Source organism: Lutra lutra, chromosome 6, assembly GCF_902655055.1.
Source record: "Lutra lutra chromosome 6, mLutLut1.2, whole genome shotgun sequence".
Classification (NCBI taxonomy): Eukaryota; Metazoa; Chordata; class Mammalia; order Carnivora; family Mustelidae; genus Lutra; species Lutra lutra.
This window is the reverse complement of record NC_062283.1, coordinates 61,327,851-61,446,113: the sequence shown is the minus strand read 5'-3', so window position 1 is coordinate 61,446,113 and position 118,263 is coordinate 61,327,851. Positions and strand designations below refer to the sequence as shown.

Genomic DNA, 118,263 nt, shown 5'->3' with positions numbered 1-118,263 from the left:
TTCAACATATAAGAGGTATTCCTAGTTTTATTTATTTATTTATGGCTTTGCCTTATTTGGATTGTGAAAGCAATGCTTGTCAAATTTTAGTATGCATAGGGATTTTCTGGGATCTTGTTTAAAATGCAGACACTGATTCAGTAGGCCTGGGTAAGCTCGAAATTCTATATATCTACCAGGCTCCTAGGTGATTCTGTTGCTGTTCCTAGCCTACTAGACCACACCTTGAGTGACTGTGACAGAGAACTCTTGGGAAGAATCGGGACACAAACTTTTGCTTGGGGCGGGGTCTTAGGACTTGGGTGTTCCTGGGCTCTCCCCTTTCTCCCTGAGCGAGTGGGTGGAGCCAGGAGCTCCTCTTGCGCATGCGTACTTCCTCTCACCCGCTCCAGCTCGGGTCCAGGCGAGGGTGGCGTCTGCATCCTCCTGTTGCTAAGAGACAAGGAGGTCTAGGGGAGCGGTGGCGGAGCAGGGGAGAGGAGTTGACGCCAGCGGAACCGAGCGAGGACATGGGGTCGCGGGTGATGGGGCTCCACGGATGAGAGCCTCTTGAGATCCGGAATTCAGCGAATAGTGCACCCTCAGTGTTGCAATACTCGCGTTTATCCTTACACATTTTTAAAATAATTACATTTTAAATGGTTGTAAGTACCTACCTGTCCTCGAATTGCCTCTTGGCCAGGAAAATCTAAAATATTTTCTATCTGGCCCTTTGGGGAAAAAAGCCTAACCCCTGTGTTAGAGGTGGTTTTTCTTTCTAATATATACTTTTTCTAAATCATGTAATAAAACACAGATGTAGAAAAGTGGACCGAACCAAATGTACAGCTTAATTATTAGAAGGCAAACATTTTTTTATCCACCAACCAGATCGCAAAATAGAACTTTGCAACAACCCTAGGAGCCCTCCTTGGACTCCCCCTACCCAACCACCTTCCTCTTTCCAAAGGTGACTGCTCCCCTGACTCGCATAGTAATCACGATTTGGGGTATCTTTATAGTTTTATCACCCTTTAGATGTATCAGATCCTTAGATATATTTAAAAAGCTTACTTGAAATGCATTTTCAGTCTTTTTATCTGTGGATTCCTTCCTAATCTCCTCCTTTTTCTTATAGTGTGTAGGATTTTTCGCAGTCTGTTTTTGCTGACTGCATATTCAATGTTCAACTCACTTAACATGTTCTTCTGCCCTCTCTTATTTCAATCGAATTAGCTCGTGGATCCAGAATGGTAATCAGACACAGGTTTGGATCACTTTGGCGAGACTCTACCTGGTATACTCTTTCACCAGAGGTCCAGTTATCTATCTATGATCTTCACAGCAACAGGTACAGGATGCCTGTATCTGTTTATTCACTGAACATGGTGATATTCACACTCTGTCATCTCTTTTTCATTTATTAGTTGGAATCTTTCTAAAAAGAGATGCTTCCTCTAATCTTATTTTTTTCACCAGTGGTACAGTTAATGTAGAAGGACTCCTTCTCACCCTGAGATCATGACCTGAGCTGAAATCAAGAGCCAGATGCTTAAAGCAACTGAGCCACCCAGACACCCCTCCATTAGAAGCATTTAAGCACAGGAGTGACATGATCTGATTTATGCTTTTGAAAGATCTTTCCACTGCGAGCAGATGGACTGTGAGGGCAGGAGGGGGAAGCAGGGATGCCTATTAGGAGGTTGATGACCAGGAGAGAGGTGCTGGACAAGACTGAAGCAGCAGAGACAAGAAGTGCTTGGATTCCAGCTATATGTGGAGACAGCTCTGTATGCTAATGGATGGATGCAGGGAAGAAGGGAAGAGACTCACTTCTAAACTTATGATCCGAGGAACCAGGCACATAGTGGTGCCATCCAATGGCATGGGGAAGCTTGCAGAAGGAGCAGGTCTGTGGGAAGGAAAATAAGAGTTTGCTTTGGACGTATTAAGGTTTTTTTTTTTTTAGATTTTATTTATTTAATTGACAGCAAGAGTGTGTGCACAAGCAGGGGAAGCGACAGGCAGAGGCAGAGGGAGAAGCAGGCTCCCCACTGAGCAGGGAGCCCGAGGTGGGGCTCAATCCCAGGACCCTAGGATCATGACCTGAGCTGAAGACAGACGTTTAACTGACTGAGCCACCCAGGTGCTCCAGGACATATTAAGTTTAAGTTTAGTTGTCTTAGCGGAGATGTCACCCTATGGGTACAAAAGTCTAGGGATGCAGACGTGGGTCAGAGCTGCAGCTATAGATTTGGAAGTCACCAGTATCTCGGTGGTCCCGGATGAGATAAGATCACCTAATGGAAGAGTGCGATGAAGCAGAAGCGGAGATGGTCGGTCCGCAGCTGCATCCTGAGAAACCAGAATGGGAGAGTCCTGCAGGGAAGCTTGAGAAGACACTGGGGGTCAGGAGGAAAACTAGAAAGAGAATGGTCACACCAAAGCCTTAAGAGGAGGAGATGATGTTGGAGAAGGAGGGAGTGGCCAGTTGTGTCAAGTGCCGCTGATGGCTGGGCAAGATAAGATGAGAGTGGAGACCTGACCAGCGGGCTGAGCGAGATGGGAGAAGTTTCAGTGGGCTGGTGGGAAGGACAGGCCAAGGTGGTGAGAAGGCCGACCCAGGAAATACAGGTAGCTCTGGAGGGAATTGACAGGGAAGAGAAGCAGGAAAAACAGATAGTAGAGGCTGGAAGGGGCTGTGGGCTTAAGAGACCATGTGTCTTTGTAAGAACAGCCACATTAAGGCTTGCTTGTGTGCAGGTAGGTATGATCCAGACCAGAGAAGAAACTGATAAAGAGTGCGGGGACTACTGCAGCAGCAAAGTTTTCAAGTATTTAAAGAGATTGAAAACTTCAGTACAAAGGGGAGAGCTAGGCCACAGTCAGGAGCTGTGATACTCCTTCTGTTGTAGTAAAGGAAGGAGGTCTGGAAACTCTTGCTAGTAGGTTGGTGGAGGCAGGGCTGGGAAACCTTCCTTAGTGAACAGGTAGTGAGGTGAAGAGATGAAATTGCTGGGCTGCCTGGGTGGCTCAGTGGGTTAAGCCTCTGCCCTTGGCTCAGGTCATCATCTCAGGGTCCTGGGATTGAGTCCCACATCGGGCTCTTTGCTAGGCAGGGAGCCTGCTTCCTCCTCCTCTCTCTCTCTCTACTTGTGATCTCTCTCTGTCAAATAAATAAAGTCTTTAAAAAAAAAAAAAAGGATGAAATTGCTGCCTTGAAAAGCTCCCTTAAAAAAATGCATTTGAGGGGCACCTGGGTGGCTCGGTGGGTTGGGCCTCTGCCTTCAGCTCGGGTCATGGTCCCAGGGTCCCATGGTCCTGGGATTGAGCCTCACATGGGGCTCTCTGCTCGGCAGGGAGCATGCTTCCCCATCTCTCTCTCTGCCTGCCTCTTGGCCTACGTGTGATCTCTCTCTCTCTATCAAATAAATAAACAAAATCTTAAAAAAAAATGCATTTGATTCTTTTTTTTTTTAAGTTTTTTTTTTTTTTTTTTTTTGACAGATAGATCACAAGCAGGCAGAGAGGCCGATGCGGGGCTCGATCCCAGGACTCTGAGATCATGACCTGAGCCGAAGGTAGTGGCTTAACCCACTGAGCCACCCAGGCGCCCCTGATTCTTTTTTTTTTTTTAAGATTTTATTTACTTAGAGAGACAGACAGCACACAGGAGCAGGGGTTGAGGGCAGGTCAGAAGCGGGAGGGGAGGATCAGATGCGGGGCTCTAGATGCAGGACTCCATCCCAGGACCCCAAGATCATGATCTGAGCCCAAGGCAGACACTTAACCGACTGAGCCACCCAGGTGCCCCTGCCTTGAAAAGCTCCTTGAAGGAGATTTAGGCAAGTATAGTAGATCAGCTGACAGTGTTGGCTGCTCATTTAAGATCTGAGGTAAAAATAACTTTTCTGTGACTCTGTGGGGTAACAGATGGTGACTAGATTTATTGTGGTGATCATGTGTATGAATATCTCAGAGTATACAAATATTGGAATCATTATGTTGTGCACCTGAAACTAACACAATGTCGTATGTCAATTATACTCTAATGAAAACAGACTTGCGGGTGCCTGGGTGCCTCAACTAGCTGCTTCTGCCTCTTGGTTTTGGATCAGGTCATGATTTCAGGGTCCTGGGATTGAGTTGGGCTCCACACTCAGCAAGGAAGTCTGCTCGAGGATTCTCTCCCTCTTCCCCTGCCCCCACTCAGACATGCTCATGAGCGCCTGCTCTCTCTCACAAATAAATAAATCTTTAAAAAAAAGGAAGATTTGAGACTATGGATTTAAACTGAGACTGGTCAACAAGTGGGATTTTCTCCATCTATGCTTAGCTGTTCAAGTGCAAGCACAGAGCAGACGGATCATAATTAGGGGCATAATTAGGGGTGGGGTTCTGCCATCTGAGTGTGATGGAGGGAGGAGGGCAGGCACAAGTAAAGGTGTTTGCAGGGAACTGGCTCCGTATTTGAGTTCTAAACCCCATCCATACAGGCTCTCATCTCAACCAATAGCTTTAGTTGGTGTCGTCTTCCCAATTTTGAAACACAAACCTTAAACAAGAGCATGGTATATATGACATGTGACTCCTCCCTCTCTTCTTCCTTTGGAAGCTTTGGGGTTTTTTTTGTTGTTGTTGTTTAAAGATTCTATTTATTTGAGAGAGAGAGAGAAAGAGAGCACACACACATGCAGGGGGAGAGGCAGAGGGAGAGGGAGAAGCAGGCTCCTCGCTGAGCAGGGACCCCTCACCCCAAGTGAGACTCGATCCTAGAACCCTGGGATCCTGACCTTAGCAGAGGGCAGATGCCTAACCAACTGAGCCCCCCAGGCATCCCTGGAAGCTTTGTTTTTTAAGGTGGAGAAAAGGGGCAAGAGACTCTCCACCTGTAACATTTAAAAGTTATGTTAAAGAGGTAGTATATTATCTTTGAAGAACAAATACAAAATACAATTTCAGATAAAAACGAAGAGAGCTTATTATTATTGGACTGCACCACAAGGAAGATCTTCAGGCTGAAGGGGATTACTCCCTGATGGGAATTTGAGTCTTTAGGTGAAGGAAGAACACTGGGATTAATAACTATGGATAAATATAAAAGCCTATCTTTTTTCTTCAATTTATTTAAAAAGCATTTAGCCATTTCAAGCAAAATATTTTTGTAATGGTATCTTTCCATTTATCGCTCCAGTAATATGTCCTGCAATATATATGTTATGTAATATTATGTAATGTAATATATATTTTATGTTATGTAATATATATGTCATATATGTGGTTATAACATAAAGAATGGGCTTGCTAGTGGCACAATACAGTTGCGAAGTTATTACATTTTACAAGGAGCAGAGTAATATTCACCCTAGGTGGACTCTGAAAAGTTAAGGGTATATACTGAAATCCTTAGAGCCACAATTCTTTAAGTGTGATACAGAGATTTTGAGGGTTCCTGGAAACCCATTGAGGAGCACTGTGAGTGCCTTATTTTGCCAACATGTATGTTTATAAGCTGCATCCTACTTCCTGTATGCCAACCAAAACAGCCTGTCACAACCGATTGAATGCAGAAGTCGTTATGAGTCTCCACCTGTCTTCTATTAAGCCAGACCTTAAAGAGATTTCCAAAAACATAAAACAGTGCCTCTCTGCGAAGCCTTTAAAAAATATTTTAAAAATATATATTTTTCATAAAAACATCTTGTTCATGTTAACATGAACATATTCAAATATTTTAAAAATTTTTCAGTTTCATATATCTGTATACCTCTATCTCTCCCCCATAAAAGGTCTTTGGGGATCTTCAGTACTTGTTAGGAGTATAAAGGGTCCTGAAACTAAAATGCTTGTGAATGGCTGTAATGGAGCAAACACTGGAAAATAAAGCCATGTGCAGCGTTATTCACAATAGCCAAAAGGTGAAAACAATCCAAATTTGGGGGGCGGGGGGAGAAAAGGACTAGATAAACAAAATATGGTGTATCCATACAATGGAAATACTGCTCTGTCTTAGAAATAAGTGAATACACGATTCCATGTGGATGATCCTGGAAAACATTATGCTAATTGAAAGCCACCGAACATAAAGGGCCACATACTGAATGATTCTGTTTATATGCAATGTTCACCATAGGCAAATCCAGAGAGAGCATGCAGACTGGTGGTGGCCAGGTGTTGAGGAAGGGGAGAATAGGGAGTGACTGCCTCATGGGTATAGAGTTTTATTTTGGGAAGATGGAAATGTTTTAGAACTGGTTAGAAGTCCTGGTTTACGACATTGTGAAGGCACTGAATTGAACATTTATTTATTCATTCATTCATTTATTTATTTTTAATATTTTATTTATTTATTTGTCAGAGAAAGAGCACAAGTAGGCAGAGTGGCAGGCAGAGGCAGAGAAAGAAGCAGGCTCCCCGACTAGCAAGGAGCCCAATGCGGGACTCGATCCCAGGATCCTGGGATCATGACCAGAGTCGAAGGCAGCTGCTTAACTGACTGAGCTACCCAGGCATCCCTGAATTGAACATTTAAATGGGTTAACTTTATGTGGTGTAAATTTCACTTCAATTACCAAGAAAAGTTACAAAATATAGTTAAAAAGTCAATGGAGGGGGCACCTGGTGGCTCAGTCTGTTAAGTGTCTGCCTTTGGTTCAGGTCATGATCCCAGGGTTCTGGGATTGAGTTCTGCATCGGGCTCCCTGCTCATCGGGAAGTGTGCTTCTCCCTCTCCCCTCTCCTCCTGCTCTCTCTCTCTCAAATAAATAAATAAATTTAAAAGAAAAGAAGGTATCAAAAAAAAAAAGCCAATGGAGAAGTGAAAATGGAATTATAAAATGTAGTTCAATCCAAAGAAACAGGAAAGGAGGGCTAAAGGAACAAAAAACATGCAGGACAAACAGAAAACAAATAGAATCGTGGACCTAAATCCAGCCACATCAAGAATGACATCATCTTAAGATATAGTAATTCCTCTTCTAGGCATTTAACCAAAAGAAATGAAAACACGTATTTTCAAAAACACTTGTACATGGATGTTTATAACAACTTCATTTGTAATAACCAAAAACTTGGAACAGTCCAAGTGTCCACCAACAGGAGAACTGTGGTGTATACATACGTTGAAATACAACTTAGTTGTGTGAAAGAACACACTACTGCTGTACATGGACGGACATACCCGTATACGATATGGACAAATCTCAGAATCATGCTGAGGAAGGGCAACTGGGTGGCTCAGGCGTTAAACATCTGCCTTCTGCTCAAGTCCTGATCCCGGCGGGGGTCCTAGAATGGAGCCCCGCATTGGGGTCCCTGCTCCCTGCTCTGTGGGAAGCCTGCTTCTCCCTCCCTCACTCCCCCACTCATGTTCCCTCTCTTGCTGTCTCTCTGTCAAATAAATAAAATGTCTTAAAAAAAAATGCTGAGTAAGTGAAGCTTTATCCAGAAGAATATATACTGATGATTCCAATTTTATAAAGTTCTAGAACAGGGAAAACACATCTGGGTTTTTTTCCTTAACTAGGTTCCAGAGTGGAGCCCAACACAGGGCCTGAACTCAGGACCCTGATATCAAGACCTGAGCTGAGATCAAGAGTCAGATGCTTAAGGGGGCCTGTGTGGCTCAGTTCTAAAGCGTCTGCCTTCAGCTCAGGTCATAATCTCATGGTCTTGGGATCAAGCCCCCTAGGGAGCTCCCTGCTTAGCGGGGAGCCTGCTTCTCCCTCTCCTTCCACCCCTCTCTTCTGTGTGCTCACACCTTCTCCCTCTCTCCCTCTCAAATAAATAAATAAATTCTTAAAAAAAAAAAGAGTGAGACGCTACCCAGGCGCCTCAAATGCATCCATTTTTAAAATCTGTTTTTTAATTTTTTTTTTAAGATTTTATTTATTTATTTGACAGAGAGAAATCACAAGTAAGCAGAGAGGCAGGCAGAGAGAGAGGAGGAAGCAGGCTCCCTGCTGAGCAGAAAGCCCGATGTGGGGCTCGAACCCAGGACCTGGGATCATGACCTGAGCTGAAGGCAGCGGCTTAACCCACTGAGCCACTCAGGCGCCCCTGTTTTTTAATTTTTAAATTTAATTTAATTTAATTTTTTAATAAAGATTTTATTTATTCATTTGACAGACAGAGATCACAAGTAGGCAGAGAGGCAGGCAAAGAGAGGAAGGGAAACAGGCTCCCTGCCGAACAAAGAAGCCCGATTTGTGGCTCGATCCCAGGACCCTGAGACCATGACCCGAGCCGAAGGCAGAGGCTTTAACCCACTGAGCCACCCAGGCACCCCTAAAATCTGTTTTTTTTTTAAAAAGTGGGAGCACTGGAAGGAACTTTCTAGGAGATGGAAATGTTCTTTCGTCATAGGTGTTGGGTTACACTGTTATATGTCTTTGTCAAAACTCATTTCAAAACTTTTCATATGCTATTTTCCCACTTTTTTTTTTATTAAAGATTTTTATTTATTTATTTGACAGAGAGAGATCACAAGTAGACAGAGAGGCAGGCAGAGAGAGAGAGAGAGAGAGAGAGAGAGAGAGAGAGAGGGAAGCAGGCTTCTTGCTGAGCAGAGAGCCCGATGTGGGACTCGATCCCAGGACCCTGAGATCATGACCTGAGCCGAAGGCAGTGGCTTAACCCACTGAGCCACCCAGGCGCCCCTACTATTTTCCCACTTTTTAATGCAGTGAAAAAACACAGCAAAATGTACCATTGTAACCATTTTTACATGTACAGTTCAGTGGTGTTAAGGACATTTGTGTTGTGCAACCACCCATCTTCAGAATTCTTCATCTTACAGAACTAAAACTTTTCCCATTTAAACAGTAACTCCCCATTCCCTCCAGCCCCTGGCAACTGCCATTCCACTTGCTTCCTGTATGAATTTGACTACTCCAAGTGTCCCACACCAGTAGACTCACACAGAATTTGTCTTTGTGTTTAGCTTATTTAATTTAGCATAATGTCCTCGAGATTCATCCAGGTTGCAGCACGTGTCAGAATTTCCTTCCTTTTAAGGATAATGTATGTATAATGTATGAATAATGTATGTCCATTGTATGTATAGCCCACATTTTCTTTATCCACTGGATGCTGGGATTGCTTTCACGTTTTAGCCATTGTGACTAACACTGCTATCAACATGGGTGTACAGGTATCTTTGTCACCCTGCTTCAGTTCTTTTGGGTACATACCCAGAAGTGGAATTGTTGGATCAACGGTATTTCTATTCCTAATTAGTTTTCCACAGTGGTTGCTCTACATTCCTTTTTTTAAAAAGATTTTATTCATTCATCCGACGCAGACACACACACACACACACACACACACACACACACACACAGAGTGAGAGAGGGAATATAAGCAGGGGGTGTTAAAGGGGGAGAAGCAGGCTCCCCGCTGAGCAGGGAGCCCCATGTGGGACTCGATCCCAGGACCCCGGGATCATGACCTGAGCTGAAGGCAGATGCTCAACCCACTGAGCCACCCAGGCACCCCGGTTGCTGTACCTTTCTATCAATACTACACCAGGGGCCCCATCCCCTTAACACTTCTTATTTTGTATTTTTCTCATAGTAGCCATCCTAATGGATGTAGGGTATTATCACAGTATGTAATTTTTTTTTAATACATGGAACACTTCACAAATTTGCATGTGATCCTTGTGCAAAGGCTATGCTAATCTTTATCGTGTTAGTGTTAGTACATATGCTACTGAAAGGAGCACACAGTATATGATTAAAAAAAACAAAACACTAAACATGCAATAAGGGTTGAACTCTTAATTTTTTTATTATTTAATTTTTCTTAGAGCTAGAGAGAGAGCCAGGGTTGAGGGGAGGGGCAGAGAGAGGGGGAGAGAGAAAATCTTAAGCAGGTTCCACGCTTGGTGTGGAATCCGACATGGGGTGGGGCTCCATCTCAGGACCCTGAGATGATGATTTGAGCCGAAATCAGGAGTCTGGTGCTTAACTGACAGAGATACCCAGGCACCCCATGAACTATTTTTGATAGCAAGAGTGAAGGGTAGAAAAGGCTTTAGAAAAAACCCTGAACAGGTTGAGTCTAGTTGATAAGTCTGCCAAAGTGTTTAGGAATTGGGAGGAGTGTCCTGATATTTGTAACTTACTTTGAATAGCATCAGAAGTAGAATGGACTCACTGATGGATGGGACAGATGAGTGGTATGGGGATAGGGCAAATACAGAGAAATGTTAACAGTTGTAGAATCTAGGTGGTGAGGAGATGAGTGCTTACTGTATCATTCTTTCAACTTCTCTTTGTATTTGAAGTTTTCATGATCTTTTTCTTGGGGGAAATTTTATTTGTCTGTGGAAAGGTTTTCTGTGAAGGAGTCAGAGTCCTTTAATGAGTGGGGCCCGGAGAGGCTGAGAGGACCCCTCTAACCATGCAGAGGCCTCAGGGGGAAAATGTCAGGGATTAACTGGCCTGGAGCTAGAACCCTGGAGGCTCGTAGGTGCTGAGGTGGGACAGGAAAGAGTAAAAGGATCAAGGGGACCAGGTATGGAGAGTGAGAAAAGAAGGAGGGCAATTAGAGTCTACCTTTGAAGGTCAAGGTAGATTACATGTAGATTACATGTATTACATGTATTACTTACTGGTGTCCCTGTTGTCTTAGGTACTTAATGCTCAAGAGAGCCAAAATAGCAGTGGGAGCTAGTGAAATTCATCTGGCCACTTGGGCAGGATTTCCAAATGGCAAGATGGTACCAGGGCTCAGGGGTAGGTTCTCAAGATTGCTAATCCAGAAATGAAAACATCTGAGTGTTCCCCACCCCACGTGTGCCCATATCCTGCTATGCCCCTTCACAGGAAGTTACTAACAAACCAGAATGGTGAGATCTGAAACTGCCAAGTCAATCAGATGCTTGGGGCAAGTGGCCATTGCATTTTCTCTCCTGAGGGCTTGAGAAACAAATATCTTCAGAAGCCTGCTTAATGAGCAGAGCAGCATAGCAAGGGGAATGAGTAGGGTGATGGGTTAGTGGCTGACACTGTCTTAAGCTGGTTGGATACAGGCCTGGAATATTTGCCTTGGCCAGACCTAGCACACTCTCCCCTGCACAGGGCTGGAGACATTCTCACATTCTTGACCTGTGATCTTCTCTGTTCTAGACACTATATTTCTTCCATTAACAGATTTTTGTTTTCTTTCACGTGACACAACGGATTAGGTTGTGATATCTGAAGTCAGTTATTCCTCTGGGTATTTTCAATGACGTCTTAACCACACCCTGGCATGCTGGAGTCAGAGGTACATAAAGTAACCGATGGCTGGGGGGTGGGAGGTGCTAAGAAAGGAGAAAGGGTGATTGTAGAGATAGATAGCCACTCGAGTACCCAGATTATTTAAGTCAAACCCTTTTCAGAGTTTATGGTCTCTGTGGCTTCTGTTTGGATTTTAATCCTGTGAGTTTTCAATGCCTCCCACTTATCCTTCCCAGCTGGTACATGGAACCATTTTTGATGCTTTAGAAAGCAGCATTTTTCTGTAACATTCTATTCCTACAGTGCATCTTTGGTTTGAGCTAAATCAAGTATCCACTTATCACTAACGCTGAGTCTGATGGGATTTTCTCTCACCATCCCAGCTGCAGCTCTTAAAAGAGCAGACTTTACCTGACTGGCAGATAGAAAATGGCGCATCGTCACGATCTTGGCTAACTGAGGTGTTGTAGGCGTCTGTCAAGACTGGTGTCAAAACACTTCATTGTGTGTAATTAAAAAAAACACACACTGAACCAATATTGAGTCTAGTCGCTGACATGCATGCTGAACTGTTTAGGGGGGTAAAGTCTTCTGATATTTGTAACGGATTGTGAAATGCATCCGAAATAGGCTGGATTTAGAGATCTTCATTTTAGACAGTGGGGAAACAGACACAGAGCTTGTAGGCCACGTGTTAATGGAGCAACATCCCTTACTGATTTGTATGTGAAGAGTAGTATTTGTTAACTTTTTTCTAATTTCAGAAGAAGTGCATGTGTATTGTAAGAAACTTTCATTGAAGTGTGGTTGTGAATGATGAGGTTGTGTTGGGTGGGAAACCACCTTTCCGTTGTGGGCCAGAGATACTCTGGTGCTACAAGGGGCTAGAAGTCGGGGGAAGGTGTTACATAACAAACATAACAAACATTCAGCTGCAGAAATTTGGAAGTTTTTTTTTTAAAGATTTTATTTATTTATTTGACAGACAGAGATCACAAGTAGGCAGAGAGGCAGACAGAGAGAGAGGGGGAAGCAGGCTCCCTGCTGAGCAGAGAGTCCAATGCAGGACTCGATCCCAGGACCCTGAGATCATGACCTGAGCTGAAGGCAGAGGCTTAACCCACTGAGCCACCCAGGTGCCCCAGAAATTTGGAAGATTTAATTGGCTGGTGTTCCCTCTCTCGCTGTATCTCTCTCTGTCAAATAAATAAAATCTTTAAAAAAAAAGATTTAATTGGCTTTATTAATCGATTCATAAGTCAGACAGCAACTCATCTAGCAAGTAGGGGAGAGCTCCGAAGGGCCCCAGAAAAGGAAATGTTTTTAAAGGTAGAGAGGGAGCAGAAAATAAAAGGAAATTATCAGCAAATGATTCATTGTTTTAGGCAAGGTCGCATTCCTAAGGGGAACTCAAGGGGTCTATCAGTAAATTTCTTAGGGCTACCCAGGAAATTCCTGTGTTATACTGGTGAGAGGTCACATTTCTGGGGGGTTGAGGCTGCAGTTAGTTTGGGTAAGAAGTCTGGGTTTACTGACTTGGAGCCTTAACCTAAAGTGACTCCATTTTGGGCCTGTGGTTTTCATTTTAACAATATACAGAGAGCACATCCATGAGCCTTGGCCTGTTGTTCAGCGGTGGGTTTGACTAACCCATAATTCTCATTGGAGGAAGCGCCTGAGCAGTTTTCTTAGGGCTGCACAAATAACAAGCTATTTTCTTACCTGCCTTGACCATGGCCAGGGGTCCTGTGTAGTATTTTTTCTTTTCTTGAGGGAATCTAGAGGAAAGAAATTCTGGAGGCGCTGGTCTGGCTCAGTCGATAGAACATGTGACTCTTTTTTTTTTTTTTTTTTAGATTTTATTTATTTATTTGTCAGACAAAGAGAGATTGAGAGAGAGAGAGAGAGAGCATGAGCACAAGCAGGGGGAGCAGCAAGGAGCCCGATGATGCGGGGCTCCATCCCAGGACCCCGGGATCGTAACCTGAGCTGAAGGCAGAGGCTTAACCAGCTGAGCCACCCAGGCGTCCTGAACATGTGACTCTTGATCTCGGGTTTTAAGTTCGAGCCCCACGTTGGGGGCAGAGTTTGCTTTAAAAAAAAAAGATAAAGAAATTCTGTATGTAATGCTATGAAAATACCTCCAACAGTGAAGAGAATAGCGTGAATGTATGTTAGTGCTGTGCACAAAGGGATGAACAGAAAACAGACTCGTATTTGCTTGGCTGGCTCAGGAAGGCATTCACAAGCAGAAACTGTGGCTTCTGCTGGGATGGGGTGGAGGGAGGGCCTGCTTGGATAGGGGAAGCGGTGGGAGCCAGGCCTGCTTTGTATACCTTTTTATAGTTTTTGATTTTGCAATCTTTGTACATGGATTCCTATTCAAAATTAAAGTATGGAACATGTGAAAATGGGAAATTTTAGGGTTTTGGTATTCCCTGACTATTCACAATTTCAGTCATAAAGACCAGCACTATGCTGTGAGGGACAGACTCTGCCTTTTTTTTTTTTTTGAGGGAGGGGCAGAGGGAGAGAGAGAGAGAGAATCTTTTTTTTTTTTTAATTTATTTTTATTTATTTATTTGACAGAGAGATCACAAGCAGGTAGAGAGGCAGGCAGAGAGAGAGGAGGAAGCAGGTTCTCCGCTGAGCAGAGAGCCCGATGCGGGGCTCGATCCCAGGATCCCGAGATCATGACCTGAGCCGAAGGCAGTGGCTTAACCTGCTGAGCCACCCAGGCGCCCCGAGAGAGAGAATCTTAAGCAGGCCGCCCACCCACATGCTTCTCTCGTCACAAAGATATCTGGGTAGACCCCAGCCTTTGTGGGATTTGGGGGATGCAGGCATTATGGGATGTTTGTAGTTCTTGGGAGTCAAATCTGCTCACTTGCCTGAGGATCTGACTTGCCTGCACCTCCCTCCTTGTCACTTGAGCTTTTAGGGGTGGAGAGCTAGTCACTCTGGCTTTCGTCTAGAGACTTCGGATGAGAAGCCCTTCCGCAAAATGTACTGAATAAATTAGAACACAGACTTCCATTATTCCTTCTTGAAATGGGGCCTCTGTCTGTCTGCAAGGACGTCAGGAGAATGGAAATACAAACACAGGATTAGAAATCCTAACATTAATGCAATTTTCATTTGATATCGGCTCACTCCATTGTCTCTGAGACGCTATTAAAAATGCATGCAGGATGTGCGTGAGATAAAACATATCAAAATTCAAATTGATTCCAATTTCCATTGATACTCACTGCTCTGACCCTCTGGCTTCTAGCAGCTTTAGCCATCTGGGGCCTAGCCCAGAGCACACGGGTGAGGAAAAAAGATCCCCTGAGCAGAGAGGAGAGCTGCCATAAGGCACGAGAAGCTCAGTTCAAAGGAGGGTCTTTCCGACCCTCACTCAGAGCCTATACAATCAGTAAATTATTTCATATTAATAATAATAGCTTTCCCTTATTGGGCACTTGCTATGTGCCGGGTTACATGCTTTATATAGAATAATTAGTTAATCCTCACTACCCAATGACGTAAATTGCTATTATCGTTCCCATTTTATAGATGAAGATACTGAGAGAGGTTAAGTGACTTGCGTGAGGACATATAGCCAGTGAGTGACAGAACAGGAATTTTAAGCCAAGCAGCCTGGCTCCCAGGCCTAGATTTTCAACCACCTCTCCCAACTTCCCGGTTGAGTGTGTGTTTGCGTGTGTTCGTGCATGCACGCACGTGTTTAAAACACCTGGGTGGCTCAGTCGTAAAGCATCTGCCTTCAGTTCGGGTCATGATCCTGAGGTCCTGGGATTGAGCCTTGCATCGGGCTCCCTGCTTGGCGGGAAGCCTGCTTCTCCCTCTCACTCCCCCTGCCTGTGTTCCCTCTCTCACTGTGTATCTCTCTGTCAAATAATAAAATAAAATCTTAAAAAAAGTTAAAACATGTAATTCTAAAAAGCTTGGCTTGTTGGTTTTCCAGCTCTCTGCACATTAACAGTGGGGGCCTCTAGACGCAAGCATGTTCATAACACCAAATGGTGATGGAGCAGAAGAACCCACAACCTTGAGTAGGCCAGGTCCTTGTTAGGAGTCAGCCCTGCATGGTTCAGAATAGAGCCATGATGAAAATTTATAAAAGACAGCTGTGGCAGACAGTATAAGCTGTCCCCAATGTTCACTATCCCCTTCTCTCTCTTAGTGCTAGAACCCCCCAAATTTCCCGTGGACTGCACCTGCAGGATCTCTCTTATGGCTAAGCATGGCCAAGTGGCTTAATCTGGGCCTTCGACTAGAAGAAGTGAGATGTGCCTGATCTCACAAGTTCTGACCTCTGCCTCTTCCTCTCCATGGGCTGGGATGTGGTCTTAGGGGCCAGGGTCATGAAAAGGGAAACCCCCAGGGATAACAGCAAGGGATGGAAATAGCTTCACCTCGATCCTGTGGAGTCCCGTGTTGTCCCGGGCAGGAGAACAAGCTTTCTCATTTAAGCCATGGTAAATGTCTTCCTTAGAGCAGCCAGGCTCACAGGCCAATGAATACCCCCAGGATGTCAAGGAAAGGCTACATTAAGTCTGCTGTATTTTGTTAACATTTTTAAAGTATATCTGTTGCCAAAGCGAGCACTGTATTTTGTTAACAAATCAAGGAAATATTCGAGGCATTTTAGAAAAGAGTTCAGTAACAGGGTTTGAGGCCTAATAGGGCAACTTTCCTTGTTTGGAAACATCCCTGGAAACTTTCTAAATGCTGACAGAAAAAGAACTATACTCTACTTGGTTGATGGAATATGGAGAGGATGTAAATTCAGTGCGGTTCCAGAAACACTTACGGAATGGCTGCCACACACCCACAGAGTCCTTGCCCTCTGGGAGCTCGTAGTCAGGTGGGGGCTGTGCAGGGACCCGAGAGCTGAACATGTGGATATAAAAAGGGATCAGCATTGGTGGGCACACACCCAACCCCAACTTGGGGCATCAGGAGAAGCTCTCTGGGGGGAACGTGTGAGCAGAGTCTTCGGGCTGAGTGGAAGCTTTGCGGGCCATTGTTCTAGCTCCTGGCAGTGTTCCACCCTCCATGAAGAGAGCAGTATCTGTGTGTTATGGAAGCTGGAGCCGACAAACCCGCTCAGAGGCTTCTCTGCCTTGAGAAATGTAACTGATGAAATGAGTATCTTCAGTGTCCCTCTTTCTCCTTTCCTTCTTCTTCCAAGATCATCCCACATGTGGGACAGATTTCAGCAAACTTGAGGGTAGGACGTGGATAAGCAGACCTAGGATATGTCATCCAACAATCAGAAGGGTCTTTACCTAACAGTGTCTGTTCTTCCATTGTTAAGTAGCAGTAAGAGCTGAACGAGTGGCCAGGAGCCTCACAAGTTAAATCTGGGCTCACGAAAGCACTAGTTGGCTCACTCTCTTGCCCTCAACGACAAGCGGGTAGATAACGGCTAAGTGCTTTAACTCCGGCTGTCAGTTCTGTGGATGACAGTGTTACCCCCACTGGAGCAGGGGACTGTACGGAATGATAAATCGAAGGTATTAGGTGGCACTTGGCAGCCTGAGAAGGAAAGGCAGTAATTAATGACTTTGGAGCAGTCTTGCAAAATATCGATGCCTGAAAGACACTTGACATTTTCTTTTCCCCAGACAGCATGAACTCAGGGGAAGCATCCGGACTGTGGTAGTTGGGGTAGAAGGGTAAGCTGCAGAAACTCAGAGGAGAAGCTGGTAAAGATAGAGCAGAGCAGACGGGAGAGCTGTCTTTCCCCAAACTGGGTTTTGAGGCTAGCTTCCTTGGGATCTCACCCTAGACTTTTTACTTACCTCTTTAGTCCCCAGAGTTAGGACTTGGGTCTGATTTTAGCTGAGCCCTAAGTCAAAGCCAAAATTTAACAGTATATGGTCATGGATTTTCTTTTTTTAAAGATTTTATTTATTTATTTATTTGAGAGAGAGAGAGAGAGAGAAAGTACAAGCTGGGAGAGGGGCAGAGGGAGAGGGACTAGCAGACTCCTCGATGAGCATGGAGACTTGGAGCCTGCCATCACTGGGGTGGAGGGGTGCTCAATCCCAGGACCCTGAGATCATCACCTGAGCTGAAGTCCGATGCTTAACCCACTGAGCCACCCAGGCTTGTCATGGGTTTTTAAGAAAATTGCTTAAATTTTATTTTAAGGAAACTTGTCCCCCTCAACTGCGTGCACACACATACATACACGTGTGTATATATGTGTACACATATATATGTATATACATATACATATACATATACATATAAATATTTTTCTTTGGGGCGCCTGGGTGGCTCAGCCAATTAAGCATCTGCCTTGAGCTCAGGTCATGATCTCAGGGTCCTGGGATTGAGCCCCACCTCGGGCTTCCTGCTCAGTGAGGGGGTCTGCTTCTCCCTCTCCCTCTGCCCTTCCCCCTGCTTCTGCATGGTCTCTCCCTCTCAAATAAATAAATAAATCATCCCTTAAATAAAAAAAATGTTTTTCTTTGACTTTTAAGGAACACTTATCACATTTGTTTTTCATGCAAAACCATGCCAGATAAAAAAGATCCTAAAACAAAATAAATAAAGTATCAAAACAAAAAGCCCTTGAATTTTGCTGAAATGAAATTTCAATTATAAATAAGAAGGCTTCTATTTACTTGGAATGAACAGTGTCCTCTTTGATATAATAAATACATTGAACAGTAAGTCTTTGGCACGTTGTGCTAAGTACTTGAATTTTAAATTAATCGCTCCCTGCAAAAAAAAAAAAAAGTATAAAATTGCTCCCTGATGTTCTTAGGATAAAGTGAAATCTGCAGCCTAGGCTAGCAAGCCCTGTGTCCTGAGTCCTGCCTCCTCCTCACATTTTCCGTCCCTGTTCCCAGTTTTACTTTCTTCACAGGACTTTTTTGTGTCTCTCATCTTCACATTTATTTCCCCACATTAAAAAAAAAAGATTTATTTATTTGAGAGAGAACATGAGTGGGGGGGAGCAGGGGAGAGGGAGAAGCTGACTCCTCGCTGAGCAGGGAGCCCCATATGGGACTCGATCCCAGGACCCAGGCATCATGACACCAGCAGAAGGCATACACTTCACAGACTGAGCCACCCAGGTGCCCCTCCACCATTCTAAACCTTGTCACTGAAATATAATATAGGTGCAGAAAATTGCATTTAGATGAACTGCTTGGTAGATTTTCCAATCATCACGAGCTTAAGAAATTTATTTTTACTTACTTATTTATTTATTTTTTATTTTTTAAATTAAAAAAAATTTTTTTAGAGTTTATTTATTTATTTGACAGACAGAGATCACAGATAGGCAGAGGCAGGCAGAGAGAGAGAGGGGTGGGGGAAACAGGCTCCCCGCCGAGCAGAGAGCACGACATGGGGCTCGATCCCAGGACCCTGAGATCATAACCTGAGCCGAAGGCAGAGGCTTAACCCACTGAGCCACTCAGCACCCCAAGAAATTTATTTTTATTGTGAAATCTACATGACATCCTTACCATCCTGTTTTACAATTTAGTGGCCTTCAGGACAGTGGCACTGTTGTACCACCAACACCACTACCCATCTCCAGAACATTTTCGTCCATCTCAGCTGGAACTCTGTCCCCAGGCAACACCAGTCCCCTCCACCCCTCCCCAGCGCCCCGGAACCAGCATTCTACTGTCTATGCATTTGATGCCTCTGGGACCTCCTGCAGGGTCATGGACTTCTGATATGAAGTGGACTGCCCATGGCCCTGAGACCAGACACAACGTGCCTCTCATTTCTTTTTACTGGTGTAAATTTATTAATGTCCAGCTGTGCACTGACAGTCCCCAGCCAGCACGGGTGCCTTGAAGACTGTCCTCATAGATTTTTCTCTCATTTCCTATCATCACCGGGAGAAACTGCTCTGCCACTCATGTTTCAGTGTCAGATCCTGGTCTCTGGGATGAGTAACAGGAGCTGCTGGCTTCCCAGTGAACTGCTCCTGCCTGTCACAGTAATCACTGGATTCCTTCCCTTTAAGTGGATTCGGTTAAGTGCTCAGCAGTGGTTTGAATGCCATCTCTTAGAATAAATCGAAGCCACATTTGAAGGATGCTGTTCCCAATAGTGATGATTTCTGAATTTTTCTTCTCCATCTGCTCTGAAAGGCTTGCTCCCTAAATACGAAGGTTTTGTATTCAAGCGTCTCTGCTTCGAAGAAAAATGTGTCAAGTATGCAGTTCTGCCTCGTTCCTGCCCCAATTCCTTCCTTAAATCTGAATCCTGTGTCGCTGAGCCAGGAACATCTGGAACTTTTTAAAGACCTGTTTCATCCGGGAGAAAGGCAGATCTGGTTTAGAGGGTTTCTGGAAAATGAAAAAAGCAGAATCAGAATTTGAAAAGATTGGAGTGTGTTGGGAGAACGTGCCCATGCCTTATTCTAGAGCATGAGAATCGTTAGGACATTTGGTTTGGTGGAAGCGGGCAGTCCTGCAAGTGAGGTCTTACTCTCGCCAACACTGCATAGAGCCAACCCAGTAAGCGGTCCAGGTGTCAGAAAACTGGATCACAATTTTGTCGCAGGAGTAGGAGTAGACAGAAGAGAAAGTGTATTTCCCTCCACTTTAAAGTAACAAGGACTAGGACCCCTGGGTGGTTCAGTCAGTCAAGCGTCTGCCTTAGGCTCAGGTCATGATCCCCGGGTTCTGGGATCAAGTCCCACATGGGGCTCCTTGACTCAGCCGGGAGTTCGCTTCTCCCTCTCCCTCTGCAACGCCCTCTGCTGTTCCCCGCTTGTGCGCACTCTCTCTCTCTCAAATAAATAAAATATTAAAAAAACAAAGTAACAAGGACCAACAACCTCAAACCCCCTGATGTGTGTGTGTGTGTTTAAAGATTTTATTTATTTGACGGACAGAGATCACAAGTAGGCAGAGAGGTAAAAGGAAGCAGGCTCCCTGCTGAGCAGAGAACCTTATTCGGGGCTCAAACCTAGGACCCTGGGATCAGGGCTTGAACCGAAGGCAGAGGCTCTAACCCACTGAGCCACCCAGACGCAACCTCCCCCTACTCCATATTTTGAAGGAACTACTGAGGATAGATGAAGTTTCATCGGCTCAAAATACGTTTTCAACTCATAGCGCCCTCCCCTTATTATAAATACACGGCCACGCCCTGTGTCACGTGATTTTGTGTTATCTCCCCCCACTGGTATGGATGGAGTATCTGTCCTTCCTTGACTGGTTTTAGGCTTTCCCATGTAACTTGCTTTGGCCAACAGAATATGGGCGGAAGTGAGAGCGTGCTGTTTCACCCAGCCCCCTTGTGCTGATGCCATTGGATGTGAGAAGAGCCTGCCTTGGGGAACTGCTGATCCCAGGAGAATGAGATCCAGTCTCAGGGAGCAAACCTGAATCTGAGCTGCTCTCTGGAGCCAGGCTGACCCACAGCCTGAACCTTGTTGGCCTCTAAATTCATGAGCGATTAAATATATGCTTGTGGTAGGCCACCAAGTTTTGGGGAAGTTTGTCACAGAGCAGTATTATGGCAATGGATGACTAATGCAAAGACCAAAATGCAGAAGCAGAAAGCAAAAGTTTAAATGAAGCAGGCGCCTGATGCCTATGGAGGGAAGGAAGCAATGGTGGGGTCTGAACAAAGAACAAGTAGGGAAGGGCTTCCAAGACGAATAAGGTGAGGATGAAAGGCAAGGAGTATTGGGGCCACCGAAGCTCCTTCAGATGTTGGGATGGGCAGTGGCATCGGGACAACACACACAGACACACACACACACGCACACACGCACACACACATGATCTAGCCCCTCCGTGCCTTTGATCAGCACTGAGCTTTTCTGGTGTCATTGTTCAGTGTTATCTGAGAGGTTTCCAGGGAGGGAGTCAGTGTTGGATTCCCAGGAAAGTGTAGACTCCCAGTTTTAGGGTCAACCTGGGCTCGTGGTTGCAATATACGGATGGAGTTCTAATGGAGTTGGGGCATGTGAGATATAAGGACAGAACTCTGGTGAGTCAGTATTAGCACCACCGAAATGTTTTTTTTTCTTTTTAATTTAAATCAGTTAATTAACATATAGTGTGTTATTGGTTTCAGAGGTAGAGGGCAGTGATTCATCAGTCTTATATAACACTCAGTGCTCTTTCCATTTCATGCCCTCCTTAACGTCCATCACCCAGTTGCCAAAAAAAAAAATTTTTTAAAGATTCTTATTTATTGGGGCGCCTGGGTGCCTCAGTGGGTTAAGCCTCTGCCTTCGGCTCAGGTCATGCTTCCAGGGTCTTGGGATGGAGCCCCACATTGCATCGGGATCTCTGCTCAGCAGGGAGCCTGCTTCCACGCCCCACCCCCCGCCTGCCTCTCTGCCTACTTGTGATCTCTTTCTCTGTCAAATAAATAAATAAAATCTTAAAAAAAAAAAGATTTAAAAGAATCTCTCTGTCAAATAAATAAATAAAAAATCTTTAAAAAAAAAAGATTCTTTTAAATCTTTTTTTTTTTAAGATTTTATTTATTTATTTGACAGAGAGAGATCACAAGCAGACGGAGAGGCAGGCAGAGAGAGAGAGAGAGAGAGAGGGAAGCAGGCTCCCTGCTGAGCAGAGAGCCCGATGTGGGACTCGATCCCAGGACCCTGAGATCATGACCTGAGCCGAAGGCAGCGGCTTAACCCACTGAGCCACACAGGCGCCCCTAAAAAAAAAGATTCTTATTTATTTATTTGAGAGAGAGAGAGAGCGCATGAGAGGGAGAGGGTCAGAGGGAGAAGCAGACTCCCTGCTGAACAGGGGGCCCGATGAGGGACTGGATCCTGGGATCCAGGATCATGACCTGAGCCAAAGGCAGTCACTTAACCAACTGAGCCACTTTTTTTTTTTTTTTTTGGTTTAAGATTTTATTTTTAAGTAATCTCTATACCCAACGTGGTGCTCAAACTCATGACCTCGAGATCAAGAGTTGCACCCTTTACTGACTCAGCCAGCCAGGTGCTCCTGGGATGGGCCCTCTGAAGCACATAGGTCTGGTGTGGGCTGGGGTCTGTAAGGTCCTGTGACCTTGGGGAAATTACTTCATCTCTTCAGACAGAGATCGAGAGAATGGAAATACTCATTGTACCTACTGCACAGGCTTGTCCCGAGGTGTGACAGGCTTTGAGCCCCCGCCACAACGCCTGGCACAAAGTGAGGCCCTCCATGGATGAACACCAATGACCATGCTGCCATTTTGTAACAAGAACTGATATCCAAAAAAAAAAAAAAAAAAAAGAACTGATATCCAGTGTTTGGTAAGGAATGGACACACCTTGTTTTTCTGAGCCTAGATATTTCGTAAAGACAGGAGTCCCATCCAATGGATTATAGCACGTGACCAAGTCCTGCACTCTCACTGGTGTCCTCTGAGCAGAAAGCAGGTCTCCCACCACTTACTACTTCCTGCTTCAGGCTACATCAGCCCAAAGCCACTGGCTTTTCACTGGCTTTTGTTTTCCTCTTCTCTTTTCCTCAGGGAAGTCTGTTTATTCTGAAGCTTTGTAGGGGAGAGCAAGGTGGAGTTCGACCTGAAGCAACGAAGAGCTCAGTGGGATGTCCCACCTGACCACCAGCTTGGGCTGTGAGCGACTTTATTTTCTAGATGGTTCTTCCCCTATGAGCTGGGTAACCCCTCTGTCACACCTCTGCTGTATAAAAAGGATCAGATGACCTTTTTTCACAACTTCAGCTGGGGTATTTTTAGCTAGACTGTTCTCTAAACCCTAACTTGTGTTTAGTTTCCTAATCTACCATATATGATTGCTCTAGTTCTGTCTTGGGCTCTCCTTTTCCAGGGGGAGAATTTCCCAGATCAGTGGGCTCCCTGCCCAGCCATTCTGACATTTTTTTCTTCAAGTCTGTGTTGAGGAGCCCATCTGCCCCAGAAAGCATTTGCTTCTCATAGGCAGTCCTTCCAGAGGCTCTTTATCTTTGGTCCTGTTCACTACCTGGGTTGGGGACACAAAGGGATTTAACAGCTCTCTTCACAGAGCGTGTAGTGAGCAGGGTGAGGATGACTTTCCTCCCTCCCCAAAGTCCTCTGGCTCTTCAACAACTTGCAACAATGAAAATTGCTTCTACTGTTTTCTCTCCTCTCTCCTTCCCCAAGAGAACAGGCCAAATGCTGCTCAGTTCCTCTTGCATTCGATTTGAGTTTGTATTTCATTATAGAAATCAGTCCTAGCAGGAAATGCTCTTAACAGAAGTGCATGCTTGCTGGCTTCTTACCGTGTGCATGTCATTCTAAGTGCTTTGTGTGTGTTTATTCATTAAGCCTCTCCATTACCTTTCAGAGTGGGTACTGCCATTATCCCCCTTTAGAGATGAGGAAACTGAGTCTCACAGAAGCTGAGTAGCTTGACTCTCCCTCCCCTCTCTTCTCTCCATTGCCTCCCAAGGTTGCTGGGAATGCATTCCATACCAGTCAGCCTCTGGGCTCAGAGTGGGGTGGGGACAGTGGGGAGTGGACCTGGAGGGGCAAAGGGAGGATATGAGGGTAGAGAGCACATACCACTTTCCGCCTCCTTCTTCCACTGGGGGATCTGCAGGGACCATTTTCTATTGGGTCAAACCTGGCATTCAAGGAATTCCACAACAACCCCATCAAATTCAGCCTTCTCCCCTCTGGATCTCTAGAGAACAGGCCTCACACTCCATTTGCTGGTATCCTTACTCTGTGTGTCTGTTTTATATATTGTATATGCTTTTTTTTTTTAAGATTTTATTTATTTGACAGAGAGACACACAGCGAGAGAGGGAACACAAGTAGGGGGAGGGAGAGGGAGAAGCAGGCTCCCCACTGAGCAGGGAGCCCCATGCAGGACTCATCCCAGGACCCTGGGGTCATGATCCCAGCTGAACGCAGATGTTTAACGACTGAGCCACCCAGGCGCTTCATTGTATATATTACATATATTTAAAAATCTTATTTGTTTATGTTACTCCAATACCCAGGCCAAGGGGATTTTTGTGCTTATCGAGACAAGCACCGTCTCCTAGGCAGTCTGGCAGCTTAAGATGGGAACAGCCTGGCTGGTACGGATATGGCAAATGGACCTCTCCCTGCTCAGGGCACATACTAAGAAGGCTCTCATGGAGCGGTGAGACTCTTGGCTCTGAATCTAGAGAGACTGGGTTTACACTCCAACTTTGTCACTTACTCCTTGGACTGCTACTTCACCCCCTGGAGTCTGTCTTTCCTCATCTGTAAAATGGGGATGGCTCTTACAGCATGGTTTCTATTGTAAGGATTAACTAAGATCATGAAGGTGAAGAGAGTGGCATATCAGAGGCCCTCCCCTATGGAAGGGGCTGGGCTCTACTCATCTTTTTTAAAAAAAGGTTTTTATTTATTTATTTGACAGACAGAGATCACAAGTAGGCAGAGAGGCAGGCAGGCAGAGAGGAGGAAACAGGCTCCCCACCCAGCAGAGAGCCCGATGCAGGACTTGATCCCAAGACCCTGAGATCGTGACCTGAGCCAAAGGCAGAGGCTTAACCCGTGAGCCACCCAGGTACCCCTCTACTCACCTTTGAATCCCTGTCCCTAGCACACGGCCCTGCGTGTAGCAGGTTCTTGGGAGCGGTTTCCTGACCTGAATGGATGGTGAGGCCCTTTGAGGATTTGGGTGCTGGTAGTGTTAGCGGGTTCTGAGGTAATTAATGTTCCCTCTCCCTCATCTCTGCCAAGCCCCCTTGCGTACCCCTGAAGGTCTTCGAAGGTGATTGGGTTTCAGTAATCCACTCTGCCCCCATTTTCCCAGCGCCCTCTTTGTCTGAGGCCCTGTGATGCCTCAGCCTGAAGGCAACAGTGAACTCTCCGGCCCCTTGTATTTCCCATGGCCTGGCTTACACTGCCCTCTGCTGGATGTTTGCGGGACAGACATGTTAAAGGAGGGTTTGCCGTGACTTTTTCTTGACATTGGAGAAGAGAGGCTCCCCTATAGGGGCTGTTTGCAATGCGTAGTGTTTAAGACCCCCTCCCCAATTTAGCTTGCAACTCCTGAGGCTTACCAAACACAAGAGGCTTTTTACCAACGTCCCCGACCACTCTGGCCATCAGATAATGCCATCTTCCAAGGCTCAAATTTCTCAGGCACTTTGTGTCTGGCCTTGGCCAAAAGGAACCAAGTAGAGTTTATCTGATACTATTCCCTGTCTGGTATCTGGTTTCTTCTGAATCCCTGGGCACCTACTTCTTAGCGCTGTCCCAGCTGCCTTCAAGGGTTTGGGGTCACAGGAGGCATCAGAGCCAAGCGAGAGAAGGAATGGACCCTCCTTAGCTGGGGCTTGCAGCCGCCTGCCGCAGCCGCCTGCCGCAGCCGCCTGCCTCACCCACCTGCTTACACCTCCTAGCCTTCTGTCTGTTGTCCCTTCTCAGAGCTGATCCCTGCCCAGGTCCGTGAACACGAAATAGGGTCCTGCAGGGGCGAAAGACGGGGCCATCTCCCATTGACCTCGCTGTGGAACCTGCTAGAACCTGCTAGAAGTGTACGCCAAAGCCCTAGCTGAGGTCCCAGCTGATGGCCAACATATGTCACCAGACACGAAGCAGGAAGCTCCAGGCACCTTCTGACTGCAGCCTCATGAGAGACCCTAAGCAGGAACAGCCTACCTTACCCTAGTCAACCCCCAGAATCAGGAGATAATAATGATAGTTGTTTAAAGCCCCAGAGTTTGGGGATGATTTCTTATATGACCATAGATATCCAGAAAAAGTGGTTTATTAGGATTGTGGGATCCTGGGTATCAACACTGTTTTTCTATATTTTCCAAGATTTCAGCAGTAACCATTTATTTCTTTTATAATTGATTAGAAATTGTTATTGAGAATAAAAACATGGGGGCACTTGGGTGGCTCAGTGGATTGAGCCGTTGAGCAGCTGACCTCAGGTCAGGTCATGCATGACCTCTGGGTCCTGGGATCCCAGCCCTGTGTGGGGTTCCCCATCACCCAAAAGTCTGCTTCTCCCTCTCCCACTGCCCCTCACCCCGCTCCTGCTCTCTGTCACATAAATAAAATCTTTAAAAAAGAAGAAGAAGAAGAAAAATATGGTCTAATTTTTTCCACACTTCACCAAGGGAGAAATTAGGTCTGAATTTGAATTGAGGGACTTAAACCAGGCTTGGGAAAAATTTTCCATGCAAGATTAATTAGATGCTTAAACGCATTAGAGACACATTCAAGTTGGTATGATGGAAAGAGTGGTCGATTCCGAGTGAGGAAACTTGGAAATGAATCTTCGTTTTTTTGGGGGGTGACCTTGAGCAAGTCCTTGCTCAAATTCAGCCTTCTATTTTGAAAAATGCAGCTGGCTGCTTAGGGAAGATAACATCCAGCAGGGCGCCTGGCCCAGAAAAGTGGTAGGTGATCCTGCCTCATCAATGCCAATTATGAACAGGCATCTGCGAGCTCTGTGCACGGCCCATCCTTCACTGCCACTCGAGGCTACAGTTCCAATAATGAAATCTGCCTTTGAGAAAAGCCACAATTCTTAAAAAAAAAAAAAAAAAAAGAAGAAGAAGAAGAAGTCCAGCAACCCTGAGCGGCCCTCGAAGCGGTCCAGGCCTGCACCGCCCGCCCTTGCTGGCTGGGGGTGGGTAGCGCGGCTCCTCCCGGTACCCCGGCGCCGACCCAGGGCGGAGGAGCGCCAGGCTGGTGTCCTGGCAACCCCGGAGCGCGCTTCCGCGCGGGAACCCAGCAGCCCCGCTGCGCTCTCGCCCTCGGCTCGGGTTCCTCGCCCGCCCGGCGCCCGGCAGTTCTGCCGCCGGTTGGTGCGTTGATCTGGCCGCATCCTCGGTGGAGATCTCCGCAGAGGGAACGGGTGGAAGCCCGGGAGGTGGAAGGGGAAGGAGCACCTGGCGCCGGCGGGGCAGTGAGTCTGGGCGGGGGAGAGAACCCCCTGGAACTCCGGGGACCGAGAACTCCCAACCGAGAAAAGCCCGGGGAGAGGGAGGAACGAGGGAAGTTCTGATTAAGACGCCAACCCTGCCCTCTGGACTTGATGGCGGGTGGACTTCCTCCTTTTTTGCTTTGATTGATCCCTTTCTTTAAAAGGGTCTTTCCTTGGTCTCCGGGTTGCTTTTAATACTTAAAATCAACACACGTGTAGAGGAGTCCATGTACCCTGGATATGGTCCACGGGACTGTCCTCTCCGCTCCATCTGCAGAGCGCCCTGCAGCAGAGAGCTGGCGAAGGCGAGACAAAGGAGACTCCGCCATGACCACAGTGGAGAAGAGACACAGTTGAGTTGAACTCGTCGGGAGGGCTGGGTGTGGATTTGGTCGCCAGATCCAAGTATATACCAAGGCTGGGAAGTTCAAAACACTTCAAGTTTAAAGGGTGGCCAGTTTGCCGGCGTATAAAAAGAACTCCTTAAATAGTAGCCTTTGTCTGTGTTAGTCCAAGATTTTTTTTTTTAAAGCAGAGTTTATTGGGTTATAGGACAAAGCTCCTGAAGAAGGAGGGACCCAAGAGGGTTGCCCCTTAACCCAAGGTCGGATGAGGCAGATAGTAGTTCAAAGCAGAGGTTCTTACAAATTACCTCCTGGGATCTTGTAACAGCTCCAGAGGTATATTCCTAATGAATAAAGAGAGCCAGAGGTTTGACCTGCCCAAGGGTTCAGTCAATAAATGGAGAAGCTGAGATTTGACCACAGTCTTCCTGTCTCCCAAACCTATGCCCTTTCGTTTTTCCTTGCTCAGACATTAGATTGGTGGCACTGTTTGTTGGATGGGAGAGCTTGGGTGGAAAGTATGACCCCTTTAAAGAAAGGTTTACATTAAATCATGGATGGTGGCTCCCTAATTGGTTCTGAAGGCTGAGAAGGATGTGTGGGGGCCCACGGCCTTTAGAGAACAGGGTCATGGGGCAGAACAGCCACTGTCTCTCAGAAAACCTTGGAGTGAGTGTATGAGCATTTGTAGGTGAGTGGCCTGCATGTGGCAAAAAGGGAACATTTTAGAATGTTCTATCTCTGCCCCATCAGATCATAGCTTGGTCCTCGGTCTTTTGTATTACAGATCTCCCATCTCCTCATTCTCCTTCACAAGTGCATGGAGAGGAGGGAGGTGTGACTCTCCATACCCACCTGTAAGTGGAGAGCAGAAGAGCAGAAGGAGTTAGAACCATTAATGAATGGTCCGATGTGGCTAGGTCAGCAAGGAGAAAAAGGGTTTGGGATTCTAATGTTAAGCTCCAGACTTTTCCATAGTTTCCAGGTTGAGCTCAGGTAATGGAGGGAGCTGGGGTTTTAAAGATGGAGTAGAGGGGCTCCATGTTTTTGAGTTAGGGTTACTGGAAGAACACCAGACCCTGAGATCCCCAAAGATCCATGACTTCCTGTTTTGCTCTGTAGGTATGTCCCCTCAGGAGACCACATCTGAGCTCAGCTTAACACGGAGTCCATGGGTTTAGGGAAGGAAGGGGCTCCATGAGCCTGTTGAAGATGAATGCAAAACTGGGGGTGTATATGCATTTTTCCAGGAAGGGGGGCCCATTGCTTTCATGACTCCTCAGGGAAGTCTGTGATCCAAAAAAGGGTTAAAAAACCACCGTCCTGGACCCTCAGGTTGTTTGTCGAGTCAAGAAATGGGTGAGAAACAGAGTGGTTTGTTCAAAAGGTATCCACATTAAGCTAGCTTGGCTAGATGTATTATTTTCTGCTGCCAGACCATGCTATTGTGTAAATGAGCTGAGATGACAAGTGTGCGAAAGTTCCTTGGTTATGTAAGGTGTTATTCCTGACTAAAGACATGGAAATAATTAGCGTGAATTCCACAGATGGTACCAAAAAAACAGACTTTCTTCTTAACTCCCCATTTCCCCCTGAATTCCTTTCTAGTTGCCAGAACCTTCTCTCAGTCCTTTCAGTGGAATCATCTTGTATCAGAGAGGTTTAGTGAACTTGTTAGTTTCCTGTTGGTTGGCTGACTGGACATTGAATTTGAATAACAATGATCATGCAAGGTGATGATCTTTTCTAGAAGGATGTGGTTTAGCTTCTCTGTATTACCAGAGCCTCCAGAACTAGAGAGGTGGGGCAGGTGTGGGGAGCCAGGCTGGAGAGGTAATTGACTTGCTAGAATGACTGAAGTTACTTTACACAATGGGAGCATCACTGTCAGAATGGAAGGAGTCAGACTTGTAATTTCAGCTCTCTTCTCTTTGAGGAGATGCAGAGAGGCAGCCAGAAGCCCTAGAAGCCATATTTAAGTGTCTCTGGGTTGTATTCTAGGCTCTGTTAGTTACTTCTAGGAAGATCCTGTAGTCAGCTGTTTGAAGGATGTGCTCTCTGCCTGTTTAGCAGAGAGACTGCTCTTCCTACCCTTGCTGTCAGATAAGCCTTTCCTGTTACAGCAGACACCTTCTAGACATTTGCTAACATAAAACTACTACTACTACTTCTCCTCCTCCTCCTCTTCCTCTTCCTCCTCCTTGTTCGTCTTCTTAAGATTTTATTTATTTATTTGGGGAGCCTGCATGCCCAGTTGGTTAAGCGTCTCCCTTTGGTTCCTGTCACAATCCTGGGGTCTTGGGATCGAGCCCCACATCGGGCTCCCTGCTCAGCGGGGAGTCTGCTTCTCCCTCTCCTTCTGCTGCTCCCCCTGTTTCTGCTTGTTTTCTCTCTCTCTGTCAAATGAATAAACAAAATCTTAAAGAAATATATTTTTATTTATTTATTTGTCAGAGAAAGAGCACAAGCAGCGGGAGCAGCAGACAGAGCGAGAAGCAGACTCCCCGTTGAGCAGAGAGCCCGATGCGGGGCTCAATCCCAGGACCCTGGGATCATGACCCGAGCCAAAGGCAGAAGCTTAACTGACTGAGCCACCCAGATGTCCCACCAACACAAAACTTATTACTCAAACAAGGAAATATGCTAAATTTGTAGACAGTGATTTCACTGTTTGCGGCTCAGGGTTATATAATGTGTTCAAATTTTGCCCCTAAAATTAAAAAAAAATGAACCTAGAAACTTGTGATGCCGTCCATAGCAACCAATTCTTGCTTTGGTGAACTCTCAAGTCCTCTAGTAGCAAATATATAGTTAGAATGTTTACATGCTATGAAAAGGCAACCACTGGGGCCCCTAGGTGTCTCAGTAGGTTAAATATCTGATTCTTAACTTCGGCTCAGGTCATGACTTCAGGGTCCTGGGATCAAGCCTCACTTCGGGCTCTGGGCTGGATGTGGAGCCTGCTTAAGATGCTTAAGATTCTCTCTCTCTGGGATGCCTGGGTGGTTCAGGTGGTTAAATGACTGCCTTTGGCTCAGGTCATGATTCCAGGGTCCTGGGATCGAGCCCCATATCGGGCTCTCGGCTTAGCAGGGAGCTTGCTTCTCCCTCTGCCGCTCCCCCGTTTGTGCTCTTTTGTTCTCTCTCTGTCAAATAAATAAAATCTTAAAAAAAAAAATTCCCTCTCCCCCTCTCCCTCTGCCCCCACCCCCAATGCACTCTCCTCCTCTTCTAAAATGAATAAATAAATCTTAAAAAAAAAAAAAAGTCAACCGTTGTTGAAACTGTTAAGACCTATGGGCAAAAATCATTGTAAGTAAATGCTCTTTTTCTTTTTTTAAGATTTTATTTATTTATTTGACAGAGAGCAAGGGGGAGAGAGAGAGACAGAGCAAGCACAAGCAGGGGAAATGGCAAGGAGGGGAGAAGCAGGCTCCCCGCTGAGCAAGGAGTCTGATGTAGGGTTCAATCCCAGGACCCTGGGATCATGACCTGAGCTGAAGACAGCTGTTTAACTGACTGAGCCACCTAGGTGCCCCTCTACTCTTTTTTTTTTTTTTTTTTAAAGATTTTATTTACTTATTTGACTGAGAGAGGAATCACAAGCAGGCAGAGAGGCAGGCAGAGAGAGAGGAGGAAGCAGGCTCCCTGCTGAGCAGAGAGCCAGATGCGGGGCTTGATCCCAGGAACCTGAGATCATGACCTGAGCCGAAGGCAGAGGCTTAACCCACTGAACCACCCAGGCACCGCAAGGCACCCCTCTACTCTTGCTCTTATTTCTTGTCTACACGTGAGGATCCCTTCTGCATCCTTATAGATAAACTTAATACCTTTTTCATAGGTATGTTTCTAGAAGTAGAACCACTGGACCAAAAGTGCCATTCTCACAGGATTCGGAGGCTACATATGGCCAAAGTGCTTTTTAGTGAGATGGAGACTTTTCCACCAGCAATGTATAAGAATGCCACTCCTCCAAGCTGAGCCAAACTTGGGTATTTGCAAACTCAAAGCAAATACTGGTATCTTGTTTTAAATTCAGCTCTTTGATTACTAGGAAGGATGGATTTTTTTCCAAATGTGTATCAACGATTTATGTGTGTGTGTGGGTGTGTCTGTGTGTTTTAATGAATTACCTAATCACGTCCTTTGCTCATTTTTTTCTCTTTGGGTATTTATTTCATCTAGTAAATTTATAAAAACTCATAATTTGTCATGACTATTAGTTCTTTTTCTTAATTGTGTACGCTATAAACTTTCCCCCCACTTTATAGTTTGCTATGGAAGTTTTAAATGTATATGTATTCAAATTTATGCATCTTTTCCTTTATTTTGCCTATATTTGATATCTTTTTTAGAAATAATTTCCCCAAACTAAGATTGTATAAGCAATCAATTATCATTTTTTTCAGGTACATCCTTTATTTTAAGTTTTATATTCAAATCTGTAAGTCATCTGGAATTTATCTGCGGATTAACTAATTAATTAATTTTATTTTCATTGCATATGGTTAATTCATTGTTTCAGCAATATTTTTGAATAATCCATTTTTTCCTCATGGACATGAAATGCCACTTTTTTTTTTTAAAGATTTTAATTTATTTATTTGGCAGACAGAGATCACAAGTAGGCAGAGAGGCAGGCAGAGAGAGAAAGAGGAGGAAGCAGGCTTCCTGCTGAGCAGAGAGCCTGATGTGGGGCTCGATCCCAGGACCCTGGGATCCTGACCTGAGCTGAAGGCAGAGGCTTTAACCCACTGAGCCATCCAGGCACCCCAAAATGCCACTATTATATAAAATTTTATTCTACCTACATTTTCTATTTTGTTCTCTTGATTTAGCTGTTAGGGTTAGTGTCAGTATCATCTTGATTATTGTAACATCAAGATACATTTTATAAATTACACTCTATAGCTCTGTAACCTTGAACAAGTAATTGGGCATTTGTGACACTTGATTTCTTTATGTGTAATGTTATTTCTATTTTACTTGCAATTATGGTAATTCATTGCTAATACTGTTTACTTTTCTTAAAGATTGGTTTTTCTTGAACTTTGTTTATCTACATTATTCATTTTTCCCATGAAGCCATAATTCTAATAATTTTTATTTCATTCATTTCTGTTTTTATGTTATGGTATCCTTTTTTATCAATTTGGGGTGTTTATTTTTTTTCCCTTATTTCTTGCATTGCAAGTTTAGCTCATTAATTTTGGAATCTTTTTTTTTTTTAAGATTTTATTTATCTATTTGTCAGAGAGAGAGAGTGGGCTCAAGCAGGGGGAGCGGCAAAGGCTCCCCACTGAGCAAGGAACCCAATGTGGGATTTGATTCCAGGACTCTGGGATCATGACCTGAGCCGAAGGCAGCCACTTAACCAATTGAGCCACCCAGGTGTCCTGGAATCTTTGTTTTTTTTTTATTTGTTTTTAAAGATTTACTTATTTGTTTTAGAGAGAGAGGGGGGACCAATGGGGAGGGGTAGAAGGAGAGGAAGAGAGAATCTCAAGCAGACTCTGTGCTGAGCATAGAACCCAGTGGGGGACTTGATCTCATGATGCTGAGATCATGACCTGAGCTGAAACCACGTGTCAGATGTTTAACTGACTGTAGCACCCAGGTGCCCCTGGAATCTTTTTTTTTTTTAATACTATAATCTGTCAATTCTAAGGTGGACATTTTTCAGAGTTTGCATCTCTGAGGTTGGACTGGTCTTCCTAGTGCAGCGGGCCAAGCAGCAGGTGTGAAATAATTGTTGGAAACTTTGCTGAATGAGCACTGAATAATGCAGAAGGTATGTCTGTGTCTTGGAAGAACATTCCAGAAGCAGTCGAGGAGCACTCATTTAAGAAGTGAAGCATCACCCATGTGCTTGTTGTACTGAGGTCAACTTAGGTGGGAAATGTGGGCATCAGTGATTGCATTGAAAAAGGGTTCAGTAGTCACACTTTGAATGCAAGAATGGCTTAACCAATTTTTTTGGCTTATATTTTCCTTTTTTAAACATGCGCATGAATGACAGGTGCTTAAAATTTACACCTAAGTAAGTTTGAAAGACTGCTTCAATAAATATATAATAAAAACTCTTAAGTGGTAAAGCATTCTGTCATAGTTTAATTGGCAACCTTCGTTCTTTGGGTACATAAAATACTAATATGCTAGAACCTCATATTCAGTGAAATACAGGATTACAGTAAATGCGTTTCAGGCTCTAGTTTCTACTTACTGCTTTACTTGGATAACTACAAGTTTTGATTTATAGTACTTATGTCATTGACCATGAAGCACCTCATGAATTCCATTGTGTTGTCCTCATTTACATGAGCTATTTAGAAGTGTGGTTTGAGTTTCCAAGCTTATGAATGTTTTTGGCTGTTTTTTAATTATTGATTTCTAATTGTATTGCATTGTGGTCAGAGAGTGTGGTCTATGTTACGTTTGTGAACACTACTTTTTGGATACTGGGAAACTGTGCTCTCCCCTTCACAGCTCTGTGTCTCTCTCAGCCCTTCCCCTGGGCTCACCCCACCCAACTACTCACACATCAAGCAATCAAGTGACCCTTTCTTTATTTGGGGTTGCTCTAGGTGCTGTGGCACTTTCCAGAACAGCTCTTCCGGTGCTTGGCCGGCTCTGAGAATCACCTGAGGTGCTTCTTAACCATACTGACACCCAGGTCTTCCCTTGCAGGTCTGGATCAGAGCTCTGGGATCCAAGTGTTGAACCGAGTGCTCCAAGGTGATCCTCGTGACCTAGCAAATTTGAGAAACTGTGCAGTTGGGGAATCAGGAAGTGGGATGGGACTGAAAGCAGTGGCGGAGCTAGACTTGAAGAGGAGGAATATCACTGCAGAACGTGAGCCTAATTGGTGCAGGGGAAGGAGGGTTTGCTCAGAATGCGCGTTCCCAGGCCTCACTTAGAGAGATTCTAATTCAGTGGGTCTATGATGGGATTTAAGAATCTGTATTTTGGGGGCACCTTGGTGGCTTAGTGGGTTAAGCCGCTGCCTTCGGCTCGGGTCATGATCTCAGAGTCCTGGGATCGAGCCCCTCATCGGGCTTTCTGCTCAGCGGGGAGCCTGCTTCCTCCTCTCTCTCTCTGCTTGCCTCTTTGCCTGCTTGTGATCTCTCTCTGTCAAATAAATAAATAAAAAATCTTAAAAAAAAAGATAAAAAAAAGAATCTATATATATATATATTTTTAAAGATTTTATTTATTTATTTGACAGAGAGAGATCACAAGTAAGCAGAGAGGCAGGCAGAGAGAGAGGAGGAAGCAGGCTCCCTGCTGAGCAGAGAGCCCGATGCGGGGCTCGAACCCAGAACCTGGGATCATGACCCGAGCCTAAGGCAGTGGCTTAACCCACGGAGCCACCCAGGCGCCCCACAGAGTTCTCAGATAATTCTGATGCAAGCAGTCCTTATGCCATACCCTGAAAAACTCAAGAATAGAGATCCTGGGAGGGGAAGGGAATGTACTCAAGAATCACTCCTCTTTTTTGTAATTTTCTTAGAACTAGAGGTTACATTATGTCTATTGAGCTTCTATGCACTATAAAATTATGCATAAAGAAATGCAATATCCATTCCTCTGACTTTTTGTTTTTAAGTGACTGGCCAAGCGCATCACTCTATAAAATGACAAGAGAACAGACTGACTTTCACAAATCAGTAATTGTATAGCAGAGTGAAGATAATGGTTATGATTCTGTATCTGAGAAGCCTGGCTTTCAGGACTCTCTTACTTGGGGAACTTGGGGAGTTATAATTGTTTTTCATTTATTTGCTCAAATATGTGTTGAGCATCTGCTTTGAGTCAGGCACTGTTCTGGGTGCTGCGAAGATGAGTAAGACATAGTACTAAGTCTGGTGGGGAAGACGCATATATAAATTAATGACAGTGCTCCAGTTGGGGGGGTGATGAAGTTTCTTTTTTTTTTTTTTTAAATATTTTATTTATTTATTTATTTGACAGAGATCACAAGTAGGAGGAGAGGCAGGCAGAGAGAGAGAGAGGAGGGGGAGGAAGCAGGCTCCCCGATGAGTAGAGAGCCCAATGTGGGGCTTGATCCCAGGACCCTGAGATCATGACCTGAGCTGAAGGCAGAGGCTTTAACCCACTGAGCCACCCAGGCGCCCCCCCATGGAAGTTTCTGACGGTAGTTCTTTGGATTATTCATCAGTCTTTCCATGAATAATCCTTTGAAAGTTTGTTTTGAGATGCTCAATGCAATGTACAGATAGATAGCTTGATTCAGATGTTATCTCTTCCACTTAATTCCAAGTAGGTAAACTCTGGAGGGTCAGTAGTCTAGCATATGGTTAGGATTTTTGACTTTAGTGTCACAAGAGCTGTGATCAAATCTGGACTGAAGTGTTTACTGTGTGTTCACATTTTCTGTGTGATCATAGGCAAGTTGCTTAACCATCTGTGCCTTAATTCCCTCTTTGGTAAAATGGAAGGATAAGCAATACTTAGTTCTGTGGCTGTTATGGGAATTAAGTGGGATAATGCATGTAAAATGTTGACATAATCCTCAATACACAGTACATGCTCAATAAATGTTAGTTTTGAAAAAATAATTTATATAATCTAGGGAACAAGATGGAGGGCTAGGCATTTCATTTCAGTAATGAAATCCGATGGTGATGTGTTGCAGGTACTAAACACAGCAATTTTCTGGAATCTAAGGGATGCTTTGCCAACACAACATCCTCCGGCAGAAAGGTCAGCCACTCATCTTCTGTTGAAACATGTCTTAGTGTGAGCGAGCCTCCAGGCCTCTGCAAAGTGTCTGCTCACTTAGAGTAAGTAAGGGTGCAATAAAGACCGTAACTATCGGGGTAAATTCTGACCAGGAAGCCAATATTCTGAGAGGTGGCATGACATGTTTGGCAAGAGCATGGATTCTGGAGCTAGACTGTCTAGGTTCAAACCCCAGCTCTGCCAAGTTCATCTGTGTGAACTTGGGAAAATGACTTTACTTTCCTGGGCCTTAGTTTTTGCATCTATAAAATGGAGATAATATTTCATAGAATTGTTTTGAGGTTTAAATGAGTTAATACATGGAAAAGGATTGGAAGATTCATGACGCACAATATGTGTTGTAGACATGCTTGTCATTATGAAGTTCAAAGGCAAGTGAACTAAGCTGTATTTTTTGGAATACATACTTAGGTGGTAAATCTTAGAGAAAAGCAAAGCCATGATTACTCTAAGAGTCAGAGTCAGGATAGTCATTAATTCTCGGTGATAGGGACACACAAATGGTTTCTGGAGAGCAATGGATGGGGGGAAGAGTGGAGGGGAGGGCTGGCTTTATAATTATTTGTAAAACTATTTGTGGTGAGTACTTTTCTCTGTTTAGATTTCTTTTTCTTTTTCTTATTTATTCTTTAAAAAAGATTTTATTTGTTTATTTGACAGAGATCACAAGTAGGCAGAGAGGCAGGCAGAGAGAGAGAAAGGAGGAAGCAGGCTTCCTGCTGAGCGGAGAGCCCAATGTGGGGCTCGATCCCAGGACCCTGGGATCATGACCTGAGCCGAAGGCAGAGGCTTTAACCCACTGAGCCACCTAGGCTCCCCTCTTTTTCTTTTTTTAAAAGATTTTATTTATTTGAGCGAGCGAGAGAGAAAGCATGAGAAGGGGGAGGGTCAGAGGGAGAAGCAGATTCCCTGAGCTAAGCAGGGAGCCCAACTTGGGACTCAATCCCGGAACTCCGGGATCATGACCTGAGCTGAAGGCAGACACTTAACCAACTGAGCCACCCAGATGCCCCTCTGTTTAGATTTCTTCACAGTAAAAGTTTTGGAGCCTTTTTTTTTTTCTTTTTTGGAACTTTTTTTCTTCTTTTTTTTCTTTTTTCTTTTTTGGAACTTTTTTTTTTTCTAATGGCTTTTGTTATAAGGAAAGTAAGTACACGTAGAAATTTTGAAAGTATAAAAACAATATTAAAAATAAAACTCATGGTAGTTCCACCTCTTAGAGAATCAATATTAACATATTTTTTAAAGATTTATTTTTAAGTAATCTCTACACTCAACGTGAGGCTTGAACTCACAACCCTGGGATCAAGAGTCATGGGTTCCACAGACGGAGTCAGCCAGGTGCCCCTTAATGTTATTTATTTTTCTTTAACTTTTATTTAAAATTTTTAAACTTAACATATAATGTATTATTTGTTTCAGGGGTACAGGTCTGCAATTTGATGTTGTTTTTTTATGTGCATGAGAAAAAAAAGTCTTCACCCTCCTAAAGTGTGCAAACTCAGTGGTTTTTAACGTATTCACTAAACCATCACCACAATCAATTTTAGAACATTTCATCACCCCCAAAAAGAAGCCCATCCTCTTGAGCAATCACTCCCACCATGTCCCCTAACCCCCCAGCGCTAGACAACCGCTGATGTCCTTCTTATCTCTGTAGACTTGCCTATTCTGGACATTTCATATAAATGGAATATGTGGCCTTTGGTGTCTGGCTTCTTTCATTCAGTGTTTCATTTTCAAGGTTCATCTATGTTACAGCATGTATCAGTACATCATTCTTTTTTTTTTAATTGGGGTGAATTATATATAACATAATATTTGCCATTTTATCCATTTTTCCCCATTGGAATTGATTACCTTTCGACCATCACTGCTATTTTTTTTTAAGGATTTTATTTATTTATTTGACAGAGAAAGAGAGAGAGAGCAAGCACAAGCAGGGAGGGCAGCAGAGGGAGAAGGAGATGCAGGCTCCCTGCAGTGCTCAGTCCCAAGACCCCAAGATCATGACCTGATTAAACCACCCACGCTCCCCTATCCTTGTCACTTTTAAAACATTTTCACCAGTCGTGGGGCGCCTGGTGGCTCTGTGGTTTAAGCCTTCAGCTCAGGTCATATCAGGTCAGCTCAGGTCATGATCTCAGGGTCCTGAGATCAAGCCCCACATCCGGCTCTCTGCTCATTGGGGAACCTCCTTTCCCCTCTCTGCCTGCTTGTGATCTCTGTCTGTCAAATGAATAAATTAAAAAAAATCTTAAAAAAATTATTTTCACCAGTGCCAATAGAAACATTCTACCCATTAAGCAATAATTCCCCATTCTCTCCTCTCTGCCAACCATGGTACTCTAATCTACCCTAATCTACTAACCTGATCTACTTTCTGTCTCTCTGAATTTACCTATTAAGGTATTTCATGTAAATGGAGTCCTATAATGTTTGTCCTTTTGTGTTTGGCTTATTTTACTTAACACAATGTTTAAAGTTTCATTCACGTTGCAGCATGTATCAGAACGCCATTCCTTTTTATGGCTGAATAATATTCCATTGTATGTCAATACCACTTTTGCTTCTCCATGCATTGGTCAGTGAGCATTTGGGTGGTCTCCACTGTGTGGCTAATGGGAGTAATGCTGCAAAGAACATTCCTTTACAAGTATCAGAGTCTCTGTTTTCAGTTCTTTGGGGGTATATGACTAGGAGTGGAATTGCTGGGTTATATGGTAATTCTCTAACTTTTTTGAGGAAACACCACACTGTGTCAGTCCCCTCAAGTTGTGGGTAAATAAATGATATGTCATGGAAATTTATGGGGGCCAGACCTAATTGTCATAAGGGAGAGTAATTCTAGTGTAAGATATGTAACATCATATTTAAGTGCATGGAAGAATATAATCCTTCTTCTTCCTTTCCAGCCTGGCTGCAGATTTGGATCTGAAATCCTCCTCCTCACATTCTGATCACTCCTCTGAAACCTCATTGCCTGAAGTGCCAAAGGATAAATATCGTGAGGAGTTCAGTCTGCTTAAATTGCAGACAAGTGAGTATGTCATAGCCTCTCCCCTGTGTGCCTCCACACCCAGGGCTTTCCAGAAGTCTGTCGTGCTGTTGGGCACTGTTCACTCAGGAAGTGTCAGGGGTTGGACATGCTTCATCTCTAATTCTCACAGTGACTCAGCTGAATATGTGAAATATATTTTTGAATATGAAATACATATAAAATGTATATTAAAATTGTATGTCATAAAATATATGATATGGAAATATATTTTCTAAAACTAAAATGGATTTGTATAAAAACCGTAAAAGTACTATAGCAAAGCATTAAAATAATAAAGGAGTATTTAGAGTATAGAAACCTCTTCCCAGTGTTTTTCCAACAGTATCTCCATTATGCCCTGTATCTGTGAGGAATTCTGAAACATGTATGTGCGTGCATGCATGTACTCAGGCATATATGGGTTATATTATATATACAATCATATTTGCACTCGTGGAAAATAAGATATAAACTATTTTCACGCAAGGCAAATAGATCATGGACCTCTTTCTGTGTCACACATATAAATCTAGGTGGCTAATATAGACCTACCCATTTTACACAGAAGTCCACTGAAGCTTGGAGAGACTTTGTCACTCATACGAGAGCACGGTGTTGGGGTTAGAATTGGAACTTGCCAGCCTCCAGAGCCTGTGTGCTTTTTTGGCCATCACAGAGCCCAAGGGCTTCTCAAGCAACCCTAGCGCTGTTAGGGGATCTCTCATTGTTTAAAAGAAAAGTACTGAATGAGGAAACAAAGACACGGACAGGTCCAGCAACCTGCTCGAGGTCCCGCCTTTCTCCTTTGCCCGAGTTGCGTGGAGACATCGTCCCGTGTCACTCTTGCGCATGCGCCTGCCACCGTTGCTGCCAACACCACGGGCTCTCCGGTCCATTTGGGATGGTTGCCAGGCCCTTCCCTGCCTGATAGGCATTCTCTTCTTCCTACCCACTTATCAGCGTGAAGGTTGGATCGTAGGTGCTCTGAGACACCCAGAAGTGTCTCAGAGCTTTCCATTCCATACATCACTTCCAACTAAAAAATTGGCTTCATTTTTGGACGAGAGGGTAAAAAGGGAAAAAAGAGGCCTCTTAGATCCCTTTCTCTCCACTTCCCTTCCTTTCAGGCCTCATCCGTCAGAGGTTGACATTGCCCCTGATGTAGGACGAAGGGATTATACACGTTGATAAAGGACAGCCAGTCAGAGAATGCCTGGGACAACTTTCCTGTGTTTTAACTGCGTTATGTGAGGCTGGGAGCGATGCTGATGGGAAGATTTCTGATGTCTTGCAGAAGATGGGCAGCGTCCAGAATGGACATTTTACCCAAGATTTAGCAGCAATATCCACACCTACCATGTTGGAAAGCAGTGTTTCTTTAACGGGCTCTTCCTCGGCAACAGGAGGTCTCTGTCAGAGAGAATGGTGGACAAGTGCTTTGGGAGGAAGAAATACGGTAATATTTTCCTCCTGGACCTTGCCTGTGCCATGCCTAAAAATACTCCCTGAGTTGTGGTTCTGTAGGCCCAACATTCCATGGCTGGCATCCGCCCTCTGGGGTCACCATGTCACTCTAGCGCAGCCAGGAAGATGGGAACGTAAAGGGGACGGCTGGCAGACTGCACTTTCTGGCAAAGAACTCACAACATATGCTGATCCACATTTTTGTTTTTCTCTGAATTTCATAAAATGCTAATGTGACATTTAAGTCCTCAGATAAGTTCTCTCAGATACTTATTAATAGAAACCTTCATTCAAGCCTCCAGAAAATAATTTAGGTTTCAGTTAGCTGCTGCCCATCATATGTATTTAAATTGTACATTATATTCTTCAAAGGGAAAATATTCCCTTAAACCTTAGCCTGAAGTGCATGCTGTTATTTCATAGCTTATTTAATTAAAGGTAATTGAGATGAGTGTATATATATATATATATAGAGAGAGAGAGAGAGAGAGAGATTGGAACATGGGGAGTTCTCTGTCCCAACCTACCCATAATAGATTTATGGAAAGATCCTAGGTTTGCTGGGTACCCAAGGACCATTATAGCACATTCTTCTCTGGAAATACCTGTATTTCCATGCCATGCTTCATGGATTGCTGTCACAGGGATACAGAGGGAAAGAAATAGAAAGTTCTCATTTTTGAGTTTCAACATAGGCCTTTTTTTTTTTAAGATTTTATTTATTTATTTGACACAGAGAGAGAGATCACAAGTAGGCAGAGAGGCAGGCGGGCAGGGGGGAGGAAGCAGGCTTCCTTCGAGCGGAGAGCCTGATGCGGGGCTCGATCCCAGGACCCCAAGATCATGACCTGAGCCAAAGGCAGCGGCTCAACCCACTGAGCCACCCAGGTGCCCCTCAACATAGGCTTTAAACTCAGAGCAGAGACAAATAGTTTTAAAGATCAAGGCTTTTGTCTGGCAAGAGGATATACAAGAAGCCATGCTAGAGGAGGTGGAAGAGCTTTGGGGAGTCCCGCATTCTGCTTGATGCCCAGCACCAAAGCCTAGCTGGGTTTCTGCCTCTGAGGGTGACTGGGCGAGATCTCAAGCTTCAGAGTCAAGTGGTTATCTGCTTTGGCTGAGCAGCAGGGTAGTGTGACTGCTGTGGGCAATATCTAAGCAGAAAGCCAGCCTCAAGGTCTCACCTACCCAGGAGATGCAGAGGAATAGCTGCATTTTTGTGCCCTGTGAAGACTGTGACGATTGGGACACAGAGAAAGTAAGAAACAGAGAGCCAGCCAGGAGAACGGCTCCGGTCTCGCAACTGAAATGCTGGGAGACCACAGTATGAGGGGAGGGGACCATCAAGCCAGGGATCGTAGGAGAATAAATTGATGCTTCACCTGTTGCATTGTGGAGGGGGCTGGCTTCCTGAGATCAGATTAGATGACATGTTTTAGCAGACAACAGAAATAAATGGCAGCTTCCAGAGAGTAGCAGAGATAAGGTGAGTATCAGATACTGATGTGGTTTGCAGTCCATGACCCAGGACCCAAAGCCTTACCCCAGAGCCCTGATATCATGTAAGCCTGTTGTGCACACCCTGACTTCTCACTCCCAACTGAGATGCAGCCATTGGGTAGACTGGGGAAGATTTATTTAAATATGAGATAATGGAGAAAAATCAGGAAGGGACTAAGTTTAGCTGTATAGTACTTAAGGATGCTCTTGGCCACAGTAGAACAAAAACCAAACTGTCAGAGGCTTAAATCATAAGATATTATATGTTTTCTTGAACAGATTTTATTTATTCATTTGAGAGAGAGAGAGAGAGCGCATACAAGCAGGGGGAGAGGCAGGGGAGAGGGAGAAGCGGACTCCCTACTGAGCAGGGAGCCCGATATGGGGCTCGATCCCAGGACCCAGAGATCATGACCTGAGCTGAAGGCAGATACTTAACCATCTGAGCCATCCAGGTGCCCCAGATATTATATGCTTTTCTTGAAGTTATTTATTATATATTTAACAAGAAGCTTTGAAATCTAGGTGGCCTATATGGACTGGTTGCCCAATGATGTCATCAAAGACACAGGTTCATTTTGTCTTTCTGTGCTGCTATTCTCAGACTGTGTTGGATTTTTGTCTTCATACTTGTCATCTTATGGTCACAAGAGAACTGTTGCTGTTCCAAGCATTGTATCTCTATTTCAAAACATGAAAAAGAGGAATCTCTCTTGTTGCCTTTCTCTTTTAGAACAAAGGGAAAATTTTCTCAAACGGTCTTTAGGAGACTTCCATCCACCCCATCTCACTGCCTAGAACTGGGCCAGTGTTAAGTATTCGTTAGAAATAAATGGGATTATCACGATCAACTCAAATCCTAATCCTAACCCATCACTTCCCTCCTAACTCAAAGTAAACATTATCTTGAATTATGTGCATTATTATTTCCCTTCCATCCTTCCTTCATTCCTTTGTTCCCTCCTTCCTTCCTTTTATGGTCTTTGTATGTACTGAATAAATGCAAAGACACACTTATGAAATATTTATTGAATGTATAGAATAAAGTATCACAATCACTTTAATGTTTCTTATTCCATTCAAGAAATGAAGTATTGTTGGGCGCCTGGGTGGCTCAGTGAGTTAAAGCCTCTGCCTTCAGCTCAGGTCATGATCTCAAGGTCTTGGATCGAGCCCCGAATCTGGCTCTCTGCTCAGCAGGGAGCCTGCTTCCCCCTCTCTCTCTGCCTGCTTCTCTGCCTACTTGTGATCTCTCTCTGTCAAATAAATAAATAAGATCTTAAAAAAAAAGAAATGGGGTATTGTCTTTACATTTTAAATTTCTTTTTCAAAAATATTTTATTTATTTATTTGACACATAGAGAGAGGGAGAGTGAGAGAGCACAAGCAGAGGTAGCTGCAGGCAGAGGGAGAGGGAGAAACAGTCTCTCTTCCGAGCAAGGAGCCCAATGTGGGGCTGGATCCCAGGACCCCAGAATCATTATCTGAGCCGAAGGCAGACGCCCAATGGATTGAGCCACCCAGGCATCCATCAAGTCTTTTTTAAATAGAGGTCCTCCCCCTTTCCTTGCAGTTTATTTGATGTAGAAACTATGTCATGGGCGCCTGGGTGGCTCATTTGGTTGGGTGTCTGCCTTTGGCTCAGGTCATTATCTCAGGGTCTTGGGATCGAGCCCTGCATCGGGATCATGGTTCAGTGGAGAGTCTGCTTCCCCCTCACTCTCTGCTGCTCCCCCTGTGTGTGCTCTCTCACTCACTCTCTCTCTCAAATAAATAAATAACATCTTAAAAAAAAAAAGAAAGAAACTAGATCATGTATCCTGTAGAGTTTGCCAGTCAGGATTTTGCTGATTACACTTCTTGGTACCATTTAACAGATTTCTCTGTCCTGTGTATTTCTTGTAAACTGATAGTAGGACCTGTAGGCTTGATTCGTTTTAGGTGTGATTACTTCTTAGGTGATGTGCAGTGACTTCTTTAAATCCAGAATGCAATGATCTTTTCCCATTTTTTTCTCTTCCTCAATCTCTTACAGTGCTTGTTACTGTTAAGCTTGGCACTGGACATTTCTTCTTTTCACGACATTCTCTTCTCTCTTGTTATTTCTTGGATAAGATGGAGAGACAGCATCATGACTGCCAGTCAGCTTCCATTACGAACTGAAATTCAACACCTTTATTATAGAAAAAAAATTGAAATATGTTTCATTAATGGTTGGCTCTAACCCATTAGCTATGATCAGGCCATTGATGGAGTTCCTTCAAGGCCTAATTTGTTGTCATAGAACGAAGAACAAAATGTTGTCTGTGGTTATAAATTGTAGGGAAATTGACCTGAATATGTAACTTTTCTCTTCTGTAGCTCTTCCTCATTAGCTCATTTCCTTCTGAGATCTAGTCTGAGAGACTGATTCCAATTACATTTGCTTCTTAAGCTTTGTAGGATACAGGGATTCAAAGAGCACCAATGCTCAGATTTTAAGCAGACTTCTTGCTTACCCTTTGCAGATACCTTTGATTCACCATTCACTTTAAACCAAAATATCCCGTCTGAACCTAAGCGATTCTTCTTTCCCAGGGTGGGGTTATCATGGCACTTTCTGGAAAATCTCCCAAACACAGTGTTTCTCAAGCACACTTTTCATCTTCTCAAGGCAAGACAATCACAAACATAATAATAATATGTACCTCATAAGAAAACATGAAATTATCTTGTTTCCATTGTCATATTGATAGAGCCTATCTTTGGATTACCTTTAGTCCTTTTTATGGTCATGTCTTTAAATTTTTTTAAAAATTTTATTCATTTATTTGAAGAGAGAGAGTCAGCACAAGTATGGGGAGCAGCAGTTGGAGAGGGAGAAGCAGGCTCCCCACCAAGCAGGAAGCCTGAGGCAGGGCTCGATCCCAGGACCCCGGGATTGTAACCTGAGCTGAAGGCAGACGCTTAATGACTGAGCCACCCAGGCACACCCGTGTTTTTAAATATCATTCACAGATATTGATCCTAGGAATGGAATACCAAAGTTAACTCCAGGAGATAATCCATATATGTACCCAGAACAGAGTAAAGACTTCCACAAAGCAGGATCAACTCTCCCACCAGTGAATTTCTCCATGTAAGTGTATATGAATACTACGGTTCTTTTGTTAATTTTATTTTATATTTTATTTTTATTTATTTTTTTAAAAGATTTTATTCATTTATTTGACGGAGATAACAAGTAGGCAGAGAGGCAGGCAGAGAGAGAGGAGGAAGCAGGCTCCCTGCTGAGCAGAGAGCCTGATGTGGGGCTTGATCCCAGGACCCTGTGATCATGACCTGAGCCGAAGGCAGAGGCTTTAACCCACTGAGCCACCCAGGCGCCCCTCTTGTGCTAATTTTAAAGTAATTGTATCTCTCTGTACTATATATGTTATATTTCATAAGGAGTAGATTCCAACAAAGCATGGTTGCCGACAATTCCTAGAAAAGTTCATCTCTAGTTCCTTAGTGTCCGCGTATATGTGTGTTCGTAACTGAAATTATACACAGGATCTTGACTACAAAAATGTAGTTGTTAATTTTGTCCCTATCATTGTTACTGTAAGTCTGAAGACTTTTCAGTTTCATATCGAATCAGATTGTTCATCAGTGACTACTGTTTGAATTGATGTACCCTTGGAACTAAGACCAAAGCGACTGAGGAGAAAGGGAGGTTCGTTATGTTAAAAGAAAAATAGTAGGTATATTGCATTAATATTTAAAAAAATGGATCACGTTTGCTTTCATGATGTTTAGTACAAATTATAATAAGAATTATGACCTTATAGCTGTGAGGCCCATAGGAGGCCATTAAAACCAGAAAATTAAACATTCTATTGAACACAATGATGTACCAATCTCTCTGCTATAGAAGCCATGCCAATTTGATGGTTGTCTGTTCTGTTTTTCAGAGTGCCTTATGAAAAGAAATATGATACATTTATTCCACTAGAGCCTCTTCCACAAATTCCTACGTGAGTTCTTGCACCGTGTTTTTATATTATCCAATCTTTATGAAGTTATTAGTTATTTATAATTTTCTCCTACGAAAAAGCTCATAGGCCCCCAACACGGAGGGACCTTTGGCCTTCCAGCAGGTGGGGCAATTTGTATGGAGAGTTTTGGTGAGGCACTTGGAGGGGAAGTGCTGTGGAGTCTGGCAGCTGGGTTGTCCACATCTTCAGCTGGTAAGATGGACAGTCCGCCAGAGGCCCCATGTTGTGCTAGGTAAACACTGTGGGGGGGTTTATATGGAGCAAAAAGATTTTCAAAACCCAAGAGTTGTTGGAAAAGAAAGACCCATGCTTAAATGAGTGCAGCCAAGGAGGATGGTTAGAATTTGAAGAGGCAGAGGAAAAGCCATCTGAATATTCTCATGTTTGAGGGAAGTATCATTCTTCTGATCTCATATTTTAAGGTCACCATCATTCTGAACCTCATTTATTTGCCCAAGTAGGGTTTAGACCTAGAAAATGATATGTGTCAACATAAAAAATTTCACTTTCCAGGGGCACCCCAGGGGCTCAGTCTGTTAGGCAACCGACTCTTGATTTTGGCTTGGGTGATGACCTCAGGGTCCTGGGATTGAGCCTGTGTTGGGCTCCCTGCTCAGTGGGAGTCTGCTTGTCTTCCTCTGCCCTTCCCTTTGCCCCTTCCTGCTTGTGTGTGTCTGTGCTCTCTCTCTCTCTCTTAAATACATAAATAAATAAATAAATCTTAAAGTAATTTAACTTTAAAATTTTTATTTATTTGAGAGAGAGATAGAAAGAACATGAGTTGGGGATAGGGACAGAGGGAGAGGGAGAAGCGGAGCAGGGAGCCTGATGTGGGGCTCGACCCAAGGACCCCAAGATCATGACCTGAGCTGAAGGCAGACATTTAACTGATGCCATTAATTGCATTAACTGGCGCCATCCAGGCGCCCCCCAAATTTCACTTTCTAATACAAAACAGTGTCATCTAAGTATGGCTAGAGTGGGCAAGTGACCCACAGTCTGATCTACCAAGCGTCCAGCTGAGAGAAGAGACCAAACCCTGGAGCTCAGTGGAAATAAAAGCCTTTTATTCCAAACTTGTGAGCTTTTTTTTTTATTTAAGATTTTATTTATTTAGTTGACAGAAATCACAAATAGGAAGTGAGGCAGGCAGAGAGAGAGGGGGAAGCAGACTCCCCACTGAGCAGACAGCCCGATGTGGGGCTTGATCCCAGGACCCTGGGATCATGACCTGAGTTGAAGGCAGATGGTCAAGGACCAAGCCACCCGGATGCCCCAATTTGACAGATTTGATCCCAATTCTGTCATAATATTTTGTTACAATTATTATGTGTATTATATTATTTTTATCATGAGTCTGTTTTCTTTGATTGCTTCAACAAAAGTTAAAAAAAAATGATTTCTTTCTATGTTAGGGAATGCTTGTGGTTTTGTTCTATTGATGCTTTCTGCTAGTATCTTTCTATATTGCCCAAACAAGAGCCTGCTCGTCTTGTTTGGGCTTCTAGTATTGGTTTGTCAGCTTTATGTGATATCCTTAACCCCCACCTATTACCTATGTATTCATCTCGTTTCCTTCCTGCAAGGACTTCCCCATCGCTAGCAGATTTATCAGGGCATTTTTCCCCCAGTCATGGTGCATTTCTCCCTAAATGTATGAAAACCGTAGTTGCCAAAAGATGAAAAGATTAAGAATGTCTGACTCATCCCAGGAGTCCCAATTCCTGGTACCTCTTGGAACACACACAGTGTAGGCCAGCATATGTCCTTTTAAATCTCTGCGGACTTGGGAGGATGCCGGTGTCTGACTTAACTGAGGCCACAGCAAAACAGCAGAAGGCACACTCAGGTGGGCTTCTCAAGAGAGCTGAATGAAAGGACTGTTTCCGCATGGATAAACAGCTGGAGGGAAATTGCATGGAAGGGCAAAGTCTCCTGAGGCTCTCTCAATTGGGCAGTCACCACTGTCACCACTCCCAATGGTTTCATTGCCCAGCTTGGCAGGAGATGAAGAATGGCTGTCAGGAAGGGGTTGTGGCAGTGGAGAGTGTGGTCTCAGCCAGAAGTGGGGTACCTCAGGAGATAGCAGGAGTAGAGGAGCTAGGTGAGAAATACCCCAACCTCTGCTTGCTTTCTGGTCTTCTGCTGGTGCGTTAGCCAAGCCTGGCTGAAAGCTAGAGGCATATGGTGGGGTCAAGGTGGTTCAAGTGGCAGGGGTCAGGTCTCTGGGCAGAGAAGGGCAGAAAAGAGAGTTGGGTCTGGGGAAGAGGGAAATGCTGAACAACTAACATGGTTTGTGTCATCGCCGGTCTCCTAAATTGGGAGCCTTCTTGCTTTGGAGGATGCCGTGTCTGATCCCCTGAAGGTATTTGTCCATTTTGCTGCACACAAACTCAAACCCAAGTGTTGTTTTCTTTCCACAGCTTGCCTTTCTGGGTGAAGGAGAAGGCCAACAGGCTGAAGCATGAGATAAGGGAGGTGGAGGAGCTTGATAACTGGCAACCAGCGTCCCCCTTGGTGCACAGTTTATATCCTCCTGGTGGGTTAAAGAACCTTCAAAGAACAGTATAAAAACTGGAGGCAAGCCTGGAAGAGAAGGCCTTTGAGAGGCTTCACAGTGGAGAGGAGAGAAGGCGAAGCCTCTCCCAGAGTGGATGGTGTCCTTGCCCCAACGTGGTCCCTTGGGCTGATGTCACGGCCACGCATCACTGGTTCAGTGTGTTGGTTGAGCACTGGTAATCTTATAACAGAGCACAGCCTTTAACTCCGTGCCTCTATCCACAGGTTCTCTGGATTCCGCAAGACAGTCCTGAACAGAAACAGGTCCGTAGAACCCATACTGACTGTAGTCAGGAGAGCCTCTCCGATCGATCGCTTCTGTCAGTGTGACTGCTCTAGGTCAAACGTTTGACTTTGATGAGTAATCACCATGCTGTGCTCTTTTTAACTTTATATTTTGAAAACTTTCAAACTTACAGAGAAGTTGTGAGACTCATTCAATGAACAAATCCCCATATATCCTTCATCCAGAATCTACAACTGTTAACATTTGTCAAACTTGGTGCCTTCTCTCTCTTTTGTTATTCTTATTGTTTTGTGGAATTATTTGAGAATGAGTGGCCGCCATCATAGTCCTTTACTATATAATTTAACATGTATCTCCTGAGGTCAAGGATCTTCTCCAATGGTTGCCATACAAGTATCGAATTCAGAGAACTTAACACTGATGCAATTCTACTGGTAGACGGCCCACCTTCAGTTTTATTCAGTTAAATTTAGTTTTTGAAGGATACTCTCAAATCATTGGTAAGATGCAGGCATGAGGCTTTCATTAATTTGGTAAAATTGTTCTCATTAATACTATTTTGAGATTTTCTCTACTATTTGCTTGGTACATGTCAGAATAATGTGAAGGCTGGATCTCCAAAGGTCATTCATACCATTGTTCTCCATCGCCGTTCTCCACTTTTGTAGCGTTTGTCCACATGGCCACGCAGGACAAGAGCTCCATGAGGACCAGTCCTGAGTCTTAGGGCCTTTCCTCAATGAGGCAAGAAGCAAATATATGGAGAAAAAGATGGGAACAAAAGCCAACTGTATACAGTCAGGCCAGGCTGTCACTCTCTGCTGTCAAGCCAATGACTCAGCATCTTTTTTTTTTTTTAAGATCTTATTTATTTATTTGACAGAAGGAGAGAGAGAGATCACAAGTGGGCAGAGAGGCAGGCAGAGAGAGGGGGAAGCAGGCTCCCCGCTGAGCAGAGAGCCTGATATGGGGTTCGATCCCAGGACCCTGAGATCATGACCTGAGTTGAAGGCAGAGGCTTAACCCACTGAGCCACCCAGGTGCCCCCAATGACTCAGCATCTTGGTAGCCAATCTGTTCTACTAAGGAGACCTCTGCTGGTTGGCTAATGAGGGTTGCAGGTCTGGTCTGCCCAAACCTTAAGGTGGAAAGAAAGAATTGGGGCCCAGACTGACACTCAAAATACCCAAACCACGAGATATGATTTAGTTCATTGGCAAAGCATTGTCTCTAGACATAGCTGAAGTAAAGGAAGCAGGTTTAGGACCCAGTCCCAGTACATCCATGCTGTCTTCATACTGGCCTTTGGACCAACTAGCAGAGAACATGGTAGTCATACCACCAGCAACTGTGACCACTTCTTGGGTTAGCATCAACATGCCTCTGGGCTGATTCTCTTGCCCCTGGGACACAAAGCTCACTCCCGTCCCCAACAAAATCCAGAAAAGAAAATAAAACCAAACAATTTAGAAAAGGAAAGAAAAAAGAGGTTGCCAACAGATTTTCTCAAATACATGCACTCCTGAAAAAAACAATTTTTTATGCTTCTATGAGTTAAAATATAAAAATGTCAGTCGCGACCACCCGTGTGGATGGATAATGTAGAACATAGTAGAAATGGAAAAAGTGATTCTGCAGGAATTTCCAGATGGGATTATCTAAGTGGAATAGGAAACACTCTGCACTGTCAGTTTTGGAGGGAAGAAGTCCTACACAGTAAAGGTATTAAGGAAACCAACAGAAGGACAGTTTCAGAAGGTGTATATTAGCCTGTAGATTTCAACGAGGTCTATGTAATTCCTACATATGGCTCTAAACAGAAGGAGATAGGATTAAAAAAAGAACGCTATTGAATAATTGATCTGGAGTTGTAGTGCCACATTCCATCTCCTGGAAATCAGGGCATTCACTGGATTTGGGGTGCTCTGTGGGCACACCTGAGTGGCCAGGTCTTTCTTACTCCTCAGCATTGCCAACCACCAGCAGCTGAGGAGTTCCGCTGCTAACTTTGGGCAGGACATAAATTCACGTGCATGCATCTTTTGGGGAGACTAAGGCATAGACCAAATGGCCAAGTGGGAAAAATATATGGATGTCCTAGCTGTTCCAGTCCTCCTTCTAGGCTCAAAAACGTTGGACCTTTTAAGGCTTGAAAATCCCCTTCACCTCACTTTAGGTTCCTTGGAAAATAGCATGAGTGTGCAGGTGTGCGTGTACGTGTGTGTGTGTGTGTGTGTGTTCATTTCTTTAAATAACTGCAGCTTGCAGTCTTAATAGAAACCACCGTATGTGACATTTCTAAGTGAATGCATTAGAGTAACAACTTGACGTTGTATGCAAGGTATTCTAATTTCGGATCTTGGGAAAAATGAAAACCGGCTCTTGTGGCCTGGAGGGAATATTCTGTTTAGTGCTAGTGGCCCCTAAGTCCAAATAAGCTAAATGAAGACCATTCCAAGACTGTTTCTCCAGTCTCTGCACCTCAGTTGTCAAAATATTAAGATATTAGGATGTTAAACTTCTACAATCCCACACACAATTTATGAATATTCTGTATAATTCTAATCGTTGTCTGCATTTCCAGTATGAGTATCCAGTTGGATTAGACTGTTTTCTTTTGCTCGTAGGCATTTGGCCCTCAAAAGTTGGGCAGATAAAAGCCTTATTAATAGGATTTGACTTGCTGAAGTATGTTAGAGCTGGAATTCCTCTGGATTATGCTAGTGACTGAGAGACTGGAAAATCAGGACAGAGTGATGCCTTGACCTGAAACTAAGCAATGGGCTTGATGTGGAATGGTGTACCTCTTAGGGGGTCTACTGGCCACGTTCCCAGTGAGCTCTGGGAAAGGACGTGGGAGCCCATTTGGTGTCCTTCCAATGCTGGGGAACTCTAGGAAGGATTATGGCTTAAGCCTACTCTAGGGATGTGGGGGCCCCTACTGACTTGAGGAGCCAACACTGAGGCTCCCAAACCCGGATTTTGTAAGAAATACATCTGTGAGAACACTTCTTAATGTGCATGGAGGGACACAGCCTCATATCAAGTGTGAAGCCAAAAGTCCCAGTGATTTGTCTTCTGAGGAAATGTATTGGTCTCAACCATCAAATATGGGAACAGTGTGGGGACAGCTTCCAGGAGTGATGGTGTGCACATGGTTCTGATCATCTGCTTAGAAATGTGTTCTTTTGTTTGGGTGCAATGTGGGTCAGAGTAAAAATTGGGGTCCTTTTTTTTTTTAAGATTTTATTTGACAGAGAGAGAAATCACAAGTAGGCAGAGAGGCAGGCAGAGAGAGAGGGGGAAGCAGGCTCCCTGCTGAGCAGAGAGCCCGAAACGGGGCTTATTCCCAGGACCCTGGGATCATGACCTGAGCTGAAGGCAGAGGCTTTAACCCACTGAGCCACCCAGGTGCCCCCAAATTGGGGTCCTTTTAGAAAGGGGGGGCAGAATGGACATATGAGGCATAATTATACTAAAAATTATGTTTTTTTAAAAAATTGAAATTCAGGTTTAAGTGGGAGTTCTGTATTTTTATTTGCTAAATCTTGCAACTTACAGAAGTGGCACAAAGAAGATGGATTTGAGATCTAACAAAGTGCAAGACACTGAGATGACATGGATGTGGGTCGGGGGAGATATGGGAAAGGGACAAGTGGCCACAAGGTGGATGGTGGTCCTCTTGCCAGGGTGACATGTGGTGTCCAACCCATGTGGTATCTTTATACGCTTAGAGAAGGATGCCCTCTTGGTGGACACAGTCCTGTTGATGCATTGCCTGCCAAGCAGTGTGCAAGCTAAATTTCAGCTGCCTTTTGTCCCTTGTTTAGTGAACTACTTATACCACATACATGGCAACCTGGTACTCTTTACTGAAATGAGGAATGCTGGAGAAGTATAGGCTATATGGAGGAGCTCAATTTTGGAAAGTTGAGTTTGAGGAAGCTGTGACACACCCAAGTGGAACTGTTTGGAATGTAGTAGAGTATAAGGGTCTGGGGTCTGATACATGAACATAGAAAAGTCTCTTGTGAGAAATATAAATCCTAAGTCTGTGCCGTGTAGATGCAGGGTCTAGATATAAATTGCCTGATCAGAATATTAATTCCAAACTGAGAAATAAGCTCAAAAAGACTATTGAGCTTCTGTGGCCTGAGAAAAAACAAAATCTCTTCAGAAACACTTTGCCACCTCAGGACACAGGAGACTCCCTAGAAATAATGAATATGAGCAACTGAGGAAAAGAAATTACAAACTACAACTAGATCCATGTGTCAGTAGGTGAAATCCAAGCCGATTTAGCAATATGGTATGAATTAGTAGCATTTGGAATGCATGAAATACCATTTCTACCCAGACATTAACCTCTTCGTACCTTAGCTGAGGAGCCTGTGAATGGAAGAGAGAGGCTTAGGGGTAGCAATCTGGTAGGGCGGGGCAGAGGTTTTGTCTTGAAATTATATTTACAGAGTAATACAGTGTTTCTACTGAAATTCCGTCTGTTTATTTCAGGAGATAATGAAGATTTTGAGGGTGGCTATCGCCAGCCCCTAATGCCTTGGTATTGTCACAGGCTTCTGATCCTAACGTTAGCTCTTTCCTGCACAGTTTGATAGGAAAAACAAGAAGGAAACTAGAATTTCAATTGTCTTCTTGGCTAAGCAAAGTTGGCCCAGTCAGAGCTGGCTCTTCAGGAAGGAATGAGAGGTGGGAAAATGGGGGACAATGCAAGATACAAACCCTCCTCCTAGCATCTACTCCTTTGTAACTGGCTGGATGTCCATATTCTTTTTCCTGGGCCAGCATTTCCCCACTTGTGTTTCCTAAATATCAATAGCTATTCTAAGAAGAAAGGTTTCCAGGGTTAAATTAGTTTGGAAATGCTGTATTAAAAAAGAGATTGTAGGGATGCCTGGGTGGCTCAGTTGGTTAAGTGTCTGCCTTTGTAAGTGTCTCCCCTTCGGCTGAGGGCATGATCCCGGGGTCCTTGCTTGATGAACAACCTGCTCCTCCCTCTGCCTGCTGCTCCCCCTGCTTGTGCGGACTCTCTCTCCCTCTCTCTCTCCCTGTGTCCAACAAATCAATAAAATCTTAAGGGAAAAATTCGTTTCCTAGGGGTGCTGTAACAAAGAACCACAAAGCGTGGGTGGCTTACAATAAGAGATTTATTCTCTCACAGTTCAGGAGGCTGGAAGTCGGAAATTAAGGTGTCCGCAAGATTCGTTCATCCTTGGGTGCTCAAAGAGAGAACATATTCCATGCCTCTCTCCTAGTTCCGGTGTTGCTGGCCATCCTTGGCTTTCCTTGGCTTGTGGATGCATCATGCATTCCAACCTCTGCTTTCTTCATTAAAAAAAAAAGATTTTACTTGAGAGAGAGAGAATGGGAGAGAGAAAGAGCATGAGAGGAGGGAGGGTCAGAGGGAGAAGCAGATTCCCTACTGAGCTGGGAGCTCTGACGTGGGGACTGGATCCTGGGACTCCAGCCAGGATCATGACCTGAGCTGAAGGCAGTCGCTTAACCAACTGAGCCACCCAGGCGCCCTGCCTTCTTCTTCATATAGGGATCCCCCGTGTGTCAAAGTCTCTTCTCTTCTTCTAAGGACCCCAGTCATTGGATTAAGGTCCACCCTACTCCAGTATGACCTCATCTTAACTTGATTACATCTACAGAGACAATTTCCAAATAAGGTCATGTTTACAGATGTCAGGGATTAGAACTTGGAATATATTTGTTTGGGGCGCACAATTTAACCCGTGACAGGGAGAGACAGATTTCTTCATCTTACAACATCTATATTGGCTTTGATTTTGGCAACTGTGTAAAAGGGAGTGGACAGAGCATGCTGCTTTTTTCAAATTCAAATAATTGTTAAAAAAAACCTGTTTATTTTTAATGGACTATCCCCATGTAACCAGAGCTCTGAGGAACACATGTGGGTGAGTGAGAAGGAAGTGGAGTCTTTTTCTCATTAAGCCTCTGTCTGGAACTGATCATTTGCTTTCCTGAAGATCACAGTGACTGACTGTATAGTCTGGTTGCTTGATGAGGGCTGCTCGTTAAGGCTGCCACACCAGAGATTCTTGGCAGCCCCTGGGGTGGCAATGGCCTCTTTGTGGGGGTCCTGAGTCCTGGCTGATGAGGTTGGGGTGACATAGTGGGGGTGCTGGCCAATCCATGCCATGTTGGAGGACAACTTTTTGTGTTCATGGCTATGCGGTCTTGTTTTAGACATCCTGCAACTGGCATGATGTTGCATTTTCTGAATCCTTAGACATGCAGTCTGCATGTTCAAGGGAGCCTTGGAGGACATTTGTCAGGGCTGCGCTGTCCCAGTGGGCAGGCTGTACAATGCATGCTCCTAGCAGGCACCATTTATGTCGTAGACATGGTCGATCTCACATTCCTGTACTATATATTTTGTTTCCAAAACATCAATATTTTGTGACAATTCTCCAGCAGGTGTTAATAAAGTGCCTTGAAGAAGAATCACCTTTGCTAGTTGGTACAGAGGTTTACATATAGGATAAAGGTGGTCCTGAGTGAGAAGGAGAAGCCATCATCATGGACACTTGTAATGTTAGATCTGAAACAGCTCTTGAGAGAGGATGGTCCAACTCTGATTTGTTAGGAATCTTGGCTACAAATAAACCCAACTCCAACTGGCCAAAGCCAGAAAGGGAACTAATCATAACTCAAGAACAGGGATGCACCTAAGACTGAGGAACATACTGGATTCAGGGACTCTGGCATAGTCAAGACCTACCTCTGTTGTTTTATGCCATCCTCTCTGCTTCTCTCAATGAATCGGGAACTTGCTTTCTTCCATTCTTAGTCTACATCATACAGAAAAGTGGTGACAGACAACTCCTGGTGTCACATGTTAGAGATTCATTGGCCAGCAGAGAGACTGGCCTCTTCTAGGTTCCAGGGTTAAAATTCCTGGGGAGGAGACTTAATTGGTTCAGCTTTGATCAGATCAATCAAATGGCCAGTGATGTGTGTGTGTGTGTACGTGCACGTATTGTGTGTGTGTGTGTGTGTGTGAGAGAGAGAGAGAGAAATATATACATATAGAGAGAGAGAGAAAGAGAAAGATTTAGACACTGTAACCACAGTAACTGAGTGGATGATGAGAGCCAGGGTGGGTAGGAGATAATGGTCACACATCCTACAGAGGAGCATTGCGAACAGAGGTCCAGAGACAGAAAATGGCTTGTCACTGGTCACACAGACAGTTGATAGCAGAAATAAGAGTGGACTGAGATCTTACATGGACAAGTCTATGTGTCATTCACAAGCCCAAAGTAGTCATTTTATTGGTACAACTTCCCATTTCAAGGCAAAAAAATTTAACAAATATGTAATTAGAAGATTATATAGCTTTTCCAGAAGAGGCAAATGAAGAAATACAAAGAGAAAAGCATTATACAAATATTCAGATGTTTCTTAGTCCACTAAATATTTTCATACTTTCCAGGGTTGGCACCAAGGGGATGTTTTGAAATGGCAAGGGACACTGAGTGAGTCCCTGGGAGGTAGAATGGCAGTTTGACAATCTCTACTTCATTGGGCTTTAGGTATGTTTCAATTAATTTGCCAGCCAAATTTATGAGTTAGGCTTTAACTCCACTTTTCAGATGAGGATACTGAGATTCAGCAAGGTTGTTACCCAAGTTGATGGGAGAGCTAAGATTTGAATCCAACCTGAGTTTGTCTAACACGAGTACCTGTCGATGATAATTCTTTAATATCAATCCGCATAGACTGAATAGCGATGTATGACAAACCCTGACATGGTATTTTTGCAGGTTTCTGGGACAATCACCGATCATCCGGTGTTGTCCTTCTTGTTACAACAGCTGCCACTTTCGGGCAAGGTTATTATGTATCAGATACTGGGCTAGGTTTATGATCCCATTTAATCCTGGGGACAACGCTATGAGGTTGCTATACTATTACCTCTATTTTACAGATTAAAAAAATTAGGCTTAAATAAGCTTTTTCCTTTTCCTGAGTATTTTGCGAACAAATCCCTATTAGTTAAATGCCTAATAAAATGCTAAATTAATAAATTAACAAAGCTCTTCTCAGAGGAACGGCGCCAACTCCGCACGCGTAACGTTCTCTCTCTTCGCCACTAGGTGACGTCACGATCAATTACACCACAACCTTTCCTACGGAACGCTACAAGCGATATCTCGCGAGAGCCTTGGTTTCCTCCAACCCGTTTTGGGCATGCGCGCGGCGCAAGGCGGTTTACCTAGAGGTATTTGATGGTTTTCTTCCAGTCTTCTAGAGCTGAGCTTTAACAAGGCGCTTATTCCTTTCAGCAAACGGGTTCTCGCGAGACTTGCTACTCTGCTTCCCCCACCCCCAGCCCAGCCTTGCGCCTGCGCAGATCTCTTCAAACCAGAAGGTCGCGCTTGGAGGAAGTGGCGGCTTTAGGTCCCGTGGCCGTAGCGCCGTTACTACTTTTGTGAAGCTCCTCTCGGCCACTTGCCGAGACACCCCGCAGTCAAGATGCCTCGAATTATGATCAAGGGGGGCGTGTGGAGGAATACCGAGGTAAGTCCCCTTTTCCCGCCGTCCGCTGCCCTCCGCCCCCTTTGGCAGCTTTTGCGCACGCGCGCGGAGGTCGGGGAGGAGAGGAGGATGCCCCTGCGGGGTCTGCATTGGGGGGGGGGGCCACCGCGGGGTGCACCCTCGGGGTCTTAATCTGGTGTCCCGCCCTGCGTTATCTGAGCACCCCAAGGACAGGGACTGTGATTTAATCACTTGAGGACGCGCGAGGCAACATGTTAGGCCCTTAGTGAATATTTGTTGGATTGAGGACGCGCCCCCGCCTTGGAGGAACTCGCAGTGTAGAGAGGGCGGGGCAGAACATCAGTGAGAGTTGGTAATCTGTTACACCCCTTCCTTCAGCCCGGCCTGGGTGCCTCCCTGGTAACTCAAATGTAGAGAAGTGCTGTGGCCACAACTTTGTTTCTTCGTTGACTTCCTTGCAGAGGGGAAGCAGCTGGAGTGCCAAGTTCAGAGCCCGTATATGCGCGCAACCTTCTTGTTATCTGTTACCAAGGCATAGCTTGTCTGTCGTCACCACAGATCCAAGGCCTGTCTCTTCCTGTCACTCTGCCTCAGCCAGGATAGAAGCCAGATAGGACAAACTGCCGACGGTAGTCTCTCTGCTTCCAGAAATGCAATGGATGATGCCAATGGCTGGCTGAAGGGCAGCGGTGAAGGAGTAAAATACAAATAAGATTTTGGTGCAGTTTGTGTTCAGAGTGCACTGAATTTGTCAGTTTCTTGAGCACATTGTATCTTCTTACGCAGTGTCTTTTTACTGCTTGTACCTTCTTGGAATGTCCTCCTCCTACTGCTTGACATCTTCCTGACCATCTTTCAAAACAGAAACTCTTGGAATTTTTGCTCAATCACTCTGTAAAAATAATTTACACCCCCAGTGGTCCCATGGCACCTCTTGCTTTACCCTTTCGCATTCTCCTGTGTGATGCTGGTAAATTTCTTAACCTCTCAGAGCCTCAGTTTTCTAATGGGAATCATCATCTTCTTCTTTTGAGGATTAAATGAGTCAACATGTAGAACAATCTGGCACGAGGAGTCTTTCAATAAATGCTAGTTGATAACTGCTTTTTTTCCAGCAGACAGCACTGCAAGAGGACCTGGTCTTGGAATCCTTAGGACCTAGGACTGTAACCAACATGAGATAGGTTGTTTGGCAGATGTTTGCATAATGAATCTAGTAGGGTGGATAACTGCTATCTCTACTTAGTTGAAGATGTGTCTAAGTCTAGCAGTGTTGCAACAAAGTTACACATAAAATCTGTGACAACCTTGTCTCACAACTTGCACAGAGGGAACTAGACTGTTTAAATTTGAGAAGAGATGACTTCTGGGGGAGAGACAGATGTATAAAATCAAGTAACAGTGGGTGGGATTCCTGTGTAGTGGCCAAAGCCCTGCAGTCTTTTTAAATCTCTGATTATGGGGGGGTTGTTGTGCGGGCATGGAATGGGGTGGAATGGCTCATGTATTAGGTATGTATCTCAAGTTCAGTGTGGAAAAAAGTCTAAAAGTAAAATGCCCCAAGTGCATTCATCTACTGCTCTATTATCCTTGGGCTCTATGGCGTACCCTTGGACTCCCCTGGAATTCGTGAATTCCATATCGGGTTGGTCCCCTGGTGAAACAGTAACTAGAGCCTGGAGAATGAGCTGACTGGTGTAACCGGCAAGAAATTCTTAATGCCTAGGTTAGACCCGAAATGTGGATTTTGAGTCGAAGCAAGGGCTGTGGGACTAGGGAGAAAGTGATATTTGTAAACTGGAGTGGAGAATGCATTCATTAGAGTCTTGACTTGCTTCTTGAGGCCTGGATGAGGCCCATTTCATTCTCTTGCTAAGTATGCAAGACCTGGTACCAGGTAGGTATTCAGGGGATGTTTTTTGAATGAATGAATAGATGATTGAGCTGTATCCTTTTGAGAGGATGACAGCCAAACATTGGAGAGTACTTTTCGTTAATCACTGCCAAGTAGGTTTTCTCAGATTGGGCTGTACTCCCAGTTTATTGGGGTGGGGAAGGGTTTGTGTATGAGGAAGTATAGCTGTCCTGCTGAGAGATTTTTTTTTTCTTAATTTTTTGCATTTTGCCAATTCTAGTTTGTTGTTTGTTATTATAGTAAACGCAGTTTTTGTACTTTTCTCCCCCCCTTACCTAGTGTGTGTGTGTGTGTGTGTGTGTGTATGTGTTTATGACTTTCTCTTTCTTCCTAGGAATCCTGTCAGAGTTCATTTAAATTTTGTCTTTTCTCACTTGGAATTTTGTGATTGAATATATTGTTTTTCTTTGACAATTTTTTTAGGATGAAATTCTGAAAGCAGCGGTAATGAAATATGGAAAAAACCAGTGGTCTAGGATTGCCTCACTGTTGCATAGAAAATCAGCAAAGCAGTGCAAAGCCAGATGGTATGTACCACTTAATGAGTGGAAAGCAGAAAGCGACCTTAATTATGATGAGGAAAATGTCAGTTCTTTGAACCTTGCCAAAGAAAGCAGGCAGTGTGATAGAACAGAAAGTACGGAGTGGGAGATGGGAATTTAGATTTAAGCCTTAGCTATCACTTGCTTCCTGTGTGATCTTAGGCAAGCCATTTTTCTGTCCCCTCTCTCCTGTCCCTGTTTTCTCCCAATTGGAATAATAATACTTGGTCTTATCTGATGGAGATATGAGGTTCAAACAAGCTAATGTGCTTGAAAGTGTTTCGTGAAGCATAAAATAAATTTACTTTTAGTACAGATGGATTCCAGCTTCTAAGTGGATTGCGTTCCAAAAGTTTGTAAGTTGATGTAGAACTTACTTTGCTGAAGAAGTTAATGATAAATAATGGTTAAATTTTTAGGCTAGCTCACAGTTGAGTTTCCTTATTAATACAGTTGATATACTGTTTGTTAAAAGATTTTATTTATTTCAGAGAGAGAGAGAGAGAGAGAAAGTGTGTGTGTGTGTGTGTGTGTGTGTGTGTGTGTGAGGGCTCATTGTCCAAGCATGAGGAGGAGGAGAGGCAAGACTCCCTGCTGAGCAGGGAGCCCAGTTCGGGGTTTGATCCCAGCACTCTGGGATCTAGGGTCCTGAGCCGAAGGCAAACCCTCAACTGATTGAGCCACTCAGGTGCCCTTATAACAGTTGAAATACTGTATATTTGTTACCTCAGAATATAACTTAACCCAGCATTGTACTTGTGGTGTCCCCTCTTAAGTCACTGGGTGGTGGGCACATTAAGCTCTTGGCATGAGTCATCTGGCCCCAGCCTTGACCCATGTGGTACTAGGATCATATTTTGGATTGTGCAAGAGTGATTTAATTTCCTAGGGACCTGGGTGGGAGAAAGGATCGGAACGTAGAGATTGGATCCCAAAGAGGAGGATGGTCCTCAGCCTGAAGAAGTTTTGATTTCTGCTTCTGTTAGTGGAGCTAAGCTCCTGACTTAATATTTAGTAAGGTTTGTATCCTGTTTGCCAGCTAAGTAGACTGGATGGAAAAGGTGGGTGGGGTGGTGTGATAGGGAAGATAGAGGATGGCATAGTAGTTTTACCAAAATTTAAAAACTCCACATAAAGCATATGATGTTGGAAAGCATTTAGTGACTGTAAGTCAGATACTTGAAGTAAGCCAGGGTGTTGTGGAAACTGAATCAAAGTACGAGACAGTGTTTTGAAAACAAGAAACAGTAAAAACATGGTGTTATTGTCTTATTTCAGATAATTTCAAAATCTCTAATAAAAGTGTAAAATGAATGAAAACAATTGATGAGAAAGAAGGCATATGATCATGTTTCAGTTGGGTTACCTTTTCAAGCATTACTAATCTTGCATAATTTTTTTTTAAAAGATTTTATTTATTTATTTGACAGAGACAGATAGAGAGAGGGAATACAAGCAAGGGGTGTGGGGGAGGGAGAAGCAGGCTTCCTGCTGAGCAGGGAGCCTGATGTGGGTCTTGATTCCAGGACCCTGGGATCATGACCTGACCCAAAGGCAGATGCTTAATAACTGAGCCACCTAGGTGCCTCCTAATCTTGCATAATTAAAATATAGTAGAATTTGGTGACTTAGAGAATATTGAATGGGGTCAAGTTAACCAAATAATGAACATTCTGTTGTGAACAAAGAACAGCTTTCATAATTGAAGACTGGAAGCTTGTGTTTTCCGGACACTAGAGGTTAGTATATCTAATGTTAAATAGGATATTCACATTAGGTGACTAGTTAATGTGTAACATGGTATCTTTAATAGGTACGAGTGGCTGGATCCAAGCATTAAGAAAACAGAATGGTCCAGAGAAGAAGAAGAAAAACTCTTACACTTAGCTAAGTTGATGCCAACTCAGTGGAGGACCATTGCACCCATCATCGGAAGAACAGCTGCCCAGTGCTTGGAACATTATGAGTTTCTTTTGTAAGTCAGTTTCCAAAAACAGTATTAAAATGATGTATATCTATTGAATGAGGCTGAATAAACTTTTAGCATGTTCCGTCTTTAAACATCTAGTTGCATATCTGTCTGAGTAAAGCCAAAGGAGCTAAAGCTACTGAATTACATACTCTTAAGTCTCATATGACTGATTAAAATTATATACTTGTTATATATGTGTGTATATATATATTTATTTATTTTTATTTTATAAGAGAGAAATCACAAGGAGGCAGAGAGGCAGGTAGAGAGAGGGGGAAGCAGGATCCCTGCTGAGCAGAGAGCCTGATGTGGGACTCGATCCCAGGACCCTGAGATCATGACCTGAGTCGAAGGCAGAGGCTTAACCCAGTGAGCCACCCAGGCACACCACTTGTTAGATATTTTTTAAAAGAATAAACATGTTAGACAAATAATATACATTTATTCTAGAAAATTGGGGATGAGTAGTAAAAAAGCAAATAATCACCACATTGCTGAGAGTTAACCAGAACATCTTGGTTCTTAAAAATTTATTTGTATGGCTTTCTTGCATTTGTGATTAAGGAGCTGCTTGGATTGTATTTCATAGTGAATGGAAACACTAATTAAAATTAGAGTTTTAATACTATCTCTTTCAGGTGAAGCAATAGTAGAATCACTTTATTTTGTGAATGCCCATCTGTTGGGTTTTTGAAAGAAAAGAATGTCAGTGCTAGGAAACCCAGTATTTCTAAGACTATATGGTATGATAGTGTGATAAACTTCTCTGGGCCTTTTTCTAGGGATAAAGCTGCACAGAGAGATAATGAAGAGGAAACAACAGATGATCCACGAAAACTTAAACCTGGAGAAATAGATCCAAATCCAGAAACAAAACCAGCAAGGCCTGATCCGATTGATATGGATGAGGGTGAGTGTATGCTCCTGAGGAATTTATTTTTTTCGGTAACCATAGATTCCTCCAGTTTCTTTTTAACTCTTTGAGTTTCTTTCTAAGTTCCTCTGACTTTTTAGAACCACAGTTCTGTCTGCAGTAGTTATTCTCTTTCTAAATGTGTCCAGTCTTCTGTGACAGAGTGATTGCTCTTTCTGGACAGTAAGTCTTTAGCTTTTGATTTTTCAATTCATGTAATGAAGCAGCATAATACTACTAGACAGATTTCTTAAAGGCTAGTGGTAGCCCTTGAGGATTCTGTTTTCTCATTCCATTCCATGAAGAGAGGTGGTGACAAGAAGACAGGATTTGGGGTTCCAGTCCTGTTAACTACTTTGACTTCAGGCAGGTAATTTAATTTTCGTGAAAAGGCAGCTCTGCAATACTGAGAGGCCGACTCATGATCCCTTCTTCAGACATTGGATCAAGAATCAGAGGAGCTGGATTTTAGGCTGTTGAGCCACTCACTAGCTATTTGACCTTAGTCAAGCTCTGTAATCTTTGTGAGATTTGATTCTCTTTCCTGCCAGATAGAGAATAATAGTTCTCTTACCCCACAGGGTTGTCGTGAAGCATTCAGTGAGTATTTGTTGAGATTTTAAAATTTAAAGTTTAAAGGTAGTGGTTTCCACCTACCCATTTGTCATTTGGTGAACTTTAAAAAAAAAAACAGGTACGAGGGCCTCCCCAGAAGACCTGAGTCAGTTAGCTGGAGTGTGGAGGGAGTTAATTCTGGAATCTGAGTTTTTTAAGAGTTCCTTGTAAGTCCACTGGACAGCCTTCTATAGGAATTGCTCTAACGCATCAGTAATGAGATCTCTTTTACTGTGGGAGCCATGAAATGTTTGGAAGAGAGAAATAAGGGAAAAAAAGGTGTATCTAATGGGGATTATTAAATAGTAGTTGTTTACAATAGTTTTTCATGACTGGTGCTGTGCCAGTTGGTTGATGATAATGAAGGATATAATTATATGATAAATATGCTTTACCTGTTATATTTTACTTCGTTCTTCTCAACATTCCTGTGAAATAGGAATTGTTATTCTCTTTTATAAAGAATCTTATTTATTTATTTTTTAAAAGGTTTTATTTATTTATTTGACAGAGAGTAGGCAGAGAGGCAGACAGAGAGAGAGGAAGGGAAGCAGACTCCTTGCTTCACAGAGAGCCCGATGCAGGGCTCAATGCAGGACCCTGGGATCATGACCTGAGCCGAAGGTGAAGGCTCTAACCCACTGAGCCACCCAGGTGCCCCTCGTTATTCTTTTTTAATAGTTGATAAACATGCCCAGGGAGGGTAAATAAAGTATCCAGGGTCACATAGTTAGCAGGTAGTGGGCCTAGTTTTTAACTTCAGTTTTTCTGACTTCAAAACCCAAGCTATATCCATTATGCTATGCCATATAGTGATTACATTTGTGGGTTTTCTTTAAGCAGTACAGTGTGTCTCTCACATACCTTGCTTCTGTTGGAGAACTTAGTTTTTCTTCTCTTTATTTTTGAAGATGAACTTGAGATGCTTTCTGAAGCTAGAGCCCGCCTGGCAAATACTCAGGGAAAGAAAGCTAAGAGGAAAGCAAGAGAGAAACAATTGGAAGAAGCAAGGTATGGTTGTTTCCGTCTATAGTTGAACAATTGGTCTGTGTATTTTTAGGCCCAGTAAAACTGTGATTTATCAACTCCATTGGGTAAGTAATAATTAGAATTGTCTAGTTCCAGTTTTGGTAATATACTTTAGTTCTTTATATTTTGGAAAAGTTTTTTGAAGTTTATTTTTTTAGTAATCTCTACATCCAGCATGGGGCTTGAACCCATAATCCCAAGATCAAGAGTTGTATGCTGCTCCAGCTGAGCCAGTCAGGTACCCCTATCTTTTGGAAAAGTCTTATTTCCCCCTTAACTTTTGCAGAGTAGATACAGAGAAAAATGTAAAAAGTAAAAGTAAAACTAAAAAGATGTTGTAAGAAGTAAAAGATGTTGGCAGAAGTAATTCCCAGATAGTCACTTGATATGTTAATTTGTTCTGTTACCATAGGAGAGCTTCATTTGTTATAGCCATCTTGGAGTCAGATGGCTAGAGGATGCACAAGGCTATGTGACTTTTTGCATGACTGCCACTTAATCTTCTTGATTAGTATTGTGCAGGCACTGGCTGTGAAATAGGAAACCTGGCTGAATGTAGAAGGAGTTAATGAGCCTTGAACCAAATTTCAGGCTCTCATAGAAATTTTCATTTAAAAAGTGAGTGGAATTAAGTATTGCCGTGTGTTCAAGGTTTTCTCCACTTTCCCCTTCTTTTCCTTTTGGTTAGATCTATGATTGACATAATTTCTAATGGCCCAGAAACCAAGATGAAGTGGATAAAGGGAAGATCTTAATTGTAAAAAAGCTTACTAGCTTTTGGAATTCAGGCATTGGCATAACCTTCTCAGCCTACACAGCTGCCTTTTTTGGTCCCCACACTGGGAAGTGCTTCCTGACTTGATGACTAGCATGGTGTTGATGGTTTCCCCGGTAATGACTTTAGGGTACCAGATCCTGTGATGGAGGATTCTTTCATGCCTGAGGATGCTTGTTGGCATAGCTGGCCAGTCACTAGACCAAAACAGTTATGTAAGGGGGTATGACCTGCCTGGAACAGTAAACAAACTAAGAGGAGATGCTCAGTTTTCTGCCCAGTTTTAGTCATTTTTCTCTTTTATACACTATTGAAGGTTAAGTAATGTGAGTAGGGTTGAAAAAATTCACGTTTTCATTTTTGTCCATTGGTGTTTGGAGACCGAATATTTTGAGCCTTTTAACCATGTAGATCGGGCCAAGGATGCTTCTCTCTGGGTGTAACTGGTATCGCTTGCTTTAAATACTGTTTTGCAGATTGAAATTTATTTTGTACTGTCTCGTAGATTTTTTGTAGAATTTATACATCTTAATAACCTGTGTTGTACATGTATCTTAAAATAAATTAGATTGATTTATATGCAAAATACATTGCAGGCCTATTTCCTTTAATGCTAAATTACAGATCTGTTTTAAAGCTTTTTTTTTGATTATGAAAGTAATACACTTTTTCTCCCGTGTTGTACTACTTTCTCTTTGGGGAGTGGTTGATATGATGCTGGAAGCTTGGTTTTATTCACTTAGCTTTATATTGTAAAGGTTTTCTGATGTCATTTGAAGTCTTTATTTCCTGTATTTAAAGAATAAAATTACCTTGTAAATGTATCTTTGCATCCTTTTTTCAATGCAGAGCTACATTTACGTGCACATACACACAGTAACATTTGTCTAAAATTGGGTCATATAATAGATGCTGTTTTGTTGAGAGGTTAGTTGGTAATCTTACTGGAGTTCATTGTAAGCCATGAAATCATCTTTCTCTTGCTGCTTTCAAGATTTACTCCTCGTTCTTGGCTTTTAGCATTTTTAGCACGATGTTTCTGTTTGTGCTCCCTTGTGTTTGTCTGAGTTGGAGTTTGCTGATCGTTCTGGATGTATAGGTTCAGTAAATTTGGGGAATTTTCAGCCATTATGTTTTTGCATATTTTATTCTTTTTCTCTCTCTTTTTTGGTATTCGTGTTGTGCATACGTTGGTGCACTTAATGATACTCCATATTTCTGTGAGGCTCTGTTCCTGTTCCTGTTTTGTGTTTTTTTTTTTTTTTTTTTAAAGATTTTATTTATTTATTTGACACAGAGCAAGGTCACAAGTAGGCAGAGAGGCGGGCAGAGAGAGGCGGGGCTCGATCCTGGGACTCTGAGATCATGACCTGAGCCGAAGGCAGAGGCTTAACCCACTGAGCCACCCAGGCACCGCTTTTTTTTTTTTTTTTTTTTTTAAGATTTTATTTATTTATTTGACAGAAAGAAATGACAAGTAGGCAGAGAGGCAGGCAGAGAGAGAGGGAAGCAGGTTCCCTGCTGAGCAGAGAGCCCTGTGTGGGGCTCGATCCCAGGACCCTGGGATCATGACCTGAGCCGAAGGCAGAGGCTTAACCCACTGAGCCACCCAGGTGTCCCTCTGTTCCTGTTTCTTTTTTTTTTTTAAAGATTTTTTTTTTTTTTTTAAATTTATTTACTTGACGGACAGAGATCACAAGTAGGCAGAGAGGCAGGCAGAGAGAGAGGAGGAAGCAGGCTCCCCGCTGAGCAGAGAGCCCGAAGCGGGGCTCGATCCCAGGACCCTGAGATCATAATCTGAGCTGAAAGCAGAGGCTTAACCCACTGAGCCACCCAGGCGCCCCTATGATGTTCTGTCCCTGCTCGAATGAAAGCCCGCCTATTGGGAACTGGAGCGGGGAGAGAACCCTGTGTGTTTGGCTACATCAGCGTGGAGTAGCATTTCTATCTCCCAGAGCTGAGAGGGGGTAAGAGAAGAGAAAGTGGGTCTTAATTCAGCTACCACAGACTCTCACTTTTTTTAAACCGAATTTTACTAGATTTTTACTAGATTGGGGGTGTCCCAAACCTACCAGGTTCTGCCACTCGCTGTGACAAAATCCAAACGCAGAGACAGCTGGTGATGGAACAAGAAAAGAAAGTATTTCGATGAGGTCACCACCAGGGAGACCATGGACTAGCATCTCAGAGACTGTCTCCAAAGTGCCAAAAATATTTCCAGGTTTTTTGGAACATAGGTCAGTGGGTACCTGCATGCTGGCAGGAAAGGGCAGGTCAGTCACTGTCTTAGAGTCAATCATGCAGCGTCTCGCTGGCTCGGGGCAGTCCTTACTGCTTGAGGGGGTAGTTTCTGTTCCCATCAGGGGTTGCTTTGCTTCCAGAGTCTTTTCCTGAGTTAAGAGATAAGTTGGAAAAAATAACTTAATCAGTTAGAAAGTACAGACTGATATCACCCTGGGGGTAGTTGAAATCCTCTTTTAGATTTTCTTGAATAAATGTTTCTTCATGTACTGTATCTCCTTAGGATCCTTTCCAGAGACTTAAATATTTTTCCTTTCAAAAGACTTTTAAACGTTTTTTTCTAATTTTTGTCAGTATAGTAGCAGCTTCCAGCATGAGGCTCTGCATACTGATTTCCCCCATTGATAATTGTAGATAACTTTTCTCATCATTAAATCATTAAAATTAGTGTCATGGGAAAGTACAAAAAAGTAAGGATGAAATGAAATTCCAACTTTTATTTTATTTATTTATTCATTTTTAAAAGATTTTATTTATTTATTTGTCAGAGAGAGAGCACAAGCAGGCACAGTGGCCCGCAGAGGCAGAGAGAGAAGCAGGCTCCCCCCTCTGGTCAAGGAGCCCAATACCGGACTCGATCCCAGGACTCCAGGATCATGACCCGAGGCAAAGGTGGCGGCTTAACTGACTGAGCCACCCAGGCGTCCCGAAATTGCAACTTTTAGTGATTATTACTGTTAATATTTTGGTGGACATGTTTTGATCTTATGTGCATATGTTCACTGATAGATATGCATGTAATTTTTACATGTTGCTCTGTAATATGTGAACTTGGTAACATTTTTGACACGCCAGTATGTCTTGAAAATCTTTCCGTGGCAGAGTAGATTTATAGGTTTTTTTAAAGGTTATGCAGATCCCTGTATAATAACCTGTCTTACAGCTATGCAGTAAATTCCTTTTTTTTTTTTTGGTTCATTGAGGCATTTTATTTGCATGTATATATTATATCCCTAGAAAAAGAATCCTAGGATTTTCCCTCCTGTGTATTTTCGTCTTGCTTCTTCATGGTCCATGATGCCAGCTGAGGTTGTCAGTACAATGAAACCAAACTGGTGGGATGGGAGCAGGTTATTCTGCCATTTTTCTAGATCTTTCAGTTGTACATCAAATCTGGGGCTGATCACTCCACACTTGTTCAACCTGCCTGTGAGGTTCACAACAATCTTCCCCGCTCTGTAATCATCAGTAATTTCAAATTCGTCAATGTAACCGTGCTTCATCATCATAGTGAGAAACCGGACGATGACTTTGGAGCACGGCCTAATAAGAACCTGGCATTTGCCTCTCTTTTCAGCATTGTTGATGCTCTTGAGAGCATCTGCCAGGACATTTATGCGCACCATTATGGTGGCAAAGAAAGATGGCGGAAAGAGCACAGTAAATCCTCTTAACTAATTTCTTATTATTGGATGTTCAGATTGTGTCCAGTTATTAGCTAATAAAGAGTGCTTGGTGAAGTCTTGTAGCTAAGGCCTTGTTCATGGTATTTATTTCTTTTAGGCTAAAGACTGAGGAGTGAAATTTTTGGGTTAGAAAAAAAGGTGAGAAACTTTAGTGGTTTTAATGTATATTTCCAAATTCTCTTTGGGGAAAGCTATACCAGTTTACTTTCCATTACCAGGGTGGGTGACTGTCCACTTTTTGCATACTTGCCATTAAAACAAAGAACTGAACACTTAATGAGATAAGCAGAATTGGTACTTGATTTGATTTATGATTCTTAGCTATGTATACCTTTTAACATTTTGGCTATTTGCATCTTTTCCTTAGTGAACTATTTATTTCCTTCTTTTTTTTTTCTCCTTAGGCTACATTAAAAAAAAAAACAAAAAACCTGTGTAGATTCTTTATATCTAACCACTGCCTATATATATATATATATATTTAAAGATTTTATTTATTTATTTGACAGAGAGAGATGACAAGTAGGCAGAGAGGCAGGCAGAGAGAGAGAGAGAGAGAGAGAGAGAGAGAGGGAAGCAGGCTCCCTGCTGAGCAGAGAGCCTGATGCAGGGCTCAATCCCAGGACACTGAGATCACAATCTGAGCTGAAGGCAGAGGCTTAACCTACTGATCCACCCAGGCACCCCAACCATCACCAATACTAATTGCCAAATGTTTTTTCCTGTTATTTTCCTGTTAATTTTGTTCCATGATTAAAAAAAAATTAATGCTGGGCGCCTGGGTGGCTCAGTGGGTTAAAGCCTCTGCCTTCGGCTCAGGTCATGATCCCAGGGTCCTGGGATTGAGCCCCGCATTGGGCTCTCTGTTCAGCGGGGAGCCTGCTTCCTCCTCTCTCTCTGCCTGCCTCTCTGCCTGCTTCTGACCTCTCTCTCTCTGTCAAATAAACAAATAAAATCTTTAAAAAAAAATACTGCTATAGAGATATAAAACTTGAAATTCAAAGCTGTTGGGGCATCTACCTGGCTCAGTTGGTAGAATATGCAACTCAATTTCAGGGTTGTGAGTTTAAGCCCCATGTTGGGTGTAGATATTACTTAAAATCTTAAAAAAAAAAAAAAATAGATGTTGATCTGTATCTTTGCCCTTTATTTAATTTATATCAGGTGAATACATTCCTGTCCAGAGATCAGACACGCATATTTACTTGTAGTTCCTTCTGGTTTCTCTTTTTGCTTTCTTTTTGTTTGTGTGTGTAACCATTAAGTCAGAAGGGGAATTCCCGTCTTCAGTGTTTTGGTGAATGGTGTGAGATGAGGATTTAAATAAATATTTCTTCCCCAAATAACCAAATAGTTTTCTTAGGATGATCCATCCCTTCCCCATGGTATGTGATTTTCAAAGTGATCTTGTCTTTTTCTTCAGGCGTCTTGCAGCCCTCCAGAAGAGAAGAGAACTTCGAGCAGCTGGCATAGAAATTCAGAAGAAGAGAAAAAAGAAGAGAGGAGTTGATTATAATGCTGAAATTCCATTTGAAAAAAAGCCTGCTCTTGGTTTTTACGATACTTCTGAGGAAAACTACCAGGCTCTTGATGCAGATTTCAGAAAATTAAGACAACAGGATCTTGATGGGGAACTAAGATCGTAAGTTGCCTTACAGATAGTTGCCTTACGTATAGTAGGAATTTTACAGAGGTCCATGCATTGTCCTTGTCAGAGCCAGATTTTTATGGTTCAGGACAATGTGGCCTACATAGTGTTTTTATTTATTTACTGTGTTCATCTTCTGAGAAACCAGTGACCCTTGCTGTGATGTTTTTGGCGCAGAAGGCTCTTTGGCTCTCTTGAAATGTCAGCATTTGGCTCTTAGTGTACTGTCTGCTCACTTAGTTACCATCTTAACGTTTATGTACATTTGTGAACGGGTTAGTTATTTTACTAATGGCCTGAGGCATCTGTCAAAGTCTGGTCTGGTTCTTTTGTCTTTTCTAGTGAAAATTCTGACTTGTTTTTCTTAGAATTAAAAGAAGAAAGTTACTGATGCATACCTAAATCTTTTTAATAATGGGGATAAGTGTATTTATAAATTGTCTAAGGGTGCAGAGGATTTTTCCCATTTTTAAAAAAATTTTTTATTTTTTTATAAACATATAATGTATTATTAGCCCCAGGGGTACAGGTCTGTGAATCTCCAGGTTTACACACTTCACGGCACTCACCATAGCACATCCCCTCCCCAATGTCCATAACCCCACCACCCTCGGCTGAACCCCCTCCCCCCAGCAACCCCTCAGTTTGTTTTGTGAGAGTAAGAATCTCTTATGGTTTGTCTCCCTCCCGATCCCATCTTGTTTCATTTATTCTTTTCCTACCCCCCAGGATTTTGCCCATTTTTAGGGATTTTTAGGGTTTCTCCATTCTTGTATCTGAATATTACAGGGAGAAGCTTTTCTGATTGTCAGAGAGTTTTAGTTTTCTACTACCTCACTAACGTTCCATTTTTGTTGACATGAATTGGTACTAAATGACAGATGTCAGGCACTGTAAAACAGGATTTTCTTGGATGTACTCCATTATATTTATTTCCCACATTAAGACGTTGTTTTAGGTAGCCTGTGCAAATGAAGAGGTTGAAGTTGGAGCAGATCATCTGGAAGAGGCTACCATGCTGACTGGGAAGGGGCATTCTTAGAGCTTTCAAAGGTGGCCTTGAGCCAGGTGTTTGTATCCAATTGTCAGGGCTTAAATATCCTTTAAAAAAATTTGTGAATTAAAAAGAATCATAATGAAAAAGAAAGAATCATAAACAATTGAAGAACAGATCTTTATTTATTTATTTATTTATTTATTTGACAGACAGGGGTCACAAATAGGCAGAGAGGCAGGCAGAGAGAGAGGGGGAAGCAGGCTCCCTGCTAAGCAGAGAGCCCGATGTGGGGCTCGATCCCAGGACCCTGGAATCATGACCTGAGCTGAAGGCAGAAGCTTTAATCCACTGAGCCACCAAGGCACCCCGAAGAACAGATTTTTAAAGATTTTGTTTATTGAGAGAGAGAGTGAGAGCAGGAACCAAGGGAGAGGGACAGGCAGACTCCCCAGTGAGTGGAGCCCTCCTCGGGGCTTGATCCTGTAACCCTGAGATCATGACCTGAGCCGAAATCAAGAGTCAGATGCTCAACTCACTATACCACCCAGGTGCCCCAAAGAACAGTTTTAAAGAGAAATTTAAAAATTCAGTGTTTTAATCCCATCCTGTTCATATAATTAATTCCTATTTTGTATGCTTGTAACCTTCATTTTGGTATGCGCACACATGTACTTTTGTAAGAGTATTATCATGATGTAGGAGTAGTTTTTTGTTTTGAAATTATACATAACATTTTGCTTATCATCATAGTCTTGTATAGGCTTAATGTTTGGTACCTAATTTATTTAGTACTATATCTTATTTTCTTAATAATTGTGTTTCAATTCTAAGTCACATTCCTCTTGAGTATAGTGGATAACTGATGGTATAGGGCACAGCTTAATGTATTTGGATTTTGTCTTTTTATCTGTGATTTTTTTAGGAATGGGATTATTTGGTTCAATAATTTGTTCAATAAGTGTATGAGTATTTATATGGCTTTTGCTGTTACTGATTATATGTAACTTTACAAAATCTCTTATCTACTTTGATTTATGACAGTGAAAAAGAAGGAAGAGACAGAAAAAAAGACAAGCAACATTTGAAAAGGAAAAAAGAATCTGATTTACCATCAGCCATTCTTCAGACTAGTGGTGTTTCTGAATTTACCAAAAAGAGAAGCAAACTAGTACTTCCTGCCCCTCAGGTAATCTGTTAAAGCAGTTTTTCATTGTGTGAACTCATATCTTTATTATTTATTTAGTAATGTATGAGGGTTTATTTATGTGCCAGGTTTTTCTTAGGTGTTGGGTGCCCTTAAGAAGTTCACAGTGTAAGAGGTGAACCACATAAAAATAAGTCATTGTGATATAGTATGATAAATAAGTAACAATTTTTCTGTACAAATTGTTGTATCAGGCCTTAAACTGTTCTTGTGATGGTTTAGTAAGTAATTGTCTTAACAATTTGCAAAGAGGTTAGTGCTCGTGGCCTCTTATTGTAGCTCACTAGTGTAAAGGTGATATTTGGCTTTGTGGACTTTAGGCTGCTTTCCTTTTTAAAGATTTTATTTATTTGAGAGAGAAGAGAGCATGTGCTCACATGAGCATGAGTTGGGGGAGGGGCAGAGTGGGAGGTGGAGGGGCAGAGTGGGAGGTAGAGGGGCAAGTGGACTCTACTGAGCTTAGAGGCCAATATGGGGCTCTTTCTCACAACCCTGAGGTCATGACCTGAACTGAAACCAAGAGTTGGAGGCTTAACCAATTGTGGCACTCAGGCACCGCCCCCCCCCCCCCCCCTTTTGAAGGTAGGTTCCAGTACTGGGCTTGAACTCACCGCACTTAGATGAAGAGCTGAGCTGAGATTAAGAGGTCCTTAACCATGTAGCCACCCAGGCATGCCTAGGGTGCTTTCTTTTAGGGAGTGTCTTATTGCGTCATACTTTTCTTTTTGGGACAACACTGTGAAAATTAATGTGGGAGCTGTGGAGAAGAGAGAAAGAAACATACCCTCATTCAGCTTATCCAGGCTCTCTTCCTTTGACTTAATTATAGTTGATCAAAACTATGGGAGTTTTGAATAAGTTCTTGTTTTATTTTGAGTTGTACAGCACCATAGAATTGGGTGGTTGAATGGAGCAGAGGGATGGAGCTAAGGGGATGGAAGAGCTTTCTCCAGATGATGTGCTGGCTGCATCTATGTGAAATTCTTGGGTATAAATGTAACTGACATAAGTTTCTCAGATGCTGCCATTCCATACTTTCTAAACTAAGAGTTTAGTTTTTTTCTTAGCTATAATTTTTTTTCTTAGCTCTCCTTAGGATGTTTATTTTTGTAAAATTACTAAGATAACGCTTTTAGATTTTTCTCCGGGATCTTGTGGCTCAGGGGACTCTGATTTTTTTTTTTTAAGATTTTATTTATTTGACACAACAGCAGGTCGGGGAGAGAGCAGGCACAAGCAGGGGAAGCAGCAGGCAGAGAGAGAGAAGCAGGCTCCCTGCTGAGCAAGGACCCTGATGTGGGGCCCAATCCCAGGACCCAGGCACCTGCTTAACTTACTGAGCCACCCAGGTGTCCCAGACTCTTTTATTTTAATTGGCTTTCATTCTGCCCCTCCCTCTGATAGTTTTATAAAAACATGAATCTTTTACATTCTTGGTTTATTAGTATGTTAGTTATTTTGAAAGAATTTCGTTATGGAAATATAAGACTTTGCAGCTTGATAGTATATCGTATATGGAATTTCCCCCTTTATTATATAGGGAAGACTTTTAAAAACTTTATCATAGAGGGGCGCCTGGGTGGCTCAGTGGGTTGGGCCGCTGCCTTCGGCTCAGGTCATGATCTCAGGGTCCTGGGATCGAGTCCCGCATCGGGCTCTCTGCTCAGCAGGGAGCCTGCTTCCCTCTCTCTCTCTCTCTCTGCCTGCCTCTCCATCTACTTGTGATCTCTCTCTGTCAAATAAATAAATAAAATCTTAAAAAAAAAAAAACTTTATCATAGAAATTTTCAAATCGACAGTTAGTGAAGAAAGTAGTACCCCTGTGTACTCATCACATAGCTTCAGCAGTTCATCTTTTTGGAATGTGAGAGTTTTAAGCTGTGTTATTCTCTGGCTAAAATATTGCTACATGGGTGATAACTGTGTCTTTTTAGATTTCAGATGCAGAACTCCAGGAGGTTGTAAAAGTAGGCCAAGCAAGTGAAATTGCACGTCAGACTGCTGAGGAATCTGGCATAACGAACTCTGCCTCCAGTACTCTCTTGTCCGAGTACAATGTCACCAACAACAGCATTGCTCTTAGAACACCTCGCACACCAGCTTCCCAGGATAGAATTCTGCAGGTAAGCTGTCATATAGTAGCGTGAGCCTTTCACCTTGTAATCCTTGAAAATGTCAGAAGGAGAACACTATGTGATTTGGTTTGTTTCTTTTAGGGTAAACAGTTTGAAACTGAGTCCTGAATGCATAGATTCTGGAGATTTTATTAGGGAAGCAAAATTAGCAGATTAATTAGGTGGTTTCATTTCCACAATTTATTAATTCATAGGGTTGTTTTTTTTTTCCCCTCAAGCCAGCTCTTTCTCCTTCATTAATCTTTAGTATCTGTTAATAAGGCACAGCATTTTAAAATTCACATTGCCGGGGGCGCCTGGGTGGCTCAGTGGGTTAAAATTCACATTGCCTAGCAATCCTAGAAAGCTGGTGTATGTAGTTTTTTTTTGTTTGTTTTGTTTATTTTTTTTTAATTTAAATTTCGTTAACAGTCGGTATTGGTCTCAGGAGTTGTAATAGTGATTTTTATTTATTTTTATTTATTTATTTATTTATTTATTTTGGAAAAAGATTTATTTATTTGACAGAGATCACAGGTAGGCAGAGAGGCAGGCAGAGAGGAGGAAGCAGGCTCCCCGCTGAGCAGAGAGCCCAATGCGGGGCTGGATCCCAGGACCCTGAGATTATGACCTGAGCTGAAGGCAGAGGCCTTAACCCCCTGAGCCACCCAGGCGCCCCAGTAATAGTGATTTTTTAAACTTCCTTGGATTTCTGTACTTAGCTTGGGACAGGCTGCCATCAGTGCCTTCCCTCTCTCTCCTAAACACGTAAGGTGTACAGATCTGTGTGTTCTTAGGGAGTTTATATGTCAGAGAATAGATAAACCTAACAAAACACTTGATTACCCTTACATCTCATTTCCTCTTCTCTGATAGCCAGAAATAGAATTATTTATTTATTTATTTATTTATTCATTCATTCATTTTTTAGACAGGGAGTGCATGCAAGTGGGGTATGTGGAGGGCCAGAGGGGGAGAGAGAGAGAGAATCCTGAGCCTGATGCTGGACTTGATCCCACAACCCTGAGATCATAGCCTGGGCTGAAATCGAGAGTCGGATGCCTAACTGACTGTGCCACCCAGGTGCCCCCAGAAATACAACGTTAAGGTCTTGATTTGGCGTCAGATAGTTCTGTAAACTTACCAAGAGGAATGGTTGTGCTCCTCGTTGCTTGCTCTCCGGAGGCACCAGTTGCAGCTGTTGGTTTTTACCACCTTATTACTAGGACAGTTACAACTTACTTATTTTTAGTTCTAGCCATATTTCCACTTGGGAATTTGAACATTTGGCTCTCACCCCCTCTTGCTCTACCATGCACTCTTTTTCCATGCCTTCATATTCCATTATGATTTCATCATAATTTTGGTTAGCTCTGTATCATAGTTTACTTTATGATTGTGTAAACCAAGTTTGTTACTGAACCTGTGAAGTGCCTAATAATTACTATACTGCTAATAATTATTATACATTATTTTTCTTTGAGTTAATGCTTATTCACATGCTGAGTTTTTTGATTACTTAGCAGGAGTTCAACTCTAGACTTGACACTATCTCTGTAAATTTCCTATAATCTGATCAAATTTAGATATTCTTAGCTTTTTGAAGAAGTCTTTCCCAGAATTTCTGAATGTTCTGTTCTGGACTGATTACTCTTTAGATCTTGTTAACAGCTTATTCTCTTGATTTCCTGGGACCCTAGGAAGTCCATTGGATTGCCTCTTCCCTGGCTCCTATGCCTTTGGTTTTCTTGGTTTATGCCCTTGTTAGTGAAGCATTTCCTTTAGTAACTTTCTGAGGATGGTTTCATGGCAGATGGAATTTTTAAGACCTTGCATATCTATAAATTATGTTCTATCCTCTTAACTCATTGATAGTATAACTGGGTGTAGAATTCCAGATTGAAATCTTTTTTCTTTTTTCCCCCTTTTTAAGTAAGCTCTATACCCATTGTGGGGCTTGAACTCATGACCCTGAGATCAAGGGCTACATGCTCCACTGAATGAGTCAACCAGGCACTCCGAGATTGAAGTGGTTTTTATTTACAGTTTTGAAGGCAGTGCTCCCACAACTTCTGGGCTTTTTTTTTTTTTTTGACAGAGAGATCACAGGCAGGCAGAGAGGCAGGCAGAGAGAGAGGAGGAAGCAGGCTCCCCGAGAGAGCAGAGAGCCCGATGCGGGGCTCGATCCCAGGACTCCGAGATCATGACCTGAGCCGAAGGCAGTGGCTTAACCCACTGAGCCACCCAGGCGCCCCATTTCTGGGCTTTTATTATAGCTTTTGAGCACCTGTGTCACTTAGGTTGTTAATAGCAAACCCCTTTTTCTCTTCCTCTGGAAGCTTGTATGATCATCTCTTTTTCACATGCATATTTCTTGGTGTGGGTCTGTTTTCAGTCACTGTGCTAGGTACTTGGTGGATCTTTTCATTCATGGCCTTTGATTCTGGGACATTATTTTGAAAATTTTTGTTTCCTCCTTTCTTTGGTATTTTCCTTTTTATGAACCTTAAGTATTCTTATTCCTCTCTGTTTTTCTGTTTTAATGGACCTTTTGATTTATTGTTTGGAGATTTTCTGAATTTTATCTTTGTTCAGGTTTTGAATTTTTATTATCACATTTTAGTTTCTTTTTTTTTTTTTCACACTTTAGTTTCTAAGAGCTCTTTATTTAATGAATATTTTGTTTTCTTACTTTGAGGCTATTAATGATGATTTTGTTTTTGTAAGTTTTCTTTTCCTTGAATAGTATTTAAGTTTCTTTGGTCTTCTGTTTTTCATATTAGATGTTGTCTCAAATATCTTTTCATCTTTAGTTCTCTGCCTATATCTAAGGGTTAAGGGCATGACAATTAAAAGTAGACTAGAAGCTCCTTGGGTATGGGTAAGGCCTCCTTGATTCCAGGCTGAACTGGCCAGGGGAGTTTCATTGGCAAAATCTGTTCTTTTCTTTTTTTTTAAAGATTTATTTATTTTAGAGAGAGCTCACATGCACAGGGGAAGGAGCAAAGGGAGAGGGAGAGAATCTCAAGCAGATTTCCTGCTGAGTGTGAAACCTGATCTGGGGTTAGTGTCATGACCCTGAGATGATGACCTGAGCCGAAATCAAGAGTTGGATACCCAACCAACTGAGCCACCCAGGTGCCCATCATTGGCAAATTCTTGATGTCAGTATTTCTACATCTTTTTTTTTTGGGTTAGATTCCTGAGAGAAGTGGCTTCCAGTCTCCTGCCCAGAGGTATAAAGCTGGCCAGCCTTTTGAGAGCCTAGTTGAGGAAAAGTGTTTTTTATTTGGACGAGCAAAAAGAGCACACACAGGGCCTTGATAATGTGAAATTCATGTTTTTTTCCATGAATATGAACCAACAGAGTAATGGAATAAGCCTGACTCTCGTTATCTTCATTTTGCCTCAAAACTTACTGGCTTAAAACATTTCATTGTGCTAATGGTCTTTGCTGTTCAGGAATTTGGACAGGGCACAGAAAGAATGGCTTATCTCGGGGTGCCTGGGTGGCTCAGACAATTGGGCCTCTGCTTTCTGCTCAGGTTGTGATCTCAGGGTCCTGGGATTGAGCCCCATTTTGGGCTCTCTGCTCAGCAGGGATCCTGCTTCCCTCTCTCTCTCTGCCTGCCTCTCTGCCTACTTGTGATCTCTCTCTCTGTGTCAAATCAATAAATAAAATGTAAAAAAAAAAAAAAAAGAATGGCTTATCTCTGTTCTGTGATGTCTAGGGCCTCAGCTAAGAAGACTCAACATTTGGGGGTGTCTTGACACATAGGGGCTTGAATCATCTTTCTGTGTCTGGTAGTTGATGCTGGCTGTGGGTTGGGTCCTCACCTGGGAAATGGGGACTAAATCTACATGTGGCCTCTCTGTGGCTTGGGCTTTCTTTCAGCATGTGGCCTCAGAATAGTTGAACTTCTCCCATGGTGTCTCTAGGCTCCAGTGGGGGTGTTGTAGAGTGTGCTGGAAAGCTGTGTTTTTTGCTTACCCTGCCTTGGAAGTCCAGCAGTGTCACTTTGTTGCATTTTGTTAGTTACAGGTAATTCACAAGGCTACCTGGATACAAAAGGAGGGGACATAGATCCTGCCTCTTGATGGGAGGCATATCAAGGTTGGATCACAAGAAGAGCACAAGAGATGAGAAATATGGCTGTGACTATCTTGAAAAATGTAGTCTCTCACAGGGCTGGAGTTGGGGATGAGGAGATTGTAGGTGCAGTGATCGTAGTGAGTGTAGAGTTGTGGTAGGGGGGCTAAAGAGCATTGTTAGACTTGCCTAAAGAGAACAGCAAGACTTCAGAAGGAACCTGCTCTCAAGAGTTTTCGGAGGAAGTGGATAGGCCAGTTAGTGGTATCTTAACTTCTCAGTAGAAGAAACTGAGACTCAGGGGCTAATGAAGACTGAGTAGAGTTCGTAATAAAGTCAGACTAAAATCTGGGTATTCTGGGGATGCCTGGTGGCTCAGTCAGTTAAGCGTCTCATTCTTGATTTTGGCTCAGGTCAGATCTCAAGATCATGAGGTTCAGTCCTGTGTTGGGCTCTGTGTGGAGTGTGGAGCCTGCCTAAGATTCTTTCTCTCTTCCTTTGCCCTTACCCACCTCCCCTGCTCACGCTTATATGCGTGCTCGTGTGCTCATGCGCTCTGTCTCTCACTCTCTCTAAAAAAAAAAAAAAAAAAAAAAAATCTTGGTGTTCTGACACTTAGACTTGGCTCACATTGGGAAATTTGAATTCTTAATTCTTTATGATTGTAAAGAGATTTGGCACAGGTAATAAAGCTTTTGGGTCATGATAATTTCATTTCAAAACATTTCTTGACATTTTAAACTTCATTCCAAAACCTCTGACATGCTGTGTTAGACTGACAGAGGAATGGAGGTATTGAATTCTGCCATGGCCCGGAGTTCATTTTCTCTCTTGGCGTTTATTAAGATAAGGTATAAGAATTCTGTCTCCTTTGGGATTCATGTCATAGGACCAGAAGAGAGGATTCTGCTATCCTGCCTGAACTGTTAAAACACACTTCTTTACCTTCTTGTTTATCAGGAAGCTCAGAATCTCATGGCTCTGACCAATGTGGACACCCCATTAAAAGGTGGACTTAACACGCCTTTGCACGAGAGTGACTTCTCAGGTGTGACGCCACAGCGGCAGGTTGTACAGACCCCAAACACAGTTCTTTCTACCCCATTCAGGTACTGTGAATAAATTGTTTTTTTTTCCTGTTGTAGGAAAACTGGAATCCAAGGGTTGGGGGTATTTGCTTTAGTAATGTTGATAGAGAATGGAAATAAGTGTTTAACTTGCCTTTTTGGTTTCTTCTCACTCTAGTAGTAAATAACATAATAATATCCAGGAATTGGTTAAAACTATCTGGAACTTTTTTTTTATTTCAGAGTTTCTGATGCTGTCACCTTGTTTCTGAATTCATTTTATCTGATTGAAAAGGACGAATGAAGGCGCCTGGGTGGCTCAGTGGGTTAAGCCCCTGCCTTTGGCTCAGGTCATGATCTCAGGGTCCTGGGATCGAGCTCCCCATCAGGCTCTCTGCTCAGCGGAGAACCTGCTTCCTCCTCTCTCTCTGCCTGCCTCTCTGCCTACTTGTGATCTCTGTCTGTCAAATAAACAAATAAAATATTAAAAAAAAAAAAAAAAAGAAAAGGACGAATGAGTCCACTCTTCATGATCATTTTTTGAATTTTATGAAAATTGTAGTCCCTTTATCTGTATATTACTACTGCTTTTCTCCTTATTATGAAAATTTCTAACATTCAGAGAGGTTAAAAGAGTAGGAAAACAAACATTTATATTACTTCCCACCTAGATTCTGTAGTTGTTAACATCTTACTCTGTTTGCTTTATCATATATCTATCTAAGTCCATCCAATTTTTAAATGCATTTCAAAGTAAGTTGCAGGTTTCTGTGCCTTTCACTTCTACCACTGTCTTGTGCATATCATTAACTAGAGGTCAAAGTCAGTCTTTGTTTATAATTTTTGTTTTAAGTTACTTTTTTTTTTTTAAAGATTTTTTTTATTTATTTGACAGATCACAAGTAGGCAGAGAGAGAGAGAGAGAGAGAGGGAGGGAGAAGCAGGCTCCCTGCTGAGCAGAGAGCCCGATGTGGGGCTCGATCCAGGACTCTGAGTTCATGACCTGAGCCAAAGGCAGAGGCTTTAACCCACTGAGCCACCCAGGTGTCCCAAGTTACTGGTTTTTAAGAAGAATTTTTAAGATAAAAATGCTGTAGAAGCGAGTCATATTAAAATGAACTTTGAGCTTTTAAGGTTGGAAATCTTTGGGCTTTTAATTTTCAGTGTTAGGGTAGGTCCTCCTCCTGGTTGTTTGGTATAGGAAGCATCTCAAACTGTTAGAGCTGTACCTGACAGCAGGATTGAGAAGCATCGGCAGCCAAATCCTTAAATGATATTTAATAATTTTGCAAGGCTTGTAGGAGAGCCCAATCCCTCTTTTTCTGTGTATGTCTTGTCTCAACTAGACTATAAACTCCTTTGGGACAGGGACCGTGTCCCATAATAATACCCCACCTCACCTTTGGGAACACCTGTCTGGCAGCATCACTTGTCTGCAGCAGAGCCAAGATACAGGAAATAAGCAACAACAACAACAACAATGAAAGACTTTGATCAATTAAAATATAAGTTGCAGAGTCTGTGGACTTTATTCCTAAGAGAATCTCTGTCCTCACTCATATATAGGCCTGGTGTTTGGTTTCCAAACAAAATGTAAAGGTAGGAGCTATCACGTACACCCGGGATAGTGGTGCTCTAGCCAACAGACCCTGTTGGTGAGGGGCAGATGATAAGATGAAGACCCTGAGCTCAAAAAGAGTTTCCTAGGGGTGTTTAAGCATGGTGGCTGACCTCCATGTTCTTAGCCACCCTGCAGTGTGCCAAGGAAAGGTTAAATAATGTTTGGTGGGCCTAGTTCAGCAGGGCAAGAGAGTGTCAAGTGTTGTAACTTGAAGTCATTGAAATGAAAAGATGATGTGTAAATACTAAGCTGCTAGAATTAAACCTGTATTTTAACCTAGAGAGCTAACTTAAAACCAGGTAGGGAGACAAAATTTCTGTGATCTTTGTTTCTTTTATGCTTTCACATTATTTTCACATAAAATAGTTGATGTTAAAAACATTTGAAAGCATGATCCAGATAAAATTGGCACTTCTATTAATTGGAATTTCTGCCTTTCTAGGACTCCATCTCATGGAGCTGAAGGATTGACTCCCCGCAGTGGGACGACTCCCAAACCAGTTATTAACTCCACCCCTGGTAGAACGCCTCTTCGAGACAAGTTAAACATTAATCCTGAGGATGGAATGGCAGACTACAGTGACCCCTCTTATGTGAAGCAGATGGTACATGTCAATTCCCTTTTAATACTCTTTTTAAAAAACCTGTTCTGTCTCATGGGTGCCGTATTAAAATATTTCCCCTTGTTGGTGCATATCGCATCCACCTTAAGAAACTACACCTGGGGATGCCAGAAAAGAATGATTGGAGGACTGGAGGAGGAGATCCTTTTGGTTTCATAAGCCTACTTATTCGTAATATGTTTGTGAATATTGATTATGCTGATAGGAATGCTCCTTGTATCTCATATGGTTTTATTTTTTATCATTTAATGACTAAATAGTTTACTTTCTTTTTTTTTTTTTTTTAAAGATTTTATTTATTTATTTGACAGAGAGAGATCACAAGCAGGCAGAGAGGCAGGTAGAGAGAGAGGAGGAAGCAGGCTCCCTGCTGAGCAGAGAGCCCGATGCGGGGCTCGATCCCAGGACCCTGAGATCATGACCTGAGCCGAAGGCAGCGGCTTAACCCACTGAGCCACCCAGGCGCCCCAATAGTTTACTTTCTTTCTTTTTTTTTTTTTTAAAGATTTTTTTTTAAATTTATTTATTTGACAGACAGAGATTACAAGTAGGCAGAGAGGCAGGCAGAGGGAGAGAGAGGAGAAAGCGGGCTCCCTGCTGAGCAGAGAGCCCGATGTGAGGCTCGATCCCAGGACTCTGGGATCATGACCTGAGCCGAAGGCAGAGGCTTTAACCCACTGAGCCACCCAGGCGCCCAATAGTTTACTTTCTTGAATGATACTTTTTTTTTCTATTCCTGTAAAATAAAATTTGAGTTTGGAACGTCTCATAAATTAGGTTTTGAACCTTGATTCCTCTGTTTGCTCTATATTTTTGGAAGAACAGTCTAGATCTCAAAGTTAAGTTGATGTTTATTGCTTATCTTAGTGAAGTTTTCCTTTGTGTATTTTGCAAACTGATCTAGACAGCTAATTATAAAAGCCACAGTTTTATTTCTGCCCTTGTTACTGCTTTTATTATGTCTCTGTGGATCCTTTATGTGATGCCACAGAAAATCATTGTGAGTTTCCTTTTAATGAGTTCCAACTTCATTGGTCTATTTTCATTTTACAAATTTAATTCTAACTTCATGTATAGATTTGGTTAGTTTAGAATTTTTTTGATGCCCAAGTTGATATCAACTAATGTCAACTGTGAATGGCTAAATGACAACAAATGAAGAATGTAATGTGTGCAAAGAACTGTTCTGGAGATTTGAAAGGATCTGAGGTTGAGTAAAGATGTCCTTTGTCTTAAGGAAGTTTATACTCTGGAGAGATTGGCATACTAAACCAAGTCTGAAAATAATTATAACATAAGAACAGAATAAGCTTTCTGAGTAAAACCAACGTACTTAGGGTGGCCAAAGATAGATTACACTTGCTCGTGGGCACTTGGAAAGCCTTCGTTGAGGAGGTATGCTCAGTAGATTGGGGGCTATCTCAGATGGAGGCCATGATATGAGTAAGCATGGAGCATGTTTTGGACATAGCAGCTCATCGGGTCCTCACACCTACCATACATCTAATGTAGCTGTGGGGAATGACACTGGAAAGGTAAGCCAGGGATGCACTGGGGAAAACTTTGGGTACCAGGGAGTTTCTCTGGGGAAATGTAGACTGTTTTCTTTGGCCATTATATGATCTAGTAATTCCTTCCTCCTTTCCTCCCTGGCCTTCCTTCCTTCCCTTTCCTTTCTTTCTCCCTCCCTCCCTCCTTCCCTCCTCTCCTTCCTTCCTTCCATTTGTTTTTAAGTAAACTCTGTGCCCAACATGGGGTTTGAACTCAAAACCCTGAGATCAAGAGTTACATGCTCTACTGACTGAGCCAGCCAGGTACCCTGTGATAATTCTATTAAAAATAAACACACACAAAAATTCAAGTACCTTTTCAGATTAGGTTTTATTAGTCCAAGGACAAATTGACTTTTGAACAACTTCTTTTCATTTGCTGTTATATTTCAGTGTCAGAAATGTTTTCCTTAAATGGAAATCTGAAAGGATTTTTCTGCCTCTACAGAGGTAATTCCCAAACCTTCTGTTAGAATATCCAGAGTAATTGTATTGGTCACAAATCGGAGTTTTTAATCTTAATTTAGAGAAGAAAGTGAGATAGGAATCAAGCAAAAAACTTGTCTCAGCTCTGAAGTTAGGGATCATTTTTCTAGAATTGAAATAGGCTAATTCTTTTTCAGAAACTCTTAGAGGATATTGGTTGAATTCTTAATGTGTGTGAATTGAGAAGGACCAATTTTTTTCTATAGGAAAGAGAATCTCGAGAACATCTCCGTTTAGGGTTGTTGGGCCTTCCAGCCCCTAAGAATGACTTCGAAATTGTGCTGCCAGAAAATGCTGAGAAGGAGCTGGAAGACCGTGAAATAGATGATACTTACATTGAAGATGCTGCCGATGTGGATGCACGCAAGCAGGTAGGTGATTGTGCTTGGAAGGAAGTATGAAGTTGCTGAGTGTGTCAGTGTCTGAGAGAGTGAAGAATGGTCATTAAATGTGTCAAGATCCCTACTTAAAAAAAAAGTTTTTTCAGTATTTAAAAAGATTGCCCTGAAGTAAATTACTTACCATCATTAATAATACAGTCATGTAATTAATACTACCGTGAGAATATTTTGATAGGCATTCTTAAAATGTGTATGTATGTATATGTGTATATAATAATTTAAATATCTCATATCAAATTTATTATACCTCTTTAAAATACACATAGTCTTTTTTTTTTTTTAAAGATTTTATTTTTTTATTTAGAGAGTGTATAAGCGGGGATGGAGAGGGAAATTTAGAGTATGTCGAAATAATATTAGTAACATCTTGTACTGATACATTTTAGCGTTAGTTACTTACTCATTTGCACATATCAGCCTGGTGATGTAAATGGGATGGGTATTAGCTTCATTTTAGAAGTAAGGAAATAAGCTCAGGTTAATTAACTTTCCCAGCTTTCATGTTTGGAAAGTGGTGAATCTTGAACTCACACTGAGGTCATTTTGGGAATTCTTGCTGCAGTCCATGTCAGGATAATTTTAGAAATTGAGTAATTTTATGGTACTGAAGTGTGAATAGCATCAATACAAATATATTTTAGAAATCACATGAATGTGCTTTTTGGTGGGTGATACAGGGTAGTACTTTTTGTGTTTAGCTCTTTTAGTTACTTTGCTGTGTATTTACTCTTTGAAATGCTGTGAAATTATAATGTGTTAACTCATATTCATTATTTAAGAATCAGGAAACAGCACATTCAATGGCTGGGCTTTTTAAATTAAAAATCAGTAACTTTTGGGGTGGAAGTGAGGGTTGTATTGCAGGAGGAACAACTTCTAAGTTTAGGATTCCAATTTATTTTTATTTTAAAATTTTATTTCAATTCCCATATAGTTAACATACAGTGTAATATTAATTTCAGGTGTGTAATGTCATGATTCCACACTTTCATATAACATCCAGTGCTCATCATGACAAGTGCCTCCTTCATCCCTGTTACCTATTTCACCTACCCCCCACCCACCTGCCTTTTGGTAACCATCAGTTTGTTCTCTGTAGTTAAGAGTCTGTTTCTTGGTTTCTCTCTCTCTTTCTCTTTTTTTTCCTTTTGCTTGTTTTATTTCTTAAATTCTATATACAAGTGAAATCATGTGGTATTTGCCTTTCTCTGACCGACTTATTTCGCTTAGCATAATACTCTCTAGCTCCCCCCATGTTATTGCCGATGGCAAGATTGCATTCTTTTTTCGGCTGAAGACCAAATAATACTCCACTGTGCGTGTGGGTGTGTATTGTGTCTTCTCTATCCATACACACATGCACACACACACCCACACACACACACTCACAGATATGTATATACACACAAACATAAGCCACATCTTTATCCATTCATGGAGAGCTCCTTCTCTCATTTGGCTATTGTAAATAATGCTGCTCTAAACATAAGAGTGCATGTGTGCCTTTGAGTTAATGTTTTTATGTTTCTTTGTGTGTAAATGCCCAGAAGTGTGATTGCTGGATCATAGTGCAGTTCTATTTCTAACTTTTTGAGGAACTTCCCATACTGTTTTCCTGAGTGGCTGTACCAGTTTGCATTCCTGCTAACAGTACAGAAGGGTTGCTTTTTCTCCAATCCTTGCTAACACTTGTTTCTTGTGTTTTTGATTTTAGCCTTTCTGACAGGTGTGAGATGATAGTTCATTGTAGCTTTTAAAAAAATTTTTTTAAGTAGGCTCCATACCAGTGTGGGGCTTGAACTCACAACCCTGAAAGCAAGAGTCAGATGCTCTACGGACGAGCCAGCTAGGTGCCCCTATCTCATAGTACTTTTGATTTGCTTTGCCCTGATGGTGAGAGATGTTGAACATCTTTTCATATGTCCATTAGCCATCTGGATGTCATCTTACAGAAGTGTCTTCTGCCCATGTTTTAATTGAATCATTTGTATTTTGGTGTCAAGTTGTATAAGTTCTTTATATATTTTGGATACTAACCCTTTTTTGGGTTTTGTCATTTGCAGATATCTTCTCCCCTTCAGCAGGTTGCCTTTTAGTTTTTATTGATCATTTCCTTCAGTGTGCAGAAGCTTTTAATTTTGATGTAACTCCCACAGTTTATTTTTGCTTCTTTTTCCTTGCCTCAGGAGGCATATCTAGAAAACGTTGCTATAGCTGATGTTAGGGACATTACTGCCTGTGCTCTTTTCTAGGATTTTTTTTTTTCTAGGATTTTTATTAGGATTCCAATTTAAAGAAGAAAAGAATGACTATCTGATGGATGGAGCCATGTAAGCTTGGAGAATTCTCTAGTAGCTGTTGGCAGTTCTTAGTTTGTATTGTAATGAGAGAATGAATAGACTGATTTCTATTGCCTTATATTCTCTTTCTACAAACTTCCACAGATTTCCATAGCATTAGCTCTTGAGCATACATGTTCTTGCAGATTAAAGTGTTTTCAGCTTCATTGAAATGTGGCAAATACTGCATAGCTGTAATAATGGATATAACAATAATTTTTTAAGGCTATACGAGAAGCAGAGCGTGTAAAGGAAATGAAACGAATGCACAAAGCTGTCCAGAAAGATCTGCCAAGACCATCAGAAGTAAGTGTTAGAATTTTTGGCTTAGGAAGTTTTAAGTTTCTTCTCTGATTGATGTTTTTATATCATTCATAAAGTCTGTGAAACATAATTTTATCTACTTTCTGGAATATAGTAAAGCAGTTCCCAAATTTAATCTCTAAAATGTTTCACTGGTACAAATAAGAGTTTAGAAGAGTTAGAATAAAAGAAACTTAGAAGAAGTTTCTTTTGGTACAAAAAGAGTTTCTTTTAAAAATGTAAAACTGCTGTTTAATTCATGCTAGAACAAGTAATAGCATCAATATTGCAGTGATATGTTTGGTGATTGTACTTGTTTTAAAATTTTAGGTAAATGAAACCATTCTAAGACCTCTAAATGTAGAACCACCTCTAACAGATTTACAAAAAAGTGAAGAACTAATCAAAAAAGAAATGATCACAATGCTTCATTATGACCTTCTACATCACCCTTATGAACCATCTGGAAATAAGAAAGGAAAAACTGTAGGATTTGGTACTAATAATTCAGAACACATTGCCTATCTGGAACATAACCCTTATGAAAAATTCTCCAAAGAAGAGCTGAAAAAGGTATGAGTCAGTAGGAATATTTCAGTCTCGATTCAAATATTTATTAAGTAACTGTGTATCATGGACGAGAGTGAGCTTATTTTCTCTTGCTGATAGTCATAAATGAATTATGTGATTAAGAGATAAATGTTCATCTTAAGTGTTAGGAAGAAGACATACTTGATCACTCCTCCTTCCCCTTCTGTGAAGAGCTTCTTCAGGTGATCACTGGCTTAGGCGGCAAGGTGTTTTTGTTTCATGGGTCTAGGTCTGATGGATAGTTGCTGCAATTGCCATTTCCTGTGTTTAACTCTGCTACTTCTGAGTAGAATGGAATACCTTTAATACTTAAATCTCATTTATTTAGATTAATATGAAAAGCAAGCATATATTCAAAATGTTTCTTTCACCTAGTCACCAGTTAGAGAAAGGAAATACTGTTTACTGAATTTATTCCCCTTTCAGGATTTCCCACTATCCTTTTGGATAAGTAAATACAGAAATGTTTTCTTGTATGAAGTCTGTCCTGCCTCTTCCTCCATATGCATTTGATTATTTCTGCTTTGACAGAGCGAAAAGCTGTTATTGTGAATAGAAATCTGTTCCATGGTATGAGAAAATACAGTTGGTGCCATAGTTGAAAGCAGACTGGTCATTAGCTTTACTCTTTTTTCTGTAGGCCTTAGCCCTGAGGGGCAGTGACAGACCTGTTGATTGGTATGGGCTATTGTGCACTTGGGAGAAAACCCATTAGATATCTTTCTATCTTCTCTCCTGTGCTTTTGCTCTGCCTTTTTCTTACTTTGTTTTTCTTGTTGCAAAAGTAATACATGTTTATTTAAGGATTTTTAGAAAATGAGAAAAGGAGGGTTTAGATTTATATTTAAACAGTTTGTCCCTGATTTCTGAGTGACTCTCAGTTACTCTTTTTTAGTAAGTGTGATGGGAAACTGACATCTGTTGAGGGCCTGTGCTTGTGGCAAGCACATTTAATCATTGGACTGAAGTTGAGAATTACACTCTGAACTCCATACTTGAACAGTCTCCTCTTTTTAGAGTGAAAATAGGGGGAGATGGGATTTAGGAATTTACTGTATGTTTGGAAACCTGAAATACGGATCATGTTGTGATCTATTTTTGCCCAATAGAAGGTTCTGTGGGCGTATATTCTAATAAAATTTTTGGAAAATAATAATTGTAGGTAGTGCTTTTGGATTATTTGAAACCATTACAGAGTAGTTTGAATATTCTTTTTTTTTTTCTTATTAATACAGTATTTATTTGTCTTCCCTCTGTCAAACCCTGAGCCAACCACTTTCCCCAGGCTGCCTGGGGAGGTATAGGAAAAGGATTATACAGGGCAGACGAGACACGGGAGAAAGACCTATGGGAGGTGGAGACACGGCTCCTTCACATGGCGAAGAGGATGAGAAAGGCCACCATCAGGCAAAAGAGCCCCATGGCCTCCGAGAGGGCAAAGCCCAGAATGGCGTAGGAGAAGAGCTGTTGCTTCAGAGAGGGATTCCTGGCATAACCAATGATGAGGCTCCCAAACACAGTCCCAATTCCAGCCCCAGAGCCAGCCACCCCTACTATGGCAGCCCCAGCCCCAATGAACTTGGCTGCTGTATTGATGTCCCTTGAAATGGCGCTGGTTTGGAAGCTGCGGCTGGGAATAAGGGAGGTCAGGGGACGTGGGGCTACCAAGATGCTGAGGCCCTTATAAGGTGCCTCACCTGTCAGTGTCTCGGGTGGTTTTAGCACCACTGCAGACAGTGATCGGCTCAACAGCTGAGAGGTGCTCCTGACCAAGAACGGGGTGGAGACGGACTTTGCACAGGCGTACATTTTCAGGGAATGAGGGGCTGCGGCAGGAGAGCTGCTCCCAGGGCCGAGGAGACAGAGAGGGCCTGAATATTCTTTTATATTTTATGTATGTATTTATATTTCTCTGTGTTCCAGAAAGAATCTGAAGCAGCTGTTTACTTAGCTATTCTTTAGATAACTTAGTCATACTCTCTTCTAATAATTTTTTTTTTTAAGATTTTATTTATTTAAGAAAGAGTGAGAGAGAGCACGAGAGGGGAGAAGGTCAGAGGGGGAAGCAGACTTCCTATGGAGCAGGGAGCCCAGTGTGGACTCGATCCCGGGACTCCGGGATCATGACCTTAGCTGATGGCAGTTGCCTAGCCAACTGAGCCACCCAGGTGCCCTCTCTTTTCTAATAATTACAGGAGCTGAATTTGCAAATTTTTATTATGTACAGTTTGGGAGTAAAATACCATTTCTGTTATGAAAGTGTCAGATTTTCATTAAGGATGTTAAAATTGGTTTGTTTTCATTATTTCCCCTCAGAGGGGAAAAGATTAAAAAAAAAAAAGATTTTATTTATTTATTTGACAGAGCGAGAAAGCACAAGCAAGGGGATCAGCAGAGGGAGAAGGGGAGGCAGGCTTCTCGTGGAGCAGGGAGCCCAATGTGGGACTTGATCTTAGGACCCTGGGATCATGATCCAAGCCTAAGGCAGACGCTTAACTGAGCCACCCAGGCACCCAGAGATAACTTTTAAAGTATCTCGTCTTTATCTTCTGTAGACATTATTTTCCATTGTTTAAAGTTTTTTGTATTTGATTTTATGTATTTTGGTCTGTCTTATTTTCTGACGTACTAGAATGATTGGAAGCTTTCTTTAAGGCACAAAAAAATTGGCAGTTTTTGAGCTATGAAGCAAAGGGCTAGAAAAAGTTCATGTGGTATGCTCATGGAGTCATTGTGTCTGATGTTGGTCTAGGCTCTTTATGTATATTGTATCACTTAATCCTAATAACACCCATGTTAGGTAGGTATGATCTTCATTTTACAGATGAGAAATGGGTTCAGAGATGTTAAGTTCAGACAGCTCCTTAAATGGAAGCTATGATTTGTATCCAGGCCTGTCCCACTCTATCCCCCTCATTCTGTCATCTTTTTTTTTTTTTAATAAGCCCCATAGAATTACCTTTGGGTTAGAAATTGTTTTTTTTTACTTTATTTATTTTTTTAAGATTTTATTTGTTTATTTGACAGAGAGAGACAGCGAGAAAGGGAACACAAGCAGGGGGAGTGGGAGAGGGAAAAGCAGGCTTCCCACAGAGCCGGAAGCCCGATGCGGGGTTTGATTCCAGGACCCCGGCATCATGACCTGAAGGCAGATGCTTAATGAATGAGCCACCCAGGCGCCCCCCCTCCCCCATTCTATCATTTAAACTTTCTTTAGTAGTAAGTAAAAGCCGGTCTGTGATCCATTATTTTTTGATCTGTGCCCTCGCCCCCTTCTCTGGCAATGTCAGGGGCATTTCATCAGATGAGAAAAAAGGCATATATAAAAAGAAATGTCTAGTTCCCCTTCACAATCCTGTGAACTCTAAAGTGTAGGGTGGGATTGGTAGAGTGGAAGGAGCACAGCCAAGCATAGGCACCATTTGGCTTGGGCATGATTCTGCCTTGCCTTTCCTAGTGATAATGTTTTTGAACAAGTTGCTTAATCTCTCTGAGCCTGTTTTATCACCTTTAAAATGAGGTTAATACCAGCTACTTTGTAAGGTGGTTATGGTATATGGAGATAATGTAGGTGAAACCTGTAAATGTTTCTGGCATATGGTAGATATCCCAGAAATGGTGGCTATTATTACAATGAGTATAGGCAAAGGATGTTTATATTATTGGTGATACATGGACGCTTGACTTTTCAGATCAGTCTGCCCCGACTTACTGGCTTCTTAGTTCATTTTGCTTAGGTATTGTTCCTCCCTTCCAGGAAAAAATAAAACCAACCAGTCAACCATAACTCCTTGCCTTTACCCAAAGAAAGAGGAAAAACTAGTCTTATAAAGCTCTCTCTTGATGGCAAGTTATTCTGGTACCCAAACTTACTGAAATTATTACTGCACACAGGCCCAGGACGTTCTGGTACAGGAGATGGAAGTGGTCAAACAAGGTATGAGCCATGGAGAACTCTCAAGTGAAGCTTACAACCAGGTGTGGGAAGAATGCTACAGTCAAGTTTTGTATCTTCCTGGGCAGAGCCGCTATACGCGGGCCAACCTAGCTAGCAAAAAGGACAGGATTGAGTCACTTGAAAAGAGGCTCGAGGTTGGTATCCTTTTAAAATTCTAATTTAAAGTGTACCTTGATTGAAATAATGAATCAAATAATACTGCTGGAGACTGTTACAGAAAACTAGACCTGAAGTCTGAGATGATTATTGCTTTTGCATTTTTTTTTTTTTTTTTTTTTTTTTAGTCTATTTATTTGTTTTAGTAATCTCTGCACTCACTGTGGAGCTGGAACTCACTATCCTGAGATCAAGAGTCATATGCTCTTCTGACTGGGCCAGCCAGGTGCCCTTTGCTTTGCAGTTCCTGAGGGAAAACTACACTGAAGTGTTGGATCTTCTTTGGCATTTCGTTGGTTTTCAGAATTGCTGGACTTTACAATAAAGAGTGCCTTCTAGGTTGATCACAGGTCAAACAGAGCCTTTTAAATGTGGGAGCAAGAGACAAGAAATGTTAACTTCTCAGAACATTGTACATCAGTGCTAGAATAAGGAGGGAGCTCAGTGGTACCAAGAAGCTTTTTTTTTTTTTCTTCTGTAGCCAATGGAGCATATTTATAAAAGTTTGGTTCCTTCTGTTAATTCTTCAATTCCTTTGAATTTGTTACAAGAGAGCATCAAGCTGGATTAGACAATGGCTTCTGTGATTTTTTTCACATCTGAGGAAATACTGAAATGTACTAGATGGGAGTTTCATGGCATATGGTTTCTTAATATAGTCTGCCTGTTTTGAATTCCAGAGTCTGTGTAGGCATTTTGCCAATGGCATGTAAATTGTGGTTCGTGGACTACTAGGCTGCCTTGTGGATTTTTAATGGTGGTCTTTAGGGATGTTTCTGAGGCCTGGATGGGATGGGGGAGCAAGGGGTACTACAGGCAATCACATGCAGAAATGGTCTCAATTTCCTCTTATGTGATTACCAATTTCTTTTTATAGAAAGCAGTTTGGAAAATATTTTTATTTAGGGTTAAAATAAAAAATGGTAGTACCTATCACATGGCGTGGTTGGTGCTGTGTGGGGCTAAGGAAATGAACCTTAGAAAGCATTCTTTGAATATGAAATTTTTCTAAGTTTTAGAACTATCTTTAAGACCACATGTATAGGCATCTGATGGTTGATGCCCGTGAGCCTCTTTTATCATTTAGTGGGAAAGTAATTTCTTTTGGAAGTAATGCTCATATTGGGTGAAATCTTTACAATCCAGTTGCTGCTAGTTCCTCCGGTTGTCATACTAACTTCCAGCAGGGTGTGCTGTTGTGCTGTGTTTTAATTCACAGTTTAAAGTCAGGGAAAGGAGAACATCAGTGGTCACATTTTAAGTTCTATTTTCTGTTGTGAAGGCTTTGTTTCTTATTTAATAAATGGTAGTTAGCAGTGATCTAAGGTCACATCATAATTGATTAGAAAGCTATTTGGAAAGCTTCTTTGTAACACTGATATATAAATACTTTGGTCTCTCACTTAGTTTGGAAAGCTTCTCATTGGAGGTGGGTAAACTTTTTCTGCCTCAAGTGGTAAGGACATTTTGTGCTCTTTAAGATATAAAAAAAGTTTTTTTCCCTAAATCTCATTTACTTTGTTGAGGCACTAACTTTCATGACAGCAAATAAATGTGTCACAAAGTGAGTGGTGCCATAAAGTACAGTAATTTTTATTTTTATGTTGAATTGGTCTTGTGAGTTTTGAAGGGAAAAATACAGAAAGAACCACTGCTGTTCTTTTGGAGATTTATTTAGGTCGTTTATGAGCAACCATTAAAAACATGTGGTTCTCTTTGTTCAGCTCAGTACCAGGAACTGAAATCTTCCGTTGAACTATTTTTGTTGAAGGATTGGTGATTTTGGAAGAATATTCATAAAACAGTCTGAAGTAATTTTTCTTTTCTTGACTTCTGGATAATTTACTTTATTGTTTACCCAGCTAGTTACTTTTAAAGAATATGTAATCAAATCCTTTAATTTAGTAAACTACACTTATTTCAAATGAAAGTTCATTAACTCTTTAAAAAGAAGAAAAGAGATTCAAAAACCCAAATAAACAAATCCCCCATTTTATTTGTAGCCATCCCTAATTCAGAACTAGGTTTGTGTTAGCTTATTTTAGTTTTTGAAGACACAATTCTACTGGTTTGAAATATATAAATATTTTATTTCAATTGTGGTAATTCTTTCATCATTTCAGTTGATTGCTAAATTATAAACATTATTCAAAGTTTGTTGTGGGGAAGGAACTCCAGTCATATTATATAAACTAAATGCTATACTTAAATTATTCTTTCCACTCTTAGGTTCAGGGAGATATGCCTTTCTGTGCAAGCACAATACACCATGGCTGCCAGTGTGTTTGATTTTTGCTGTCATGAACTTTGGAACAGTGAATCTAAATTATGGCCCTATCACAGTGTATCAAGCAAGATGAAATACAGCTTTGTCGTGGTTGGTGTCTCCTAAATGGATTAAAAAATATGCCCTGAGGTTTATATCGGAGCTGGTCTTTGAGCCATTACTCATGATTAGTATTTGAAACATAGAACTTAAATGAAAACCCTTAAGATATTCGTTTAAAACTACTAGAACCATTTCAGATTTTATGTAGAATGTGGTGGGTAGTGTAAGGAGTCTGTTAAATGCATAGAATCAGAATGTAGTCACAGGTCAGAAGTAAGCGGAAAGACCAGAATTGTAACCAAGTTCATGTATTTTATTCTGTTTTGGAGGCAGATTTAATTTTAGAACCTTGCCAGACAAATGTGTATAAAGGCAGCAGCAGCAAACAGAAATGATAGCTAATATGAGAAAAGGAAAAGTTAGGAAGCATAGCAGGTTAAGGTCATTTAAATATGGTATTTTAATAACTTCGCAGGGCATTTTAGGTGTGTGGTAGGAGAGTAGAGTGATTGCTGTTTGTAGTGATGTCCCAGATTAAAACAAAACGCTTAATTTTTGTTCGGGGTCATTTTCTTTTTCTTTTTCTTTTTTTTGAAGAGGGATGACTGAAACACTAGGAAAAGTTTTATTAGGTGGTAAAAAATAAAAGGGCTTTAGTACTTGATGTCATCCTATGTTTAGTGAATATTACTGAGCATCTTCTCCGTGCCAGCCCTTGTTCTAGCCCCTGGGAACACAGCAGGAACAAAGCAGACAAGCTCTGTGCTCTTGTGGACTTCAGTTATCTGGAAAATGCTCCATGTGGAGAACCTCATTTTTTGATGATGCCAGATAAATGACTCATTACTGTATTTGGGAAGTGCAAATAGAATTTGAAGTGTTTTAATTTGTTTCCACTTTAAGTGGAAATAGGAAATCGTCTGAAGACATAATTATTTTGAGTGAAATAATTTCCAGTAGGTGCAAAAGTGAAATGAGAAGTCTGAATTTAGGCCTGCTATTAAATTTAATAGTATTTGAAATAGTATCTAAACTGCTGTGTTGAGGAAGTTTGGCTGAAAAGTAGATTTTGTCATGTTAGCTATAAAAATGGAAAGGCTTTCCTTAGAGGTGGAAACTAGGTCCAGAAGTAATACTTCTCCCTGTATTTTACTGGCACAGGCAGCTTAGTCAAGAAATACTATGTAACGTTGACTTCTTGGAAATAAAGTAACTTAACACAGATAACACATTTAAAATCTCTCTCCTCGGTGTATTTGTAGAACTCTTATGAGGACCCTTGCCTTTACTGAATGGTTGTATTTCAGCAAAATTGACTGCACAATGGGATCATATTTTCTCAGTGATTTTTTTGTTATAAAGTCAGATATTTTTACATGGGAAAAAATTCACCCTTAATACTTCAGAGAGTCAAAGCTTAGGGTAAGGATCAAGTTGTTGGGCAAATCTGCATGGGGGACTGACTATATGTTGTAGTCACTCAGCAGGTTTATGTTCCCTTGTGGGTGTGTGTGGGGAGGGGTGACATGGGGCACAGGAGAGAAGTTTCTAGTACTCTGGAATGCTCCCTTTCTCAGGTTCTGCTCTTTGCCTTGACCTTTAGAGGCACTGACAGATTTCTTGGTGGTTTCTATCAAGAAATCTAGAGCTGGATCAGAGATCTCCTTGGTACAGTTGTGTTGCTTCTGTTATGCCTCAACATGGAGTTGAGTTTGTTTTGTGTGTTTCATTTCCTAACTCATGCAGATGTAAAGTGCTCTTGGTATTGCTTTGTTGGTACATTACTGTTCTTGAAAAGGCCTTTAGTAAGGTTTTGCCTCACTGCTTAGCTTGCTTTGTGGGGATGCAGCCTGGTGGTTGCTAACTTGGGGAGGTGCTAGTAATAATCACTTACTTGGATTAATAATAATAATAATCACTTAATAATAAGTAATAATCACCGCAGCTCATCAGTATGGAGAGGCTTCACTGATAGAACTGAACCCTAGTGAGTAGTATAGAGATTAAAGGAAAGGCACTCATGGACTCGTGTTGTTTGCAAACATTTCGGTGGTTGAACCGCATCGTTACTACTATAGGATCATGTTGCTAAATGATAGACTAGGAAGTGGAGCTGCCATCAACTCTGTATTTATTTTGGGTATCCTTAAACCTGTTTTTCCAGTGGTATAAAGTTATATTCTGGGCCCCCAAGCAAGAGTTTCACTGAGGGATGCTCTTAATGTTTCTGAACCTCACTGTAACAGACTTGAACTGAAGACAGTATTGGCGACCCAAGGATAATGTGTTTATTTTGGAATTACTTAGGCTTAGTAACCTTAACAAACTTAGTGAGTTTGAAAGTAACAATTACACTTTTATAAGTCCCATACAGCCCCCTTTTGTAATGACCCGAGGAAACACTTATGGTTCCACTGATTCATCTCCTGGGGACCATCAGTTTTCCATTGGTCTCTGGCCAGTCTCTTTTAGACAGTTTCTCTTCTATGCATTTAAAAAATAACATTTGTAGGCGTTTTTCTAAAAATAATACCTGTACTTTGTAGAAAGTTTAAAAAGAAATTAAAAAACAATTTGAAAAGAAACCTACCATCCAGACATAATTGCCTTAAACATTTTGAGGAATGCATATGTGTGCATGTATATATTTATTTATATGTGTGTGTGTGTGTGTGTGTGTGTGTGTATGTATGTATGACTAGAGATAGAAAAAAATTACCATATGCATCTATGTGTGGATTAACGGAGGAAGGTGTTTAGAACTGAATTGGAATCACCATATACTACTTTGGTAATTTAATAGTATACTATTACAGATATCATTTAAAAAAAAAAAAGAAACCTGATCACTTGCTCTCATTTATAAAGTTGTGGCAAAGAACAGCTTTGGCAAAATCCCCAAGTAATTAATACACTAGTTATATTCTGTCCCAACTTCTTAACAAGTTATTGAATAACCTTTTCTTCCCTGTAAAACCTTTCTGAGAGATATTTGTTTTATGATTTTTAGCTTGTTAAGAATAAAAGAATTAGGAATTTAGAAGTATAAGCTGGGGAAAGTCAAAGCTTTTTTCAAGTGTTAGATAAAATTCTTGTAGGCTAATGTCTCAGGGAAAGAATGATGGGCAGATCCATTAAATTAAGATCTTGTTTATGTGTGTCTAGAATAACTTGTTTTTCAGGGGACTGTCTGATGGCATTAAGCCATTTAGACCCACAGCTAGAATTTCTTCAGGCATGTTTGCATTTCAGGGGCTGAGGCAAGGAGGACGTTTGTCCATTAGGTGTGGCCTAATTTGTTGAACTTTGAAGTAGGACACATTCCATAGCTGCTTCACTTCATTGCTGTTTGGCCTAGGGCAAGTTACTTAACCTCTCTGAGCCTCGCCTGTAATATTTTTCCTTACCTATAATATTTGAGTGGCTAATAGTTTTTATCTCACATAAGTGAGAGTTTGAGATACTATAAGATTAAATGAGATACTGTGTGCCTTGCAATTAGGTTTAGTGAATGGAAATTCTCTCCCTGTCTCTTCAGGTCTGTCAACACCCTTAGTGTTACCTGAATTGAATTAAACTTGGTTTGATACTCAGATATCAAGAAGTAACTTTTGGTACCTTGAACAACAGAGTGGCTGAGTTTTTATTCTATAAATTTTGATGACTGTCTGAAATTTGAGACATGGTTGATTTTCACAGAGATATTGAGTAAGGCTTAAGGCTCAGATTTTGGTTAGTAAAAATGGATTTTAACATAATTGCGGATTGTAATTTAACATTTCGTATATACATTTTGGTGTGTTGAAATCTGACATACTTGTAAATTTTGATGTCTCTTATATTTCACTGTATTGATGTTTCATGGTTTGTGGTGTACAGTCTTAACAAAATAGCCTCTGCAGTAGATACTGAATTTGAATTTTATAGAACCTTTTTATTATGGGAGTTCTCAAATATACCCTAACATAGATGAGTTTAATGAGTCCTCAAGTGTTAGCATCCAGCTAGGAGTATCAGCTCACAGCTGCTTTTGTTTTTCGTATGTTGTTTTCCCTTTCCCATTATTTTGAAGCAAATTCCAAACATTGTATTGTAAAACTGAGTTACAGTACATGAAATTTGTCAGTTTGTATCCCCCACACATTGATATATAGATACATTCTCATTCATCTCTTTTGGATTGAATTTTTACTCTTTGAGTTTGGATGTAGTCAGCTTTAATTATATCAAGTGTTATCCTACTTTTAATTTTCTCATAGTTACAGTTTTCTTTTTTTTTTTTTTTTTTTCTAAAGATTTTATCTATTAGAGACTGAGGTAGTGACAGGGAGAGGGAGAAGCAGGCTCCCTGCTGAGCATGGAGCTCGACTCAGGGCTCCATCACAGCACCCTGAGATCATGACTTGAGTGGAAGGCAGATGCTTAACCCACCACACCACCCCAGGTACCCCTAGGCACAGTTTTCTAATAGTGAATTTTATTCAGTATTATTAGAAATTTTGTGCTGATATATAAGTAAAGCATAAGCTTCCATTCTAACCATATCTGGTAGGTTTGTCTTTACAAAGTAACCTTATCTCCACTCCTATCTCTGCTACTATCTCTGTTAGATGTTTTTTTTTTTTTTTTTAATTTATTTATTTGAGAGAGAGAGAGAGACAGTGAGAGAGAGCATGAGCAAGGAGAAGGTCAGAGGGAGAAGCAGACTCCCCGCGGAGCTGGGAGCCTGATGCGGGACTCGATCCCGGAACTCGAGGATCATGACCCGAGCTGAAGGCAGTCGCTTAACCAACTGAGCCACCCAGGCGCCCTCTATTAGATGTTTTAAGAAGAATTTGAAGTGCATTTCTAAGTGCAGATAAGGATTTGGAAAAAAAAAAGTTTTGTAACTCAGTTCTAACGTACTGTGGAAGCTTCTTAGGCCAGTATTGTTTTGTTCAATATAAGTTGCCCTTCAGGAATGGCAATTGCTAATACTTAATTTTTTTTAGAAAGGCTTAGAAATACGAATTTGGTTAAGTCACAGTATAGTTTTCCCTTTTTTTTTTTTTTTTTTTTTTTGTATTTTAAACAATAAGGTCTTACACCTTGTTGGACTTTTAATGTTTCTGTGGTGTATGAGTATGGGTTGGGGGGTTGGACTAATTTAAGGCAGTTCTGTTCCATGAATCCATGTACATTTCATGTTTGAGGTTTCTTGGCTAGAAAAAAGCCAGACCTTATAGGTTAGTGTTTTTTGCTCCTAAAGCACATTGAGCAGGTATAGGTTGAACATTTTACAAAGTGTACAGATAATCTTCCCTCACATTTTAAAGATCAGATGGCAGGTAACTGAGCTTAAATTGGATGTTTAAAGCTGCATTTACTTTTTCTTACACTTTTTGTGACTAAATTTATGTAGTTATTTGACTATAAATTAATTTTTTCCTGTGCTTAATTTTTTTGGTATAGTTTATTTCCATATTTTCTTGGAATCTTAGGTACAATATTTGAGCCAGAAGATTTTATATAAAGCTTGAGCTAAATTAAATGAAATTGTTAGCATGAAATGGAAGCTAGCAACTTTGCAGTTTTAAGATCTTTGATAGTTTGGGAAGCGTAATAACTCAACTGTAGGAGGTGAGGTAATGCCCAGTTATGAGGTATCAGTCATTCTACATGTGCCCTGATGACTAATTAAACACTTTTAGAACATAAATATTATGCTGTTTTACCAAATTGGAAATTGAATATTCATGGAGTACAGTGCATAGCTAATTGAATTATCTTAACCAATGAAAATGAAAATTTGTACGTCTGATTTTTAAAATGTGCTATGTATAGGGGTGCCTGGGTGGCTCAGTTGGTTAAGTATCAGACTCTTGATTTCGGGTTGTGTCATGATCTCAGGGTGGTGAGACTGAGCCCTGTGGTAGGGCTCTGTGCTCAGCAAGGAGTCTGCTTGAGATTCTCTTTCCCTCCCCCTTCCCTTTCCTTTATTCCCCTCTGCTCTCCTGCTCATTTACTCTCTCAGAAAAAATGTGCTGTGTGTATTAATTTGAAATTCTGTGCTGTTAATGTTAGGTTTTTGGAATGTTTATTTGAGTCCACATATGATTAGAGTATCTTAGAACATGCTGAATTACAGTGTCAGAAATTGGGTGCAACTCTATCCTGATTGCCTAGTAGAGTCATCTGGGGGCTTTAAAAATACCAAGGTCTGAGACCATTTAAATAAGGGTCTATGGGTTTAGGGCACTGGCACTGGTAGATTTGAAAAGCTCTGCAGATGAGTCTAAAGTTGATCTGGGGTTGAAAGCCACTGGCTCGAGAATACACATTCCAGTACCTGTTACTTGCTGTGGTTGTCCTCGAGAGGCAAACTGCCTTCTGAAAAGAAGAAACAGCTATTTTTTCCTTGCTTTATTTTTAGGAAGGATTCTGGATCATTTTTTATTAAAGTTGGGATTTTAATGTTTTAAAGCCTCATCATTAATCCCTTGGTCCATTGGAGAGGGGAGAGCAAAATGGATAAACTCTTAGTATATATAAGATAATTGTAATCAGACCTGACATTTGTTAACTGTTTCCTCCATGCTAATCACTGGGACGCTAAGGGTTTGACATCTGTTGTCTTACTTAAGCTCCATAATAACTTATAGCAGTGATTGCCGTTTTACTGATGGAGAAAGAACATTTAAATAATTTGCATCAACTGAGAACAGCGGTGTGGCAACGCTGGGGGGCGAGAGTGACTCGCTGCCCTCTCTCCTGTGCTGCCTGACTCCACCCAGTTTCCTTAGACACACATCATTGCCATGGAACTTACTTTGATTTGTTATCTATTAGAGGAAAATGGCTCCTTTATAAAGGGCATTATTTATTATTCAAATGAATTGCGCACGAATAAAAGCTTACTAGCTTTTTATGGATTGTCATTTGGGTGTACATTATTTTGAAAGTACTTAGTTTTGGAGTCACTTGACGGAATCCGGAATCCGTTGAGGTGGGGTGGGAGAGTGGGGAGAGAGAGGAAGTAAGTTGAGAGAGGGAGGGAGGGAGGAAAAAAAACAGACACACGCATAGGAAGGTAACACAGATTTAATCATTATTCTTGTGGCTCCAACCTCATAATTTGTACGTGTCGTTTGTTGAAAACATGTATTTGCAGATCACTTTAAAATACAAAGTGATAAAAAAAAATGCAAAGTGATTATATTGTGGGACTTAGAATATACACCAAGAGTAGGTGTTACGTGAATGGGATTCTTTATTACACACCTGTTTCCTTCTCAACCATCTCTCCTTGGACTCTCAACTGGGGCTTTCTCTCCCCTGCATCAACTCTAGAATTTTGTTGATAGATTGCTTTGTTAATGGTCCTCCTCCTCTTCTTTAGTGAGTTTGAATTCTTTCCCCCTAATTTTTAGAATGAGTTGAGGAGGCAGCCCATCTGTGCTAAGTATACATATTTATTTATTTATTATTTTTCAACATCCATATTAATAGGAAAACTGTCTCAATTTTCTGGTGTCTTCAACTTTTCAAAAACTGAAGATTTTTTTTCTTTGCCAAATGTGATATTCTTTTTCCTTTAATGGGTTTTGTGCCACATTTAAAATTAAAACATTCTAAAAATAAATATTTATAATTTAAGGGGGTTGTATTTCGATTACAACTATGGTGCATCAGTTGGGCATTATTCAGTGGTTAAAAATGTACTAGATGTATAATACAGAAGTGCATTTTCCCGACTTTTATTGAGAAATAATTGATGTTTATCATTGTATAAACTTTAGGTATTCAGGATGGTGGTTTGATTTACATGTGTTGTGAAATGATTATTGTGAAAGATTCAGTTAACCTCCATCATCTCATATAGATAAAAAGGAAGAAAGAAGAAAAGAAAAAAAAAAATGTCCTCTTGTGATCTTAAGGTTTACTCTTTTCACACCTTCTGTATATCATACAGCAGTGTTAGCTGTAGTCATCATGTTGTATAGAAGTACATTTTGGGGATAAAGGTGGTAAAGATGGGTCTCTGCCAGTCCTCAAATCAATGCAGATTAATGATAGCAGAAGTTATTTTCAGAAGTAGAGATTAGTGTTTCTTATACTACAAAATTCAAGCTTGCTTTGAAGTTGAATCCTGGGTGAAGTTACCATAGATAGATGACGTGGGACTAAACTGTGAAACCTTTCTAGTGCAAGACAAACCCTTCTCAGGCCAAATTTTGTGTTACGGTAGCTAAAATATAAGGAATTCTGAAGTACCTTTGCTTTGAGGAGATAAACGAACCAGTAGTACCTTTTTAGTTCTGTTATTTAACCTGCTTTTCTCATGCCTGCTGATGTGATCTTCCCCCGACCCCCAGATAAACAGGGGTCACATGACAACGGAAGCCAAGAGAGCTGCAAAGATGGAGAAGAAGATGAAAATTTTGCTTGGGGGTTACCAGTCTCGTGCTATGGGGCTCATGAAACAGTTGAATGACTTATGGGACCAAATTGAGCAGGCATACTTGGAGTTACGCACTTTTGAAGAACTCAAGAAACATGAAGATTCTGCCATTCCCCGGAGGCTAGAGGTAACATTATTGCTTTGCAGCATTGCTTAAAAAGAGAACTGCAAAGAATTACCAGGGCTTTCCTGTTTTTTCTTTTTTCCTGTGCAGACTATCTCTGAAGTTGATACTGTCTGGCTTTTTTCAATGAAAGCCTGAAGTTTTTGACTTCCTTATCTAGAATTGTCTGTGTGTAGATGGTTAGACCAGGCCAGTGATGGGTACAGTGGCTTTTCCTTTACTAATTTTCTGGTTTGTTTATTGATACACTGTGAAATAGAAGAGTAACCCTTGTGATTTGTCTCCCTTAAGCTTAATTGCATCCCATCCTTATAGCTCTCTGAGGTACATTTAACCAGTGTCTGTTTTATAATTTAGAATGCTGGAAATATAGCTGGTCATTCTAAAGCAGCAAATTCCTTTGGTGGGATTTAGTTTATTTCCCAAGTGTGCATGATAGTTGCTGCCCAGGTAAAGGGCAGTCAGGGCTTATTGAAGTGCGTTTGGGGGTGTTGATAGGGTGACAGTGGTTTGTTTATCTGAGATGGCAGCAGAGACTTTACAACAGGATGGTAGTCATTTGGCCAGAGAATGGTTGCAGTACTGGTTTTATAGCGCAAGTAGTTGCTATTTCTTGTTTCTCTGGGGGAATACTTACCTCTTAAGAGTCATGATGTAGCTCAGCTATTTGTAAGATGATAAAGTACCGTAAGATATTTTTAATTTTCAGTGTGTTTGCATATGAAATAATTATTTAATATTTTTGTCTCTTCAAGTGTCTAAAGGAAGATGTTCAGCGACAGCAGGAAAGAGAAAAAGAACTTCAGCATAGATATGCTGACTTGCTGCTGGAGAAAGAGACTTTAAAGTCCAAATTCTGAACATAGTTTATATTCTGTTACAAGAAGAATTAATTACTGGTTTTCATACTCTGGAAGGCTGAAACTGATGATTATCTTCATTGACAAATTTGCCCACAATCTGTGGCTTTTCAGTTGTTTATTTTAAATGATATCGATCTTACACAGTCTATGTATAAAGACTTTAACTCCACAGGACATTTTAGGGTTTAAATTATTAAGATGATCATTCTTTTAGCAGTGTCATATTTGCAAAATTTTTTTAGTTTGGCCTTTAATTTTAAAAGCCTGATTTTAAGTACTGCCTGTGAGTAAACTCTTGAATAAAAACAAAATATAAAAAATTGAGAGTGTAGCCTTTTGTTTGAAGTAATTAGATACTTAAAGTGCCCACAAACCAGCAAGTATGTACTCTGTGTCATATTTAATGAGTAACTCTTGGGTAATCAAAATGGTGATCCAGTATCTTAATTCCTTAAGAGGAGTCCTTTTGTGGCTTTGTTTTAGCAAAGAGTACTGTTTCTCAGTACACTGACAAGATAGATTAACATTTTAACACCTTAGGGTTTTTTTTTTTTTTTTCCTCAGTTTAACTTTAGGGAAGATGTCTTCTCTGCTCAGCTACTCACACAATTTATGGATTAGGACTCAAAAGATTAAATTTTTATCGACCTGTCCTTTTCTTGTAAATGTCTTTTTGACAAAGGCATGTTAAAGATTAATTTTAATAAGGCTGTTGAACTTTAGTAAAGCTTTGTGCTTATCTTAGCAAGTTCATTACACAAGTCTAGAATTTGGGGAATGGGTAGGAATGGGAAGACCTGACTTTATAATTCACATGAAATCTTTTGGGACAGTTATTAGTTGGCTACAGTATGTTGGACTTACCTGGGAAGTTTCCCAATCTTAAGAATCCTAGGGACTAAAAGGAGGGAAGGAGGGATTCATTCATGAAGTCATCAGATATTTATTAACTATATACCCAGTGTCAGAGTCGTGGAGATAGAACATTGAATAACGTAGGCATGACTCCTGCTTTGAGGTGTTTACAGTCTGTTGGGAATTTTAAAAAAGTGACCAAGGTTTGCATAATTTCAGAACTGGCAGTCTCGGTGCATTGTAGACAGACGGTGAATGCTTTTGCCATATAGCAGTGCAGGTTTAACTGGCAGATAGCTCTGCATCATCTTTGTTAGTATCCTGGAAAGCCCAGGGTTCTCTACCAACAGGACTCCTAGAGCGATTCTGGTAACTGTTTTCACGTTTACATTTATCGAATTCTCTTACAAGCATTCATTAAGTGATTGTGTTAAAAGTAGTGTTGGAAAGCATGTTTAAGTCTCAGTAACTTTGGGACAGAAATTAATTACGATAAAGAGCCAAAAAAACCCCACCAGCATGAGTGAGATCTCTTTGAAATATTAGAAATAACACTGAGATAAGAAAATGCAGTCTCCAAAGAAAAAAAATACCTAACAGCAGGTTACGCTGTCCAACCATTTTATCCTCCCTATTTTCAAATCTACTTTTCTGGGAAAATTAGTTGTGAAGTATGATGTCCTACTGTACATTTCTCCTAAAATGTGACTGCCCTATTGGCCCTGTAGAATTTGATTTGCTAATAGATTATTTAGGAAAATTGCATTTTTACTAAGTGAGTTTAGTCTCTTGGGCTGTTGGCCTTTTTTTTTTTTAAAAGTAGGCTCCACATCTGGATCTAGAGTGGAGCCCAAACACAGGGCTGGACTCACAACCCCTGAGGTCAAGACCTGAGCTGAGATCAAGAGTGGTGTGCTCACCCAACCGAGTCACCTAGGTGTCCGAGTCCAATTTTTGACATGGGGATTTTGCTACCTGTGTAAGACGAATAGGATAACTACGTATATTTTTCTTTGCATCAAGCAGTTATGTTACTGGAGTGATTTGTTCCATTGAAGATTGAAGGATTGCGCTTAAGAAACTTCTGATCTGGGAGCCTTTTTGGGAAGTAATTTCTTGCTAACAGTTTCTTCTGTGACTATGTTACCTCTTTTTAAATGGAAGTATCTTTAAATTTGATTTTAAAATTTTGTTTTAAAAAATTTTGTTTTAAAATGTATTTCTCCTTTTGTATTTGTTATTTGCTAAATTTAAGTAATTTATACTTTTCCAGAAAACTTAATTTGGTTGGAATTTAAGACATTTATTTGCAGAGGATTTTAATAGAGAGTAAAAAATCTCTTATATTAAGTCTGTTACTTGTAAGTTAAAGAAATTGACCTTAGTTTTACCATTTCCTATTTTTTTTTTCCTTGATTTGACTTGCTAAAGGTAATCTTTTTTCCCTTCAGAAAAAACCCTGATGTTTGGATTTATCACTTGTCATTTAAAATATATTAATTTTTCATTTTATGTGTATTTCTTTTGTTTTCCGTAGAGTTTCTTGCCCTGTTTGAGTCTGATGTTTTTGTTCTTATTTGTATACAAATGAAGGGTTTTGGTTATCTCTAATTTCAGATATCCCAGCTACTGTTGTGTCTTGTTTTCTAAGTAGTTTATTATTATGTCTTAAATTTTTGGTTAAATAAGAATATTTAAAAATTTCTGTGTGGTTGGCTTTTTTTTTTTTTTTAATTGTTGCTACTTGTAGCATTTTTACCTTGTAGCAAGGAAATATGGCTTATGTAGTTTCTGCTTTTTAGAATTGAGGTTTTGTGGACTCCTGGGTGGTTCATTTGGTTAAGTGGCTGCTTTCAGCTCAGGTCCTGACTGAGTCCTGCATCGGGCTCCCTGTTCAGCGGGGAGCCTGCTTTTCCCTCTCTCTCTGTGTGCTGCTCTGCCCACTTGTGCTTTCTATCTCTCTGTCAAATAAATAAATGAAATCTTTCAAAAAAAATTGAGGTTTTGGGGCCCAGCATTTTAAAAACAGTTGTATGAATGTTTTAAGTGAAGCTTTATGCAGTTTGTATGCGACAGAGGTGAACGAACAGTATTCAACCATTCTAATTATATTATTCAAACTTTATTTTCTTATCTTGTATAAGTTTCTTAAAATCTTCTAGATCTTTTTCTCAATTTCAGCTTGTTTGTCTTTCAAGCTTTTGTTTCATACATTTTGATACTGTTGTTTAGTACATAAATTCTTGTGTCTGTTGGGGTCATTCATAAAAGACTTGCTAGTCTATAAAGTTACTCTTTTTCTCCTTTATACTTCTGCTTTGAAATTTACCTCTTTGAGATTGGAATATTCTTTTTCGGTTATTTATATTTGTTTGATAAGTTGTCTTTTTTTAAACTTCTCTATATATAATAGTTTGCTATCTCTAAATAGGATGTTTTGTTGGATTTTATATTTCATCCCATTTGGAGAATTTTTGCAATTTAACAAGGGAGACTAATCCATTTGCTTTTAGGTTAATTACTGACTTTGGTCTTCTGTGATCATGTTTTATGCTTTCTCACTGATACCCTCTCATTTCCTAAATAGACTGTAATGTCCTGGGCTTTAATTTTCTTAGTGGTTTAGGAAATACGCATTCTCTTTTATGTTTTACAGATAATGATGGTATCATTTCGGGTTCAGGATCCATTCAAGAGAAAGAAACGATGGGGTCCCTGGGTGGCTCAGTCGCTAAGCATCTGCTTTTGGCTCAGGTCATGATCCCAGGGTCCTGGGATTGAGCCCTGCGATCGGGCTCCCTGCTCATCGGGAAGCCTGCTTCTCCCTCTCCCACTCCCTCTGCTTGTGTTCCCTCTCACTGTGTCTCTCTCTGTCAAATAATAAAATCTTAAAAAAAAAAAAAGGTAAAGAGAAATAAACCATACCAGTAATTTGAGCAGGGAAATTTAATATGAAGAATTACTAGTAATAGGAGGTTAACCACGAAGATGGGCAAAGACAAATTTAAAAGAAACACAGGGCTAGAGATGCGGAGAGGAGCCACTACTTGTAGATTGAGAGTACTCCAGTAGAGAACATTCTTTTTTATGCTGAATAATATTCTATGTGTGTGAGTGTATGTGCATGTGTATCACATTCTTGTTAGATAAAAAGAATTCATTGGTATTCATTGGTAGATTATCTGGGTTGTTTCCACATCTTGGCTATTGTAAATAATGGTGCAATGAATATGAGGGTGCAGATGTCTTTTGGAGTCAGTGTTTTCATTTTCTTTGAATAAATACCCAGAAGCGGAACTGCTGAATCATACGGTAGTTCTGTTTTTAATTTTTTGATGAGGCTCCATACTGTTTTTTATAGTGGTTGCACCAGTTTACATTCCCACAAACAGTGCATGGGGGTTCCCTTTTTTCCACATCCTCACCAACACTTAATATTTCTTGTATTTTTGATACTGGCCATTCTGACAGGTGTGAGGTGATGTCTTATTGCAATTTTGATTTGCATTTCCCTGATGAATAATGATGATGAGCATCTTTTCATGTGCCCTTTTGCCACCTGTATGTCTTTGGAAAAATGTCTCTTTAGGGCCTCTGCCCATTTTTAATGAAAAAATTTTTTTTTCTGTTGGGTTGTATGAGTTCTTTATTTATTTTAGATATCACTCCCTTACCAGATACATGATTTGCGAATGTTTTCTCCCATCCAATAGCTTGCCTTTTCATTTTGTTGTTGGTTTCATTTGCTGGGCAGAAGGTTTTAAGTTTGATGTAGCCCCACTTGTGTATTTTTACTTTTGTTGCTTTTGGTGTCATATTAAAAAAAAAAAAAAAACATCACCAAGACCTACGTCAGGGAGCTTACTGCCTGTGTTTCTTCTAGGAGTTGTATGGTTACAGGGCTTACATTTAAGTCTTTAATCCACTTTGAGTTAATTTTTTTTTTTTTTTGGCATATTTTTTTTTAAATTTTTTTATTTTTTTCAGCATAACAGTATTCATTATTTTTGCACCACACCCAGTGCTCCATGCAATCCGTGCCCTCTACAATACCCACCACCTGGTGCCCCCAACCTCCCACCCCCCACCCCTTCAAAATTCTCAGATCGTTTTTCAGAGTCCATAGTCTCTCATGGTTCACCTCCCCTTCCAATTTCCCTCAACTCCCTTCTCCTCTCCATCTCCCCTTGTCCTCCATGCTATTTGTTATGCTCCACAAATAAGTGAAACCATATGATAATTGACTCTCTCTGCTTGACTTATTTCACTCAGCATAATCTCTTCCAGTCCCGTCCATGTTGCTACAAAACTTGGGGATTCATCCTTTCTTTCTTTCTTTCTTTCTTTTTTTTTTACAGCTTTATAAACATATATTTTTATCCCCAGGGGTACAGGTCTGTGAATCGCCAGGTTTACACACTTCACAACACTCACCATAGCACATACCCTCCCCGATATCCATAACCCCACCCCCTCTCCCAACCCCCTCCCCCCATCAACCCTCAGTTTGTTTTGTGAGATTAAGAGTCACTTATGGTTTGTCTCCCTCCCAATCCCATCTTGTTTCATTTACTCTTCTCCTACCCCCTCGACCCCCCATGTTGCATCTCCTCTCCCTCATATCAGGGAGATCATATGATAGTTGTCTTTCTCCGATTGACTTATTTCGCTAAGCATGATACCCTCTAGTTCCATCCACGTCGTCGCAAATGGCAAGATTTCATTTCTTTTGATGGCTGCATAGTATTCCATTGTGTATATATACCACATCTTCTTTATCCATTCGTCTGTAGATGGACATCTAGGTTCTTTCCATAGTTTGGCTATTGTAGACATTGCTGCTATAAACATTCGGGTGCACGTGCCCCTTCGGATCACTATGTTCGTATCTTTAGGGTAAATACCCAGCAGTGCAATTGCTGGGTCATAGGGTAGTTCTATTTTCAACATTTTGAGGAACCTCCATGCTGTTTTCCAGAGTGGTTGCACCAGCTTGCATTCCCACCAACAGTGTAGGAGGGTTCCCCTTTCTCCGCATCCTCGCCAGCATCTGTCATTTCCTGACTTGTTCATTTTAGCCATTCTGACTGGTGTGAGGTGATATCTCATGGTGGTTTTGATTTGTATTTCCCTGATGCCGAGTGATATGGAGCACTTTTTCATGTGTCTGTTGGCCATCTGGATGTCTTCTTTGCAGAAATGTCTGTTCATGTCCTCTGCCCATTTCTTGATTGGATTATTTGTTCTTTGGGTGTTGAGTTTGCTAAGTTCTTTATAGATTTTGGACACTAGCCCTTTATCTGATATGTCATTTGCAAATATCTTCTCCCATTCTGTCAGTTGTCTTTTGGTTTTGTTCACTGTTTCCTTTGCTGTGCAAAAGCTTTTGATCTTGATAAAATCCCAAAAGTTCATTTTTGCCCTTGCTTCCCTTGCCTTTGGTGATGTTCCTAGGAAGATGTTGCTGCGGCTGACGTCGAAGAGGTTGCTGCCTGTGTTTTCCTCGAGGATTTTGATGGATTCCTTTCTCACATTGAGATCCTTCATCCATTTTGAGTCTATTTTCGTGTGTGGTGTAAGGAAATGATCCAATTTCATTTTTCTGCATGTGGCTGTCCAATTTTCCCAACACCATTTATTGAAGAGGCTGTCTTTGTTCCATTGGACATTCTTTCCTGCTTTGTCGAAGATGAGTTGACCATAGAGTTGAGGGTCCATTTCTGGGCTCTCTATTCTGTTCCATTGATCTATGTGTCTGTTTTTGTGCCAGTACCATGCTGTCTTGATGATGACAGCTTTGTAATAGAGCTTGAAGTCCGGAATTGTGATGCCACCAACTTTGGCTTTCTTTTTCAATATTCCTTTGGCTATTCGAGGTCTTTTCTGGTTCCATATAAATTTTAGGATTATTTGTTCCATTTCTTTGAAAAAAATGGATGGTACTTTGATAGGAATTGCATTAAATGTGTAGATTGCTTTAGGTAGCATAGACATTTTCACAATATTTATTCTTCCAATCCAGGAGCATGGAACATTTTTCCATTTCTTTGTGTCTTCCTCAATTTCTTTCATGAGTACTTTATAGTTTTCTGAGTATAGATTCTTAGTCTCTTTGGTTAGGTTTATTCCTAGGTATCTTATAGTTTTGGGTGCAATTGTAAATGGGATGGACTCCTTAATTTCTCTTTCTTCTGTCTTGTTGTTGGTGTAGAGAAATGCAACTGATTTCTGTGCATTGATTTTATATCCTGACACTTTACTGAATTCCTGTACAAGTTCTAGCAGTTTTGGAGTGGAGTCTTTTGGGTTTTCCACATAGAGTATCATATCATCTGCGAAGAGTGATAGTTTGACTTCTTCTTTGCCGATTTGGATGCCTTTAATTTCCTTTTGTTGTCTGATTGCTGAGGCTAGGACTTCTAGTACTATGTTGAATAGCAGTGGTGATAACGGACATCCCTGCCGTGTTCCTGACCTTAGCGGAAAAGCTTTCAGTTTTTCTCCATTGAGAATGATATTTGCAGTGGGTTTTTCATAGATGGCTTTGATAATATTGAGGTATGTGCCGTCTATCCCTACACTTTGAAGAGTTTTGATCAGGAAGGGATGCTGTACTTTGTCAAATGCTTTTTCAGCATCTATGGAGAGTATCATATGGTTCTTGTTCTTTCTTTTATTAATGTGTTGTATCACATTGATTGATTTGCGGATGTTGAACCAGCCTTGCAGCCCTGGAATAAATCCCACTTGGTCGTGGTGAATAATCCTTTTAACGTACTGTTGAATCCTATTGGCTAGTATTTTGGCGAGAATTTTTGCATCTGTGTTCATCAAGGATATTGGTCTGTAGTTCTCTTTTTTGTTGGGATCCTTGTCTGGTTTTGGGATCAAGGTGATGCTGGCCTCATAAAATGAGTTTGGAAGTTTTCCTTCTATTGCTATTTTTTGGAACAGTTTCAGGAGAATAGGAATTAGTTCTTCTTTAAATGTTTGGTAGAATTCCCCCGGGAAGCCGTCTGGCCCTGGGCTTTTGTTTGTTTGGAGATTTTTGATGACTGTTTCAATCTCCTTACTGGTTATGGGTCTGTTCAGGCTTTCTATTTCTTCCTGGTTCAGTTGTGGTAGTTTATATGTCTCTAGGAATGCATCCATTTCTTCCAGATTGTCAAATTTGTTGGCGTAGAGTTGCTCATAGTATGTTCTTATAATTGTCTGTATTTCTTTGGTGTTCGTTGTGATCTCTCCTCTTTCATTCATGATTTTATTTATTTGGGTCCTTTCTCTTTTCTTTTTGATAAGTCTGGCCAGGGGTTTATCAATCTTATTAATTCTTTCAAAGAACCAGCTCCTAGTTTCGTTGATTTGTTCTATTGTTTTTTTGGTTTCTATTTCATTGATTTCTGCTCTGATCTTTATGATTTCTCTTCTCCTGCTGGGTTTAGGGTTTCTTTCTTGTTCTTTCTCCAGCTCCTTTAGGTGTAGGGTTAGGTTGTGTACCTGAGACCTTTCTTGTTTCTTGAGAAAGGCTTGTACCGCTATATATTTTCCTCTCAGGACTGCCTTTGTTGTGTCCCACAGATTCTGAACTGTTGTGTTTTCATTATCATTTGTTTCCATAAATTTTTTCAATTCTTCTTTGATTTCCTGGTTGACCCATTCATTCTTTAGAAGGATGCTGTTTAGTCTCCATGTATTTGGGTTCTTTCCAAATTTCCTCTTGTTATTGAGTTCTAGCTTTAGAGCATTGTGGTCTGAAAATATGCAGGGAATGATCCCAATCTTTTGATACCGGTTGAGACTTGATTTAGGACCAAGAATGTGATCTATTCTGGAGAATGTTCCATGTGCACTAGAGAAGAATGTGTATTCTGTTGCTTTGGGATGAAATGTTCTGAATATATCTGTGATGTCCATCTGGTCCAGTGTGTCATTTAAGGCCTTGATTTCCTTGTTGATCTTTTGCTTGGATGATCTGTCCATTTCAGTGAGGGGAGTGTTAAAATCCCCTACTATGATTGTATTCTTGTCGATGTGTTTCTTTGATTTTGTTATTAATTGGTTTATATAGTTGGCTGCTCCCACGTTAGGGGCATAGATATTTAAAATTGTTAGATCTTCTTGTTGGACAGTTCCTTTGAGTATGATATAGTGTCCTTCCTCATCTCTTATTATAGTCTTTGGCTTAAAATCTAATTGATCTGATATAAGGATTGCCACTCCTGCTTTCTTCTGATGTCCATTAGCATGGTAAATTCTTTTCCACCCCCTCACTTTAAACCTGGAGGTGTCTTCGGGTGTAAGATGAGTTTCTTGTAGGCAACACATAGATGGGTTTTGTTTTTTTATCCATTCTGATACCCTGTGTCTTTTGATTGGGGCGTTTAGCCCATTAACATTCAGGGTAAGTATTGAGAGATATGAATTTAGTGCCATTGTATTGCCTGTAAGGTGACTGTTATTGTATATTGTCTCTGTTTCTTTCTGATCTACTACTTTTAGGGTCTCTCTTTGCTTAGAGGACCCCTTTCAATATTTCCTGTAGAGCTGGTTTGGTATTTGCAAATTCTTTCAGTTTTTGTTTGTCCTGGAAGCTTTTAATCTCTCCTTCTATTTTCAATGATAGCCTAGCTGGATATAGTATTCTTGGCTGCATGTTTTTCTCATTTAGTACTCTGAATATATCATGCCAGCTCTTTCTGGCCTGCCAGGTCTCTGTGGATAAGTCTGCTGCCAATCTAATATTTTTACCATCGTACGTTACAGACTTCTTTTCCCGGGCTGCTTTCAGGATCTTTTCTTTGTCACTAAGACTTGTCAATTTCACTATTAGGTGACGGGGTGTAGACCTATTCTTATTGATTTTGAGGGGGGTTCTCTGAACCTCCTGGATTTTGATGCTTGTTCCCTTTGCCATATTGGGGAAATTCTCTCCAATAATTCTCTCCAATATACCTTCTGCTCCCCTCTCTGTTTCCTCTTCTTCTGGAATCCCAATTATTCTAATGTTGTTTCGTCTTATGCTGTCACTTATCTCTCGAATTCTCCCCTCGTGGTCCAGTAGCTGTTTGTCCCTCTTTTGCTCAGCTTCTTTATTCTCTGTCATTTGGTCTTCTATATCGCTAATTCTTTCTTCTGCCTCATTTATCCTAGCAGTGAGAGCCTCCATTTTTGATTGCACCTCATTAATAGCTTTTTTTATTTCAACTTGGTTAGATTTTAGTTCTTTTATTTCTCCAGAAAGGGCTTTTATATCTCCCGAGAGGGATGCTTTAATATCTTCCATGCCTTTTTCAAGCCCGGCTAGAACCTTGAGAATCATCATTCTGAACTCTATATCTGACATATTACCAATGTCTGTATTGATTAGGTCCCTAGCCTTTGGTACTGCCTCTTGTTCTTTTTTTTGTTGTGAATTTTTCCGCCTTGTCATTTTGTCCAGATAAGAGTTTATGAAGGAGCAAGTAAAATACTAAAAGGGTGGCAACAACCCCAGGAAAATATGCTTTAGCCAAATCAGAAGAGATCCTGAATTGTGAGGGGGGAGAAAGGGGATAAAAAGGGGCTCAGAAAGAAAGAAAAAAAAAAAACTATTAAAAAAAAGAAAGCCGATAAAGAAATAAATATAAAAAGAGGAAAAAATATATATATATTAGATAAACTATTTAAAAAAACGTTGAAAAAAAGAAAATGGTAAAAGTTAAAAAAAATTTAGCAGAAGAAGAGAAAAAGAAAAAAAAAATTGAAAAAGAAAAAAAAATTAAATTAACTGCAAGGCTAAAAAATCATGGGGAGAAAGCCATGAGTTCCGTGCTTTGCTTTCTTCTCCTCTGGAATTCCGCCGTTCTCCTTGGTAGGTGAACTTGGTCCTGGCTGGGTTTCCCGTAGATCTTCTGGGGGAGGGGCCCGTTGTAGTGATTCTCAAGCGTCTTTGCCCCAGGCGGAGTTGCACCGCCCTTACCCCGGGCCGCGCTGAGTAATCCGCTCGGGTTTGCTTTCGGGAGCTTTTGTTCCCTGAGCGCTTTCCGTAGAGTCCGGAGGACGGGAATGAAGATGGCGGCCTCCTGGTCTCCGGCCCGGAGGAGCCGAGAGCCCGGGGCCCCACTCCTCAGTGCGCCCTCAGAGAACAGTGCCAAATGACTCTCGTCACCCTGGCCTCCGGCCGCGCTCCGAGCTGACCGAGCCTGCGACCGGTTCAAGGTTCAACCCTGAGCTGAGAGTCACTCCTCGGCTCTGTCTCTGCAGCCGGCTTCCCCGTTCTAATACCGGTAAGCTCTGCGACACTGAGACACCCCCGATCCTTCTGTGACCCTGCGGGACCTGAGGCCGCGCTTACCCCGCCTGGGCTTCACCCCAGTTAAGCCTCTGGAGCGATGTCCCTCAGCAGAACAGACTTTTAAAAGTCCTGATTTTGCTCCGTTGCTCCGCCGCTCGCCGGGAGCCGGCCCCTCCCCCCGCGGTCTATCTTCCCGTCGCTTTGGATTCACTTCTCCGCCAGTCCTACCTTGCAGAAAGTGGTTGATTTTCTGTTTCTGGAATTGCTGTTCTTCTTCTCTTCAATCTCCCGTTGGATTTGTAGGTGTTTGCAATCTTTAGATAAGCTATCTAGCTGATCTCCCGCTACCCGAAGTAGTCTCAGCCTGCTACTTCTCCGCCATCTTGACTCCTCCACTTTGAGTTAATTTTTATGTGTGGTATAAGTCGAGGGTCCACTTTCACTCTTTTGCCTGTGGCTGTCCAGTTCTCCCAGCACCATTTGTTGCGACTGTTCTTTCCCCAGTATATATTCTTGGCTCCCTTGTTGTAAATTAATTGGCCACGTATGCGTGGGTTTATTTCTGTGCTCTGTGTTCTGTTCCGTGGATCTTTGTGCCTGTTTTTATGCCAACACCATACTGTTTTTCTTACTGCAACTTCCTAATGTAGTTAGAAATCAGAGAGTGTGATAGATATGACTCACATAAAAAATTTTGGGGGTCTTCAGTTTTTGAAAGTGTAAAGGAATCCTGAGATGCCCCAAAATTGAGACCTGCCAATTTAGATTAAACTGGCTGAATATATGGAATATCTGCTCAGGGTATTGACAGCCTCTTGGTCTTTGATCAGAAGTGTGGTGCTGAGAGAGAGGTTGGTGGTGGCTGTGTCCTGTGTGTGCGATGTGGCACCGTCTTGTCCTTACTCTCATTCTTGGATTCTTAGGCTTTTCAACTTAAATAGCAGCAGAAGTGACTAGATTTTGTTGTTTTTTATTCTTCTTCATATCTTGATAATAGAGAGGTGAACACAACAGCAATTAGTGCAGTAAAAATCTCCTTTTCAGATGGGGCGACTGAAATCTCATGAGGGGAGTGGATTGCCCAAATAGTGAAATTGGTGTTCGGACTAAATGTAGGCCCCTGTTTTTCCACTGTAGCCGGCTGGCCACCATGGGATCTGAAATCTCAAACACAGTGAATCCAAGGACACTTGTTTGTTTTAAAACAACCCCTTATATTACTGTATCTGATAAACTTGAGAGACTCATCTCCCTGAACACTGGCATAAACAGAAGGTTTAAAGAAATCCATCTTTTTGAATAATTTGAATAATGCACCTGTCAGGAATAGTCACAAATAATTATGGAGGTTCTTTCTTTATCTTGGGAGTGTGTCTTGTGCTGATTCCCCTTGAAACTGATTTTATGGAAGAGCATTTGTCATCCTTTCCCACCACCATCACTTGATGTTCTGCCCCATGTCCCTCCTTGCACAATGTTTGGTGGAATGTGCTTGAAAGTTGTCCCGGTGTATAGTGAAGTGGCCAGAAAACAGAAATTGGACCAGATTTTAGAAGTAATGCATATGGCTTGCCTCTAGGAGGCATATTATGGGTTAATTGGAAGATGAAACATGTAATATACTCTCTGCTTCCAGAATAGCCCTTGCAGGGAAACTTAATTTTCTTTCTTTCTTTTTTTTTTTTTTTTTTTTAAGATTTTATTGATTTGTCAGAGCATAAGCAGAGGGGAGTGACAGGCAGAGGGAGAAGTGGGCTCCCTGCTGAGCAAGGACCCTGGGACCATGACCTGAGCTGAAGGCAGATGCTTAACCAGCTGAGCCACCCAGGCATCCCTGAAACTTAATATTTGACAGAGAGTAGAACTGTTCAAAATATGTGGGTAATGGTTATTTCATTACTTCCAAGGAGAACTCCCTACTCCCCAACAAAAAAGGCTAGGTCTGCCAACTATCGTTTTAAGTTTAAAATTCTCTACTTGAGGAAGGAGATGTCAAGAAAACTTGTCCAGATTGAGGATTTGCTTGCTTGAGGAATCTGTAAATTTTTAACATCTGTGGAAGTGTCCAGTGTCTGCCCTTCAAAGTTCAGAATTGGTCCATAAAATCTGGTAGAGGAAGAAGAAAGGGGATGGCAGCCATGTTTTAATATGGTATTTGGTTATGAGAACTGAGGCCCAGCAGTGAGCCAGTTCCTTTCTGCTTGGTGAGTCAAAAAGAGCCTGTATGAATGAATGGCTTCTGAATACTTACAGGATAGCCCCATGGAGAATTGCGCTCATAGGGAAAGTGGGGGTCTTAGCAGCAATAAGCTTGCAGATGGGGACCAGATGCTAAGCCAGGGGGATTCGAGGGTGGTCAGTCTGCAGTAGCTGCCATTTTCACGGGGTGAAGGGCTGGAACTAGAGGGTGGGACTAGGGAGAGTCACATAGACTTACGTGAAATTAACTTCCAAGTCACCTGTTTGGTTTTCTGCTGTTGCTTTGACGATAATCAAGTATTTTGTTCTTGCCCTTAATAATCAGTTCTGGAGTGACACGTTTGTTAGGATTGGTTAAGAAAGTGGCCCACACACCTGCCTCCCTCGGTCCCATAGGGGTGTGGCCCCAAACTCCACCCAGCTGTCTCAGCATACCATGACTCAAGTGCCATCTGGTGGTGAAGTGGGGGGATTGTTTTAAACCAAGGACCCAACAACTGGGTTAAGACTTTCCAATCTTTAAATCTGAGAAATAGAACATGTTCATTCTCAAGCGTCACAGCTATTTTCAAGCGAATTTGCTTCTTTGGAAGTCTTTATTTTGAACTCGATGAATTCCAAAATCATGCTAGGGCCTAAAATCCCTAGCAGGTAATGAAGAAGTAGAAGCAATGATTTTTTTCCTTGATGACAGAATCACAGCAAATATGTAAAGGAAGAACCTAAACAAAGCCAGCACTGCCTGAGAAACAGGTTCACCTGACCTGAGACTTTATGCTCTCCCTCAATGGACTGAGCTGTTTGTGCCTCACTATCTAGCCCTAGTAGGGGCTCCCCAAGTGTGGACGAGGCAGTGAAGGTCTGTCCGCATCTCTCACATGCTGTCTGTGAGGTGGCTCTCCAGTACTATGATTGATGGCGGGGCAGTTTCTTAAATGTCAGGGTGCATGTGTTTGGACTTTCCCCAAGTAGT

At 41.7% G+C, this 118,263-nt stretch overlaps 4 protein-coding genes, 1 long non-coding RNA gene and 1 other non-coding gene across 11 annotated transcripts; 2 read left to right on the top strand and 4 right to left on the bottom strand.

The window, feature by feature from the left end:
* Positions 1-9,601: 9,601 nt before the first annotated feature.
* LOC125103420 (U6 spliceosomal RNA) lies at positions 9,602-9,703 on the bottom strand. Its single transcript, XR_007128410.1, has one exon. It is a non-coding gene; the product is annotated as a U6 spliceosomal RNA (small nuclear RNA).
* Positions 9,704-26,899: 17,196 nt separating this feature from the next.
* SPATS1 (spermatogenesis associated serine rich 1) lies at positions 26,900-49,969 on the top strand. 6 transcript variants are annotated; one of them, XM_047731917.1, is made up of 9 exons: positions 26,900-27,090; positions 27,386-27,460; positions 34,140-34,304; positions 36,109-36,256; positions 39,131-39,255; positions 40,550-40,711; positions 45,217-45,337; positions 46,155-46,217; positions 48,662-49,969. In XM_047731917.1, the coding sequence occupies exons 2-9, from the start codon at positions 27,436-27,438 to the stop codon at positions 48,807-48,809; spliced, it is 957 nt and encodes a 318-aa protein (XP_047587873.1). In that variant the 5' UTR covers positions 26,900-27,090; positions 27,386-27,435; the 3' UTR covers positions 48,810-49,969. The 6 variants fall into 6 exon arrangements, with proteins under 6 accessions (XP_047587873.1, XP_047587870.1, XP_047587871.1 ...); XM_047731914.1 differs by having other exon boundaries at positions 26,912-26,989; XM_047731913.1 differs by lacking the exon at positions 26,900-27,090 and having other exon boundaries at positions 27,103-27,460; positions 48,662-48,777; positions 49,023-49,969.
* A 4,228-nt stretch (positions 49,970-54,197) lies between these two features.
* LOC125102336 (uncharacterized) lies at positions 54,198-57,393 on the bottom strand. The gene is made up of 3 exons (XR_007128107.1): positions 57,308-57,393; positions 55,811-55,880; positions 54,198-54,387 (listed from the first exon to the last, which is right to left on the bottom strand). It is a non-coding gene; the product is annotated as an uncharacterized LOC125102336 (long non-coding RNA).
* On the top strand, positions 57,304-106,336 carry CDC5L (cell division cycle 5 like). Its single transcript, XM_047733437.1, has 16 exons — positions 57,304-57,612; positions 59,930-60,033; positions 61,862-62,023; positions 62,803-62,930; positions 64,460-64,559; positions 70,483-70,701; positions 72,746-72,890; positions 74,843-75,031; positions 80,073-80,221; positions 82,243-82,405; positions 84,666-84,830; positions 87,425-87,505; positions 87,833-88,075; positions 91,988-92,185; positions 102,891-103,103; positions 103,856-106,336. The coding sequence occupies exons 1-16, from the start codon at positions 57,568-57,570 to the stop codon at positions 103,958-103,960; spliced, it is 2,409 nt and encodes an 802-aa protein (XP_047589393.1). The 5' UTR covers positions 57,304-57,567; the 3' UTR covers positions 103,961-106,336.
* LOC125102335 (40S ribosomal protein S15a-like) lies at positions 68,592-69,059 on the bottom strand. The gene has a single exon (XM_047733440.1). The coding sequence runs from the start codon at positions 68,997-68,999 to the stop codon at positions 68,607-68,609; it is 393 nt and encodes a 130-aa protein (XP_047589396.1). The 5' UTR covers positions 69,000-69,059; the 3' UTR covers positions 68,592-68,606.
* On the bottom strand, positions 89,305-89,958 carry LOC125102334 (ATP synthase F(0) complex subunit C2, mitochondrial-like). Its single transcript, XM_047733438.1, has one exon. The coding sequence runs from the start codon at positions 89,900-89,902 to the stop codon at positions 89,465-89,467; it is 438 nt and encodes a 145-aa protein (XP_047589394.1). The 5' UTR covers positions 89,903-89,958; the 3' UTR covers positions 89,305-89,464.
* Positions 106,337-118,263: the final 11,927 nt, after the last annotated feature.

Excerpts from the sequence above, each read along its gene's own strand:
- CDC5L (XM_047733437.1), top strand. The coding sequence starts at position 57,568 with ATGCCTCGAATTATGATCAAGGGGGGCGTGTGGAGGAATACCGAG. Across the intron at positions 80,222-82,242 it reads GTTCTTTCTACCCCATTCAG|GACTCCATCTCATGGAGCTG; the intron begins GTACTGTGAATA and ends CTGCCTTTCTAG. Across the intron at positions 88,076-91,987 it reads CCAAAGAAGAGCTGAAAAAG|GCCCAGGACGTTCTGGTACA; the intron begins GTATGAGTCAGT and ends TACTGCACACAG.
- LOC125102335 (XM_047733440.1), bottom strand. The coding sequence starts at position 68,999 with ATGGTGCGCATAAATGTCCTGGCAGATGCTCTCAAGAGCATCAACAAT.
- LOC125102334 (XM_047733438.1), bottom strand. The coding sequence starts at position 89,902 with ATGTACGCCTGTGCAAAGTCCGTCTCCACCCCGTTCTTGGTCAGGAGC.
- SPATS1 (XM_047731918.1), top strand. The coding sequence starts at position 27,349 with ATGGTCCACGGGACTGTCCTCTCCGCTCCATCTGCAGAGCGCCCTGCA. Across the intron at positions 36,257-39,130 it reads AAAGTGTCTGCTCACTTAGA|CCTGGCTGCAGATTTGGATC; the intron begins GTAAGTAAGGGT and ends CTTCCTTTCCAG. Across the intron at positions 39,256-40,549 it reads TCTGCTTAAATTGCAGACAA|AAGATGGGCAGCGTCCAGAA; the intron begins GTGAGTATGTCA and ends GATGTCTTGCAG.